This window comes from Cupressus sempervirens, chromosome 7 (assembly GCF_028749045.1).
Source record: "Cupressus sempervirens isolate cs-2001-9-10 chromosome 7, ASM2874904v1, whole genome shotgun sequence".
In the NCBI taxonomy this organism is placed as follows: Eukaryota; Viridiplantae; Streptophyta; class Pinopsida; order Cupressales; family Cupressaceae; genus Cupressus; species Cupressus sempervirens.
The window spans coordinates 754,461,853-754,606,031 of record NC_143124.1 but is presented as its reverse complement, the minus strand read 5'-3'; the positions used below and the strand labels follow the sequence as shown (position 1 = coordinate 754,606,031).

Here is a 144,179-nt window from a genome sequence, read left to right as displayed (position 1 = left end):
GCAACAATGAAGAGTAAGACCAAGGTGAACATTGAAGATTGGTTTGAAATGAAGATTGCAAAGAGCTGGAGTACAAGTCACATCCTGAAGTGGCTATGCAAAAAAGATGGATGCATTATCATTTATTCCACCTAGGGTTTTATTAATAAATGGCATCTTTCCATTTTGTCATTGTAAAATTGGTGAAGTTTGGGAGAAATAATTATGAGAGGTATATGATAAATTGTGCATTGATGAGGAATTGAAAGAAGAACACAAATATTGGAAACAAAAGGTCTCACATGTGCCTTTCATTTTCTAAAAGTGTTTAAGGCATAACGGATTCATATTGTGTTGAGCAGAGCCCACAACATGAAAATGTGGCTAGATGATTTAGTTAAAATTACAAAGGATGTATTTGACATGGTCATAGGTTACCCTATTACTGAGAAAGTGAAATATATTCAAATAGATTCAAAGAATGAGATTGAAAATAACACTAAAGCTTAGTGGGAAGGATGTGGTTTAAATATTTCCCTAATAGAAGACTTGGAAACAAAATTTGAAGTATATATTGTTGCATATAAAATCTTCCAATCGAGCATTCCTAATAGTACACTATGTATAGAAGTTGATTTGGGTTATAAAATTGTGAAGAAAGGTCATAAGTATGACTTAGACAAATTACATCTGAGGCAACTTGTTGATAACATGAAGACAACTAGAGTTTTAAGGTCAAACACATGAAAATTTGGATCATTATTAGTATGCATTTTCCTTTACATGCAAAACTACTTCCCCTCAATTCGTCAAGTGAATTGGAAAATATACACACCTATTGCTTACCAGATCAATACATTGTTCAAAGGTTAGGTAGCAATCTTGAAAGTGTTATCATTACATAATTTGGTAATTTTGAGGAGAGAATGTGTCAAGGATATAGAATTGCACCCTAGTTAGTTGAGAATTAATACCATGATGATATATGTTTTCTTGTTGACACTCACACCATACTTGTGCATGTAGTGAATCCAAGGGTTGCATGGCTTGAACCTATGGAGTATGAGATAAATATTGATTAGGCTACCAAGGAAATAGAATCATTACTTTAAAAGCATGTGAAAAAGACAACCAAACCATTTGGCACCTATGAGAAAGCTAAAGAAAAGATCAAAATGGATATTGTCACACCTAAAGTGCAGAAGAAAGTAAAAAAGATGATTAATACATTCGAGAGTGCACTCAGTACAAGAGAAGATAATCAAATTTTGTTATTATTGAAGGAAAGGGTAAAGATGCTACTCAAAAAGAAGATAAAGGTAAACAAATTGTACTTGTAGAACAAAAGATGAAGAAAGGAAATAAACACAAGGGGGAGAAAACACCGACAATAGAAACACCAAACAAAAGGATGGCAATGTTAGTGATGAGAATACACAAATAGAAGGAGACTCAAAAAAACTCAAAGTAGATGACTCAGCTATAGGAGAGAGAGAGAGAACCAGCCCATAGACCTATGAGCGAGGGAAATATTGGTCAAGGACAACCAACCATTGAAAAGGAGAAAAATAAATGTGGATTTTTTTCACAATTAGCATTTATGCCATAATTCTTATATCATTTTATATTGATTGATCCATCTACTACAGGCCAACAAGAAGATAAGAAAGAGAAGGAAAAGACATATGAAGAGAAGAAAGATAATGTAATTGATACTACACAGAAAAATTAGAGGGTATGCACTTATGCTACTTATACAAACTATGATAGTTTCTAACATTGATCAAAAGGACAAGGAAGATCCAACCAAGAAAGAAGATGAACATGAATAGAAAAATATGGAGATTTAAGATCATGTTCCACATATATCATCACTAAGTTCTAGTGCTATTGATTCAAAAGGAGGGAAGTTGAAAAGGAAGAAGAAAGAGACTACACCAACTATCAAGTCCAATCCAGTTACACTTGATGAAGTAATAATCATACATGAATGGAATCCAAATACCTTGGATGTTGATGCTATGGATGTATATGCTGCAATATGTGCAAGGAAAGACAAGAAAGAACAAATAAGGAAGGAGCATAAGAAGAAGCAAGTTTTACATGACGTGAAAGACATATTATTAGAAGTTGTGCTAGATATTACTTTGAACGAGAAAACTCCTATCTTAGACCAATTAGTAGAAATTATTGAGAAGCTCAACACACTTAAGATTGATACTTAATTTAAGATTATAGAGAGACCTAAAAAGAAATTTGAGAATAAGGTTCTGGAGAAGATTGCTAGTGAAATTGTCATACAAGAAGTGGGTTTATCCACTATTGTTACCAAATTGGAGACTATTGTGAATTTCTTTCTAATATTATTTCATAAATTGTGTGATATACTATTTCTTATCAATGAAGTTAAGGATAAACTATAGAAAGTAAGTGAAGACATGAAAAATAGTGTAGATGAACTTAAAGATGATTTGAGTACATCATCATTGTGCTATTCTTGAGTGAGATTTTTAACAAGATCTCAACATGAATTGTTACAAGAAGAAAGAAAACTTAGAACTAAGATCAATGAAATTGAAGTGCTATTGTTACCTCATATTGAGCTCATGCAAAATCATGTAAAGATTTCTCAAGATCTCATAGCTATCCCAAGACTATCTATAGTAGACCACATGAAAGATCTAGCAAACAAGCTGATGATAGAGAAGTAGACAATTGAGTTGATCAAGATCAATTGGGATGACACAATGGAAATCATACTGAAGAATCATCAAGTATTTCCATTGTTGAAGTTTTATTTTTGACATTAGTATCAAAAAAGGGGGAAATTATATGTTTTGTCTATATTTTTATATGTGCATAATAAGGAGTTATAATCTAGTAAGGAGATATAAGGAGGAGACAAGGGATGAAACAAAAAAATAGAAAACAAAAGTGTTGAATCACTCAATTGTTGAGTAGATAGACCATGCCAAGTGATTCAGGAGCCGAGTAAATAGTGGACACCGAGTAATGTAGGTGTCAAGTCACAGTATACAAAAGAGTGCATGCCGAGCATGAGAGACTTCATATGCCGAGTGACATAGTTTTGACATTTTTTTGTAATGGCACAAACAACTATGTAAACCATTTTTGAGCTGACTTAAGATTATATTTTGATACTTTGGAGATAAGGACAAATCTATATTTGGATTCCCTATGCAATTACATGTAACCAATCATAAAAAGGGAAGGTTTTAGTGGAAAAATGGATGAATCTTAGCCGTAGATTCATACCTAACCCTAAGCCACCTAAGTCTTCTTAAGGAGGACAAAGCATAAACTATTTATGATGATGAAGGGATAGAGAAGTGAATGGTATAAAGAGTTGAAGGAGTGAACAAGATATTTTGTAGAGCATTCAAGGTGACTTAGAAGTGAGAGTGAATTGCAAAATTAGTTAGAGAAGAATAGAGGATAGAGAAAAGGATACAACATTGAGACATATTATCATGAAGGATCAATTAGACATTGTTTAGAGGTGATCTATTATTAGGCAAGCAAGTGCCAACCATTGGATCTATGCTGAGACATTTGAATAGGTGAATTTAGTTAAATCTCTTAACAAAGTAGTCCTAACATGCTATATTAAATCCTTTAATAGGGTGTTTACTTAGTTGTAAGTTGAAGTCCTCTAATAAGGCACACTTCTAATAGGTGAATTGTAACTCGACATGGTCTGATATTTACATGTTATGCTCAACATGTATTACTAGTTCAATATGAACAAAGTAAATCGCTTAAGTGTGTTGACACTCACTTGTCAAAACCAATCTAAGATAAAAAACTCCCCCTTTGACATGAGTATCAAAAACACTTGAATATACAATATTATCCTTAATCTCTCGAGCATAACATATCCATGACTCAAATTATATACAAAACTTCAAAATTCCAAAATTTTGCACTAACTTGTATACCTCAAAATTTTATAACTCCCCCTGAGTTAATGTGTCTAATTCATATCCAAAATCTGTTCTCCCTTTGACTTCAATGCACTGCATTTGATACTCTTTCATCTAATATGCTCTCTCTAAGCTGATATCTATCCTTGTTTGCTTAGTTTCTCTCAAAAAATGTATATCACCTCAATGATATAACTCTGGTACTATGCTCCCCCTTTCTTATTTATTTCTCTTTTGTTCATACATCTCCTCTATTCTTTATCTCCCTTATATTCTCTATCATCTCCATATTCTCTGGCTCCCCCTTTTGTCTTTATCTCCCCCTTTTTGACACTTATGTCAAATGGGTTATACACTTATTGTGTGTTTGTCCAAAAAGGATTTATGGACATCCATTATTATCCTTAGAGCTACGTCCCAGTTATCACATGCAACATCCAATGGTTTAATTTGGATTGCAAGCTCAACAACAAGGTGCACTAGACCATCTAAAGTAGAAAGATTGGGGTATTTCTTCAATAAATTTTGACATAGCCTAGCTCCTTGTGCAATATCTCCATGTGTGGAGTGAGAGATGCCTATATGCATGTCAATTTGGCCCTTATGCTAGCCTCATCTATTGTCAATATAGCTAATTGACTTTGTGTCTACAACAGTGTCCTAAAGTGCTTCTCACTCTAGGTTGGATTTGTAGGTAGGCTGGTACTCGATGTAGTAATTCTACATTCCAAACTTGGAATGTGACTTCTGGTCTCTTGAGTGAAGAGTGTAGGATCACATAGTTTTGTGTACAATGAGAATATATTCTAAAGTACCTTCTTCACATCCCCAACCTTTGTTGCCAATGCAACTTTTTGTAGTGCTATCTTACTAGATATTTTCTCATTTACCTTGCCTTGGAACTTCTTTTCAGACCATTCTAAGAGTTTTGCACTTGTTTCAAGGTCTTCATTAGTGAATTTTTCCACTATATCAATCAATTGTTCTATGAGTGGCTTGGTCTCTTCAGGAGTTGGCAGGCTAAATGCATCTAAAAATTTATGTCCTTTATATCTTGAAGTGCTTGCTTCTACCTATGTTCTCTCCTAAGCATTTCTTGATGCTTTTTCCTTTCTAAGGCTTGTTGCAAAATGCCTATTTTCTCCAATGTCTTAGTATCATTGTCATACTTTGGAATAACAATGTCTTCATCAAGGCTTATGTCTCCATAATGGATTACCTTTTCTACTTTTTATGAGCTTGGGCTTGGCACTGAAATCTGCAGTGGGGTAGCATTTGTGCTCGGCCTCTGAGGAGTTTGTGTAGAAGGAGTGATAGATGCTAGTAAGGCTACCAATGTTTGGATGGCCACTTGTTCCTTCACCTTTGGTGTGAGCTTACTCTCTTCAAGCTTGCCATGGTCTATCACTATGACTTGGCTAGCACCTTGTTCTTGTGTTGTAGGTACAGATGAATCTATGTGTCCTATTTCCTGCTATTGACCTATAACAGTGTCTTTCTCTTCTGCCTTCTTCTTAGTTGTATCAATTTTAATACTTGTATCAACCTTGGTGGATGTGTCTACTATTGTTTGAACCAAAGGTTGTACATAAGTATTTGAAGGGATGATTGAAGGTGGTTCTTGTGGATTCATCTTTTCCCTTGTGACTTCAATCACTATCTTCTGTAGTTCTTCTACACTAACCAAAATAGGTCTACCACATAGTTTGGCTTGAAGTGTAGATTGATCTAGTATTTTCTTCAAATCTTTTGTAGTAAGTGGATTGATGTTTTGAGCTGATGCATTAGGAACATCCTTTACAATTATATTTTTATTAGTTTTGGTTGTGTCATGAGAAGGACTGACACTCGACACTTGTGTGTCCTACACACTCTGTTCATCTTGCTGCTGCTTAGCTATTACCTTATCATCCTTTTGGTTCTCTATCTCTTTCCCAACTATATTATCTTTATCATCATCTTCCTTATCATCATGTTTACCCTCTGAAGGATCACCTTCTCCTTGTTTCACAATGGTCAACCCATAGATAAGTTTCCATATTTGAGTTAATTTCTTGACCACATCTTCAATGTTATTTTGGAGAATGTTGAAGGCTCTATATTTAGGTGTAAACCTAATTGCATATTTCTTAACAACCTTAGCAAATTTTCCCTTTATCAACTCTGGCATTACTTGGGCTAATGTTGTTTCCCTAATTTGTCTTTCCACATTCAGAAAATGATGCCATTTTTGCTCAACAATATCATATAGGCCTTTTGGAATTGAGTTGGCAAATTCTAGTGGAGTATTCTTAAACTTTGACATCATGGCATACAATGCCTCTTCCACTTGGATTTTCTCTTTTTTCCCCAATTCATCAAAATCAATATGTCTAAAACCAAATAAATCAACATTACTCTTGACATTTTCACATAAATTCTCAAGATTAGAGAGAGGATTGTGACTTACAACCTTGAATTGACTGCTATCATCTAATTCTATCTTCTCTTCATCAAAATCTGGTTGAGCCACATATTTTCTTATTTTTCTTTTCTACTGTTGTCCACCTTGATCTATTTGCTTTGACTTTTCCTTGTCCTTTTGAGTATTTTCACGTGTGCTAGCTCTGGTGGTAGGTGTAGTGGGCTTGGCTTGGCTAGGTTTGACATTTTTCTTTGCCTTTGTCACAAGTTGTGCCTTAGCCTTCCTTTTCTTTGACTCGACAATAGTAAGTGCTTCCTTGACTTCTTCTCCCTCAACACCTGTAGTCTCCTCTTCTTCCTTATCTTCTCCCATGCCTTGAGTTAGAGCTAGAGGTTCTTGTACTTGTGTTTGTTCTTCCCCTTCATCCTCTTCTTCTTCTTCCTCTTCCTCCTTGGTAGCATCTCCAAATTTGGCTTTCAATTTATTTACCAACTTGTCCTTTTTCTTGATTTTGGAGGCAGTCTTTAATTCCATGGCAATCTTTGGTTTCACCGTCTCATACTTTCTAAAAAATTTTGGCAGTCTTATCTACTTCCTCTACCAGTAGAGTTGTGATGGTTGCTAAAGCTTCATCAACATTTATCTCATACCCTAAGGGTCTCAACCATCTTACCCTTGGTGTGGTAGCTTGTACAAATGTGAAGTCGAAATCAACAAGAAAACATATATCATTATAATGTTTCTCCACTAAGGAAACTGGTATCCTCATCCTTTCCTTCACTGACTTCTTGAAATCTTCAAAGTAACATGTCATTATAGATTCAAAGTTTTCTCCTAGCTATTCATTGTACTCATTAATTTGCACTGCAATTGATCTATTTGTCTTCCATCCTACTGTACCAAATGAGGGAAATGTGTTATATACATCAAAGAATATACAAACCACCATGGAACCAAATTTGCATTGTGTACTCTTCATTTTCTTGATTTCTCCAAGGTTTTGCATCAATTGTTGCAATTGTAGCTTTGCTAGATCATATGTATGATCTTTCTTTACAATTTTGTAACCAACATTTATAGCTATGTAGGGTACACTATTCAATCTACTAGATTGATAGAATTTGTGTAAGGTTACGCTTACAAAAATGTTTAACAATGGATCAACAATTGTATCTATTGTCATGCCTCTCTTATTTCATTTTTCTCTAGTGTTCTTTTCAATGACTTCCTTTGAATCACTCCTAAGTGTCTTTGGCCAACCTAGGGTTGGGTAGCCAACAACTCTATGGATTATTCTCTTGGATATTTTGATAGATCCTCCCTCTATCCATAAAGAACCATCAGGAATTTGTCTCAGTAAATTTGAATATACTCTGTTTTAGGAAAATTAGGGCTCATATTAAACCCTTTCTCTCTATGATTTTGTATTCCTCTTTCAAAAAACCATTTTCACACAATTTATTGTATGCATCCCTTATTTCCATGTCTCCAATGCTACCAATTTTGTAGTTATACCATCTCCTCACATCTTGCACCATTATTACATTTGGCAGGATCATGGATAATGTGCCAGAAGGGTCTTGTTTATAGGTTATGTCAGGAATGGCTTTAAACACAGGTTGTTTAACTTCATTAATAACAAGTTGAACATTTAAAACCTCCTTCCCTTTGAAATTTTTTGAACTAGATGCCATCTTGTCAAACTAGGGTTTATGAAAATTAAAACTGTGTAGCTTGGCTTTTGATAAATACCTTGTGAAATCTGATGAACCAATGTGAAATCACTGCGAGAATCTTTGCAAACACTTTGAATGAGTTTCTAAATTTCCTTCTACTCTCCTTTCTCTTTCTTAAATTTGAAATGATGAAGAATGAGCAAAAATTAATCATATACCCTTCAAAAACCTTGCATTTAATGCTAAGTGCTTACATAGATGTAAGCTTGACATCAACCAATTTCGGGTTCACTCGACATCCATTGATATTTTCATTACTTAGTAGCTACTACAAACTCAACATCCACTAGCCAGACTACTAGCTTAGCATCTTCTTACATCCCACTCAACATACATAAGAAATGTTTCATACTTGGCAATAATATGAAAAACTTAAAGATTTGTCTTGAATTTTTAATAACATCTTGAATCTTCATTCATGCTAATTTAGTCTTTTAAGTGCTATATCCTTTTGAAACTAATGTATGATATAACCTTTAAATATCCAACCTACATACCTCCTTATTGCCTAGTTTGATGAGGTGTGATCACCTGACCCATTGGGTGAAGTGATCCCTTCTCCATTTGATGTGTTGCAATTATCTTTGTTTTTCCATGTCTTGTTCATCTCATCTCTGATGTGTTCAACATCTGCCTTGCCTTTACCCTTATCAAATTCACAACTTGGTGCCTTTGATCTAGTTGGATAGTATTTATTGATGTGATCAATCTTCAAATAGCTAAAACATGTAGTTTGACTTAACCATCTTTTGTAATTGCCATTGAATTGTGTCCTAATACAATTCTCAGGAACATGTCCATATTCTTGACAATAATGATAGCTATATATTGTATTATAATCCCAATTGTAGGAGTTTCCATTGCTTCTTACCTTTTTTGGCTTATTTGAAGACCACATGGATTTGGATCTACATTCAAAAACTCTATGTCCATATTCTAACAATTGTAGCAATATCCTTCAAATCTTTGTGTGTCCATGGTCATGGTTCTATGTTCATGTGCCTAATGACCTTGCTTGTTGCACTTATGAAAATGATTCATGTTCTTAGGCTTTAGATTTTGATTTGTAGTTTTGCTCCTGCACATATTAGCAATATGTCCTTTCTTACCACAATTATGACAAGTAGGTTTGGAGTTCTTACCTTTGGTGTTTCTTTCTTCTACAACCTTGGACGATTCTCCTTATTTAGTGCTTGTGTATCCTAGTTATGATGTATCATTGTTGGATCTAGGGGATCTCAGTAATTGCTCAAGGTATTTGATGGTTTCATTTGGTTTGTTGAAACTTTTAGCAAATTCCTTTTCTCTCTTTAGGTCACTCTGCAATTGTTCATTCTACAAATTCAATGTAGTTATCTCAATGTCCTTGAAATTCAATTCATAGTTGGAATTTATCATTTGACTTAGAGTATCTAATTGCATGTTGGAAATCTTGGTTAACTCTATTGAATTCTCTTCCAATTCATTGGCCAAAATTCTTTTGTCTTCCATAGCCTTCTTCTTTTGTTCAGTCACCACACATAGTAGTATAGCTTGTGATTATTGCTCTAGCTTGAGATTTCTGATTTCCTCAGCTTGGATTCTGTTCTTTTCCATTAGATTTGCAACTACTACATCAAATTCATTGGAGTCACCATCTGCAAATAGCCTGGTAGTGTCTATCTCTTTGTATAGTGTGTCATTCTCCACAATAGCAAGATCTTTCCTTCTCTTCAAGGATTTCTTTAGTTCCTCTCTTTCTTTATTTAGTTGATGTAGTATGAGATGTATTTCAATCTCTTGATTTTCAATAGTTTTTCCAAACTTGTAGACTTCCATTTCAAGATCTTTCCTCAGAACTGTAAAGCTACTATTTCAGAGAACTAGGCTCTGATACCAATTGTTAGAATTACAAGGGGAAAGAGTAAACTTTTGAAGGGGTGGGTGGTTGGGATGAATCAGTAGTTTAAACTTGGACCCATAGAACTTTCACCATTCATTCATTACATGCATTAATAAGTAAGCCACAATAACATGTAAAGCATATGCATCTAAATCACATAGCGATGTAAGCATTCACACACATAACACCAGATATGATTACCCAGAAACCCTCCAAGTGAGAAGGTAAAAATGGGGTGGGAATGACACCCAAAAATCTTCACTATTGCAGTAATAAAGTGTATCTAATGAAGGTTACAATGTTTTGACCATGAAACATGATCTACCCTATGAAAGGTCTACCCTGTTAAACACTTACAAAGACTATTAGGTCTCACCTTGTTAGAGGATTTCAACACCCTATTAGAAGTATGCCTTGTTAGAGGACTTCAACTTACAATTATGTAAGCACCTTGTTAAAGGATTTCATATAGCTTGTTAGGACTACTTTGTTAAGAGATTTAACTAAAATCACCTATTAAAATGTCTTAGCATAGATCCTGTGGTTGGCACTTGCTTTCTTGATAATAGATCACCTTTAAACAATGTCTAATTGATCCTTCATGATCATATGTCTCAATGTTGTATCCTTTTCTCGATGCTCTGTTCTTCTCTAATTGATTCTGCAATTCACTCTCACTTCTAAGTCACCTTGAATGCTCTGCAAACTATCTTGTTTGCTCCTTTAACTCTTCATACCATTCAATCCTCTATCCATTCATCATCATAAAGAGTTTAGGGCTTTTTCCTCCTTATGAAAACTTATGTGGCTTAGGATTAGGTATGACTCTATGACTGAGATTCATCCATTTTTCTACTTAAATCTTCCCTTTTTTTGATTGGTTGCATGTAATTGCATAGGGAATCCAAATATAGATTTGTCCTTATCTCTAAAATATCAAAATATAATCTTAATTGGGCTCAAAAATGGTTTACATAGTTGTTTGTGCCATTACAAAAAAAATTTCAAAACTATGTCACTTAGCATATGAAGTCTTTGATGCTCAACATGCACTATTTTGTATACTATGACTTGACGTCTGCATTGCTCGGCATCCACTATTTACTCGGCTCCTGAATCACTCAACATGGTCTATCTGCTCAACACTTGAGTGACTTGGCACATGAGTGACTCAACACTCATTGTAACTTGACATGGTCTAATATTTACATGTTGTGCTTGACATGTATTACTAGTTTGACATGAACTAAGTAAATTACTTAAGTATGTTGACACTCACTTGTCAAAACCAATATGAGAGCAGCACCATGTTTCATGAGTAGTGATTCAACATGAATCCATCTCTCATGAGAATAAATGTAACACTTATCACTCATTGAATTTAGGTGATGCTCACAGGGGTGAAGCACTGAGATTTCCTGGGAGGTCATCCATCCTAGTACTACTCCAGCCATAGTGTACTTAACTACAAAGTTTCCTCCATGGTTAAACCCAAAGCTTGCAAATGATTCTTATGTCTTGTCATCATAATTGATATTAGTAATAAGAGAAGAAGGTTGATAAATGATATTTATTGAACAGGAAGGAAACATGTTTTTGTAAATTTTCAAATTTTGATTAGGAGGTGTTACATATTTATTCATACTATTAACCTTGACATTAACATATACAACATTAGAATCAATAAGATCTTGAATATCATTTGTCAAGCCATAGCATGTTTGAGTATCATGACCAGGTTGATGACAGGATTGATAAAAAATATTTTGATTAAATGAGTTAGGTATTTTCTAGTATCAATAGGACATATATAAGGAACTTTAAGAATGTTAGCATTAATTAAATTTGTCATCACCATCGAAAGATGTTCAAATAAAGTAGTGTATTTGTGATTAAGATGATATATAGAGGAGAAAGTAGTCATACCTTTAGATGTAGCAACCACTTTGTATTACCCCTATGATAGTTTACTTTTTAGTATTGATGTTAGAATATTTTGAATCACTTTTTATGTGTGTCAGTTAATTTCATGAGTTAAGCGTAAGTTATGATTTTATTTATGTTTATAGATTACTTACCCTATACTTGCATGTGTATGGTGTACATGTCCATTTTACATTTTTGCTTGATGTGTTTGATGTGGTTGAGGGAGGGAGTTGAGTCACTTGCAAGACAAGATCTAGATGATGTCCAACTTCCTTCTGTTACGTGTTATATAAATATGTATTTGTATATGTTTGTATTTTATGTAGGTTTGTAGGCACTGAACATCAACTTTCTTGAGTTTCCAAGATGAGTGTGCCCTTTTGCAATATCTCAATTGTAAGGGGGGAGATAATATACAAATTCAATCCTATCTTAAACCATCATTGTCTTGAAATATGGACAAGTATGTAAGTTGGTTTTTATGGATTTGATTGTGTATGTTTTTTTATCATCAACATTTTGGATCGCACTCTATGATCCTTCATCCAGATGAGAGTTCAAAGAGAGAAAAAGATATGGATAAGTATTTGACTAATTACCTACCTAAATTTGTCAAAGTGATGTAAATTTGTGAATCTAATCTTGAGAATGATAGTTTTTTTTGAATTTTTTCTATGTGGTTTAGTCATGCATGTTTTGTTGTATGTTTATTTGGTGAAATGTTAAGATTAATTATGACTTGGAATAATTAAATCTTATAATCATTGAAAATTAAATGTTAGAACACTTAAGTGTGATGAATTGATTAAATAGATATATTTAATCAAAATATTTAGTTAAAAGTCTAATTGAGGAATTAAATTATTTAATTTATTATTAAATCAAAAATCTAAATTAAGTTGCACAAATAATGAGTTTATTTTAAGAATCAAGTTGCATATTATATTTGGTTAAAATTATTAATAATAATTTAATTAAAGTTCTTCCATAGTATTATGCTAAAAATATTATTTCTAAATTAAGTTATAAATATGCTTTTTGAATGTACAATTATTAAATAAGAATTAATAATTAATTCCAACTTAAGTAATTGAGATAAGGAAATATTAGTTAAGTTTCATATAATAAACTAATTAAAATTAAATAATGCAACTTATAAATGACTTTATTATAAAATCAAAATTTAATCTTTTGAAAAAAAGTTGAGTCAGGTGAATTAAAGAATTAATTATTACATTCTTATTTTTTAATTTTATTTTGCATATTAAGCCTCTTACTTTAAAAAATCTATTGAATCTTCTATATGTGAGAATTTTTAGGTGATTATTTGAGATTATGTTTATTAGGTTGAAGAATTATTTTCGGTAGAAAGTTAAAAATTCATTTTCAAAACCTGAGATTTGGAGTTACATTTTGGGCCTTTGTGTTATTTCAATTTAGCTATGATTATAGGCAGGGTTAGAAAACCTCATGTTGATATTTCATTTTAAAAGATTATCTACTTTGCATTTGAATTGGTTGACTTCTATTAGATCATGTTATTGGCTGATTTGTCTTTCTATGATTACATAAAAATATTAGAAAACCAAACTTTACCAGAAAACCTTAATGTGAAAAGAAAAATTTATCTCTAAGGTTTATTTGTTTAAGAAAAAAATGACAATGGTATGATTTAGGAAATTTAATATTTCTCTTTTTTTTTTTTTTTTTTTTTTACTAATTAGAAAATCAATATATTTTATTAGTGCACTTTATCAAACAATGAGAAATCAATGAAACTCAGCATTAGTAAACACTTGAATGGTTGTGAAATATTTGTACGCTATATTTTACAATCAAATTAAACCTTTAGAAAATAAGTGATTTTATACTCATTAAGAAATTTTATGTTAAGTGTATGTGTGTTCATTATCTTTGTGATTATTGGTTACTATGGGATTTACATTGGCTATAGGGGTTGTACACAGAGGGTTGTGAAGTGTTCAATTTTTATGTGATGATGGTTATATAAAATACTTTATATTGATATTTTAGTCCTGATTATTCTTTCCCAACTAATGTTCTAAGTTTATTTACTTTAGACTCTTTGAGAGTGTTATGTGATAATTTGATGACCAATCTTGGATTTGTTAAATCGTGGTTTGATGGACCCATATGTACTTGTTAGAATTATGATTTGAGGACCAATTCAAATTTTCTATATCATGGTTTGAGGACCTATGTGTACTTATGAGAACTATGGTTTCATTGCTAGTGTCTATTCTAGTTACATTCTTTATAGAACCATAATTATTTATTAATTTGATTTGATTTATGAGACTCTTTATCATTTATGAGCTTAGATTAGGTTATCTAAGTGTATGGATGAGAGTATCTTGCAATAAGCATCAAGGCCAACAAGTGGTTGTCGCGATCACTTATTGTAACTTAATAAAGTGATAACTTGATAAAATTTATTAGGATACATATAAATTAATAATACATGTTCCTCTCCCATGCCTAAGTACTTTATTGAGGTCTTGACTAGGACTAGAGTGGGAGAAGATTCTTGATTGAGGTCTTGCATGGCTAGTAGCCTTGTTTGTACGAGAGGTTTACTAATGCCACATATGGTCACTTGAGTGCCAGGGTCTAGAGAGGCTACCATGATGAGACACAAGGGTATTATGTATGCAATGAAACTTCTCTATATACATCTTAGGTCTTCTACATGTGTTATTGCCTCTGGATTAGTGTGTACTACATATACAGTTGTGTATTGACCTTGAGATTAGATAGATTTTCAGGATTCTATCCTTGACCTTTGTGATTGGTTTTATGGTTTGATATCCATATAGGGTGTTGTCTCCCCAAATTGGAGGGAGATAACCTTTTCTAGGCTCCATGAGAGTGTGACCTTTATCATTGAGATGTGTTCTGAATTCCAATTTTGATGTTGGATAATCCTTATAGTTGTTACATTAGCATGATTCATCCTTGGGGACTCGTTCTATCTTCTCATCTTATTTATGTATATTTTTTTGTGTATTGGTTATGATGCATTTACAAGATGTTGGTTGTATACTTTATCATTTGATTTGTATCTCATACTCTGTGACATGTGTAGTGGATGCAAAATTTTATGTATTTGGATTTGGGGTTTTTGCATGTTATGATGTTCTTGGTCATTCATCTACATTATGTGAGTTTAGTTTTATATTTGTACTTAGCAAATTTTAATATATATGTAATTATTGAACCCTTTAGATTTATAATCTTTATTTGTGGTACATTGTGTGCATGTGTTATCTTATTATTTATTGCTTTTGTATTGTTGTTAGATTACTATTTGTAAACTCTTAAGAAAAAAATCATTCTACAATCTTAGTTGCATATTTTAGGTTAATCTCACTTGGGTTCCCTAGTGGGGCGTTACACAATTGATCATCAATTTTATTTTTTGATTTGTTAATTTTTATGTATTTTTAGGCTTATAAAACCTATATTGATGAACAACAGCATCACTCTTATCAACAGTAACATGAGCCATTAGAGTAGTGCTCTCAAGCTGGCTCACTCATAACTGATAATGGTGAAGCACTACTTAGAGATGCGATAAATAAGTATACTCAGTAAGATAATATTTTCTCTAATGTTTTTTTATTTAAATAAAAAATAAAAATACATTGAATATCATGATCAAACATAGATTAAGATATTTGAGCATGCAAGTGTTTAAAATCTACCAACAAATTTATGAGATTTTTCTCTAACATTTTGCTCGCAATGCATCAAATTAGTCAAAGAAATTTGAGGAAAAATATTATTTTGAAATTATTGAATGAAACCATTAGAAAGTGTCAATAGTATAAGGGGGTAAATATAAATACCATTATAAAGCTTTGTTCCTAAGAGTGTACATGAACAACTTATCCATGAGCCTAGAGTTGTGAGAAAAATCACTACATTTAGTTTGGAAAGTCCTAACATGAATCATAATATCACACATACTATTATAAGTCTCAAGAAAAGGTATCTCAACATGTTGCATGATACAAATAAGGAGGATTTCAAAGGAAAGGGGATTACAAATATCAAGTGTGGGTATGTTGTACTTAGATTTAGTGAATTGAGCCACTTTTTGCAAAGTGGTGACGGTTTAAACCAAGCTACTAATGATAGATTATGTTGGTCAGAATTTTTGCATGATAAATTTTCCCATTTTAGGTATAAAAAAATCAGATTTGAGTCCATTGTTAGAGGCTAGAATTTCTAGTTTTTTGGGCCTTACAATTTGTTACCCTTTGAAAACTTTGTCAAACCTTAGGTCTTGTTTAGTTTTGAAATTATCTTGGTGTGAAATCTTTTAAAATGCAAATATTCTTGCCCACTTAATTCTTGTCGCACTAAGTTACCTTTTTCAAAATCTTTTCTCACCGTTTGATCTTGGTCAGATCCACGGTCTTCACTTTGTCATTATAACAAATGCAAGGTTTTTTACCATAGTGACATAGCGAACAAGAAAAATACAAGAGGGACCCACCATTATAGTAATGAGAATGCAGTAAAATTCCTGCTATTAGATCAAGATCAGATCAAGGGTTATCGCTTCCTCACTATGGCAATATGCTCACTCTTTATGCATAGTGAGGTAGCGATTCAGCCACATGTGTCCTCAAGGAAAAGTGGGTCTAGTCCAAAGCACCAATAATGAAGGAAAGGTACAAGTGGAAGCATTTCATTGGTTTAATTGCCAACCTGTTGAGAAGAAATATGAGTCAACCCTATTTTTATCCTTGGATCATAGGATTTTTCAAAGATCAATGACACAAATTTAAAAAGGAAGGTGATGCCACTCTATTTTTCCATTCTATGCATTTCTGAGGAATAAAAGCTTCGTGTGTGAGAAAAATAGAGTATAATACAGGAGATTTCATCAGTTCCAATCTCAGGTGAACAAATATTTCAAGTTTTTTGAGCACAAGAGCCAACTGGGAATATTGTGATAAGCCTAGCAAAAATGTGATAAGCCTAGCAAAAATGTGAAGCAGTTTCCCATTTGTTCGTGAGCTATTGTAGAAGTTTAGAGAAGAACAATCTTACAAGCAAGCAAGTACTTATACATTGTAACCTCTGTAGTATTGTAGTTTCTTAGAATTAATGTCAGGATGCCTCAGAAGAAAGTGTTTTTTGGGCAAGTGAATTATATGGATAGAAATGTTCATGACGATTTGTTAGAGTTACTCCTAGAGTCCACCACTGAGTTTGGTTGGAATTGCAAAAGGGGAAGTGGATAAAACTTTTGGCCATTATTCTTTGTTGATGCATATGTTTTTATTTAAGGAAGCGACATATTTTGGTAAAGAAATGGAATTGAAGAGAGAGGAGGATGGGGAAGCAATACTAGTTTAGTTGTGGAGTGCAGATATGACTTGGGATGCAGAGAAGGCTAGCTTTATCAGGTTTGATAGGTATTTTGCTTCAAAATTGAGATGCCTCATATTGAGTGACAATCCCAGAATGCCCAAGGCACTAATGAATTTCATCATGCTTATGGAAAATCCTAGTGGTTTGAAAGCTTCAAACAATTGGGGAGATATCATCCCATACTTTGTTTCTACTATTTTTAGAATTTATGGTTTAAAAGGAAGCCCTCATGTGCTGCCCTACCAAGTACCTTTAAAGGTAGGAATGGCTGAAGTTTTTTGGTAGTTAGGAGCATTGGAAGAGATGTATTTGTTGAAAGGGAAATTGGGGTCAATTTTCCCTACTTGTACTGTGGCCCATCAGTTTGTAATTACTAAAGGGGGTTGGCTCTTTTTACATAAAATTTTGGATCAGTACAAAATGGCTATTTCCCATCCCCATTTTTGTGATATTGAGGGGTTTTATAATCAAAACTTGAGACTTAGAATTAAATTGGGAAAGGCCAAACATGATTCATATTATCTAGAGGACATCATAAGGAATGAGTTCTCATTGTAGGAATAGGAAACCAAAAAGGAAAAGTGGAGAGTTTATTCCAAGGTTTTAGAATTCATTCATTATTTTGATTAGAAATATAGTCCTCTAGATAATGATAATACAGAGGTTGATAAAATAAATAATTTGATGAATACTTTCCTTGAAATAATGGAAGTCATGAATGAGAAGAAATAATTCTTTCTTGATTCATACCCAGATAAGGCCAGAGAGGCCATGAGGAGGTTGGATTTCACTCCTAATGTAGGAGCTAGTCAAATGATTATTCAAAAGAGACCAGGGTATAGCATCATTCAGAATAAAAAGGCCACTGTGGATAAAGGCATGCAAATAATGGGATCCACTAGTGCAGTCCTAGAGGAGAGACCTGATGAACCTTCTCCCAAGAGGCAGAAGATAATAAAGGAACAGAGCCTTCAAGTTGAGGAGTATTCACCCACTTAGTCCCCTTTGCGGATTGGAGAAGAACATCTCACTGGAGAGAAGATTGAGAAAATAGGGTTACAAAGAGGTGTATTTATCACCCAAGTAGAATTAGATGAGGGAAACCCTCAAGAGCCTCCCGTGCCAAGTTTGGATTTGACAGTTGCAGATTATAGAGGCAGGGAATTGGACCCTGTATTAGAATAGACTAGTCATCAATTTTTGTCTGATGACAGTTTTGTTAAATCTAGGGCTTTTCTCCAATTTGCATGGCAAATATGGGCAGATTTGAAGAGAGGTTTAATAAATTGAGAATAGAGCATCTAGAAATGGATGAAACTTCCTTGCAAAATCAGGTAAGAGAGGAGATGATGAAGGAGTTTCAGAGTATAAGCCCTAAGTAGGGAGGACAAATGGTCAGACCATCAAATTTTTTGTTGTTACCCAATTCGGACATTGCTGATGCTCTAGTGTTTAATTCTGTGTCAAATAAACTTGATTTACAAGATTAGAGTAAGAAAGACTTCTAGGGCACTTCTTTTAGTGAAGACTAGGCTGCTTTAGTCATATGGTCATTGAGGAGAGGATCAAGAGCCACCTCATCACAACTAGATGATTTTGGTTTGATGGGAAGTATAGTTGTAAGAAGAGTGGCTGATACCTCTCATGGGCAAGATGCACACTAGAATGTAGATTCATCTCAATTTGTTTTGGCCACTGCTAAAAAGGAAGAAAGGGCCATGTTTGAATTGCAAAGTAAGTATGAAACAATTTTGGAAGCTTACAATAAAGAGGTTTAGAAGAGGATTGAGTTAGAGAATAAGATAATGGAAAGGTCTACCAGGCCAAGAATAACATATCCTCACCCTCCAATGGAACCCTTTAAATCTACTCCACTTATAGAATTACTAGATACACCACAAAGGCCACAGTACTACACTACTGAGGATTTTGAAGAAGAAAAGAGCAAGTTGTGGTCACTACATGTAGAGCTAAATGTACAATATGAAGATAAGCTTAGAAAGGCTGTAATGTACCTAGTAGATAAAATTGAATGGCCCTTATTTTATGATTAGTTGGCAAAGGTAATAAGTATATGGGAAGAATTGAAAACCCATGATGAGACTCTAAAGCCTATTGTTAATAAGTGGAGAAAAAGGAAGAAAGAAATTACCTTTTGATGTTACTCTGTTATAAAGTCTTCCCATGATCATATAGAAAAACCATATGATATTGCTAATGATTTGTCAAATTTTGATAATAGAAGGGTTGCATTACAACTAAAAATTGTTTCTTATCTAAGCAAATACAAGAATCAAAAATTTGATTTGTTTCCTCATGCCTTGGATAGAAAGAATAAATTGAAGAATAAGGATGAATGGGCTAAGGAATTGGATGACCTATTCCATCTGAGGATGAATAAGGTTATAAATGAAAAAGGGCATGCTTGGTGGGCCACCACAACAGAGGAATGGTGAAAGTCCAGTTATTTTTTGATTCTTTGAAAAAGGAACTTGTTAGTATTGATAATGAGGTTGAGTATATACTTAAGAAGAAAAATGATATTCTACAATTCAACCAGCCAGATGATGTACAATTTGACACATGGATGGTAGATATTGCTTCTAGTCAACAGTTAGAAGAGGTCAGTACAAATGATGATGAGGTACAGGAGGACGAGGTGCAGATTATTGACACAATAACACTAGATCCAAAAGATGAGGAAGATGAAGGTCGCCAATTAGTTCTAGCTACAAACTCAGAGACCTAGGATGTGGACATGATAGAAGATCAATTAAGGGTAAAAGTGGTTTTTTCAATTTAAGATGAAAATAGTGAAAACCCATGAGTAGAAGTTGATTTGCAAATATTACCACAGGATTCATCATTGGCTAACTTGATAGCTGCATATTCAGAAGAGTCAGAATAGTGGTGGCAAATCAAAAGAGCTAGTAACTTGCTATGATGTAATAGAAATGGGACCTACTAAAGACTATATTGATGTGTTAGCTTTTTGTTACACTAAGTTTTGTCTTTTGGACACCTATCAATCACAATTGCCCTTTTCTTGTTGTAACTCATGCTTATATAAATGAGTTTTCAAGGCATTGTGGGGGGTCCAAAAGTTGTATAATTTTTGTTTTTGTTCAAAAAGCTACAGTTGGTCCAGTTGCATGTAGATGTGTTGAGTTTACTTTCAAACTTGTACTCTTTGAGAATACATGTAAATGATAGCATCAACAAGATATTCAAAGCTTCTAATTGAATTTCTATTGGTGATTGTATTAGTCATTTAAAAGGATAATACAAAGGGGTATTTGCATTAGATTTGTGTCATCAATTTCTATCTCCATTTTATGAGTTTGTTTAATTTGATGTCATTTGAATAAGGTTCAATTGATTGAATGCAGTCTGGATGGGTTGTATGTTGATACTATTGTTGCTTTTAATTCAAAGAATTATATGAATGCTCTAGTAGACCAGCTAGGTTTATGATTTTATAAACTAGATAGATCATAAGAATGGAAATAGGTGACTACAATTGATGAATTCATTTACAAGTTAATTGAATTAGATCTCCCACCAATAGAGTCTTTTGCCCAATGGATAAAACACTAGTCTCATAAATCAAGAGTGAGTTGAGGTAAATTCTAATTTTGCATATCAAATTAATCAAAAATTCAAAATCATTCTTGTTCCATTTTGTTCAAGGTTATAATGCTGGTCACCACTCATTTACATTTAGTTCTGAGTCTTAGGTATCTACTATTTCCAAAAATACTTGTAAAACTTTCGAAGAATTATGACCAGATTTGCTTATGAGGGATGCATATAAACTTGAAAGTATTAAAGAAATTGGTAAACTGTGTATATGCCCAAGGATAGAAGATGAGAATCAAAATGAAACTAAGATAATTTTCATATAACAATTTGCATTAAAATCATCCCTAGGTATATCCACCTTGGTTTTACATAGCCTAAAGAGTAGGAAGCCATCCTTGGTTTTGTTGAAGTTGGGTCCAAATGGTTTACTCATGTAATTGTTAATAGGAATTGGCTGATCCTTAGGTTATATGAGTGTTATCATTTTGGTATTGAGCATATCCTAATTCTTCAATACATTCCATCAAAGGCTTACATAATTGGTAATAAGATGAGATATACCATAAAAAATGGAAATATTATTATCATTGTGATTAATAATCTTTTTAATAACCTCAAAAACAACACTATCAGGATTTTGGTTCTCTTGCACAAGCAAATTATCCAACTTATTCAAATCATGAGAGAACTTATCAACTTGAGAAGGAGGAACTCTTGAGGCTTCACCTTCATCATGGGAAGAGTGAGAAGAGTTATTGTACACAGTAGGATTAAGATCTTGAGGAAAGTTATTGGTACCATCATAGGTTCTAGGAAGAAAAGAATAATCATGATCAAAAGATCCCATGAGTCTATGACTTCGCCTAATAGGAATGCTATAGACTTAAAGTCATAAGGATCATAAAAAGGGAGATCAAAAAAGGAAACTCTAATGAGGCATAACCACACAAATATCAATGTAACAAGGAGCATAACAAGAGAGAAGCAACTACACAATATAGCTAAATATAACTCTATAGTATGAAAAGTGTTATAATGCACAATACAAGAAGGAAAAAGATTTGATTCCAAGATGAAAGAAAGAGGTGTAAGATTTCAGGTTCACCAAAATATGGTAAAAACATACAAATAGAGATCAAGGGATCTAACTCCAAAGTCAAAAAGAAGAGATGTATCGGGTTCACCAAAATGTTTAGTGAACATATGGAAGAAATGAATAAGATATACAAATATAAGACTTCCACTTTCCACTAACATTAAGTACAAGAGAAATAGGGGATTCCATACATAACTCTCAATATAAATTGAGTTATATTAGTAAAACCCAAATGGATAAAGAGATGCCAATACTAAACCCAAACTATATCATTTGAAGTATGCAAGAAAGTCACCTTTCATGCAACAAAAATGTATTAAATATATGCAATTCAAATGTGAAATTAAATTAATTGATTAAATGAGAAGTGCAAGATATGTCTAGGTGCTAAATATATGCAATCCACCAAATTAAGATATGACAATAGGTACAAACTATTAATTGAAGTGAGTGAAAAAGTTAGTACCTCAAAATATGCAAGATAATATACCTTTTTTCTCAAAAAATCATGGATTTGAACCTATGACTAAAATTCCAACTACAAATTCGTGACCACAATAGAAAAATTAGTAATGTTGTTTTTATCTAACCTGTAGGAATAGGTAAACTTGGTCATAAACTATTGTGATAATTTATGGGAAGATGGAATTATTTCTGGGATAGAATAGCAAAGTCAACCCAACTTCTTTGGAAAGCTTTTAGTGACTAGTTTTTGGATATGCAACCACAATTAGAATATCTTACTCCTCCATACACTAAAACTTGGTTTTTTATTTTGGTTTGATGAGGGATTTCCTTGGTCAAGACCTAGATTGAAGAATCAACTTTTAATTTGAGAATATGCTTGTGCATTGTCAATGTTGAATTTGCAATGAAGGATTTAGGAAATATCCACAAATTCAATTAATCTACCAAAACCACGTCATGGAGCCATAGATATAAAGATGAATCAATTAAGAAGATGATGAATACCTCAATGTATATCTCCTCCCTTGATGGTCCAAAAAATCCTAAATCTTGAAGAGGAAATGCTCACAAAGAATCCTTGAATACTTGATAAAAATATGCTTGCTTGAATGCATGAGGGATTGAAACTATTCTTTGTAATTTATTGGATGTCTCTTGATGTCCAATGATGTCCCTTGAATTCTAGATGTGAACATGAGGTTTCTAGGATTCCTTTTATTAAGTTTTTGGGAATGAAAATAAAGTAAGATGACTAGGTCACCTAATTTCCAAATTTCCTAAGAGTAAATTAGCCCTAAGACCTAAAGTCCCTAGGGAATAGGTCAACTTGGGTTGACCTATTTTGGAATAGGTCAACTTGGGTCAACCTATTCTAGAATATGTTGAGCTTTCTAGGGCTGGATCCTTTGAGGTCTTAGAAATTGTACCGATGAAAATGCAAGAGGCTGGACAAAAAAGAAGAAATAGATGTTTGAGCACAAATCCATCCATGATCCATAAGGTCACTAAATGGAGAGAGATAAAAAGATCTTAAATGATGGGAGCTTCCATTTTAAGATGGTGAACTAGGTAATATCATTATTATAATAATTTAAATACTACACATAATATTCAAGACCAAAATGTAACTTATATTTTTGTCAAGATTACAACAAAACATGATAAAACACATAATGCTAGTAACAAAGAAGAACAAGTACATGAGAATAATAGAGAAAAGATAGAGAGAGGCATAGAAGAGAAAATAAAAGGAGAGAGTTACACATAATAGTGATACATGTGCATAGCATTTATATCATCCTTAAATATGACACCATCTATATCTATAATTTTATACACGCTAAAGCCCTAGACTTCTATGACAATGTAAGGGCCAAGCCAATTAGGATTGGATTTACCTTTTTTACTAGATACAAAATTCACATTGTGTCTATCTTAATAAAGAACGGTATCTCCAACTAAAAAGGAATTTTTAATCACCTTATCATTGTACTTTATTTGAAGAAATTTATGACATGCTTTAATATGTCTAAGAGTATCAATATGGTATTCATCTAACATTTCAAGCTATTAAAACTATTCCTCCCAAAAAGTGTCACTATCAATTATACCATTAAAGGAAACTTGCAAAGAGGGAATTCCCAACTCTAAAGATATAATAGCATTAGCGCCATAAACTAAATTGTAAGGAAACGTTCCAATTGTATGCCAATACTTGTTCAATAAGCACACAAAGCATAAGTTAACTATGTAAGCCAATCCTTAGAATGCTTATTAATTATAGTCTTTCAAATTAATTTCTCAATAAATTTATTAGAAGCTTTTTCTTGACCATTAAATTGAATATAATTATAAGGAGTAGAGAATAATTGATGAATTAAAAAAAAGGTCCAAAAATTTTGTCACTTATTCATTTTTAAAAAGTGTTCAATTATTAGAAATGATCATAGAAGGAATAAAAAATGAAGCAATAATACTTTTTAAAAAATAAAGACACATATAACATCAATTATAGTAGAATATGTTGAGATAATGTGTGTTGCACACATTGCATAATATTGTTATATTGTATTATTTTATTTTATTATGTAATATTGCACCTAGGAGGACCTAATAGACATGCAATATGTAAAGATTATAATAGGATATACTTGATGAGTTGTATTGTAACATTGTGGTAATATTTGATGTAATTATCTAATATTGGAGAAAATAATTAAATGCCCAATATTAAATGTGGAGTCAATGGGTTAGGTAGCACATGGTTTATGTAATACCACTTGGTGGTTTTGTGGGACTTGCTACTATATAAGAAGCTACAGCGGTAGTTGTAGCTACAAGACGAAAATGCAAAAAAGACAAGAGTTGAGCAAGACAAAGCTTGATAGGTTAGCCAAAGGAGAATTTTTTAAGGTTGGAAGCATGGCATGGGATGTGTAGATTCACACTTATTCACATGGATTGCTTGGTTGTCGCTATGACTTTGAAGGCTTCCATGGTTGTATTGCAATGATGTTTTTGTTGAATAATACATGGTGATAGATGCTTTTGGAGGCTAGGTTTTTCCCTCAATGAGGGTTTCACAGGGTATATCTTGTGTCACATTTTTGTGGGTATGTTGTCTATTCTCTTGCATGCAGATTTTAATTCTATATTTATTTCAGATCTATTATGGGTTATGTGGAAATAATTATATTCTTTGTTGCAAGTTTTCTTACAAGTGGTATCAAACCTCTGGTTGTGTTGTTACATAACCCTAGATTGAATCCATAGGAATGCATGAGAGGATAAAAAAGAGAACAAGATAGATGGATTTTGTAGGTTGTTTATTACAGATCTAAGGGTTTTGGATTTGGTGTTATGATGGGATGTTGGTAGATTTTTAGCATGTGAAATTGTTAGTCAAAGGATTATTTTGGATGTCTCATTTAAATGAAGGTTTTAGTGGGGAGCTTGCAAAAATGACCTCTTAGGTAAAAACATACCTCACCATTGGACCTAGGTTAAGTTTTTTCATAAATTTTGATATATAATATGCCCTAGTTTGGCCATGTTGGGGTTTTCCGTAAATTTTGATATATAATATGCCATAGTTTTTCCATATTAAAAAAAATCGTAGTGAAAATAATAAAAAGACTATCTTGGTAAAATGACCATAACTTTCTTTGAGGATATTGGATTTTAGACTTCTTATAGTTGTTGAAAAACTAATTCAGAGCACTACAACTTGATGCATTTTTAATTCTATGATATTGATATTTTGTCAAGTTTTAAGAGCCCAAAATTTATATGTTATTTATTTTGAGTACAGATTAGGGCATAACTTGGGCATACAAAGTAGAATTTTGGACTTCAAGTAGTCAATGGAAAGCTCTTGGAGAGCTCTACACATTGGTTTAAATTTGGTGTAGGTTTGACATGATTTATTTGGTGATATATTGATTTAAATGGTTTATGATATATATTGACTATGGTAACATTGTGAATTTATGACATTGTATATTTTAGAGATTTGGATTTGATGTCATTGTATACTAAATTAATATTTTATATTGGTCTTATGATGATATGGTTATCAATATTTATTTTGGATATATATGATAACTTGTTGGGTTTACAAGTTGTACAGTGTTGCAAATAGTCTAAACTTACAGATTGCATTTATGGCCTTGATATGAGTTGTTTTTGCCCATTGATCTTTCATTATTGATGCATATTTAGATTGGTGGCTTGGATTTGGGTTTTCTATACCCTTAGTCACAAGATTTGTTGATTTTTATTCATGTAGAAGTGGATGAGATGTTGTTACTAGGTATAATAACGGTGGATGATTATGGTTGACTATTTTATGTTGACAGATTGGACACTTTGAGAGTTAAATGCTCAGTTCATGGATGTGATCATGGTGTCATAGATTTTGGCCTGACATGATTGGATATAGAGGTACATCCTTGATTTTCATTGGTTTGGATACCTAATTTGGTTATGGTGGTATATCTCCTAGTTTGAGCATCATGGTTATTTGGTTTCTTTTGAGGATTTCATGATGTGCACTTTGAGTTCTTTAATGGTTTGATGCATTGGTTGACTCTCATGGTTAGAGGAAGGTTTTTCATCATGATTTCATGGATATCCTGGATACATAGTTTAGTAGGACCTTGTGATACTAATGAGGTGGCATTATGGGGATTAGTTCCTGGTTTGGTGTATATCTTCTTGGTTTAGAGATCTTGGTTGCACTTGGTACTAACACTTTGGTTGTGTGAGTGTAGACTTCAGGGATCTTCATGTAAGATATGGATTTTATGATGCCATGGGTGACTTGATACCATGGTTGAGTGGGATTTTTTGGCATGGACATATTTATTGAGTGTTTGTAGATGTTAAAAGTTTTTATTACATCTTGTTGCTACAGAAGCATCTTTGACATTTGCATGGTGCACTTGTTATCTTCATGATGTGTGAAGATGGTTGGATCTTGAGGACTCATGGGGTTATTGGTTATCTTCATGGTGTATGGAGATAGTTTTCTTCATGGTGTGGAGATGGTTTTCTCCATGGTGTGTGGAGATGGTTACGTCTTGAGGACTCATGGGGTTCTTGGTAAAGGTGTGGTTTAAGCTTTCATTTGACATGTTATCCTTTGTGTTAGGATGGTTTCATTATTATGTCATAACATACTCTTGATACACGATTAGAGTTTTGACATGTTATGATGTGTTCATATGGAGCATGGTATCTCTTTGGTTGAGATGGTTTAGATCATGTTGTCATGTTTATGTTCCTAAGGCCGTGGTTGGAGCTTTGACATTGATCTTGGTTTAGTTTCTTGGTATTGAGTACGTTGATCATTTTTTGGATATTGAATGATATTCATATGTTGCATTTTAAGTTGGCATGGATTGATTGGTTACATGTACTCATGGATACTTAGAGACAGTGGTGATGTTGATTTCTCTTGGATTAGACAAGTATTTGTTGGGACAATTGATGGTTTTAGCAACAAGTTTGAGGGGCATTCACTTGATATGGACTTGAGAGGAGATGTTCTTAGATGATTCTTGGTTGGAGACTTGGATATCTTGATGAGCATTCTTATTCCCCACTCTTGGTCTACTTGATGGTTTCCTACTCGAGAGGAATAGCCCATTGTTTCTCTCAAGTGCATTGTGTTTATGCTTCTCTTTCATGATATGGATCTTGAGCTATTCTACTTGATTTAGTTCTAGAGGGTTCATTTGAGAGATGATTTAGCATTGGTTATCTCCTTGTGCATATGATGTTATTATGGTTGAGTTTGGGAGATGGTTTTATATTGGGAATATTCCTTCCACTGTGAATGGTTATTCCTTGGTTTAGGAATGGTTTATGAGTTGTATCTTCATGTGAGAGGCTTATATCCATGATTAGTTAGATGGTATGGTTTGGGTTTTATGGATGATATCATAGTTGCATAATTTACATCTAGAGGTGTGTGTAGAAGGACACGATGTAGGCTATTATTTTCATGATTTCTATTTGGTCTTGGTTACCTTCCTAGATGTTCAATTTTCACTTACATTGGATTTGAGATTGGTTGGAGATTGTGATCACTGGTTTGTGTTCATGTATGTCATGTGAGAGATGACATGATTATTTCTTTATCTATTTCCTTTGTTGGTTATGGAGAACTTGACAGACTGTTGGAGACTTGCTATGAGAGTTATTCTTGCAGGTTATTGGTTTATGTGTTGTGGATGTTCTTGATACTACATGGATTTACTTCTTTGAGATGTTGTGATTGGATTGGTTATAGATTTAACACTATGTTTTGCAGTGGGAGCTTCTTGGTATATATGTGGTAGGTATTTCTCTTGAAGATTTTGATTGCAAGTTACATATTGGATATGTTGATGATGTGAGATTCATTTGGTATACCTTTGGAGGTATGGATAGTTGGATGGGTTAGCACTTGTTGTGGGTGTTATTTCAGCTATGGGTTTTGACAGCTACAGATACATGTGATAACTTTTGGGTCAGTTGTTTGTGCTTGGCATTTTAGTTGGTATAGGATTTTATGATCTTTTTATGTGATAGGTTGGGTGGCTTTCTCTTTGGATGGCTTCTACATTTGTCCACTAGCAGTTGCATAATAAGAGATGACATCATTCATGTTTGAGATTCTGGATACTTTGGATTTTTTGTGGTTACCAAGATGGAGCACATGATGTACTTTGATTCATAATGGTGGATGTGCTAGGAAGGATTATTTTCTTGTCCATTTATGTGGTTATATATTGACCCTATGCAATGTATACAACAAGTGGAAGATTTTTGAGATAATGGGTGTTGCACACATTGCATAATATTGTTATATTGTATTATATTATTTTATTACATAGTTTTGAACCTAGCAATACCTAGATGAACATGCAATATGTAAATATTCCCATGGCACATACTTGATGAGTTATATTATAACATTGTGGTAATATTTAATGTAATTATTTAATATTGGGAAAAATAATTAAATGCTCAATATTAAATGTGAGGTCAATGGGTTAGGTAGTGCATATGATTTATGTAATACCACTTGGTGGTTTTGTGGGACTTGCTATTATATAAGAAGCCACAAGGGTAGTTTTAGTGACAAGACGAAAACATGAAAAGACAAGAGTTGAGTAAGAAAAGGCTTAACAAGTTAGCAAAGGGAGCACTTGTGAAGGTTGGAAGCATGGTATGAGATGTGTGGATTCATGCTTATTCACATGGATTGCTTGGTTGTCACTATAAATTTGAAGGCTTCCATGGCTGTATTGCAATGGTGTTTTTGCTGAAAAATACATGGTGATGGATGCTTTTGGAGGCTGGGTTTTTCCCTTGATGAGGGTTTTCTAGGGTATATCTTGTGTCACATTTTTGTGGTGTGTTGTCTACTCTCTTGCACGTGCATTTTAATTGCATATTTATTTCAGATCTATTATAGGTTATGTGGAAATAGTTATATTATTTGTTGCAATTTTCCTTACAGAATAAAGAGGAATACATTTAACCCACTTAGTAAAATAATTTGTAGCTTCTTGAATATATGTATGCCCTTGAGAAGAAAGAGGTGATATTTTTGTGACAAGATCTAAAACCCATATACTACAAGGTCATGAAGATACTTGAGAATGAAGTGCTTGTGTGCTTGAGAATTTATCAAATTATTGTGATACTGACATTAAGGATACTCTTTGACTAAAGAGAAAGAACGTTTCTCTACATTATGCCTATAGCATCCTATACAAAGAAGCTAATTAACCAATGACATTCTACCAAAATGATCACCACAAGATCCAACACGAGCTTCTTGCAAAGTGATAGGAATATCATTTTTACTTAGGCATAAAAGTAAAATTCTATTGTAAAAATGCATATAAAGTGTTGGAAAATTGTTCAGTGCTCCCCTCAGGATTCGAGACAAGGGCTTAACCACCTTCTATGTACTTTAAGTTGAGTGGTTGTATCGGGCATTGATAGATCAGTCTTTTGGTGCAATGACAACCCCACTCTAACAACTAGTATTAGAGCTTGGTCATAGGTTTGAATCCTCAGACCCTTGGGTAATGGTGAGGGTGAGATTGTTGTAAATTTTTTTAGTGCTCCCCTTGGAATTTGTGACAAGGGATTAACTGTCTCTTGTATACTATAAGTTGAGTGGTAGTATCAAGCATTGATAGATCAGTCTTTTGGTGCAACAACAACCTCGTTCTAACAATAAAGAACATCAACTATATAATGATTATCGAGAGGCTATATTTCAAATCCTATCTTGAGCATTCCTTCTTGTTGATTCAGGGAAGGTGTTATCAAGTTTAAGTAGTGAAAGGTTTGAGAATATCATTCATCTATATGAAAATTCAAACAAAAAGATTCTAGAGAAGAATTTTTAGATATAGAAGGAAGATCAAGGTTGTATATGGTCAATTGATAATTATCCGTGTCATCTTCAAAAGATACAAGGAATGCCACATTGCCCATATCATTTGCATGTTGATTATCTTTTTGAGGAAGTGATGAAATAGAATAAGAAGAAAATTTGGAAGGAAATCCCAAGGCTAAATCACAATATTATGTTAACTTATCATTTTTAGCTTGATGGGTTCTCATAACTTGTTGCACAATTAATTGTGAGCCACCAAAGACCTTGATGTTCTTGACATTGTGGGATAAATACACCTTTAATCCAATAATGAGGGATTTATATTCTATTATGTTGTTAGTGCAAAAGAATTTGAGTATATCTTAGATAAAGAAATAAGTTTGTTTGAAGGAGATATCAAGACCACACCATCTCTAGGACCATTTTGACATCTCAACCCATAAAAATATGATTCCCATGTAGAATTAGTGTTGATTGGTAAATAAACTCATTAGGGAATGTGATAGGATAAGGAGTTGAAGAAGATGAAGCATCTTTGACCAAATTAGCTATCAAAGCTTACCCTTTGATATCCCTCTAATAAACAAAATTTAAATCAAACTCATGTAATAACATAACCTATTTAGTGAGATGTCTTGAAAGAGGTCTATCTTAGAGAAGAGATGTTTTAGAGAACCAATAAAATTATCTTTTGCATTAAGGAGATAATATCCAAGTTTTTTTCAAGAAAAAAATAAAGAGATACATTTCCTTTCAATTATAGTATAGAGGGTTTCACAATCTGCCAAAGTTAGACTAAAATAATATACCAGCTATTCTTTACCATTATCATCATGTTGAGTTAAAACCACACTTAATGTATTTGGAGAAGTTGAAGTCTATAGAAAGAAAGGTCAGTTAGGTTGAGTTGTTTGTAAAAATGGAGGATTATCAAGACATTCTTTGAATTTCTCAAATGAGTGTTTATATTCATTCTTGCACAAATTTTAAATAAGAAGATTATTCACATGTAGAAAGAATGATACAATTAATATGTGGTATAGAGAGAAGGGTTAGCATAGAAAAAATAATATATAGATTAAAAAGTGGGACTTGAAGAAGTTGGATCGAGTTAAGTGGCAGTATCTTGAGGACATGAACTTGTAGGAGTAGTATTCTTTTCAACCAAAGGAGAATATTGTATGATCCTCAAAAGGCCATAAATTTTGAGTTAGATACACATAGTCATGTGTAGGACTTAGAGTTATAAGCTATACTTGGAGCCATGAGCTATAGTTAGATCCATGACCAACTAACTCAAGAATGTTCCTCTTTTTCACAATATAAAACTTCCATTCTTCATTCCACATCACAACAACAACAAATTGGAATGACTACAAGTGCAAAGCAATTTTCTAAGGTTTAACTAATGAGTCTATATCATGTATTTGTGTCTAGATCATGGATATGTTTAGAGCATAAGTCTATCCTAAATGGGTTTTGGACCTACTCCAAGTCATTTTCAATCGAGGTTGTGATGAATCATGTTGCATCCATCTAGGATGGTGCCTAATGGGTGGAAATTAACCATGATTCTCCATTTACGTATTTGTTTGGGTATAATTTTTACGTGGAGAATCATCTCAAAGATTTCTAAACTGTTGTAATAGACTCTATTCAATTAGATCAAATTTTGACACAATTCTAGCACCAAATTCCTTCATATAAGGCCTCAAAATGGACATTAAATATTTTTAAATTTTTTTCTATATTTTAGTTTTAAAGTATCTTTTAATTCCTCTCTATAATTAGAAAAGACAACTGAGATAATGTTACTCAATTTGTATTTCAATAATTAGCAAGTTTTGTTCTCATCCAAATAGATTTGGAAATTACCCAAATGTCAAATTTGGGTCTTGTAAAAATCTACTAATTTGAGATTTTGGTTAATATAAGCCTATTGTAATTGTAGCAATATGATTTTTTGATAATAATGAATTATTAACTATTTTTTTGGAGTTTGTGACCCCTTTTCTTTTATTTAATGATGAATGTTTGGTTGAATTTTGTTTCATTATAAAGTAGATTTAGGGCACTATATAAATCTTGTTATTGGTTGTAATCTTCAATTTTTTAGCATAACTATGTTCAATTCCACATCAAATATTATTCTTTCTTGATTTCAATAAAATGTAGCCACTTAAAACCCTATTTTGGCCCCCATCCTTGTGCAATTACATGTATGATCCACATAATAGTGTACAATGTATTTTTTTAATTGTAAATTGACTCTAGGAGGTTCTCAACACCATCCTACAAGGATACACATTTCATATATTTTCAAAATTTCTACCACATTTTAGTCAACACAAACCACATATCTTTATACAAGTAGCACTCATAATCATTTAGATTTAAGTTAGTTGGATATTAGACTATGAATCATACACATTAGATAAAGATTGTAAATTAGAACTCATGTTTGTAGCTTTAAAATATATTGCCATATATTTAAAAATTATCACATTTATGTCATAATTCAATTTTTATTCTTATATTGTATCTATATGTAATATTTTATTATATTTAGCATCTATTTTCTTATTATTTCACCTTATACCCTTTCTTATACGTGTTTTATATATTCACTCTTAATCTAAAGATTATCATTGTTTCTCAAAGTTCACAATTTCTATAATAATTAAGAACCTTAAAATAATAAGAACTACTTAACATTGTTCATATCTATTATTATAGATAAATATTTAATTATTATATAAACTAAAATATTTCTATTCTAACAAAAATGATATTCATGTTAACTAGATTTAGACAAATATTTTGAAATATGACAATAATAGTAATTTATTATTAATAACATTTATTATAATTTTTAATACATACAAAATAAAATTATACATGCTTGCATGCATGCATGCATGCATACATACATACATACAAACATACATACATACATACCATTGTCACATTTCTTGTTTATAATAAAAACAATTAATTTCTTGAAATTATTTACTATAAAAATTATTTATTCACATTGCTAATTACGCCGAGAGGCGTTCTATACAATGGCAGCACAAATGCCCAGCACGGGAATATGCCAAGATTCCTGTCAACAAAAAAGAATTGGGAGCAGTTACAAACTTCCAAATTAAATATTAAAAAAGAATTCCCGAAATAATAGCTGGCCGAAATAATAGGAAGCCAAATGGAGGCCGAAATAATAGGCTCGAAAAAGTAGGGCCCGAAAAAGTAGGACCCGAAAAAATAGGGCCCAAAAAAATAGGGGCGAAATAATTTCAATATGATTTTTTTTTTGTTAAATATAATTTTGCATGCACATTCATGCTTTTTTTTTGCGGGGAGTGGGGGAATTTGAAACAAATTCGAGGAATGTGAAGAGACGTCTGTTGGGGGATATGAGGAGCCTCTCAGAAGTTATAAAACCAAGGCTCCTCATTTCATTTTCATTTTATGTTTTTGCAGGAAGAAAGAGGTGGAGGTTATTGTAGGATTAGATTGGAGTTTTTGAATAGGAGTAAATTGAAGTTTTGGAGTAACATTTTTGCAGGTGAGATTTCTATTTTTTATTTACATTTTCATTTAGATTTAGATGTAGAAGTAAATTGAAATTCAAAATTAGTTATAATATTCTACTTTGATTTATATTTCAATTTTAATTAATTTCATTTAGATTTAGAATTCTGTTCATATGACCAAAATTGAGGCCACTGGAGGACCTGTGCAGAGTTTTTCGTGGAGATAAGCATGTGGGTACTGAATCAAGGCACATTAGGCCTCTTGGAGATGTAATTGCGGTGACTGCCATGGCTTTTTGAATCGAATAGGGCAATCTAAACAATCTCAGATCTGAAATTCTTTTTTTCCTTTTCAGCCAAAGACAGAACAAAGATTGCTTGCAAGAAATTTTGCAGAGTTTAAGATTTGATTGCTTGTGGCCGACTATTCTTGGTAACTGATATTTCTATTGTATATTCCCGTGCCCAACACGGAAAGTTTTAATCTATACAATTTATTTTGTGCATTTAGTGCACAAACTAAAGAATGCATATGCAATCAATTTTTTTATCAATCTTTATGATAGCTTTTTTTTTTAAATAGAAAATAGAAATTATTCTTTTATGTATGTAGAAAAAAATTAGAAAGATTTTATGTATGTAGAAAATTAAAAGAATTCTATATACATCTAGATTTATTGAAAAGAATTCTATTTACATCTAGATATTTTGATTGAAATAACCATAATGTAAAAACAAAATATAAAATAGAAATGTTAATATATGTATGTAGAAAAAATTAGAAAGATTGCATGCATCTAAAAAAATTCTATTTACATCTAGATTTTTTTAGAATGGGAAAAAATGGATAATAGAAATATCAGTTGCATGTTTGTAGAAATAAATTAGAAAAACATGTATCTAGAAATTAAAAAGATTCTATATGTGTCTAATTTTTAGATTTTACTTTATTCTAAACTAATTATTGATGGATATATATTTTAAAAATATTTATGTAGTTTAAAGTTTAGATTTTAATTAATTTGTATGCAAATAGGAAAAAGAATAAATATTTTATATATATGTAGATTAATTTCTATTTTTAATGTAGAAACAAAATATAAAATAGAAATGTTAATATATGTATGTAGAAAAAATTAGAAGGATTGCATGCATCTAAAAAAATTCTATTTACATCTAGATTTTTTTAGAATGGAAAAAAATTGGATAATAGAAATATCAGTTGCATGTTTGTAGAAATAAATTAGAAAAACATGTATCTAGAAATTAAAAAGATTCTATATGTGTCTAATTTTTAGATTTTACTTTATTCTAAACTAATTATTGATGGATATATATTTTAAAAATATTTATGTAGTTTAAAGTTTAGATTTTAATTAATTTGTATGCAAATAGGAAAAAGAATAAATATTTTATATATATGTAGATTAATTTCTATTTTTTAAATTTACAAGTAAATGAGTACTTTATTCATTTAAAGTAAACAAGTTTTTAAGTAATATATTTTTATTTTAGAAATATATTAATCATAATGTTCATTTATTATTACTTATTTAATATACTTACTCTCAAATCTAAGACAATAGAAATGATATTTTATTAACTTTGAAATAGGGAAGTGTTAAGCAAGTTCGTTTACAAAAATACCAAAAATATATTTGGTCTTTGATCAAATTGGAGTTAATATTAGAAATATAAATATGATCATTAACAATTAAGCTAAATTCAGTTCAAAACAATAATGTTATTTAAATTTAAATAATTTTTTTTGAAAAGAATTCTATTTACATCTACATATTGAAATAACCATAATGTAAAAACAAAATATAAAATAGAAATGTTAATATATGTATGTAGAAAAAATTAGAAAGATTGCATGCATCTAAAAAAATTCTATTTACATCTAGATTTTTTTAGAATGGAAAAAAATGGATAATAGAAATATCAGTTGCATGTTTGTAGAAATAAATTAGAAAAACATGTATATAGAAATTAAAAAGATTCTATATGTGTCTAATTTTTAGATTTTACTTTATTCTAAACTATTTATTGATGGATATATATTTTAAAAATAATATAAATATGATCATTAACAATTAAGCTAAATTCAATTCAAAACAATAATATTATTTAAATTTAAATAAAATAAGCCATGTTTACTTTGAAACATGAAACAACTAATTAACTAATACAATAATTAAAATAAATGAATCTATTATGACATAGAAAAATATTTTCGAAGTATAATTTCTTTGTTTTTGAATCAATATGAGTTTTCTTTTGTACTTGAAAAGATAAACCATCCTAATTGTCATCCTTAGTTAACCCTAACAACAACCCCTACCTTAGCCCTAGCCCCAACAATGATGTACAATATAACTATAATCCAACATTACACTATAATTATAGCACTAAAACATATCCCTATTGATATAACGAAAATCTCAGTCCAAACCATAATCTAAACCAAAAACCTACACACTAATATTGGTTATAGTCCTAACCCTAAAATCCAACCCTTAACCATAATGTAAAAAAAAAACTCCAAAATATTGATCAAAATCCTAAACCTACCTATATGGATAACCATGATATTAAACTCTAAATCCAGTCCCAAGGTCCTAACCATGGTGTAAACCTATAACCGAACTCTTAAAAAATTTACTAATCCCTGATCCTAATCACATTCCCAACTTTAAACTTGAACCATAAACCATAGTTGTAACCATAATCATAAACTTAAACAAAACCCTAACCCTAAAGGTACAATCATAAAATTAATCATAGCTTAGACCCTAATCCTAGCACAAACCACAATCATGACCAAATATAAATCTTCACCTTACCCCTAATCATAATTTCAATGTTAACCCTAACATTAGTTTCAATCCTACCATGATATGAACCCTAATATAGATTTCACCTTGATCCTCACCCTAATCTTAAGTCTAATTAAACCCTGACTAAAACCTAATCTAAATGATATATCTAACTATAATCCTAACTGTAATTATCATACAACCCAATGCTAACCCTCATGTATATTTAATCCCTAATCTTAACTCTAAATATTCTATAAACTCTAGAATTGACCTTGATTCTAACCATAACCCTAAAATCTAAATTGTAACCATAGCACGAAAGGTGGGGACCCCCGCTACATGGCACAATTCTGGGTCTTGGAGCCTTGCAAAATCACTACAGAGTGAGGAAATGTCATAAAGGTGACATGTAGTAGCATGATGCAATTTTGGGCTTTAGAGCATTGCAGAAACAATGCAGCTTAAGGAGGCGCTAGAATGGAGACTCATGGAAAGAAGAGGAAAGACATTCATGTTGCTGGCAAAAAACTATGAAAAGAGATAACATGATGTCTTAACCTCCCACAAAAAATGCAAGGTTGATCCCAAGGGGGAATTTGGTTTCCCCAAAAATGAATGATGGTCATCGATGAAGGTCTTCCTCTCGAAATAGACGTCATAGATGCATCGTGAATCCTCACCAATGAAGGATTAAGTCGCAACCGTCGATGTAGATTCCCCCCTCAAAAAGGATGACTGAGATGCAACGAGGAAACTCCTCCCAATGAAGGATTAAGTCACATTCGTCGATCAAGATTGGCTTTATTTCCAATGGATGACTAAGATGTAGTGAAGAGATTCCTCCCAACAAACGAAGCAGATAGCACAAAAGGTGTGAACCCCCTCCATGTGGCACAATTTTGGGTCTTAAAGACTCATGAAAGCATTGTGGAGTGAGGAAATGTTGGAAAGGCAATGCGTGGTAGCATGATGGAATTTTGGGCTTCAGAGAATTGAAGAAACAATGTAGCATGACGATGCATCAGAATGGAGATGCATGGCAGCATCTTGTGCAATTCTAGGCTTTAGAGTGTTTCGAAGACACTAGCATATAAAGAAACGTTAGAATGGGAATGCATGGCAACATCTTGCACTTTTGGGAAGATGGGAAGATAGCTCGCGAAGAAATAAGAGTTATCGAATCTCGCAGCATGAATCAACCCGACCAAGAAAAAATGATCTAGCGTGGTCAATGAAGAAACCGAGCCAACACAAAATGTTAGCCGCCAACTTTAGCGATGTTAACCCTCTGCAAAGAACCTATCCCATTTAAGGTCTCTCAGATCAGACATCAGTGATGGGTTGAATAGGGGGAAAAAATAGCACACAATGCCCTCCTAAATAAAATTCTAAATGTAACACTAATAACCACAGTCCTATTTCTTTCCCTAACCTTATCCATGAGCGTGGGAATATACATATTATTATATAGGGCACCTTATATAATAATAAATATAATCTAAAATCCCAACCCTTACTCCCCTCCTAACTATAACTGTGACCATAAGAAAACTTCTAAATATAACCCTTCCTCTAACTCTAACCCTAACCCTAACCCTAACTATAATTGTAACCCTATCCCTACCACTAACTGTAACCCTGAATCTAACTCTACCATAATTGGACTTTAACCCTAACTATAACTATAACCCTAAACCTAACTCTAACCTTAACTGTAACCATAACCGTAACCCAAAACCTAACCCTAATCGTAGCTAGGATTCTAATACTCTGTCTACCCCTAACTCAAACTATAGCCCTAACTATACCTCAAACTCTAATCGTAACTCATATTCTAACCCTAAACCTAACCCTAACCTTGACCCTAACCCTAACCCTAAGCCTAAGCCTAACCCTTTGTCTACCCCTATCTCTAACCCTAACCCTAACCCTAACCCTACCCCTAACTCTAACCCTAAATCTAACTCTTTCTGTAAATCTAACTCTACCATAATTAGACTCTAACCCTAACCCTAACTTTAATCCTGACTGAAACCCTAACCCTAACCCTAACTCTAACCTTAACCCTGACTCAATCCCCTTACCGTAACCTTAACATTGATATAACTCTCTCTATATATAACCCTAACTCTAAATATAAACCTAACCCTAACCCTAACCCTAACCCTAAATCTAACTCTAACCCTAACTGTAAGCGTAACCCTACCCCTACCCATAACTCTAACTGTAAATCTAACTCTACCATAATTGGATTTTAATTTTAACCCTAACTCTAACTCTAACCCTAACCTTGACTCAAAACTCTAACCCTAACCCTAACTCTAACATTAACCCAACTGTAAAATTAACTCTATTGGTAACTCAAACCCTAAAACTAATCCTAATTCTAACCCTAACTCTAACTCTAGCTCTAGCTCTAACCCTAACTCTAACCATAACTCAAACTCAAACCCTAAACCTAACCCTAATCCTAACCCAAATTATAATGCTCTGTCTACCCCTAACTCAAACTATAACCTAACCCTAACTCAAACTCTAACCCTAACTCATACTCTAACCCTAAACCTGACCCTAGCCCTAACCCTAACCTAGACCCTAACCCTATCTATAACCCTAATCCTAACCCTAACTCTAATCCTAATCTTAACCCTAATTCTAATCCTATCTATAACCCTAATCCTAACCCTAACTCTAACCATAAATCTAACTCTACCATAATTAGAATCTAACCCTAACCCTAACCTTAACCCTAGCTCAAACCCTTACCCTAACTTTGTCCCTAACCATATATCTCCGTATGACTATAACATTTTACATTACAATATCCCAAAAATAAAATATATATTTTTATCTAAATTAAACTCCTTATATTAAATTTAAAATAATATTTGACTCAAACCTTAACCGTAACCCTAACCTTAACCATGAGCATTACTCTAACCCTAACCTTAACCATAAACATAACTCTACACCTAACTCTAACCCTAATTCTAACTCTACCATAATTGGATTCTAATCCTATCCCTAACCCTAACTATAAGCATAACTCTAACCCTAGCCTTAACCATGAGCATAACTCTAACATTAGCCTTACTATAACCCTAACACTAACCCTAATCATAACCATAACCATAACTCTAACCCTAACCTTAACCATGACCATAACATTAACCCTAACCTTAACCATAAACATAACTCTAATCTAAACCATAACCATAACTCTAACAATAACCATAACCATAACTCTATCCCTTACCTTAACCATAGCTCAAACCCTAACCCTAACTCCAACCCTAACTCTAATGCTAACCCTAACCCTAATTCTATCCCTAAGGTTAACATTAACTATAATGGTAACTTTGTCCCTAACCATATATCTATGTATGACTATAACATTTTACATTACAATATCCCAAAAATAAAAAATATATTTTTAATCTATATTAAACTCCTTATATTAAATTTTTAAAAATATTTTGAAGCATAATTTTATACTAACTTCATACAACTCTAATTAAAAATTAATTAACAATTTTATAGTAACCTTATCAAAATAAAAAATAAAAAGTAAATATTTTTCCTATTGCGCCGCGACTGCCACTAGCTATATATACCTCTATATATATTACGCCGAGAGTAATCGTTCTCGAGGCGCCTATTTTTATTTTCATTAATCCCAACTTCGATTAAAATAACTTTGGGATTAAATAAAAATAGGCGCCTCGAGAACGATTACTCTCGGCGTAATATATATAGAGGTATATATAGCTAGTTTTTTAGAAATTATAAATTTGGAAAGTAAACATTTATCATTACCGGATAGTTGCTTCAACACACATTGTGGAATTTTTAATAGTGGAATCTATAAGAGAGGCAAGGTTTAAAAAATAGTTATGTTTCTCAAACTTCATTACAAATGCCTTAATAATTGTGTACTACAACCACTTCAAATTCTGTAAAAACTTATGCACAAATAGATACTAATGAAGTTGGACTACTCCAATTAAAATTTATAATTCTAATCACTGAAAGTTCAAATAAATATATATTGATAATACATTTATTTAATCAACTTTAAAATATTATTTTGAAGATTAATTTGACAATTAAATAAGCAAGATACTTAAAATAACGGAAACATAAGCCATACTCCTCTCCAAATACTTATTTTTCATTTTAAATTTAATAACGTAGTAACTTATCTTCCTCATAAAAGAAAACTCAGTAGGAAGCATTTGTTTTCCATTTATGTATCTCTCTACCCCACATTAAGAAACATGCTATACCGAAAACAGATGAGACGGCGAAGAATAAATATTATAACAAGAGAAACAGTACAAGATAATCTCGATACAATTAAATAATAATAAATTTGCCAAGCTCATCAGTTCAATGATTGGCCTCAACAATGCAGATAGTACTTCATGCCAATAATTATAATAACAATGGGGAAGCAATGTATACATTTTTTGGGCTTCAAGGAAGGGAAAAGAATAAGAAGACGACTCTAAATATTCACCCCAATTATCCTCTATTAATATCAATAACTCTGCAAGCAAATATGTGTTCCACTTTGTCTCCAATCTAGCATTAAAGTCTGCCACAAATCCACTTTTGAGACTTTCACAATATTGTAAATACTTTGCCAGTTGTTGTCCATTTGTCATCACTCACTCACTCACTGCAATTTTTGTGTAGTTGTCTATAGACAATACTATTTGACTAACTTTTTATCTTAGGTATTTTGGATTTGAATAGAGAACATTCTGTATGAAATCACTGGCCTGTTTCACAAGAATGAGAGCTTTGTCCTCTCCAATGAAGAACTCAAACAGCTTTCCTCCTGTTCTTGTTTTTGCTGTGTTAATGACGATTATGTCCACTGCTTTTGCAGCACTTTTGTACTCTGCCCACATTGCCAGAATTGCTATGGCTGAGAATAGAAGAGGTCGCTTCCATATTGATTTGGAGGATACCATCTTCATCTTCATATTGGTGGGTTTTTCATGGCCTCCTGTGAAAGCTTGGATTGAATCCATTTTTTTTGCTTGGTTGAGTTGTTGAAGAACAAATTGGAAGAGGGCCTTAAAATCATCTGACAGAGACCCAAATGTGAGTTACAAGCACATGCGATAGTGGTTCCAACCATGTGGATCGATCTAGTGATGCCATGTACATTTAACTATCTGATATCTAATCTCTCGCAATGAATGGTCCACATAACATTTAAAATCACAATATAATCAAACAAAGATTACACGGTATGAAATCTAGCTTAGTTTTGTTGTGTATTAAATCAATCAAGTTGTAAGTTTTTGTGTTGCACGTACAATTATATTGTATTTTTTAAAAAAAAATTGGGAAGGGTTAGTAATGGTGGTTCATATCTTATATTATATTGTGGGGAGATGCTATTCTATTATATTTATGTTTGTAAACATATGTAATTCGATTTTATATCTTATAAGGGAATTTCATTCTATTTAATGTTTTTAATATAGATATTATTGAACTTAAAATAAATAAATTAGGTTATGTTCTTTTGTTCAATTGTTCTTATTTATATCCTCTTGACTTAAATATATTACACCATTTAACCATTTGCAAGAGAACTTCTAATGTGCTCCTCTAGTTTGAATTCATTTAAATAGCTATCTCATCTATTTGAAAACCACATATCACCCTTGTCTTCTCTACTTCAAATGTCTTACCGCCTAATCTTTTTGGGTAACTCGCCTACATTCATCTAATGTGCTCTACCACCAACAACTATGAGACAAACACCTAAACACATCAATTATTAATAAAATTTTCTTTAAGTAAAATTAAACTTTGGCCTTTAACATGAGAACTAAGCAATCTTACTAGTTGATCAAAACCTTTTAAATGTAAAATGTTTTATCTTGTATGCAATCTCTTAATTTTTACTACCATATTTTCAATCAATAATAACCTAAAAAGGAATTTAAAGCAATTGTTGAAATAAATAAAACAAGACATGGTATATATGTTCGTGCCCAATAAACTTAAAGCCTAGAAATGTATAAAAAGACTGATCCAAAAAAGGCTTGTAAAAAATGTATATGCATATGCTTATGAATATGCCCAATAAATTAAAATCCTAGAAACGTATAAACAAGCTAGTCCAAAAAAGGCTTACAAAAAATGGATATGAATATGCATATGTATGTATGTATGTATATCTTTATTTATGTGTGTGTAAATAAAATTGGGGTCCTTGAAATTATGATTTGAAGTTTAGTGAATTTCTTGAAGGACTTTTCTATAAGAAAGGAAAATCTATTATAAAAATAAACTTAATGTATTAAAAAAAATCCACAGGCTTACTCTAGATCTCCAAAGTCAAAGGAAAAACTATCTGCATCAATCATATTTAGAACCTTCAATTGTTTAAATAATTGTGAAAGAGAAGAGTTCCATATATTCTATCATATTTTGGATTGAATCAACACTTCATATTTCTCAAATAAAAATATTGAGGGACTAGAAAATGAAACTAAACAACTAGAAAATTAAAAAGCTATTTCAAGTAGAAGAAGAATTTTCTCTCTTTTTAGAATCAAAAGAATTCATAATTTTAGAAAGAAAAAATGGAAAGGTACAAATTCTAGCTATGGAAAAAAGGAACCCTATGAAAACATATTAGTATAAATGAAACAAGAAAAAATATTTTACACAAAAATCAAATCAAGCAAGATAGTCTTCTTTCTTTTTAATGTACACACACACACATGTAAATATATGTATATACATATATATACATCTTTACATATATACATATAGATGCACACACACACACACACACACACACACACACACACACACACACACACACAAAATCCAAACTCTATTTAAAACATTTTTTAATAATTTCATGAAGGGATGGCTAACATTTAACTAGCGAAAACAAAAAGAAAATACAAATTAATATTAACTATATAGATGATTGAAAAGAATTTTTTAGACAAAGAAAGAAGTGGGTTTCAAAATAAATATCTAGCTTCAAGAGCCAGTCTCTAAAATTGACGAAAATCAAGGTGTTCTTATAAACAACATTTAAGAATTTATTTTTATAAGGACTTGCTTAGGAAAAAAAAACATGATGTAATAATTTAAGTTCTTTCCTCTTCTAACAAATGTACAAAATATCAAAACACATAATTGAGATTCCTAACTCCACCCAATAGGTTAATTTTTTAATCAATTCCTCTATCCTAGTTAGGGATATGTCTTTTGAAGACTTCCCTAAAATTTCAAAGGAAAAATGTTAAACCTTAAAGGCCAAATACCTTTTAATGATATGAATGCCTCAAGTCTTGATTCTCTCCTTATTAGTCCAAGCAAATAATGTTCTCATTAGCATTCCACACAATTAATTTATACTAAGAAATGAATGTCATATACCAACTTTTGTAATGTTTGATTTAAAAAAATAATATTCATACACCAATTTTGATTTTTGGATTGGTTAGAGGGTAATTTACTAGCATTTAATTATATTTTTTAGAATAGAAAATTAAAAAATTAAAAGGTCTTTTCTCCTATGCGTCCATAATTTTGTGTTTTGTCAGTGCATTTGTCAAAGTAGCAAAAATAGTATAGTCCTTGCATTAAATATGTGGTCTATTATTTATCTTTTCAAACTTCGAACTTGCTCACAACATTTGTTTGGTAAAGGTGAAGTTTTCCCAGTTTGCACTATCTTAAGTGGTATTAAGTTGGAATTCAAGTGTCTATTTAAAATTTAATTTAAAATAATATTATTTTTGTGTATATTATTAAATTATTTTGATTTATTAATTTGGAAAATTTCAATCATTGTTCGTGATAAAATGTTAATTATTTATATTAATAATACAATTTTAAAATAAATTAAAATATATAATTAAATTTTTTATAAAATAATTTTATTCATTTCTAAAATTTTATATTACTTAATATTTTATTTTAAATTAGACAAGAGTCTTCAACACTGCAATGAACTGTGAGCCTCTTATCGAAGAGGTCTTGAGTTTGAACCTATTCACGGTTAATAAATAATAATAAAATTAATTATTCACAACACAGAATAATTAATCTTAACTTTGACCTCTTACTAATAAAAAAAAAATAAAAAAAAAATATAAAAGCTTTTTACTATTTTGAATTCTATTATTTTGAATTATTGTAGTATTGCAAAATATAAATTTTAAATTGAATTTTCACTTATTATTATATTTAGTGCATAAGATAAAATTAAAGCTTTGAAACACATTGAATTATACAAATGCTAATTTTTTTCATGTTTAGAATTTTTTTTTACAACTAAACCTCTTCTTTGGGCATTTTTTGTGTTAGTTTAGTGAAATATATTAGGCACACATTTTAAGTTTCTAAATTTTGAGGGTAAAGTATTTTTACTATATCATATAATATTATAAATATTTTAAGATTTTTTTAGTGTGTAGCACAATCTATACATAATTTATTAAAAAAATAAAATTACTAAATTGTACAAGGTAGGGACTTATGCTATCTCCTAGAGCTCTTGTTTTCTCTTGAAACTATTTTCTTACCTTTTGTCTTACCTTTTGTCTTCCCTCTAACAACAACCTCCAATGTGATATGTTTCCATGAATGCCCGACTCTTCTTTGGTAGACAAACATTTAGCACAATGTTATCCTTTATGCATGCAAAATAATAGTCTACCCCTTAATAAAGGAAGTTCCACCCGTAAGACCTAAAGGTTTGTTTCATCTACTCTACATCCATGAAAGTTGCGAGGGAATTCCAACCAATATTGGTGTTAAATCTATATATGGTCCTTCACTAAAATGAATTTACCAAATTAACTTAATAGCATGTAAAATGATTACGGAGATAGATTTAAAACCTTCATGAGCTAGAAGTATACAATCTATTAAGACTACTTGCCTTTTTAATGGAATAGCTATTGAAAGATGAATATACCAAAAGTTAAGATATAACAATGTATATCATAATAGATCTAGAAGATTTTTTCATAATTATCAATAAGACTATTTTATATATGATGTTGAGATTTGTTAAGGGTCAAATTTATTATTAAATATTATTTATTTATCATTTGTGTGTCATATTTTAATGGAATTTATTATCATTGTATTGCTTCAATTTGAATTGTCTACAACTATGATTAGAAGATACCAATATTCCAACCAATAAAGATTTTACCTAAATTTTATTATTGTTCTTTCCATGAGCTCTTGCAAAAAAGCTTTCCTACAAGTTCCCTCTCAAATATCTAATCAATTGAACATTTGGATTTGTAAAATATAAAATTAATTCAAATAATTTGTTTTAATGTATTCTTCTTGAATTATTACATTCTTTATAGTAATATTATTAAAAATAATATCTTTATGTGAAATTTGTAATTTAGAGTTATAGAAATTATGTATCATAATTTTTATATATAATTATTTATTTATTTATGTAATTTGATTATAGATCTTAGAGTATTCTACCTACATATTTATTTTGAACCTTTACCTTGAAGATGCAATTTTCTCTTTGGATCATCTTAGAAGGGACCTTGGACCATATAAGCTAAACCCTTTTAAATTTTCTTATATAATATTCAAAATAAATTTAAGGCAAAACACTACCTAAGGAGGTAGCTCCTTATATTGAAGTAGAATAAAAACTATTAGGTCAATAATCAAAGTTGGTGGTACAAAAGGAGTATACCACTAATTTGTTCAAAAATCTTTTCCAACTAAGTTGCCAAAAAAGTTCTTCTTTCTTTCCTAGAAAATTGTCCAACTCTTCTATATTCTATTTTACAATTCCTTTTAGAATGGTATCCAATTTTTTTTTTCATTTTTACTTTCTTTCTATCAACTTCCAATTTGAAAATGGAAGCTAGTTCTCTTGTAAGGACAAGCCTTCTAACGCAAATGCCACATCAAGAGAAATAATATGGACTAAGAAGTCGATCAACAAGTCTAAGGTCTCATATTCAAGTGGACAAGATATAAATGGGTCCCCTATGATTTAGGAAGAAAATAAGTATAATAATGACCAAAATCATTGAAAATATAAGGATGTCTCCAAGAAAATTGGAATGTCAACCAATTGTCGAATGTCCTAACATAATCACAATAAGAGATGTTACATTGACTCAATATAAAATTTAAGGAATAACATAAAATCATTTTGACCAAATTTTGGATCAATTAATAGTGTGCACACACTCTTGAAGCCTAAATTTCAATAGAGAGGGTAGAGAATAAGAGAGATTAGAAGATGGGGAGAGAGTACAAGGTTGGAGAGAGAGAGAGAGAGAGAGAGAGAGAGAGAGAGAGAGAGAGAGAGAGTAGGGGATCAGAGAAGGTGGGATAGGGAGAGAGGGACAGAGAGAGAGAAAGTGAGAGTAGGGGATGGGAGGGAGGGGGGAGAGAGAGAGAGAGAGAGAGAGAGAGAGAGAGAGAGAGAGAGAGAGAGAGAGAGAGAGAGAGAGAGAGAGAGAGAGAAGGGAATGGTTATGTGTGTGTGTGAGAGAGTAGGGGATGGGAGAGAAGAGAGAGAGGGAATGAAAGAGAGTCGGGAGAGAGGGAGAGAGAGAGGGATGGGAGTGTGTGTAAGAGAGAGAGAGAGAGTGAGAGAGAGTAGGGGGTGGGAGAGAGAGATAGCGAGAGAGTAGGGGATGTGAGAGAGAGAGTAGGCGATGGGAGAGGGAGTGGGAGAGGGAGAGTGAGATAGAGAGAGAGGGAGAGAGAGAGTGGGGGGGATGGGAGTGTGCGTGTGTGAGAGAGAGAGTAGGGGGTGGGAGAGAGAGAGTGAGAGACAGTAGGGGGTGGGAGTGTGTAGAGGGGAGAGAGAGTAGGGGATGTGAGAGCGAGAGAGAATGTGAGAGAGAGTAGGCAGTGGGAGAGGGGGAGAGAGTAGGGGATGCGAGAGTGAGAGAGAATGTGAGAGAGAGTAGGCAGTGGGAGAGGGGGAGAGAGAGAGTAGGGGATGGGAGAGAGGGAGTGTGTGTGTGTGTGAGAGAGTAGGGGATGGGAGAGAGAGAGTGTGTGCATGTGTGAGAGAGAGAGTAGGCAGTGGGAGAGGGAGTGGGAGAGGGAGAGCGAGATATAGAGAGAGAGAGAGGGAGAGAGAGTGGGGGGATGGGAGTGTGTGTGTGTGTGAGAGAGAGTAGGGGGTGGGAGAGAGAGAGAGTGAGAGAGAGTAGGGGATGGGAGAATGAGAGAGAGAGTAGGGGATGGGAGATAGAGAGTGAGAGAGAGAGTAGAGAGGGAGAGAGAGAGAGTAGGTTGTGGGAGAGGGAGTGGGAGAGTTATATATATATAGAGAGAGATAGGGGGATGGGAGTGTGTGTGTGTGTGAGAGAGAGAGAGTAGGGGATGTGAGAGGAGAGAGAGTGAGAGAGTATCCTAAGAGAGAGTAGGGGATGGGAGAGAGTGTGTGAGAGAGTAGGCAATGGGAGAGGGAGTGGGAGAGGGAGTGAGGGGGATAGAAAGAGAGAGGGGATGGGAGTGTGTGTAAGAGAGAGTAGGGATGGGAGAGGATAGAGAGAGTAACTAGGATGGGAGAGAGAGAGTAGGGGGTGGGAAAATGAGAGAGAGAGTAGGGGATGGGAGAGAGAGAGTGAGAGAGAGTAGGTAGTGGAAGAGGGAGTAGGAGAGTGAGAGTGAGAGAGAGAGAGGATGGGAGTGTGTGAGAGAGAGAGTAGGGGATGGGAGAGGAGAGAGAGGCGGGGGGATGGGAGTGTGTGTAAAAGAGAGAGAGTAGGGGATGGGAGAGGAGAGAGAGAGTAGCCTGAGAGAGAGAGAGAGTAGGGGATGGGAGGGAGAGAGTGTGTAAGAGAGAGAGAGAGTAGGTATTGGGAGAGGGAATGGGAGAGGGAGAGTGAGAGTGAGAGGGAGAGGGAGAGAGAGTAGGGGGATGGGAGTGTGTGTGTGAGAGAGAGAGAGAGAGAGTAGGGGATGGGAGAGAGAGATTAGAGAGGGAGAGATAGAGAGGGAGAGAGATAGAGAGAGAGAGTAGGGGTGGGAGAGAGATAGAGATAGTAGGGGATGGGAGAGAGAGAGAGAGTAGGGGATGGGAGAGAGAGAGAGTAGGGGATGTGAGAGAGAGAGAGTAGGCAATGGGAGAGGGAAAGTGAGAGAGAGAGGGGATGGAAGAAAGAAAGAGAGAGAGAGAGAGAGAGTAGGGGGTGGAAGAGAGAGAGTAGGGGATGGGAGAGAGAGTAGGGGGTGGGAGAATGAGAGAGAGTAGGGGATGTGAGAGAGAGAGAGAGAGTAGATATTGGGAGAGGGAGCGGGAGAGGGAGAGTGAGAGAGAGAGAGGGGGATGGGAGAGAGAGAGTGAGAGAGAGTAGGGGGTGGGAGAGAGAGAGTAGGCAGTGGGAGAGGGAGAGCGAGAGAGAGAGTAGGGGATGGGAGAGGAGAGAGAGAGTAGGGGATGGGAGATGGTGGTATAGGGAGAGATTATTTTTCACATATTGCGTACACACTATAGTGCACATGTTCTTTATAGTGCATATGCTCTATAGTGTGTATGCATTATATGAAAACACCAAAAAATAGTCATAATGAGAGTTTGGGTCCCTAATGATCCATATTCTATTTTTTGTCTATTGTGTGTTCTATTCTTTTGATAGAAAACATGGGTTTCATGCTATTGAAAGTTAGCAAATACTATATTCAATTATTGGATACACTATTTGAAGGCTTTTTGAATATTCTTTCATTCTATTCAAAGCTAGCAAACACCAAATTCAATCATTGGATACACTATTTGAAGGCTTTTTGAATATTCTTTCTATAGAAATGGTTAGTGTAGTCCTTTTTAAATATTCTTTGTTATTATATAAAGACAAATTAGATTATAATTTGACAAGTTGTTTAATATATAGTGAATTCATTGAAATTTGTATGTTTGAATGAATTGTTATTTGGAAATGGTTAGAAATTTGACAAGTTGTTTAATATATATTGTGTATTTATTAAAATAATTGTAATTTTTATTTACATTATTTGTAATTTACAAATTGTAAGTTATTCAGATGTTTGAATTTTGACATATAAAAATTATCATCATGCCAAGGAAGAAACAAAAAACTCAAACAATGGAAGAGAGGTAGATAGATTTGGCAATTAAAAGAGATAAAATGAAACTACTATATGAACAAAAAAATTTGCAAAGCAATAATGAAGAATTGCCTTTTGAAAAGAAACAAGAACCACTGACACAAAGAAACAAAGAGGAAGAATTGGAAAGACAAAGAGAACAAATGAGAGTATTATGCTCAAGAAGACAATTGAATTGTGAAGCTATACCATCTTCCAATGTTGGAGTCGTATCATCATCTCATGTTGAAGAGAGGCTAATTTGTACATCCAATGATGTACACACTCCATCATGTCATGTTGAAAGCACAATATCAACATATCAAGTAGGTGATATTCCATCTTTTGCATCTGATTGCCAAGGCACATCATCTTTGATTCAAGGTATGCAAAAAACTCAACCTTATGTTGATGTTTAAAATGTTGAGGGAATGAAAGAGATTATAACACCTTCTAGAATTCATTTTAGAAGACCAAAATACTTGATTGATATTTTTTGAAATGATGAGGAATTTTAAATTTAGGCCTATCATGAAGATTCTTGGGCTAAGAATGATGAACGATTCAAATGAAAAAAGAATCGTAAAGAATCTAATAAGTGCTTATGACAAGTGGGTTCCAAATAATGCACAAAAGATAGTAATATCACAAGATGAGTACTTACATTGACAATAGTAAGTACCCAAATAAAGAAAGATTGACTTATGAGAAAGACAAGATAAATATTGAAAATTAGTAGAGGTACTCTAAGGAGAGTCATGCTAAGGCATGAGATATTGGAAGATCCAACAAAAAATGAGTTATGAACATTTAGCAGTAGACTACCGTGAAAGGATAAAGAAATTAGTGAAGCTTTGAAATCATTGATTGAAGATTTTTGGCAAAATAACATGTGTTTCTCCTAATCAAAGAGATGTTGTAGGGAGGATTGGTAGCCAAAATTGCAACTGACATGCGAAACATTTTTTGGACTCAACTCAGAAAAAATTTTTTGCAAAATTTTTTGGTATGTATCTTCAAATTTGAATAAGTTAAAGATTTTTTGAGATGGGTGAACCTTTTTGTGTGAAGATAAATTACACACACACAACTTTTTGTTGTAGGATACATATTGAATTTTCTAACCATTTTGATGTTTTTAGGCCTATATGTGTATTTTTGCATTCTAAGTTTATTTTGCAGGATTGTGACATGAATGAGCCACCTAGATCTTCAAGGGAATTCATATCCAACATTTTATGTAAAATAGGGGATGACCAAAATTTTTACAAGACATCATGCTTGGATGCTACATGCTTATTTTGTGGTTCTTTGCAACTTTTATCAACTTGTGAACATATGGACATTACACATACAATTGGAAATGAAATAGTAGATTACAGAAAATATAAGACAGTGACATATGCTCTAAAAGATGGGAAACAAGATAAAATATGTGATTTAGTCATTGAAAAGATTCTAGTGTATGAGTTCATGAAGATTTTTCATGAAAAGATTATTTATGAGTATGCAAGGCATACACATAGAGTTCGATGGCTAGATTTTCAATTCAAGTTGTGCAAGGATACATTTCCACTGAAATTTTGGTTGTAGACTTCATAGAGAGGTACACACTACAACCACAAAATGAGGTGCAAGAAAAGTACTATACTTCTCAATAGATTTCCATATTTTTTCACATAACATTCCGCATTCACCTACAAGTACATAAGATGAAAAGAAGATTTTTAGGGAGCACCATTTTTACATTAGTGATGATCAATCACATTCTACATAGTTTGCACATGGTTGTTTTCAACTATTTTATGGAGATTTGACTAAGAGGGGCATACCATATCATCAGCACATTATTTGGTTAGAAAATTGCGCATCTCAATTTAAGAATACACGAATATTCTATTGGTTGAGTAGGATGCACAGGTTGTCTAGAATTCAATATATGTGGAATTTCATAAAGGCTAGTCATGGAAAGGGAGAGCACAATGGTGCAAGCTCATGCATCAAAAGAGACTTAGCTCACAAAGAACTAAAGTAAAAAGATGGAGCAATATAGACAAATGCAAAATCCATCCTCCAATAGTGTATCGCTACAATAGGTCCAGGTAAGGAAGATAAGTCTATGGTTTGTAGATTTTTTGGGTTGATAGATAGTACTAACATTGCACCATATGAGGATTGTTGCACACTAACAGGATCAAGTGAGTTTCACTCTTTTAGGAGCTTTGATGTAGGTTCATGGAGTATCCACACACAAAAAATGTCATGCTATTGTCCATCATGTGCAGAGGAAAATTGGGATGAGTGTGAGTTGACTGAATGGGTGGACAAATGGGATATACGAGTTTTGGAGCCAATTGACACCTATTGTCCCCCATAAGCACTAGAAATGGTAGAGATGGATTCGTCCATTGACTTTGACCGCTTGTCTACTCTAGTGCAACCTAGTTATATATATATATATATATATATATATATATATATGTATATGTATATGTATATATATGTATATGTATATCTTTGTAATTTCAATATGTAACTTTATAACTTTACCTAAGTATTTTCTAAATTAATGATTGCATTTTGTACATTTATCACTGTAGGCCATGTTTTTGCTGTTATTACACTTGAAGACAATGAAGAAGGGACAGATTATTATTTGTGTCATTGTGTCCAAGCCAAACAAAAATTGGATCACTTAGTTATAGATGGTGAAGGTCTAGAGTACCATATCGGTGTGATGGTTGTAACCGACACATGGCTTAGATGATATTCTATGAAGAACCCTAACTTGTGGTTATTCGAGGATTAACAAACAAAGAGGAATATTTTTCATTATTTGAACCTTGTTGTTGAATCAAATGTCCACTTGGTAAAATATGGTAGAAAACCACATAATAAGACTCTTTAGAAAGTTTGCAAGTCAGACCACAAGGCAATACTTGAGACATTAAAATGTAGAGCAGATCCAATTGGTTCATTAGATTAAATAAGGAGAGAGGGAGAGAGAGAGAGAGTGTGTGGTGTAGAGGCACCTTGAATCATAGGGTCCTCACCTTTTCATTTTTTTTGTGTTATGCTCCAAGTGAGCCTTGTAAGTAGAATAAGGGTCATCAGACCTAGGTGTGGTAGTTAGGGTATTGGATGTCATTTAATGTCCTTAGAAGAGTCACTATTTTGGCCTAAAAATCAAGATTACCTTGCCATAGGAAAATGAGTAACCTAAGGGATGAGTCATTAGCTTAGGGAAGGGTCCCTAGCATGGAATTTCTAAGGGATAGCCTAAATAACAAGCTACAAGTGTTAAGAAGAGCAAGCAAGAAAAATTGCAAAAGTTGCTATATTGCAAATTTGCAAGAAATTATGGATTTTCCTTTTAAAAATTGAAGGAGACCAATGAAAACCATAAGGATGAAGGGGAAAGACCTAGGAGGAGATATAAAGACTTTCCAAAAAATGAGAGAAGTTAATATCATTGTGTATAGTCAGCATGCTATAGCATGGTATTTGAAGCAAAAATTATTGAGTTTTTGAGTTTGAAGGTATTTTTGACATTTTTTTTGTAGACTGTACTAGTTTCCATGGTAGATTGGGTTGTTTAGAACAATTTTTTTTTAGGAAGTTTGGTTTGATTGTCTTTATTTTCATAGTTTTAAAAATCTTTCTCTTTTCACCAGTTTGTTGTCCTATTTTCAACAGCTTGTATTAATATTGGTGTAACTCACTATCCCACCATTGGATTTTTACAACCTCTTGGGGATAGTGAGTATACACAATGTAATATATTGTGGCAAAAGTAGGGCCCTTCAAAAAGTTGGCAAGAAATTTTAAGCTCTTTCCCTAGGCGAGCTAGAACATGTCTGACAAGTGCATCCAATAAAGAAAAGGAAGATCATTGAAGGATATATATATGCATATATGAACATTAACCAATAAAAAATATAAAGGAATACGAATATTGAGTATTATATACAACAAATATTTTTCCAAACCAAACAAAATAAGTCATTCATAATAGTCAGACAATTAAGAACCAAATATATATGAACTAGATTATTCTTACATATGTATACAATATTATATCAAAATTAGCAAAATGATATTGCACATAATAGCCATTACGATAGAATGAAAGCTTGGTAATTTTAATAGTTATATTCTTTAGTCCTAAAAATGGACATTATAGATATTGTTCTCTAATCCTTTACAATGGAAAATATTTACAAAAAATGGCATGTACTTGTATGAGGACATTATATATTACAGAAATCCCACATCGAAGTAGCTAGCTAGCTGCTCAAAAAATAGTAACTAAATGCAAGTGGGATCATAAAGATACCTTAATAAACTAGTATCCCCTTTACTCAAGTAACATCTTGGTCATTGATGTAGCAGTAGGCAATAGAAGTCTTCAAACAACAAGGAATGGTAGAAGTTCTCAAATTCCCTCAACACCCAAGGTGAAGGGTTCTAGTGCCAAATTCTTATCACAGGTATGGAGATGGGCTTATAGGAAGGTTATCACAACCCCATAAGACAAGAAAACCTAATCACTAGGTCTACCAAAGTTCTAAGCACCAAAAACTCAAAATGCACTAATGGATTCCCTTAACCAAAGAGGGAGTTGGTGGTTTCAGTAGGAGGTTCAAGGGGTATTCACTTGATATGGTCTTGAGAGGAGATTTTTCTTCAATGATTCTTGGTTAGAGACTTGGATATCTTGATGAGATTTCCCATTCCCCACTCTTGGTCTACTCGACAGTTTTCCACTTAAGAGGTATAGCCCATTGTTTCTCTCAAGTGTATTGTGTTTATGCTTGTCTTTCATGATATAGATCTTGAGCTATTGTACTTGATTTAGTTCTAGAGGGTTAATTTAAGAGATGGTTTAGAATTGGTTATCTCCTTGTGCATATCTTGATATGATGGTTGAGTTTGGGAGATAGTTTTATAGTAGGAATATTCCTTGTATTATGAATGGTTATTCCTTGGTTTATGAGTTTGATCTTCTTGTGAGAGGCTTACATCCATGATTAGTTATATGGTATGGTTTGGGAGTTGTTGTGACTTCTTGGTTGGGGTTTTATGGAGGAGATCATAGTTGAACAATTTACATCTAGAGGTGTGTGTAGAAGGACATGATGTAGGTTATTATTTGCATGGTTTTCCTTTGATCTTGGTTACCTTCTTGGGCATTCAATTTTCACTTACATTGGATTTGAGATTGGTTGGAGATTGTGATTACTAGTTTTTGTTCATGTATGTCATGTGAGAGATGACATGGTTATTTCTTTATCTATTTCCTTTATTGGTTATGGAGAATTTGGGAGAGTGTTGGAGACTTGTTATGAGAGTTGTTCTTTTAGGTTATTGGTTTATGTGTTGTGGATGTCCTTGATACTACATGGATTCACTTATTTGAGATGCTATGAGTGGATTGGTTATAGATTTGATATTATCTTTTATAGTGGGAGATTCTTGGTATATATATGACATGTTTTACTCTTGAGGCTTGTGATTGTAGGTTACATATAGGATATGTTGATGATGTGAGATTCACTTGGTATACCTTTGGAGGTAATGATAACTGGATGGGTTGGCACTTGTTGTGGGTTCTAGTTCAGCTATGGGTTTTGACAACTATGGATACATGTGATTACCCTTGGACCAGGTGTTTGTGCTTGGCATTTTATCTGGTACAAGATTTTATGATCTTTTTGTGTGATAGGTTGGGTGGCTTTCTATTTGGATGACTTCTATGTATGTCTAGTAGAAGTGGCTTAATAGGAGGTGACATCATGTTAATGTTTGAGATGATGGATACTTTGATTTTTTTGTGGTTACCAAGATGGAACACATGGTGTACTTTTTTTTATGATGGTGCATGTGCTAGGAGGGATAATTTCTTTGTTCATTTATGTGACTACAAATTGACCCTATGCAATGTATACAACAAGTGGGATATTGTTGAGATAATGGGTGTTGCACACATTGCATAATATTGTTATATTGTATTATATTAATTTATTATGTAATATTGCACCTAGAAACACCTAGATGAATGTTGAATATGTAAAGATTCCCATGGGATATACTTGATAAGTTGTATTGTAACATTGTGGTAATATTTGATGTAATTATTTAATATTAAGGAAAAGAATTGAATACCCAATATTAAATGTGGGTCAATGGGTTAGGTAGAACATAGTTTTAACACATGGTTTATGTAATACCACTTGGTGGTTTTGTGGGACTTGCTACTATATGAGAAGCCACAAGGGTAGTTGTAGTGACAAGACAAAAAGGTGAAAATACAAGAGTTGAGCAAGACAAAGCTTGATAGGTTAGCCAAGGGAGCATTTGTGAAGGTTGGAAGCATGGTATGGGATGTATGGATTCATGCTTATTCACATTGATTGCTTGGTTGTCACTATGACCTTGAAGGCTTCCATGGTTGTATTGCAATGATGTTTTTGTTGAATAATACATGGTGATGGATGCTTTTGGAGGCTATGTTTTTCCCTCAATGAGGGTTTTACAGGGTATATCTTGTGGCATATTTTTGTGGGTAACTTTTCTATTCTCTTACATATTTATTTCAAATCTATTATCAGTATGAGGAAATAGTTATATTCTTTGTTGCAAGTTTCCTTACAGAATAAAGAGGAATACATTTAACCCACTTAGTAAAATAATTTGTAGCTTCTTGAATATATACATATGCCCTTGAGAAGAAAGAGGTGATATTTTTTTGACAAGATCTAAAATCCATATACTAAATGGCCATGAAGATACTTGAGAATGAAGTTCATGTGTGCTTCAGAATTTATCAAATTATTGTGATGCTGACATTGAGGATACTCTTTGACTAAAGAGAAAGAATCTTGTTCTACATTGTACCTATAATATCCTATGCAAAGAAGCTAATTAATCAATGAAATTCCACCAAAACAATCACCACGAGATCCAACATGAGCTTCTTGCAAAGTGATAGGAATATCATTTTTACTTTGGCATAAAAGTAAAATTCCATTTTAAGAATGCATATAAAGTGTTGGCCAAAAATTTTGTTCAGTGCTCCCCTTAGGAGTTGTGACAAGGGCTTAACCACCTCTTGTGTACTATAAGTTGAGTGGTTGTATCAAGCATTGATAGATCGGTCTTTTGGTGCAATTACAACCCTAGACTCTAACAAGTGGTATCAGATCTTGGTCATAGGTTTTCAAATCATCTAATCCTTGGGTGACGCTTAGGGGGATATTGTTGGAAATTTATTCATCACTCCCTTTAGGATCTATGATAAGGGCTTAAACACCTCCTATGTACTATAAGTTGAGTGGTTGTATCAGGCCTTCATGGATTAGTCTTTTGGGGAAATGATAACCCCACTCTAATAACAAAGAACATCAACTATAATGACTATCGTGAGGCTAGATTTTAAATCCTATTTTGAGAATTCCTTGTTGTTGACTCAGGGAAGGTATTATCAAGTTTAAGTAGTTAAATTTTTGAGAACATCATTCATCCATATGAAAATTCAAACAAAAAGATTCTAGAGAAGAATTTTCAGATATAGAAGGAAGATCAAGGTTTTAGATGGTGAATTGATAACTATTTGTGTCATCTTCAAAAGATATGATGAATGCTACATTGGTCATATCATTTGCATGTTGATTATCTTTTTGAGTATGTGATGAAATAAAATAAGAAGAAAATTTGGCAAAAATTCCTAATGCTAAATCACATTATTATGTTATCTTATCATTGTTAGCTTGATGGATTCTTGTAACTTGTTGCTGAATTAATTGTGAGCCACCAAAGACCTTGATGTTCTTGATATTATGGGATAAATACACCTTTAATCCAAAAATAACGGCTTTATATTCGACTATGTTTTTAGTGTAAAAGAATTTGAGTATATCTTAGATAAAGGAATAGGTTTTTTTGAAAGAGATATCAAGACCACACCATCTCTAGAACCATTTTGACATCTCAATACATCAAAATATGATTCCCATGTAGTATTAGTATCAATTGGTAACACAGACTCATTAGGGAATATGATAGGATAAGGAGTTAAAGAAGATGAATGATCTTTGACCAAATTGGTTATCAAAGCTTTCCCTTTGATATCCCTCTAATAAGCAAAATTTAAATCAAACTCATGTAATAGCATAACCTATTTAGTGAGACGTCTCAAAAGATCTATTTTAGAGAAGAGATGTTTTGGAGAATCAATCTTAACATTGAAAGTATCTTTTTCATTAAGGTGATAGTATCCAAGTTTTTTTCAAGCAAAAACTAAAGAGATACATTTCCTTTCAATTATAGTATAGAGGGTTTCACAATCTACCAAAGTTTAACTAATATAATATACTAGCTATTCTTTTCAATTATCACCATGTTGAGTTAAAATCATATTTAATATATTTGGAGAAGTTGAAGTCTAGATAAAGAAAGGTTAGTTAGATTGGATTATTGTAAAATTGGAGGATTAACAAGACATTCTTTGAATATCTCAAATGAGTTTTTATATTCATTGTTGCACAAATTTTAAATAAGAAGATTATTCACATGTAGAAAGAATAATACAATTAACATATGGTATAGAGAGAAGGGTTAGCATAGGAAAAACAATACATAGATTAAAAAGTGGGACTTGAAGAAGTTGGATTGAGTTAAGTGGCAATATCTTGAGGACATGAACTTGTAGGAGTAGTATTCTTTTCAACCAAAGGAGAATGTTGTATGCTCCTCAAAAGGCCATAAATTTTGAGTTAGATGCACATAGTCATGTGTAGGACTTAGAGTTATAATCTCTACTTGGAACCATGAGCTATAGTTAGATCCATGACCAACTAACTCAAGAAATTTCCCCTTTTTCACAATATAAAACCTCCATTCTCCATTACACATTACAACGATGACACATTGGAATGACTACAAGTGAAAAACCATTTTCTAAAGTTTAACTAATGAGTCTATATCATGGATTTGTGTCTAGCTAATGGATATTTTTAGAGCATGACTAAAGTCTATCCTAAATAGGTTTTGGGCCTACTCCAAGTCATTTTAAAATTGAGGTTGTGATAAATCATGTTGCATCCATCTAGGATGGTGCCTAACAGGTGGGAATTAACCATGATTCTCCATTTAGGTATTTGTTTGGGCATATTGCAATAGAATCTATTCAATTAGGTCAAATTTGGATACAAATCTAGGGCCAAATTCCTTCATATAAGGCCTCAAAATGGGCATTATATATATATATATAAATTTTTTTTCTATATTTTAGTTTTAAAGTATTTTTTAATTCCTTCATATAATTAGAAAAGAGAATTGAGATAATGTTACTCAAGGTGTATTTCAATAATTAGCAAGTTTTGTACTCATCTAAATAGGTTTGAAAATTACCCAAATGTCAAATTTGGGTCTTGTAAAGATCTACTTATTTGAGATTTTGGTTAATATAGGCCTATTTTTATTGTAGCAATATGATTATTTGATAATAATGAATTATTAACTAATGCATCATCTTTCGGGAGTCATAACTCTTGACTAGGATATGGGTTTTGGCTGAAATTTTAAAGGTAGTTGCATGAGGAGGAGTTATTTGGATTGCCAATTGAGTTGAGCTCTATTAGTGGTCATTTCAACATTTTTTTGGGAGCCTAAAATATCACCTTGACCTCTGAAATTGGAATTTTGTATTTTTTTTCCAATTTTTGAGAAAGTTGTTTTTGTAATAAATCCAAAATCATATTCTTGATTTCATAGATTAGTTGGCAATTCATCTTGCCTTAGTTGGGGGCTTTTCTTGGGAAAAATTAGGATTTGTAGGATGGGTTTTGAAAATTACTAGAAATGGAAAAATTCATTTTTCTCAAAAATCTGCCAAATATGGTAATTTTTGAAATTGTAATAAGTAGTTGTTTTCTTTCATTGTAGCAGCAGAGTGGGAGTTGGAAATGTTTAATGAAAAATTTGACATTCTAAAATTTATGTGTTGTGTAGTTTTTTGAGTTATTATTGTGAAGGGTTTGGGCTACATCATTAACTATTTATTTGTAGTTTCCTTTGTGACCCTTTTTCTTTTTTTTAATGATGAATGTTTGGTTGAATTTTGTTTCATCATAAAGTAGATTTAGGACACTATATAAATCTTGTTGTTGGTGCATCTTCAATTTTTTAGGATAACTATGTCCAATTCCACATCAAATATTATTCATTCTTGATTTCAATAAAATGTAGCCACATAAAACCCTATTTTGGCCCCCATCCTTGTGCATTTACATGTATTATCCACATGATAGTGTAAAATGTATTTTTTCAATTGTATTGATTCTAGGAAGTTCTCAACACCATCCTACAAGGATACACATTTTATATATTTTCAAAATTTCTACCACATTTTAGTCAACACAAGCTACTTGTATGGGTAACTTGGAACTACATACAAGTAGCACTCATAATCATTTATATTTAACTTAGTTGGATATTAGACTATGAATCATACAAATTAGATAAAGATTGTAAATTGGAACTCATGCTTGTAGCTTTAAAATATATTGCCATATATTTAAAAATTATCATGTTTATGTCATAATTCAATTTTTATTCATTCTTATACGGTATGTATATGTAATATTTTATTATATTTAGCATCTATTTCTTATTATTTCACCTTATACCCTTTCTTATACATGTTTTATATATTCACTCTAAATCTAAAGATTATTGTCGTTTCTCAAAATTCACAATTTCTATAATAATTAAGAACCTTAAAATAATAAGAACTACTTAACATTGTTTATATGTACTATTATAGATAAATGTTTAATTTTTATATAAACTCAAATATTTCTATTCTAACAAAAATGATATTCATGTTAACTACATTTAGACAATTTTTTAAACTATGACAATAATAGTAATTGATTATTAATTTTATTTATTATTATTTTTAATACATACAAAATAAAATTATATATGTACATATACATACATACATACATACATACATACATATATATATATATACATATATGTATGTATATATATACATATACATATGTATATATATACATATACATATATATACATACATATGTGTATGTATATATACATATACATACATACATATATATATGCATGTATATATATATATATGTATATATACACACATATATATGTGCATGTATATATATTTGTATACATATGTGTATATATATATGTGCATATATATATGTGCATATATATATATGTGTGTATATATATATATATATATATATATATATATATATATATATATATCTATGTATATATATGTGTGTGTGTGTGTAAAAACAAAAACTTGTGTCACCATTCTGTAAACAAAAAGGCTAACAAAAGTATAACTGTTCACCTTAAATGACATAAAACTAGTATTATTATTTAGAATTTGTAAATGAAGTAAACTAATTAAATGTGTTGAAATGGATTAAGTTTAGGTTTATAATTTTTAATAATTATTTGGAATAAGAATTGATATATTTTGGTATTTTTTATAAATAATTTTGTAGTTGCTAAATAATGTTGAAAATTAGGGGTTTAGTTCTCACCACAAAACTATATGAAAATAAACTTATTTCCATTTGAACTCAAACTATGTTATTGATGACATATATAGCTAGAACAATCAAAATTAAAAATTGTCTTTAAACCTATATTTTGTCTTTTATAATGATTCAAATTTCAACTCACTTGAAACCAATAGTTTTCATTTCCCACCACATTTTTAAAAACAAATCTATTCTAATCAAAAGAAAAATTATAAATTTAGAAGATGTCTCTCTCCTCTAAAACATCATATAATTTTTAATTTTTTTGCATATGATTTAATATATTTTTCTTTCTCAAAATTGACATCTTCTCAAGTGTTAAAATACATGCTTATAAAATTTTTAATTACAATATAGTATATCTAATTAAAACACTATAAAATCAATATGAGAATATTCTTGACTTTAAGCTCTATGAAATATTGTTTATATGTTACTAAAAAACTATCATAAAAAATAGTAAGAGTTTTTGAAATGTCAATTTTCTAAAATAATTTTTTTTCTTTAGTAATTGGATACACACTAGTATAAAACATGCATTTAATAGACATTTCCAAGTGGAAAAGTGTGAGTCCATATATAACTTAGCTAAAATGAATTTATCTAGATCATATGTTTGAAATATTTTTATTTTTGGATAGAAATACTCAAATTCATTCGTTCTGATAAGTCAACCTAAAAGGTGACACAACTTTGTATTTTCACCCATATGTAATATATATGTACATATGTATATCTATATTATACATATGTATATATAGATATCTATATGTATATATGTACATATGTATGTATATATATGTATATGTATATATATGTGTATGTGTGTATATATACGTACATATATGTATATGTATATACATACATATATACATATACATATATGTATAAGTATATGTGTATACATACATATATACATATACATATAAGTATATGTATATGTGTGCATATATGTATTTTTACGTATATACATATACATATACATATACATACACATACACTTACATACATGCATACATACATACATACATATACTAAAAATAATTAATTTCTTGAAGAGCTATTTACTTAAAATTTATTTATTGATATTACTAATCATCAAGTGTGTGTGTGTGTGTGTCCTTTTACTATATTATTTATTTATTTATTTTACTAATTATCAAGTTTTATTTTTTGGAAACTATACATTTGGAAAGTAAAAATTGATCATAACTCAATAGTTACTTCAATGCACATTGTGGAATTTCTAATAGTGGAATCTATAAGAAAGGCAAGGTTTAAAAGATAGTTATGTTTCTCAAACTTTATTACAAATGCCTTAATAATTGTGTACTACAACCACCTAAAAATATGTCAGAAGCTTATGTACAAATAGATACTAATAAAGTTGGACTACTCCAAAAATAAGATATTTTAAAATGCTTCTTAGAGAAGTCTAAAAATGAGTGACAATGTTGAAAAAAGTAGGCAGAAATCCACAAACAAGTGACAAAAGGAAATCAATGGAGCAATCACCAGTGGGTTGAAAAAATAATCAAGAAACCCTACAATAGTCTATCCTCTGAAGCATACACAGTGACAAACCTTACTCCTAATCTTTGCTACTCCGATAGGAAGAGGATTTAGTCATGGAGTACTATAAGAATTGCTTTGCCTTCGAAACCTAAACCTTCCAACATATATTTGATGGAAACCTCAAATCATTTTGAGGTCCTCAACAAGCATAATGAACACGAGTGCCCCAAAACAAATCAAGCAAGTCAAAATCTTACAAAGGCTTCTCTAGCCTATTTGTTGGTTTCTCCAACTAGAAAAGGAGACAAACCTACTCATATCATGAATGGGGATGGTAGTAAGCAATTGAAGGTCTATTTCTAGAAACCCTAGCCTCATGCCCTTCGGAGGTTAGACCAAAAACTAAAGGAAAATTTTTATTATGTTGATAATTCTTGTCTCAGGTCTTCATTCCCTCACGCCATTATTTTTTCTATGACCAACTTGGATGACCAACTTAGGGTTTTGTATCTTACCAAATATTTAAACAACAATAAGTATAATTTACCTTCGCAACAAACATGGCTTCATCTCAGTAACACTATGAACCACTCTTGCAAGATCCAACCTAGGAGGCAAGATCCCTCTACTATGTCATTCCCTAGTGGCTCACCCAGCTCCTATGTCCCCCCCACCATAGATCCCTCGCTGCCAAGCCTTTAGGTGTCAATCACATAGTTTCCAAATCTTCACCTGTTGCACATTCTTCCAATCCTAAACTTAAGACTATTACCATCAATATCCAAGAAAGTGAAGAGTGGTGGAAAGAATGCCAAAAAGTGCGTATTTTTGCATATTGGAACGGTCCAAAATGTGAACTGCTCAACCTCAGCAACTAGTTAGAAGATTATTGCAAGAATTAGGTAAGTATTTCTCATCACTTTGATAGCTTAATATATTTGCATTGTAGTGATGAATTTGTTAAAAAGGATTTTCTTTATGTCCCTGATTGTTTTTGTAAAGGTTACATTGTGAGATTTTTTGATTGGTCTCTAGATTGTAATGAAGGGACGTTAGACTTTTTTATCCCAAACTAGTTTAGCATCCAATCCCTTCCTCTGGAACTCCACCTAGACATTATTAAGGAAATAGGGTCGTCTCTAAGTGAATTGATAGGATTGGATTCCTCCTTTCAATTCTATAACAATATCAAGCTACTAATCAAATGTAAAGCTAATAATCTGGAATCTGACCATGTTAAAATTAAAACTAATAGAGCAATATATAGATTAAAAATACACAAATATGAAGGAAAAATAGTAGAAAACATCAAATTAAATAATGATAATAAAATTATATTCAAAATATTGAAACTGATTATGGACCTCAAAAGTACATTCCCTATGATGAAATTTAGAAACCAAAAAGAGCAACTAAAGGATTCTATGCAAAAGGACTCAATTTAGTCTCAATAGGACACCTCAAAAAATATAGATCATATCAAAGTATAGGGGATAGCAAGTAATAAAAAACCTATAAGGGTAACTCCATTGTCAAAACCTAGACACAACCTACCCCTAGTTCTTAGAGAAATGCAAAAGAAAGTATTAGAGGAAAAGCAAGTAGATAAAATAACTAGTAGTCAACATATAGAAAAAGGAAATTGTACAGTACCAAGACCTAGCAAAGGAAAAGAAGGTGAACTAGATATTGGGGAAAACAAAGGTGCAAATCATCATTTAAATTTGCAAAATATTGGTGAGAACCATAGTGCCAAAGATTTCAGCATAGATGGTGGAAATTGTCAAAAAGATATGATTATTTCGAAGCCACATGGATCGACAATTATCAATAGGGAAGTTAGGGACATCTCAAAGGAAGCCAAGAAGAATAAGAAAAGCAATGCTTCAATAAAAGAGGTGGAATCACTAGAAAAATTGGAGATATAGCCTATTAAGAAGTTGCTAGGTTTGGAAGTTTGTAGCATAGAAGAAACAAAAAATATCCTTCTATTTGGTGGGGCAAAACTAGAAAAAGGGGTGACTATGAAATTAGATGAGGATATGGAATCTCCACAGGAGTATATATTAAAAAATGGGGAAGAATCAATAACTGCTAACAAAGAACCAATCAAATGGTGTTCCAAATTTTGGCAAACACCACCAGCCAAATCATATTCAATTTCTCACTTTGGTAGTAGTTATAAGGAGAAGAGTAGTGATCAATCTAAAATAAAAAGATGGATAACACAAGATTTTCAAGATTTCTTACACAGAGACTCAATCAAGGAGGAAGCGCTAGAAAATTTGAATCTAGATAAGGTTGAAGAAGACAATCTAGAATCCTTAATTGAGGAATTAATTGAAGTCTTCAACTTTGAGAACACTGATAGGAGCATTGAAGCACAAAAGAGTTTGATTCAGAAAGTTTTAAAATTAGGAGGAGATAATTATACCCATGAAGATCTAAAAAGAGACTTATTAAAAATTGAAGGTGAACATAAAAATGAGGAAACTCTGCAACCAATTGATGCACTTCCAGAGATTATGCAAGATAATGATTATGGGAAAATTGAGCTTAGGACGTATTCATCTACAGAGGTCAGAGCCACAAAATGACCACCTAAACATTGCAAGGTAGTTAATACAGGAGATGGAAAGTGAAGAATTGGATGGTAAAGAAGGTAATGAATCCAAAAATTGCTTTAATTGCACAAAAGAATACAAAATAGTTGGGTATCTAGATGAATCAAGAAGGACTTAAATCCCTTAAGTATGGTAATGTGAAACAAGGGACTCAAAAAGGCTAATGGTCATGCTAGAGAATAATAAAAGATTAGTCAAATATTTAACTTAGGGAAGGGGAAGATCCTTCCCAAGGAACTATGAAGATCACTTCTTGGAATGCCAGGGGCTTAAACACCCCTAGCAAGAAAAGAATACTAAAACAAAATTTAAAACTATTTGATTCTAAAATCATTCTAATTTAGGAACTAAGTTAAATAAGGAAGAATGAAATAAGTTAGAAAAGATAATAGGGAGCTAGAATACTATATTACATGAATCTAGAGGGGCTTTTGGAGGTTTAGGTTTCTTATGGAACCCTAGGAAAGTCACATTAATTTTTTTTAATTCGAATAACAATTGGTTAGGCAATAGAGTCAAAAGTACCAAAACTAAGCTTCAATTTATTCTAGTGAACATATATGGTACAACCTATAATATAGACAAGAAATGCTTATGGGAAGAAATCACCTTATTCATTAATAATCATTAGAATGATCTAATCCTTCTAGGAGGAGACTTTAATACCATATTAAACATCGATGAGAAAGAAGTAGGTATTCAACGAGCCTCTCAAGCTTGTAAAGACTTCAAACATTGGTGCAATACCAATAATCTAATTGATATCCCACTTAATAATGGAAATTATACATGGAACAATAGAAGGAAGGACTTTACATATATTGATGAGAAGCTAGATAGGTTTCTCCTCAAAGGTGAATTGAGTGGAATTAATGCTAACTTCCAATCCTCAATCCCACCAATAGTTAGATCTGATCACTTTCTAGTTAGATTAGTTATTTTAGAACCTTCTAAACCAGCTAGAAACCCATTCAAGTGCAAAAAATATAGTTTTTGGACTCAAATTTTCTAGGACACATTAAAGATTGGTGGAATTTAGGTAGCTTCAAAGGATCTAAAATGTATATCTTTGTCTCAAAAATGAAAATGCTTAAAGAAAATATTCTTAAATGGAATAAAGATTATTTCAATAACATTTTTAAAGAAAAACTAGAAATTGAGGAAAGACTAAAAGAACTAAATACATAAGTAATCAAGAAAGGTATGAACAATGATAGCTATATGTTGGAAAAAGAATTACTTTCCAAACAAGAAAACATATTTGCTAAGGAGGAAGTTTTTTGGAGACAAAATTCAAGAGAAAAATGGCTAGATGAAGGAGATCAGAACACTAAGTTCTTCCATAACTCCACTCTCCTTAATAGTGCTAAAAGAAAAATAGTTAAAATTAAAGATCATATGGGTACTAGTATTGAGGATATAGGAAAAATATCAGAAATCTTAGTTAATCACTTTAAGAACAATTATGACTACTCCAACAAAACAACCCAATCAAAAATGTTGAAAGGCATTCCTAAAGTTTTATCATCTGAGGACAATAAAATTTTAAAAAAACTCATCACCTTGGAAGAAGTCAAATCGGTAGCATTTGATATGAACCTAGACAAATTTCTAGGTCCTTATGGTTTCCTGTCTTTTTTCTATCAGAAATGTTGAGATATCTTGGGTGAAGACCTCTAGAAAGCTAGTGAAGCTTCTAGAAATGGCAACTTGCTACTATCTAAAATCGACCACACCTTTCTTACTCTGATTCCCAAGAAAGAGGACTAAAAAATCTAGGGGATTTCAAACCAATTGCCTTATGTAATACTATATATAAAATATTAGCTAAAATTTCAGCGAATAGACTTAAACAAATTTTTTCAAAAATTATTTCTGAAGAACAAACTGGGTTTGTTGCAGGTAGGTCAATCCTATATGGTATTCTTCTTATACAAGAAACAATCCATTCAGCACACAAGAATAAAAGGGCAAGCATGTTCATGAAGTTAGATATCCAAAAGGCATATGACATGGTGGATTGGAGGTTCCAATGTAAAACCCTTTTTTTTTTCTCACCAATGGATCAACCTTTTTTATCAATGTATCTCAACCACTAACTTCTTCGTTCTTGTAAATAGCACCCCAAAGGGCTTCTTTGAAACCTTAAGAGGGATTAGATAGGGAGGCCCCTCTCTCCATTCCTATTTATCATTATGACAGAAGCTTTCGAGAGAGAAATCACCAATGCTCACAATAAAGGGGATATCAAGGAAATTACTGTAATAGATAATATCCCTAATATCTGGAAGATGGATGCTAAGGAGAAGCAACTAGAAAAGAGTGGAGACTTCTTTGATGTGGAGCAGATTAAAGGTATCTGGTGTGATGTGCTTTGCTACATTCGTGAGTACTTTATCCTGGATGGTAGGAACAAAAGAGTTCAAAAATTTCATTTTGTTTTCCTCGACCACTTTAGATACAAGGATATAATTTCTTTCCCTTTCTATTTACATTTTTTTTTGCTTCAAAGTTTATTTTCCCATAGGAAGAAGGAGTCTCGACCTATTTTACATGAAGGTCTGATACTTCTTATTGAGGGATTTTGTAAAAATAAGTCCATTGCTTTGACTCCTTCTGAAAATCAGAAAGGTTCTCAGTACAAGAAGTGTAAGAAGGATGAGAATGTTAAAGAGAAAGAAAAGGTAAAACCTAAATCCTCTAGTTCTCAGAAACATATTGTTGAAACTGAGTCTAAGTTGGAGAGTTCTAAGGGTTCTGAGAAGGATATCCCAAAGGAAGAGGAAGGGACAAATGTTGGGGAATTCAGCTCAAATTTGGAGGGATATCCAAAAAAAAAAGGAAAATTTGATAAAGAAAAAGAGGAGGATACATCAGAAGGTAACTTAGAATAGAGCATCTCTGACAATGAAGGTAATTAGACTGTGTCCGGGGGGGGGGGGGGGTGTGTGCTAAAGACAAAGATAACTTAACTGATGACCCAGTTACTATGAAGGATGTGGATCATATGGTTCTGGCTTCTACTCCTGCTACGAAGACTGGAGAACAACAAAAGGATGATCTAGTCCAGCAAGAAGCCCCTATTGAGAACAGAGAGGAGGTCCAGATGGATAGGGAGGAACAAATGGATAAGGTTGGTTCCCCTCTACATGAGAGTACTGATGACATTTGTGGCTCACTGCAGAGGGACAACAAGCTTTCCTTCTTACATTCTACAAAGCTCAAAGCGGACTCTATTCTTCAAGTTGATTCTCGGATCTATAATGAAATTATGGGACTGAAGAAGAAAGTGGAAATAATGCAACACAACCAAGATGCTGATCGGGCCATAATTAATTAGTTGGAGGTGCAAATGGGAGATATCCCTAAAAAACTTAAAGATTATGAGTTAAATCTTAGAATGCTCATCAAGGAAAGTGGTACAAAAATGAAGCAGATAACATCAAGCATTTGTGTCGCTGCAGCTAGCCTTGGAAAAAGAGTAAAAGAAGATACTATTTCTTCGAAGGGCCTGAATAAGAGGACAAGGCAGAGTTCAAGAAAGAAAGCCTTGCAAGCTACTGCAACTTCGGCTGCCAACTCCATTCAGAACACTGTTATAATTGGGAAGGAGGCTGTCAAGATGATTATGAATCTGCAATAGAAGCTTTGGGTCTTCTGTGTTGTTTCTATTTATGTATAGGTCCTTTTTCTGGTCTATGTTTTTGGTTCTAGTTTCTAGTTCTAGTTCTATTTTTTGGTAAAACTTTATTTTAGGTTCTAGGTCCTTGTAAAACCTAGATATTTTTATTGAACTTTGCTAGTGGTTTTAGGTCCCTATAAAACTTGATTTTCATTTTGCTTTTTAGTAGGTTTCAGGACTGTTCCTGGTGGTCTTAATTACCTATCTTTCTTGTTTTTGTTAAAAGGGTTTCGGGGCCCCTTCAAAACCTACTTTTACCATAATCTAAAACAATTTGTGGATGATACTATTCTGCCAAGTGAAAGCGCTCCAAAGGAGGCCTTAAACATCAGGTCTATCATTCAATTATATATGGTAGCCTCGGGTCAAAAAGTAAATGTAGAAAAATCTAAAATCTTCTTCATTAACTAAAATCCAAAATTAGAAAAGGAGATCTATTATATCATGGGCTACAAGAAGGGTGCATTTCCTTGCAAGTATTTGGGAATTGATCTAGAAAAAAGAAGCGAATGTAGCAAGGTATGGTAAAAAATTTTGCACAAATTAGAGACTAAGATAGGTGGGTGGAAGGATAAATGGCTCACAAAAGCTGGCAAGATTACCAATATTAAATATGTCATGTCTGCCATCCCTAGTTATCCTTTATCTTGTCTCCCACTACCTAAGAATATCAATAAGAAGTTGGAAACAATTCTTAGAAGCTTCCTCTAGAATGACAATGAGGACTCCAATAATCTAGCACTCATAAGGTGGGACAACATTTTTAAACCTAAGAAATCTAGAGGGCTAGGCATTAAAAACTTACTTTGGAAAAATGAAGCATTTGGGGCCAAACCAATATGGCATCTCTTCATGGAAAGCAATAGAAAATGGACTAAAATTATATATTGCAAATATAATGTGATGGACCCCTTGTCTATTTTTAGGATGAAAATTCTTGCTAAAGGATTAGAGAGATGGAATTTTATCACTAGATGCAGACCCCTCATTAGTAAATATCTCACCTTGGATATTGGTAAAGGAGGTGAAGCTTTATTCTAGGAGGACTCATCGGATAGACTTCCTCCTATAGATAGCTTGGAGAATCCTATAGACCTAAAAGAGAAGTTAATCTCCTTATGGGGTTGCAAGGTCAATAATATAAAACTAAGATCTCAAAAAATGGTACTACTTGCTGGGTGTGGAAATCTTTGGATAATATCTAGATTTTGAACCCTCGACAAAAGAGAAATATGGAAAGATCATAAAAAATAGAACAATCAAACAAGTGGAGAGGAACGATAAAATAGTTTGGGCAACATTTAAAGATGGAAAGTATAGTGTGAAAAATAAATGTAAAGCTCTTATTAACTCCCAAAACTAGGATGAAGTGGATCTCCCACTCAACTTGTGTTGGGACCCGTCCTGTCTGCCAAAGGTTGGGTTCTTTTTATGGTTGGCATACCAAAATAGGATCCTCATGGCTGATAGATTCCACAAACTAGGATATGAAGGCCCATCTAGATGTGTGTTATGTAGACAAAATAGTGAAGATACAAATCACATCTTATTTAGTTGCCCTTGCACCCAACATTGTTAGGATTGGCTTAGACATATGTTGGGCTAGCATGCCCCTTTGCCAAACTCTCTAGTGGATCTTCTTAAAGGTTAGCCTACTAATATCTACAGAGCTGTTTATAATAAAATTTGGAATATTTAGCCATCTATCCTCATATGGGAGGTATAGAAAGAAAGAAATAGAAGATTGTTTAGGGACCAAGTGATGCAACCAGAAGAGATTGTTAAAAAGATAGAAGCAAGAATAGTCGAGACATTAAAATCTCACCTCAAAAAGTCCCAAAAAGAAGAAGGATCATTCTCATGCTTGGATGACTTCATTAAGAAAAATTGGTCTAATCTCATTAACCCCCTACTCATTTATAAAAAGAAGCACAAGGAGGCTAGGGAAAATTGTAAATGGATCCCCCTCCTAATGGATGGTCCAAGTTAAATTTTGAGGGTGCCTCCAAAGGCAACCTAGGCTTAGCAGGCATTGGCTGCATTATTACTAATGAATTAGGTAACTAGATAGCTAAATGGGCCAAATCTATTAATCCTACTACTAATACCTTAGCTAAGTTGGAAGCTCTATATGAAGGGCTTCAACACTGCCAAGAACTAGATCTATCCAATATTATCATTGAAGGAGACTCCCAGATTTTATTAAATGATATAAGAAGGAGAACTATGCCTAACTAGGTTTTGAACTCAAAATTAGAAGAGGTTCTTAATATTATAGATTTTTTTGAAGACACTCAGATTCATCATATCTTTCAGGAAGTGAACAAGAAGGCTGACCTATTGGAAAATGAGGGGGCTAATGGTAAAATTTACTTGGTTATTAGAAATATGTCATATCATCTTAAATTTCTCTCAAGGGTTCTAAAGTTGTTTTCTTTTTCCCCCTTATTTTTCTATGTTTTGTTTTCCCTACACTTCTTTTTTTAAATTTTTTCTTCCCTTTAAACATATGGTAGACTAGTATTTTGGGGCTTGGAGTTTTAATTGTTTGGTCATATCTTTAGTTTTGTCTAGTTATTATTGCTATGTTGCCCTCTATTTTTCCTTAATTACCCATCAGGCTTAGTTGTAGGCCCCTTTTATGTGCACCCTTGTATGGATTTCAGCACTATCTTTTCGTGATTACTTTGTTATTTATCTTCTCCAATTTTCATCATCAATTGGCCTTTGGCCTCCCTTGTGATTTTTTCCTTTTGGCATCATCTATGCATGATGTCACTACCTCTAGGTGCATCTAGATACTTCTGTATTTGCTCCTATTTTAGCCCTGCTGTCATTTTCCTTCCCTGGCATTACAAGATTTTTCCTTTTGAAATGGATTCAAATACTTTTCTCTTTCATACCATGGATGAGAGGACAATGACATTTAGGGGTAATGTTAAGCTGGAAAGATGGAGTAGAGTTTTGAAGCTTGTCAATGATATGACCAAGGTAACAGTTAGTGGGGCCATTGGTGAAAGTTATTTCAACTACTATTATACATGGCAGACCAATAGCGACATTATTGGGTCATTTATTGACTATTTGGCCAAAGCCAAGGTGGAGCCGTGGGCCATGATCAAGCTTTGTTGTAATATTTTTGACCCAGTATGGCAATAGGCATTGGAAGAAGCCATCAACAACATTGATGATAAATGCAAGATCCCCCTCTTGAAAAAGTACATGTCACACTCACTGGGCAGTCCAGAATTGGAGGTAACTTAACAGTGCCCTGCTCTAGTTATCCACAAGAACTTGGCCTTCTACAAGGAGTGGGAATGAATGAAGGCTAGTATACAGTTCCTCCTCTGGTGGAGAGGAATTATTGAAGATGACAACAAAGAGTGGCTGAGGAACTACCTTAATATTTTTAATGCCTACATCCATTTGGGGGTGGCTTTGGATAAAATTGAGGCTTTGAATTTCTGCACTCCAAAAATGGAGAAGACTAGCAGGGAGAAGATGCACTTTGAATTTCTGCCTTTCTTCCAGCTAGACAAGCCTAATGATATCTCAGAGGTCATCATGGTTTATTGGAAATAGTCAGGCTCTCATGTGATGTGTTGTGTCTCTGCCTACCAAGTTGGGTATGGGTTTCCCCTATTTGTTCTCTGTTCTCTCTACAACTGTATGTTAGTTCTCTATCTCCTTTTTGGTCTCATCATAGGGTTGATGGACTTAGTTTTAATGGGTTTATGTTTGTTCTCTCTTTCTCTCCTTCCTTTTTATATCTAGCTTATATATCGCTTGGAATGATTTTCTTTTGGCTTCATCCTTCTTCATGCTTCCTTTTTGTATCAGTTTTCTCTTAGGGTTTTGCTTTCTCTTATATCCTTTCAGCATGTAAATATCTTACTCTATATATATGGATGGTTTACAAATTTATGGTTACGTTCTCTATATTTATTGTTCTCTATCAACCTTTTTTGATGGTGAGTTTCTGCTCCTTTCTTTTTCTTTAAAGATCTAAGAAGTTTTTTTTCTTTTAATATAATGGTGGTAATGAGTTTAGCTTCAAGTAGTTACTAAATGAATCAAAATCTCTGAGGTTTCATTATTCATTGTTAATTTAATTTTAGCAAAATCTTAGTATTATAGATGGAGAAGTAGTCCTTTTCAATTCTTTTCCTATCCTAAACAAAGGCTGTAGCACAACTACTTTTTAAGCTAGAAAGAGCTTTGTTTGAGGTTGCAATTAGGATCACAATTATACTAATTCATCAATTATTTTACTAAGCTCTTCCCAAATAAGGACTAGTTTCTAAATTATTTTCATAAAGGAGTTAGGAATCTTTCCTAACAAGATCTATATTTATAGGGCTTCAGACAAGGCATCATGTTTGGTAACCTCTACATGATAATGTCCTACTTTAAATTCTTTTTTGTTTCTAAAAGATAAATTAAAACTTAGTCTTAGAAGGTTTTTAGTTATATTCGAACTTATTAATGCTAGGACTAAAGTTTTTTCAAAATTTTGACAAGTTTTAATCAAGCATGGAATGATTTCCCTTTTTAATTTGGTTGCAAAGCTTTGCAACAACCAACCAGGGAGGTTGATTATATAGTTTCCATAGTAAGAATACTAACTATATCCTCTTAGCAATCTATTGTTTAAGCAAATTAGTAAGGCATGTGTGATACGGATAATTTAGGAAAAATAACGATGCTCACAAAAAGCTATTGCTTTGGCTAGAGAGGTTCTCTTGGATTAGGAACTCATCAGAAGTTGACTAATTAGAATAGATCAAATGTAGAATAGGTCTGATGTCCACTATTTTGTAATAAATTTTGAATCTTAAACTGGGGTATGCCCATTTTATTTTGTAAAAATAAAGGACTTAGGTCACAGGCAAGACTGGATGTTTTCTTCTCCATTCTTTCCTACCAGTGCCTATTTGAACAGAGACACTCTGTTGTATTTAATTTCATTTAATTAATATAATAAAGACTTCGGCCATTTATTGATTTAAAATAAAAAATAAAAAATTAGACTACTCCAATTAAAATTTATAATTCTAATAACGGAAAGTACAAATATATATATAATACATTTATTTAATCAACTTTTAATTATTCTTTTTATTCTTAAAAAAATAATTTGACAAATTAAATAAACAAGATACTTAAAATAATGGATACATAAGCCATACTCTTCTCCAATTTCTTATTTTTCATTTTAAATTTAATATATTTTACTCTTAAATACAACGTAGTAACTTATCTTTCTCATAAAAGAAAACTCGGTAGGAAACATTTGTTTTCCATTTATGTATCTCTCTACCCAACAATAAGAAACATATTATGCCAGAGACAGATAAGATAGCGAAGAATACATATTATAACAGGAGAAACAGTACAAGATAGTCTCTACACCATTAAAGAATAATACATTTGCCAAGCTCATCAGTTCAATGATTGGCCTCAACAATGCAGATAGTACTTCATGCCAATAATTATAACAATGGGGAAGCATTGTTTACATTTTATGGGCTTCAAGGAAGGGAAAAGAATAAGAAGGCGACTCTAAATATTCACTCCAATTATCCTCCATTAATATCAATAACTCTGCAAGCAAATATGTGTTCCACTTTGTCTCCAATCTAGCATTAAAGTCTGCCACAAATCCACTTTTGAGACTTTCACAATATTGTAAATATTTTGCCAATTGTTGTCTATTTGAATAATCAGCAATATTATCATTGTTAGATGACTGAGATGGGTATAAACCTGCACTTAACCTGAAATACTCGGCCATTCCTTCCATTAAAGAAATTGAAGCTTCTCCACGTCCATCCCATAACCAAACACGTCCCATTTCTCTGTAAATCAAACCCATGATTTCTCTTTCCAAATCTCCAACATAATCTGCAATATATTCATCACTGATATGAATAACATTCTTCTCACTCACTGCAATTTTTGTGTAGTTGTCTATAGACAATACTATTTGGCTAATTTTTTTCCTTGGGTATTTTGGATTTGAATAGAGAACATTCTGTATGAAATCACTGGCCTGTTTTACAAGAATGAGAGCTTTATCCTCTCCAATGAAGAACTCAAACAGCTTTCCTCCTGTTCTTGTTTTTGCTGTGTTAATGACGATTATGTCCACTGCTTTTGCAGCACTTTTGTACTCTGCCCACATTGCTAGAATTGCTATGGCTGAGAATAGAAGAGTTCGCTTCCATATTGATTTGGAGGATACCATCATCTTCATGTTGGTGGGTTTTTCATGGCCTCCTGTGAAAGCTTGGATTGAATCCATTTATTTTTTGGCTTTCAAGGTTGAGTTGTTGAAAAACAAAATGGAAGAAGCCCTTAAAAACATCTGACAGAGACCCAAATGTGAGTCACAAGCACATGCGATAGTGGGTCCAACCATGTGGATCGATCCACTGATGCCATGTACATTCAACTCTCTGATATCTAATCCCTCGCAATGAATGGTCCACATAACATTTAAAATTTGAATATAATCAAACGAAGATTACATACTGTGAAATTTAGCTTAGTTTTGTGCTGTATTATATCAATCAAGTTGAAGTTTTTGTATATGACGTGTTTTGTCTAATTGTCAACAATTATATATATATAAGGGTTAGCAATGGTAGTCCACATTTTATATTATATTATGGGGATATGTAACTCTATTATATTCATGTTTGTGAACATGTGTAATTCGGTTCTATATCTTATATGAGAATTCCATTCTATTTAATATTTTTTAGGGGGATGTTATTGAACTCAAAAAAAATAAAATAGTTTGCATTCTTTTGTTCAATTGCCCCTACTTATCTCCTCTTGACTTGAATAACTTATACCATTTAACCACTTATGTGATCCTCTAGTTTGAATTCCTTTAAATAGTTATCTCATCTACTTTGAATGTCTTAATCTACTTTTGTAGAGAAAACACTAGCATATTTATTTAACTTGAATAAATATCATTTGTGTCTTCTCTGTAGTGCCTGCCCCTAAGTCGCATTTCTGTCATCCTTGCCAAACTCTTTTAGGCCAATTTTATGTTTGATGATTAGTATTATTATGTTAGAGATTATGAGATGTTGGTTTACACTCAGTTTATTATATGATGAGATTACTTGGTACTCTATATTTCATGCATGTATGATGATTATTCAATGTTTTCAGTTATCGATAACGATTAGTTAGATGGTTTATTATCATATGTGCTTTCTTATGGATATTTACCCCATACTACATGTGTATGGTGTGCGTGTTTGTTTTCTTTACGTATGGTGTTTCTGATGTGGTTAAGGAAGAGAGTCGTAGTCACCTGCTAGTCGGGATCTACACGATGCACCACTTCTTGTCATTGTCTGTGTAGCTTAGAATATTGTGTTTGTACATGCGTGAATTTTATGCAGGTTGCAGGTACCGGGTATCGACTTCTCTGAATTGCCAGGATGAGCGTACCCTATCGCATTATCTCAATGGTAAGAGAGAGGAGATAAACTCTTAAGTCCAAATCCTATACCCTTTAGCCAATTGTCCTAATTGATAATTAGGACAAGTATCTAAGTTAAGTACCCTCCGAATGCATCAAATGATGTAATTTCGTGATTATAACCCTTTTTGTTTGATTTAGTATGTGTTTTTCTATGATGGGTTTTCGTATGTTTCTTTATGAGTCCTTGGTGTATTTTCTATTAATTAAGTCTAATTAAAAAGATTAATTAATGATTTAATTTAATAGAAGATTATTATGATATTTTAATATTTGATTATATTTAATTAATTGAGAAATTAATTAAATAAAAGAATTAAATTTGGAGATAAAAGTTCAAAGATAAATTTAGAACATGATAATATGTATTTAATTTAATAATAATATATTTGGAGTTCATTTTTAAATAAATGCTAAATATTATTGTTATTTAAATTAATTAAATATGTTATCAATTAAGTTCTAAAATAAATTTAAAAGTTGAAAGATATTAAATTATTAAGAATTCTAGATTGCATGATCTAAGCATGAGTTTAAATATGAGAATTAAATTAAAAGATTAAATAATAAAAATTAATAACGTTATTTTAATTTCATAAAGTGCACATGAGATTAAAGTAATAAATTAATTTAAAATAGAAGTCAAGTGGAATATTAAATAAAGTTATTTAATAAATCAACTTAATGTGCATGAAAGATGAATGCAAAATAAAAGAAAAGATAATAAGGGTTAATCGAGAGTTAACTTAGTTGCGCAAAGAGTCTTCTAGGGTGAACGCACAATTAGTGCCCCGATTTGAGGAGAAAACTTCTTATCACAACTTTGGGGGGTTCATTTTTGTGACACACGAATTTGGATGAAATTTTTTGGGAAGACAACTTTTGGAAGCGAATTTCAGAAGGCTGGTACCAAGAAAGTTTTCCAGAGGAAGGTTATTGAGAGGAGCAAATTCTCTTACAGTTCCTGGAGATTGCATAATAGCATCAGGATCAGGTAGGGTCTTGTGTTTTTGATTATCGATTAAATACGCAATTATCCTTTCCTATCTTCTTCGTGTCTGGGGTTTGTAAATCTGAATTCTCTATGATGAATGTTTAAACATTACAATATTGGAATTTATCAGATGTTTGTCAATAAACTTCTATATACATAAGATTTAAATGGGAAGGGTTGAATCTAAGATTGAAATTCTAAATTAGAAGTTTGGATGGTTGACTATATTTTCTATACCAATATAAAGAAGGAGGCAATTTCTTTTAATATATTTATATATATATTAAAGAGGAATTAATTTAGCATATTTATAAATTTATATATTTATATTCAAACAAATTTAAATTTCAATAAAAAAAAATTTGATTATAAAAAAAAAAATTCGTATTTAAAAAAAAAAAAAATAATATGATTAGTGGGGGGGAGGGAATTACCCCGTACCCACCCCCACTGTCAGCAGAGCCAGTAGTACCTGCGACCGCAGGCCCTGCGACCGCAGGACTGGGGCAGGCCGCAGGCTTGTATTAGCCAACGACTGATATTTTATACGTGCCATTTTTTTTTATATAAACATTTTAAATGATTTAAAAAAAAAAAAACTTGTATTATTTACAAAAAAACTTTTATTATTATTTAAAATTTTAATTAATGAATTTTTAATATATTTTAATTAATAAAATTTTAATCTTTATTAATATTTAATAAATAAATATTAATACATTTAACATAGTTTTTTGTAAATATTAGTTTATTAATAATTTTGGTTAAATATTAATAAATTAACAATTAATGATTAGATTAAAATAAGTAATTAGAACAAGTAATTATTGATTAATTTAATTAAAGTTAATTAATAATGAATATTATTTGATTAAATTGTAGATTTGGATTATTGATTTAATGGAAGTTATTATAGAAATGGGTTAATCGTAAGGGGTAGTTGTGAGAACTTAGTTACTTGAAATCGACGTTAAACTGGAACATAAACCTTACCTTAACTCAATAATATACTTTCAAATCCAATCTGTGAGACTTTGATGTTTTCTATGTGTTCTCTGTGTTTTGGGGTTGTTCTAGTATTGACCAGTTTAGGTTGTTACCAGAGGCCCGGGTTTGTGAATGTGATGTTATGATGATTTGTTCTTGATCTTTTCAAACCAACCATGGTAATGTGATAGTATGCTCTATGATGGATGCATTTACTATTTGTTATTGCTTTCTAGTTTCCTTGTGTGAAGCTGAGGTGTATGTATTTGAGATACCTAACTTAACCATTTTTGAGTCTCGATCAGTTATATGTGATAACCATTTTTGAGTCTCGATCAGTTATACTTGTATTACCTTCTGGTTGCTTTGAGAGGACTGAAGTGTTCGTTTAGATCTTGATGATGTCATGTTGTGACATGTTTTGACTTGACCATTTTGGAGTCTTCGATTAGTATTGCAATTTACTATTGGGATACTTTCTGGTTGCTCCTTGGAGAACCATTGGATTTTGTGATTTATCATTGATGCCTTCAGTTGCTGATAGAGAACTGTTGTGATCATATGATTATTATTTAATGCTTATCTGTTGCTCATGAAGAACTGATGTAATTTTTGTGGCTTATCTTTTATGATGTTTTTTCAGTTGCTTGTATAGGATTGAGGTGATTTTATTATGATTCTTTGATTTATGATTTCATGAACTTAGGGTAGGTTATCTATGTGTAGAGTCGGAAAGTGGCTTGCAATGGGGGTCAGGGCCCTAAGAGGCTGCCTGGAGAAACCCATTGTAAGTCATTTTAATAAGTGAAAACATTTACACTAAATGAGAGAAAATGAACCTAACAAGATAATTGTATGTTCTCTCCCATGCCTTGAGTGCTAGTATAGACTAGGATGGGGTAGAGAGAACGCTTGGTTACGACCTTGCATTCCGTAGTATGCCTCGTCATTATGAGAGGATACTAGTGGCCGCAGGGATCACTAGGGACCCGAGATTCCTAAGGGATTGCTCGGGTAACTTCTACGTGACTTTTGCGATGACACTTTCCCGCTTGCATAGTAGGGTTCCTACGTGTCTTTGTGGTACCTCTAGGTTTAGATGTCTATCTTTTTAGGAACCCTTGAGTTAGCATACTTATAAGATTTCCTGGACTTAGAGAGTATTTATGATTATAGGTTTTGTTATCCTATTTGGAACTTGAGACTATCTCCTTAGCGCGGTGGGAGTGGACCATTTAGGTTCCACGCGGTCGGGTGGTAGTGCTTTTACTCTTACCATTGAGATCCGTCCATAGTCGCCGTGGCTGGAGCTTTCTTGGTTGGCATTTACCTTTACTATGTTTTTGGATTATTATGATGGATGGTTAGATTTTATGATAGATGTTTTGTCATTATGGATGTATGGATGTATCATGTATGGTGAATAGTTTCATATATTTTTACTGTACTTTGTATCATGGATTCGTGGAGGTTGATGCATTTCTATTTTTACATATGTATATTCTTTTAAGCCTTTCATACCCTGTGACTTGTACAGTGGATGATTGAGCATTCTGAATTAATTTGCCAAGGAGCATTTGGAACAAATGTATATTATGGACATTGGAGTTTCTGATTATTCTTTCATATGTATGTGATAGTTGTTAGACTTAGAATTAATTAAATTTAAATGTGACTCAACGTCTTGGGATCCTTAAGAAATGTAACTTGCGATGTATGTTTGTCGATGATTACATGTTATTGCTTCCGCTACTATGTGTTTGATGTTTATGTTATACATTTTTACTTTAAAAAAAAAAAATGTTTAGCAAACTTAGTGAAACTTTAGGTTAATTCTTTTGGATCCCTTGGCAGGGCGTTACATCTGGTATCAGAGCCCAGTTTCTACATTGGGAGCTTTGGGTATATTGGAATGCCACTAGTGTTAACTAGTTGAACAAAAATGAAAACTTTAAACTATCATGTGTATTTCTTTCAAACTGAAACTTGAAACTAGTTGAACTGAAACATTATGTAAACTATTAGTTACCTATTTTTCATACTTCAACACTTAGACTTCAAAACTGAAATTGTAGGTAAACTGAAAATTGAAACTATCTTGTTTGCAAAACATGTGTCTTTTATCTATGTGTTTCAGTAGTATGTTTTATGGTTATTTTAGCATCTTGTGTCTTGGATATTATTGTAGGATGGTATTTGGGACGAGATCTTCCATTAGAGGCCATAACCTTGGCCGTGGCAGAGGCCGTGGACGAGGCAGAGGTATTAGTGTTCATGAGTCTATCCACAAGAGCCCCATTCAGGAAGAGAATAGGGAAGAGCATGTCAGTGAGCATCAGGAAGAGAACCATAGAGAGGAGCATGTTGACTCGGAGAAGGTTGACATGAGGCAAATGATGTGAACCATCATTGATCACCTACCTCCTGTTCATGATCAGGATAGAGCGCATCGGGCAGGACATGAGCATAGACCTAGGTCTAGGAGCCGTCTGAGGGATCGACATAGATCCATTGTATCTTCACAGATGAAGGACCTTCAGAGGTCCAAGGTCAAGCCCTTTAATGGGCAGGGTTCTGGATATGTAGCTCAGCAGTGGCTTATTGCCCTTGAAAGGATTTTTGCTATGCAGGACTTTGATAGTAATGTCAAAGCGAGGCTTGCTATCACCAACCTAGAGTTCTTTGGGGCCACTTGGTGGACAATCGAGGAAAAGAAGCTGGGCTTAACCATGAACAGTGTCACATGGGAGTTATTCTTAGAGAGCTTCCGTGAGCGATTCCTACCAAAGGAATGGAAGCAGCATAGAGCAAATGAGTTCCATAACCTGAGACAGTACACTATGACTGTTATAGAGTATGAGCGCAAGTTCTTTGAGCTCATGCCCTTTTCAGGATTCAGTGACAACCCAACACAGTTGGCACGACATTTCATTAGAGGTTTGAACAACCATTTAATTGGGGGTGTTAAGGTGTTTGAACCTAAAACCCTCAAGGATGCAGTACATCGAGCGGTCCTTGTAGAGCAAAGTGTGAACTTAGGACATGGGGGTTTTGTAGGAGCACCTTCAGCATCAGGATTGAAGGGTGGTTAGGGAACAGCTGGCAATAGGAAACCTCCTTCTGGGGGTAATCAGCAGAAGGAAGGTACTTATCCTCCAGCACAGAGTGGTGGTGGTAGTCTAGTGCACATAGAGTTCAGAGGAGCTTCAATGGAGAGTGTTTCTCATGTGGACAACGCGGACACAAGTCATCTCGTTGCCCTCAAGGGAAACCACAGTTCTCAAGCCTAGGACTCACAGCTTTAGAACCTATAGTTGGTGCAATGGGTAGAGCCCAGAGAGTGTACTCAGTGGAGTCTTATCCTCCTACAGAGGGAAAGGGTCCAATGGGACCCACACAGTGAGTCCTTAGCTTTTCTTTTGTTGTAGGCTTCCAGGAGTAAGCCTGAGTCTAGGGGGGGTGGATGTGGTGCCTACCCCTAAGTCGCATTTTTGTCATCCTTGCCAAACTCCTTTAGGCCAATTTTATGTTTGATGATTAGTATTATTATGTTAGAGATTATCAGATGTTGGTTTACACTCAGTTTATTATATGATGAGATTACTTGGTACTCTATATTTCATGCATGTATGATGATTATTCAATGTTTTCAGTTATCGATGACGATTAGTTAGATGGTTTATTATCATATGTGCTTTCTTATGGATACTTACCCCATACTACATGTAAATGGTGTGCGTGTTTGTTTTCTTTACGCATGGTGTTTCTGATGTGGTTAAGGAAGGGAGTCGTAGTCACCTGCTAGTCGGGATCTACATGATGCACCACTTCCTGCCATTGTCTATTTAGCTTAGAATATTGTGTTTGTATATGCGTGAATTTTATACAGGTTGCAGGTATCGGGTATCGACTTCCCTGAATTGTCAGGATGAGCGTACCCTATCGCATTATCTCAATGGTAAGAGGGAGGAGATAAACTCTTAAGTCCAAATCCTAAACCCTTTAGCCAATTGTCCTAATTGATAATTAGGACAAGTATCTGAGTTAAGTACCCTCTGAATGCATCAAATGATGTAATTTCATGATTATAACCCTTTTTGTTTGATTTAGTATGTGTTTTTCTATGATGGGTTTTCATATGTTTCTTTATGAGTCCTTGGTGTATTTTCTATTAATTAAGTCTAATTAAAAAGATTAATTAATGATTTAATTTAATAGAAGATTATTATGATATTTTAATATTTGATTATATTTAATTAATTGAGAAATTAATTAAATAAAACAATTAAATTTGGAGATAAAAGCTCAAAGATAAATTTAGAACATGATAATACGTATTTAATTTAATAATAATATATTTGGAGTTCATTTTTAAATAAATGCTAAATATTATTGTTATTTAAATTAATTAAATATGTTATCAATTAAGTTCTAAAATAAATTTAAAAGTTGAAAGATATTAAATTATTAAGAATTCTAGATCGCATGATCTAAGCATGAGTTTAAATATGAGAATTAAATTAAAAGATTAAATAATAGAAATTAATAACGTTATTTTAATTTCATAAAGTGCACATGAGATTAAAGTAATAAATTAATTTAAAATAAAAGTCAAGTAGAATATTAAATAAAGTTATTTAATAAATCAACTTAATGTGCATGAAAGATGAATGCAAAATAAAAGAAAAGATAATAAGGGTTAATCGAGAGTTAACTCAGTTATGCAAAGAGTCTTCTAGGGTGAACACACAATTAGTGCCCCGATTTGAGGAGAAAACTTCTTATCACAACTTTGGGGGGGTTCATTTTTGTGACACACATATTTGGACGGGAATTTTTGGGGAGACAACTTTTGGAAGCAAATTTTAGAAGGCTGGTACCAAGAAAGTTTTCCAGAGGAAGGTTATTGAGAGGAGCGAATTCTCTTAAAGTTCCTCGAGATTGCATAATAGCATCAGGATCAGGTAGGGTCTTGTGTTTTTGATTATCGATTAAATACGCAATTATCCTTTCCTGTCTTCTTCGTGTCTGGGGTTTGTAAATCTGAATTCTCTATGATGAATGTTTAAACATTACAATATTGAAATTTATCAGATGTTTGTCAATAAACTTCTGTATACATAAGATTTAAATGGGAAGGGTTGAATCTAAGACTGAAATTCTAAATTAGAAGTTTGGATGGTTGACTATATTTTCTATACCAATATAAAGAAGGAGGCAATTTCTTTTAATATATTTATATATATTTATTAAAGAGGAATTAATTTAGCATATTTATAAATTTATATATTTATATTCAAACAAATTTAAATTTCAATAAAAAAAATTTGATTATAAAAAAAAAAATTTGTATTTAAAAAAAAAAAAAATAATATGATTAGTGGGGGGGAGGGAATTACCCCGTACCCACCCCCACTGTCGGCAGAGCCGACAGTACCTGCGTCGTAGGTACTGCGACGACAGGTACAGTGTACTTGCTGCCGTAGGCCCTGTGATCGTAGGACTATGGCAGGCCGCCAACTTGTATTAGCCAATGGCTGATATTTCATATGTGCCTTTTTTTTTATATAAACATTTTAGTTTGTTTTTAAAAAAAAACTTGTATTATTTACAAAAAAACTTTTATTATTATTTAAAATTTTAATTAATGAATTCTTAATATATTTTAATTAATAAAATTTTAATCTTTATTAATATTTAATAAATAAATATTAATGCATTTAACATAGTTTTTTGTAAATATTAGTTTATTAATAATTTTGGTTAAATATTAATAAATTAACAATTAATGATTAGATTAAAATAAGTAATTAGAACAAGTTATTATTGATTAATTTAATTAAAATTAATTTAAGTAAAGTTAATTAATAATGAATATTATTTGATTAAATTGTAGATTTGGATTATTGATTTAATGGAAGTTATTATAGAAATGGGTTAATCGTAAGGGGTAGTTGTGAGAACTAAGTTACTTGAAATCGACGTTAAACTGGAACATAAACTTTACCTTAACTCAATAATATACTTTCAAATCCAATCTGTGAGACTTTGATGTTTTCTATGTGTTCTTTGTGTTTTGGGGTTGTTCTAGTATTGACCAGTTTAGGTTGTTACCAGAAGCCCGGGTTTGTGAATGTGATGTTATGATGATTTGTTCTTGATCTTTTCAAACCAACCAAGGTAATGTGATAGTATGCTCTATGATGGATGTATTTACTGTTTGTTATTGCTTTCCAGTTTCCTTATGTGAAGCTAAGGTTTATGTATTTGAGATACCTAACTTAACCATTTTTGAGTCTCGATCAGTTATATGTGATAACCATTTTTGAGTCTCGATCAGTTATACTTGTATTACCTTCTGGTTGCTTTGAGAGGATTGAAGTGTTCGTTTAGATCTTGATGATGTCATGTTGTGACATGTTTTGACTTTGACCATTTTGGAGTCTTCGATCAGTATTGTAATTTACTATTGGGATACTTTCTGGTTGCTCCTTGGAGAACCATTGGATTTTGTGATTTATCATTGATGCTTTCAGTTGCTGATAGAGAACTGTTGTGATCATATGATTATTATTTGATGCTTATCTGTTGCTCATGAAGAACTGATGTAATTTTTGTGGCTTATCTTTTATGATGTTTTTTCAGTTGCTTGTATAGGACTGAGGTGATTTTATTATGATTCTTTGATTTATGATTTCATGAACTTAGGGTAGGTTATCTATGTGTAGAGTCGGGAAGTGGCTTGCAATGGGGGTCGGGGCCCTAAGAGGTTGCCTGGAGAAACCCATTGTAAGTCATTTTAATAAGTGAAAACATTTACACTAAATGAGAGAAAATGAACCTAACAAGATAATTGTATGTTCTCTCCCATGCCTTGAGTGCTAGTACAGACTAGGATGGGGTAGAGAGAGATGCTTGGTTACGACCTTGCATTCCATAGTATGCCTCGTCATTATGAGAGGATACTAGTGGCCGCAGGGATCACTAGGGACACGAGATTCCTAAGGGATTGCTCGAGTAACTTCTACGTGACTTTTGTGATGACACTTTCCCGCTTGCATAGTAGGTTTCCTACGTGTCTTTGTGGTACCTCTGGGTTTAGATGTCGATCTTTTTAGGAACCCTTGAGTTAGCATACTTATAGGATTTCCTGGACTTAGAGAGTATTTATGATTATAGGTTTTGTTATCCTATTTGGGACTTGAGACTATCTCCTCAGCACAGTGGGAGTGGACCATTTAGGTTCCACGCGGTCGGGTGGTAGTGCTTTTACTCTTAGCATTGAGATCCATCCATAGTCGCCGTGGCTGGAGCTTTCTTGGTTGGCATTTACCTTCACTATGTTCTTGGATTATTATGATAGATGGTTAGATTTTATGATAGATGTTTTGTCATTATGGATGTATGGATGTATCATGTATAGTGAATAGTTTCATATATTTTTACTATACTTTGTACATTGGATTCATGGAGGTTGATGCATTTCTATTTTTACATATGTATATTCTTTTAAGCCTTTCATACCCTGTGACTTGTACAGTGGATGATTGAGCATTCCGAATTAATTTGCCAAGGAGCATTCATAACAAATGTATATTATGGACATTGGAGTTTCTGATTATTCTTTCATATGTATGTGATAGTTGTTAGACTTAGAACTAATTAAATTTAAACGTGACTCAACGTCTTGGGATCCTTAAGAAATGTAACTTGCGATGTATGTTTGTCGATGATTACATGTTATTGCTTCCACTACTATGTTTTTGATGTTTATGTTATAGATTCTTACTTTAAAAAAAAAAAAATGTTTAGCAAACTTAGTGAAACGTTAGGTTAATTCTTTTGGATCCCTTGGCGGGACGTTACATTCTCTACTTCGAATTCCTTACCTTCTAATATTTTTGAGTAATTTCTCCTTCCTCCACATACATTCACCTAATGTGCTCTACCATCAAAAACTTTAAGACAAGCACCTAAACACGTGAATTATTAAATTTTTTTTTTTAAAAGGTAAAATTTAACCTTGGTCTTTAACATGAGAGCTAAGCAGTCTTGCTACTTGATCAAAACCCTTTAAATGTACAATGTTTTATGTTGCATTCAACCTCTTAATTGTTACTACCAACCTTTCAATTAAGAATAACATAAAAAATTGAATTCAAAGCAATTGCTAAAATAAAATAAAATAAGACATGACCTTTATGTGTATTTGAGAAAGGTTTGGGGAGGGGAGGGGGAGAGAGACATCATGCCCAATAAACTTAAAGCCTAGAAATATATAAAAAGGCTGAACCAAAAAAGGGTTGCAAAATATGTATATGCATATGCTTATGAATATGCCCAATACATTAAAAGACTAGAAACATATAAATAGACTAGTTCAAAAAAGGCTTACAAAAAATGGATATACATATGCATATGCATGCGCAAATAAAATTCGGGTCCTTGCAATTATAATATGAAATTCAATGAATTTCTTGAAAATATACTATAAAAATAAACATAATGTATTAAAAAAATGCTATGGCTTACTCTAGAGCTCCAAAGTCAAAGACAAAACTATTTGCATCAATGATATTTAGAACCTTCAATTGTTGAAACAATTATGGAAGAGTTCTATCTATTCTATCATATTTTGGATTGAATCAACACTTCATATTTCTTAAATAAAAATACTAAGGGACTAGAAAATGAAACTAGATAGCTAGAAAAAGAAACTAAACAACTAGAAAATAAAAAAAACTATTTCAAGTAGAAGAAGAATTTTCTCTCTTTTTAGGACCAAAATAATTCATAATTTTACAAAGGAAACAAAGAGTTTGAGAAATGGAAAGGTACAAAGTATGGCTACAAAAAAAAGGAACCATGTAAAAACATATTAGAATAAATAGAACTAGAAAAATTATTCCACACAAAAATCAAATCAAGCAAGATATCCTTCTTTCTTTTTAATGCGCCCCCCCCCCCCCCCCCCCCCCCCCACACACACACAAATATACGTATATACATATATAATTCTATACACATATACACATAGATACACACACACAATCCAAAATCTATGATGCATTTTTAATAATTTTTTGAAGGGATGGTTAGCATTTAACTAATGAAAACAAAAGGTAAATACAAATTAATATTAACTATATGGATGATTGAAAATGATTTTTCAGACATAATGAAAGAAGTGGATTTCAAAATAAATATCTAGCTTCAAGAGGAGGTCTCTAAAATTGAGGAAAATTGAGGCGTTCTTATAAATAACATTCAAGAATAATGTTTTTATAGAGAGTTGCTTGGAAAAAATAAATGATATAATCATTTAAGTTCTTACCTTTCCCAACAAATTTACAAATATCAAAACACATAACTGAGATTCCCAACTCTAACAAATAGGTTAATTTTGTTATCAATTCCTCTATCCTAGTTAGGGATGTATCTTTTAAAGACTTCCCTAAGATTTTAAAGAAAAAATGGTAAACCCTTAAGGGACCAATATCTTTCAATGATATGAATGCCTTGTCTTGATTCTCTCCTTATTAGTCCATTCCTTATATAAGGTAGGGAACTAATGTTCCCATTAGCCCCCCACACAATTAATTTATGTTGAGAAACAAATGTTATATACCAACTTTTGTAATATTTACTTTTAAAAATCAATATTCATACACTAATTCTGATATTTGGATTGGTCAGAGGATAATTTCCTGGTGTTGAATTATATTTTTCAAAATGAAAAGTCAAAAAATTAAAGTCTTTTCTCATATGCATCCATAATTTTGTCTTTTGTCCATGCATTTGTCAAAGTAGCAAAAAATGTACAATCCTTGCAACAAATATGTGGTTTGTTATTGTACTTGCTGTAGGCTAGTACTATTGTATTCAGTTTGCACTATTACTCAATTAGTTTAAGAACTATGCACCAATCATTGTGAATTATTTTTTGATTGATCAAATATTCATAAAGTTTAATAACAATTTATTAATATACTTTATTATTGAAATTATTTCTCTCAATCATGATTGGTTCATTTGATTTTGTCTTATAAGACCCCTTTTTGCGGAGGTCTCCAATATATTGCTTTATTTTTGGCTATACTTTCACTTAATTTTTTTTTGTTTGTTATATTTTTACCTAATTTATTATTCTCATTAAATTATTTATAAGTTTTTGATAATTAATTTTATCTACCTTTTTATTAGTTGATACTTACTTTCTTTCATTTCAAAATCATATATAACATTACTATTTCAAATTTATTTTTTATTAACTTTTTCTTAATTTGTTTGTTGATTAAATAACATGGTATATATTATATTTTGTTTAATATTTTACTATAAATAGTGCATAGTTAAAATATTAAGATATATTCATTAACAAAATAGTCCTCGAAATCAACTAACATTAACTTGAATTATTTTATTTTAGAATATATTTTATAATACTATACTACATAATTAAAAAGAATGATTTATTTATTCTAAATCTTTCATCTACTATATTGATTAATTATAATACTAATATTGAGTAACTATTTCTACTATAATACATTTTGGCTAGTACATGCCACTATGTGGCACTTGTTTATCTTTTCAAACTTTAAACTTGCTCACAACTATAATCTGATAAAGGTGTAGGTTTTATAGTAGTTTGCACCATCTTAAGTGGTATTAAGTTGGAATTGTGTCTAATTAAAATTTAATTTTAAATAATATTATTTTAATGTCTATATTATTATTTTAATTTATTAATTTGAAAGATTCCAATCATTGTTTGTAATAAAATGTTAATTATTTACATTAAAAATATTATATATATATAAAATAAATTTTTTATAAATAAATTTTATTCATTTTTGAAATTTGATATTACTTAATATTTTATTTTAAATTATCAAAGTTTTTTACTATTTTGAATTCTATTATTATGAATTATTATAGTATTAAAAAAATTAATTTAATTTTAATTTTACTTATTATTATATTTAATGCATAAGATAAAATGAAAGCTTTATAACACATTTTGAATTATACAAATGATAATTTTTTTCATGTTTAGAATTAGTTTTCTCAAATAAACCCCTTTTTTGGCATTTTTGTGTTAGTTTAGTGAAATATATTACACATACATTTTAAGTTTCTAAATTTTAAGAGTAAATAAATTTTACTATGTCATATAATATTATAAACATTTTAAGAATTTTTTGAACATGTAGCACAATCTCATGGTTTATTCAAAAAAAAAAAAATCATTACTAAATTGTAAGGCAGATCCAAGCTCTCCTAGAGCTCTAGTTTTCTCTTGGAACTATTTTTCTTACCTTTCATCTTCCCTCTAAGAACAACCTCCAATTTGATACGTTTCCATGAATGCCTGAATCTTCTTTAGTAGACAAAAATTTAGCATAATGTTATATGAATGCAAAATAATAGTCAACTACTTAATAGAGGAAGTTACACTCATACTTGACCTAAACTTTTGTTTCATCTACTTTACATCCATGAGAGTTGTGAGGGAAATCAAACTAATATTGGTATTAAATCTATATATGGTCCTTCACTAAAATGAATTTACCAAACTATCTTAATAGCATATAAAATGATTATGGAGATAGATTTAAAACCTTCATGAGCTAGAAGTATGCAATCTATTAAGGCTACTTGCCTTTTTTCTTTCCAAGAATCAAGCATTTGTATGAATGGATGGAATAGATATTGAAAGATGAATAATCCAAAATCTAAGATATAACAATGTATATCATAATAGATCTAGAATTATTTTTCCATAATTATCAATAGGACTATTCTATATATGATGCAGGGATTTATTAAGGGTCAAATTTATTATTAGATATTATTTATTTGTCAATTATGAGAGTCGTATTTTTTATGGAGTCTATTAGTTATTGTAGTCCTACAATTTGAATCTTCTACAAGTATAATTAGAAAATACCAATATTCCAAACAATAAAATTTTACCCAATTTTGATTATTGTTCTCTCCATGAGCTCTTTGGAAAAAGCTTATCTAAAAGTTCCCTCTCAAATATCTAATATAATAACCCCAATAGGTTATAACTTCATGAAACACCAAATCCTTCCCAAATTCAATTGTTTGACATTTTGTCAAACACTTTGCAAGCAAGAGATATATTGCATATGTAAATTTTGATTGCTTTCTAAATGCCAAACTTTAATAAATATGCTTCCAATGAACACACCAAACAACTAACAATGAGGATGCAATTGTTTTTTAATAACACTGATTATAGATAGGAAAATGTGCATCTACATCAATAAAACATTAGGGCAACAAATTTTGATATAAAAATCTGATATAAATTATATTACAATAGATTTTACAAACCCTACCAATGCCCTAAATATCTACTCTCAAACAATGCAAAATGTAGTAGATAAAAACCTAGAAATTGCTCCATAAACATGAATTTTCCTATAACAAATCACCATAGCAAATTCAAACTTATTGGACTTACTTGACAAAGCTGATCCTAGGCCACAAATTTGGCACAATGAAAAGACTGATTTGTCTTCTCCAATAGTCGCAACCCTTCAAAAGATATTTCACCATCTTATTTATGAAAATCAACAAGTGTGTTTGTTCCGTACGATCAATATAATAACTGTAGAAACCCTTGGATCCACAAGCTATCTGGAAGAGTAGATGACAACACATTTGATGCTCAACAATGAGGCTCCCCTCCCTATTTATTCTTTTCCTTCACCCTTCTAGAAGGAAATAAAATATTATTTAATTGCACTTTCTAGAAGCTTCCCCCTTTTCAAGGCAATAATTAGTTGTACTTCTAGAAAAATGCATTCTCTAGAAGCTTCCCCTTTTCCAATTCAATGATTAGTTGTGCTCTATAAAATCAAATTAATAAAATTTAAAGTCACCTTTTAATTATAGTTTATTTAATGATTTTATAAGAAATTAATTTAATGAAACTCTCTTTATTTCTCTACTTAGCCTTTAGAGAACGTAAAGGCTAAGAACTCCACTGATATGCTAAAAACATGGGGACATTATAGTTCACCCCTCTTGAAATTGCTTGTCCCCAAGCAATCTCAACTCTAGATGCTGCAAAATTTCTTCATTCTCCCAAGTGGCATCCTCTACTACCAGGTCCTTGCACTTCACCAAGTACTCCCTGATAGTATGTCTCTTTAAATTCCTCTCCCTTAACTCAATGATAGCCTCTAGTACTAAAACCAATCTCCCCTCATCATCCAAGGGTGGAAGCAATGTAGAAGGAACAATCTGGTGTCCTAATGCCATTTTGAGATGTGACACATGAAAAATATTATGGACTCTGCTCTCTATTGATAAATCCAACTTGTAAGACACCTCTCCAACTCTCTTGATTCCCCTTAAAGGCCCATAACAACATGGCTTAAGTTTTTCAGCACCACTCTTCTTGAGAGTGGACTGATGGTAAGGCTATAGCATCAAATATACCATATCACCTACCTCAAAAGTCTACTCAGTCCTCTTCTGATTAGGATACTACTTTTGTTGATTATGTGCCTTGGTGATATTATCCATAAGAGCCTTCACAAATGTCCTAACTCTCCTAGTCTCCAACACTGGGCACTCTACTACCTGATAGCAATAAATCCATGAAACTAGGTGCCTCATATCCATATAATGTCATGAATGGTGACACCTAGATAGACATGTGATAAGTGGAATTATAACAATATTCACATAGATATATCCACTTAACTTAAGCTTTTTTTCCCCCTTTATGTAATTCCTAAGGTACCCCTCCACCCACTTGTTCCCTATCTTTGTCTGACCATCTATCTGGGGGTGGTAGCTACTACTCAGAGTGAGTTTTGTCTTGCACAATCTGAACAAATCCTACCAGAAGTGACTCATAAACCTACTATCCTTGTTGCTAACAATGCTCCAAGGTAAACCATGCAACTTAAATACCTCTCTAAACAATAAATTTGCCACCTGTGTAGTAGTTTATGTAGTGTTGATTAGGAAGAAGTGGGAAAACTTTGTAAGCCGATCAACAACATATATACAATCTCTACCATGGGCTCTCAGCAATCCTGTGATGAAGTTCATGGATAAACACTCCCACTTTCTGTCACAAATTGGAAGTGGCTTAAGTAAGCCTATTGGGTAGGAGTACTCCTATTAATTCTTTTTACAAGTAGGATACTCTCTAACATATTGCAACGCCTCATCTTTGAGCCCTTTCCAAAAAAATGCTCACGAATCTACTGGTAGGTTTTGTAAAAACCTAGATGTCCTACCATAGGTGATTCATGATAAAATCTCAACACCGTCCTCTTCACCTTTGACCCTAGCACCAAATAAATGTGCCCTTTGTAAATGATGAACTCATTCAAAAGGGTGAAATCACTATTCTAAATCAATCCATTTATGGATCCCGATGCCTATGTATCCTTTACATACTTTGCAAGGATCAACTGTCTCCAATCCTCTGATATATCTACTATCAAGCTCAAGTGGGGGCTTTGTGACAAGACATTTGCTACTACATTCTATGTCTTCTTGAAATAGGTAATATCAAAATCATATGCCTATAATTTACTTACCCATTTTTGTTGCTTATCATTAAGATCTCATTGCCTTAAGAAATGTTTCAAGCTATTGTGGTCGATTATTATGTTGAATTTGCTACCCACTAAATACTGCCTAAATTTGGCCAAAGCATGCATTATGGCCAACATTTCCTTATCATAAATGTTGAAGCTCCTCTCAGGCCCCCTAAACTTCCTATTCTCATAAGAAATCAGTTGCTTGTCTTGCATAAGCACCACTCCAACACCTTCACTAGATGCATCACAATGTAACTCAAAAGGTTTGCTAAAATTTGGTAATGCTAGTAGTGGACAAGAAGTCATCAACTCCTTGAATTTATCAAAATACTCTTGTGCCTCAAGAGTCCATATAAAAGCCCTCTTTCTCATCAAGTCCATCAAGTGTCCTATATGCCTGGAATACCCACTAACAAACCTCCTATAGAACCCATAAAACCCCAAAAGTCCTCTCAACTGTGTTAGGTTCACTAAAATAGGTCACTCAATAATGTCATGAATCAATTCAAGATCCATGTGTACTTCCTGAGCACTTATAATGTGACACAGATATAATAACTCTAATAATCCAAAATCACATTTGGACTCATTTGCATACAAGGACTCCCTACTCAAAATGTTGAACATAGTGGCTAAGTGTCATACATGTTCATCCCATGTTCTATTATATATTAGGATGTCATCAAAGAAGACACAAAAATTTCCTCAACTGATGCTGAAAAATCATGTTCATTGTGGACTAAAAAGTAGCTGGAGCATTAGTTAGCCCAAATGGCATAACTACAAACTCAAAATGGCCACAATGACATCTAAATTTTGTCTTCTTTATATCCTATTCTCTAACTCAGATTTGATGATGGCCTGATCTCAAATCAATTTTGGAGAAGAAACATGCTCCATGTAGCTCATCTGATAACTCATCAATCCATGTGATGGGGTATCTATTTTTTATAGTCTTCTTGTTTAGGACCTTGTAATCTATGCACATCCTAAGAGTTCCATCCTTCTTCTTCACCAAAACCATAGAAGAAGTGAAAGGTGACTTACTTGGTATAATCTACCCCATAGCAAGTAGTTTCTTGATGCTTTTCTTAATCTCATCCTTCAATCTCTTTGGATGCCTGTATGGTGTGATCATGATGGTTTAGCACCCTCCTTTAACTCAATAACATGCTCGATACCTCTATCTTGAGGTCTACCTAGTGGCATTTCACTAAAAACCTTGTAGTGCTTGATTCTTAGTTCCTATATATTTGGGTGATATTCTAATTTTTGCTACCCCTGTGATGGCATTAAAGTGCAATGGGCTACCCACTCAACCTGGTCATGTCTCAACAAGCTCTCCATGCATCTACAAGACATCATCCTAAACCCACTGTCATGAATGGCCTTAAGTATATGGGTCTTCCCCTCTAACTAAAATTTCATCTCCATATCTCTCAAATTGAGAGTGAACTCCCCTATGTCATGTAACCAAGTCATACCCAAGACCAAATATTTATCACCCATGTTAACAACATATAAATCTTCTTTGAAATTAAAATTGTTAATCTTTAGGGGTAGACATGTAATCTTCCTATCACATTTGAAGATTTCGCCATCAACTACCATCACTTTTAGACCCTCAAATTGCTCTATCTATATCCCACATCTCTCAATCAATCTGGAATCAATAAAATTGTTAGTGGCACCTGTATCAAGCAAAGTAATAAATCATTGATCATCCAATACCCCTCTCATCCGGAATGATCCCTCTTGTTGTATTCTATTGAGATGGGCCTCCTTAATTCTACCTTCAATCTTCTCATCACCTATATCATCTGTGCCTTCGTTTTCTTCAATTAATTCCTCATTTTCATATTGCTGGTCTGAAATTTTAGAATCAGAAACCTCATAATATGCCCACATAACCCTATTTTATTTCCCCTTTGGCCTCAAGGGATAGTCATGGTTCATGTTATAGGGTCCTTTGTAGTAAAAACATTTTTTTATGTTCCTTAAATCATTCAATGTCTCCCTATCCAAAGGAGCAAATGATCTATCTTTATTTTCAGCCTTTGTTTCATTCCTATTAGGTTTCTTGAAGAATGGTTTGTCTTTGCTAGATGACACTCCCTTTGACTAAAATTTATTTACTAGGGCTAATTGTTCCATACTTCTAGCCTTCTTAATTGCTTCTTGTAAATTGATTGGATCAAAGGCTTTTACCCAACTCTTTAAGGGTTTGGTAATCCCTCCGTGAACAAAATAACCAATCTCCTATCTAATATATCTAGCACCATAACAGAAAGCCTCTAAAAATCACTAATGAAATACTTTAATCCGCATGTCTGTCTCAACTGTGCCAACTCCCTCAAGTAGACTTCTGGATCCTTCTTATCAAACCTTTTTATCAACCTGTCCATGAAGTCCTAATATGAAGTCACTTGGTTATGTTGAAGGGTAACCAACCCACGGTACCACCAATCATATGCAGCTCTCTCTAAATGTAGCATGGCATATTTTATTGCCTCCACTTTTGTCAAAGGTCTCAATGCTAAGAAGGTATCAAGCTTGTGAATGCAAGCTTGTACTTTCATTCTGCTACTCCCATCAAATGTAATCAAGGAAAGCTTGCATGTAGCCCACTTTAATTCATTATCCTTGCCACGAGGTCTCCTATTCTGTCTAATTGCATGGTAGTGTTCTCTTCTTTGGTTCAAAAACCTCTCAAAAGTCATTCTCTCTAATATGTGTGATGATAGTAATTCCCATTCATCATTAACATCTATAAGGATATCTACAAATGTCACATCCTTAGCTTCCTCAGTTGGCTCCTGTAATAGTTCCTCTCTAACAAAGGTAGGACATGTGGGCCTATCTACTATTTTGGAAAGAGTTGCATGAGCTCTAGGTGATCCCACTACACTCCTGTTACCCCCTTGTCCTTGATTTCGTCTATCTTGTGGGGTTCATGTGCTCAACCATGGTGGTGAGAGTGCTTGCAAAGCCTGAGCCATCTACACTTGTCCTATAACCATTACTCTGAAAAATTCCTTTGTTTCCTGATTCTCATTCCTATTGTCTCTTGGTGGACTACATTCTTGCCTGTCACCCATGGTGTCTGACTACTTGTCAAAATCTTGTTCCCTATCAAACAAAGCTTGCCTGCAAGTGAAAAATCTATGAGAGTCAACCCTAGGTGGTTGTATGTGATTGCTAAACCCTCAGATAATAACCCCAATAGGTTATAACTTTGTGAAATACCAAATCCTTCCAAAATTCAATTGCTTGACATTTTGTCAAACACTTTGCAAGCAAAAGATATATTGGATATCTAAATTTTGGTTGCTTTCTAAATGCCAAACTTTAATAAATATGCTTCCAATGAACACACCAAACAAATAACAATGAAGATGAATAACACTGATTACAGATAGGAACATATGCATCTACATCAATAAAACATTAGGGAAACAAATTTTGATATAAAAATCTGATATAAATCATATTACAATAGATTTTACATACCCTACCAATGCCCTAAATATCTACCCTCAAACAATGCAAAATGTAGTAGATAAAAACCTAGAAATTGCTCCAAAAACATGAATTTTCCTATAGCAAATCACTATGGAAAATTCCGACTTATTCCTTCACAAAGCTAACCATAGGCCACAAATTTGGCATAATGAAAAGACTAATTTTTCTTCTCCTATAGTCACAACCCTTTGAAAGATATTTCATCACCTTAGTTATGTAAATCAATGGGAATGTTCATTCCCAATGATCAATATAATAGTTTTAGAAACCCTTGCCTCCACAAACTATCTGAAAGAGTAGATGGCAACACATTCGATGCTAAAAAATGAGGCTCCCCTCCCTATTTATTATTTTCATTCACCCTTCTAAAAGGAAATAAAATATTATTTAATTGCACTTTCTAGAAGCTTCCCCCTTCCCAAGACAATAATTAGTTGTACTTCTAGAAAATGCACTCTCTAGAAGCTTTCCCTTTTCCAATACAATAATTAGTTGTGCTTCTAGAAAATTAAATTAATTAAATATAAAGTTACCTTTTAATTTTAATTAATTTAATGACTTTATAAGAAATTAATTTAATCAATTTCTCCTTATTTCTCCACTTGGCCTTCAGAGAACATAAAGGCTAAGAACTCCACTAATGTACTAGAAAGATGGGGACATTACATCTAATCTTGATCGAACATTTGAATTTTTAAAATATAAAACTAATGTAGATAATTTATTTTAATGTATTCTTCTTGGATTTTTTTTTTTAATAGTAATATTATTAAAAATAATATCTTCATAGTAATAATTTATATATTATAATTATTTGTTTATTTATGAAATTTGATTATAGATCTTAGAGTATTCAACCTATAATTTATTTTGAACCTTTACCATGAAGATGCAATTTTCTCTTTGGATTATCTTAAAAAGGACCTTCCATATAAGCTAAACCCATTGAAATTTTCTTATATAATTTTCAAAAAAATTTAAAGGTAAAACACTACCTAAGGAGGTAGCTCCTTATATTAAAGTACAATAAAAGCTATTAGGTAAATATTCAAAGTTGGTGGTACAAAATGATCATACCACTAATTTTTTCAAAAATCCGTTCCAACTAAGTTGCCAAAAAAGTTCTTCATTCTCACCTAGAAAAGTATCCAACTCTTCTACATTCTATTTTACAATTCCTTTTCAAATGGTATCCTTTTTTTTCATTTTTACTTTCTTTCCCTCAACTTCAAATTAAAAAATGGCAGCTAGACTTCTTGTAAGGACAGGCCTTCTAACACAAATACCATATCAAGAAAAATAATATGGACTAAGAGGTTGGTCAACAAGTCAAAGGTCTCATATGAAAGTTAACAAGATATAAATAGATTCCTTATGATATAAGAAGAAAAGAAGTATAATTATGAGAAAAATCATTAATAATATAAGGAATGCCAATCACCCATTGAATGTCCTAACATAATCACAATAGGAGATGTTAGATCGACCCAATATAAAAGTTTCAACTTACTTGTCTAAGTAATAACTTAAAATTTTATTGAGAAAATTTTGGATCAATTCAATGTAAGACAAATATTAGATCAAATATGAATTTCCATATTAATGAGAAAAGTAAACAAAAAAAATACCAATACCACAAGGACAAATATATAGGAGTATAAGCACTATAAAGAAAGTCCTTCCTGAAAGAAGCTACAAGATCACTTGTTCAAAAAAATCATCAAGGGCAAGAATATTGTGGGAGTGCATTTCCACCCTACTACAAATCATTTATTCTTTCCTAAAATCCTTCCTTGACATGAAGGATGCCCAATCTAGCTAGGAGTAGTCTAATCAAATAAAACTTGTGGTAGTAAGGGAATTTTGTGTTACAAATATCACTCATTAATGCTACTGATGAAGGACACTCCCCTTAATACCACAGACACATAATATAAAAAAAGAAATAACAACAATTTGTGAGAAAAAAATGAGCTTCTTCTTATTGCCACATATGCAGAATTACATAATTTTGAAACACAATATTCAAACCCGCATGGACACTTTCCTTACAATAATTTGCAACACAGAGTTGTGAATTATCACCTAGAGCTAAACTAGACAAAGTACATTCATTCCTTATATAGGCATTTTTAAACTGCCCAAGAAGTTTTTATACATAAAACCCTAACCCTTGAGACTGAGTAACCCTAAAATAACATATAGAGTTGGCCTAATACACCTTTGACACTTATTTTGAAAATTTTGGTTGGCCGAATTTTGGAAGACCATAACTTTCAAACCATTGCTTTGATTGGTATTATAACCACATTTTGGAATCCTCAACTTTTGATCTACAAGGCCTAACTTGTGCAAGCTCCAATCAACCCCATTTCAGAGCCCATCCAGGGTGTCTAAGGCCTCCAACACTAAGCCTAAAGTTGTTATACCAAAATTTGTGATGATCCAAACTTGTTGCAACCTTTCTGAGTTTTTTTTACTATAAAATTTTGTATTAATCTCCAAATGATCTCTTGCATTGAGAATTATATATTTTGCATTAAGAAAGGTTGTGTCCTTTAGATTATAAAAGACATTTTATTTTTTATTTTTATATTATTTTATTATATGAGAATATTAATATAATTTTATATAATTTAATATTTATTAATTTATAATATATTTGATATGATTTACATTATATATCTTTATAATATAATTTTAATTTTGTTTGATTTTATTATTATTTAATATTTAAAGATTGATAAATTACATTGATGTATATCAAGTTTATTATTAATGTTTAATATCATTTGTATTGTATACACTAATCGGGGCTCATGACAAGTCTACCCGTCTCAAATATGCTTGTCCTCAAGCAATTTATAGCTCAAATTCATTCTCTTTCCTACATTTGTGTTAAATATTTGCAAAGTACACTTGTTAGTTTATGAGTGCATATGCAAGAATATAAGAATAAAGATAAAAAGTAGACACATTAATGCATGAAGACACAATGCAAACATGGGGTAGACACATGAATGCATCAAGACATGAAGAAAACACATTAATGCATGAAGACACAATGTAGACACAGAGTATACATGTTGAGATTTTGATACATTCCTTTCACATTTTGAAATAATCAAAGGTTAAAGTTTTTTTTTTAACCAACTTTGAAGGTGAATGTCATGCTTCTTTCCCTTGTCTAGCAAAAATGTTCTTGAAGATGTGTATTTTAACAATTTTCTTGTAGCTAGTACTACAATAATTTTTCTCCAATTGTAGACTTTCTATCATGCATTTAATTTTTTAGTGGATGGTAGTATTACTACTACTCGAGTTTGGAAACAATATACTTGGGACTCCCTTAGGTTTACATCCATATTGGGATTCTCTTGCCCCAATGTGATCAAATTACTCGTCCCCTTGTGCAAACTCCCTACCAATTAATTATGTGATGGATGGTAGAATTATTTGTTGCTCGAGTTTGGAAATAATCTACTTGGGACTCCCTCAGATTCACATCCATATTGGGACTCTCTTTCCCCAATGTGATTGAATTATTCCTTCTCCTATGCAAACTCCTTGCCCATTACTTAATTAAAAGGTATTCTTCTTTTTTAGTTTTGCTCCTCTTTATTTTTGTTATCCTTTCCATTTTTATTATGCTTCTTATTATATTATCATATTTCTTTTGATTTTCTTTTATCTTTCTTTTGAGATACCTTTCTAAACTCGAGCAGTGTCACCAATCTCAAAATATATTCATAGGCCATTCACATGGTGTTCGCATGTTACTGTATTGGCAAGTCTTTTGCATATGTGGCATACCACTTGAGTGGATTATGGTTGTCATGCCTTATTTTTATTAAGTTCATCCTCACTATGCAAAACTCATTTTTACCAATCAAACTATATGTATGGGCCACATCCACGTTGCTTGGTTAGCTAGAACTCTTAAGTCTTTATTGTCATGTTGTATGTGGCCCTCTCATCATCTAGATCTATGGCTTGTGCACTTATCCTCCTTTTTCTATTTCCTTTGTAGGTTATTAATCTTATCTGTTGATCAAATACGAGACCATTGTTTGCAAATCATATATTCTCTTCCATGTCATCCATATTCTATATACTCCCTGCATCTTGTAAGTCCATGTTTCCTTTTGAGGGATTGTTATTGGTGTTAGCTATGCTCTAGACAAAATGCACCGAAGTCAAATTAATTTCCTCTTCAGATCTCTAAAAATATAATGATTTTTTCTAAGTTTTTTGTTGTTTTCGATTATAGAACATACCAATCATGAAGAACAAATGTTGAAAATTTCAAAAAAAATCCATTGTGTTTTGATGTTTTTCAATTTTGGTCAAAGGTGCATTTTGTCTGGAGGATATCCGCTTCCCTTGTTATTTGCTTTGCTAATGTGGTGTTATCCATATAGAAATCTTCAATAGGTTGAGCCAACAAAGCCCTCAGTTTCTTTAGTGTTTATTTCTACTTTTCTAATCTGATATACCTTGCATATAAACTATGATGTGATTTATTTTAATCTCCAATGTGACTTTATATATACATACATATATACATACATACATACATACATACACACACACACACACACATACATACATATTCATATACATATATAGATACATATACATATATATATATATACATATACATATATATATATATATATATATATATATATATATATATATATATATATACATACATATACATATATACACACATATATATATACATATATATATATACATACATATATATATATATATATGTATATATATATATGTATATGTATATATATATATGTATATCTATATATATATATAGATATATATATATACATATAGATATACATATATATATACATATACATATACATATATACATATATATATATACATATACATATATATATATATATATATATATATATATATATATATATATATATATATATATATATATATATATATATATATATATATATATCTATATACATACTACGTATGTACGTATGTATGTACCACTTACCAATTGTCCATTCTGATTATTGGGTTTATAGATAATATGAATATTTTAGGTTGATAGATTTGGACTTGGTTATAATCTCATATAGAGATTTTCTAATACCCCTTTATTGTAGTCTTTGCATTTTTGCACAAGAATTGATGATCCAATTCGTATCATTCTAATAAAAAACAATATTAGAACAAATGTCCGTTAATTGTAGTCCTATAAAGGGGTAATTGAACATTACCAAGTTGAGACTCCCACTTTCTTTTAGCCATTTATACAACTTGGAGAGCCTCATTTGGAGCCCTTAGAGAATCCCTCTTCGTCACCCCACTTTCAATCTACAATCCTCTTGCACATGCCTACGACCTAAAAGAATAAACATAAAATTTCTCTCAAAAACTCTAGCTCAATTACAATCATATAGCTATTATACATGAGCAAGATCTAGTGAAAATAAGTTATGGACAAATACTATTAGTATTACATGTTTATTTAAGTTTTTCTAATCATCTTTCCAAAGAAATAAGGATGACTTTAATAACAAATGATAAAACATTTGTAGCTAATAATTCTTTAAAAATTTCTAATGTATTTACAACTCCAATATTTTTAAACATACAAATAATACTAACCAATACTTCTATCTAATTTTTAAATTCTATGTACTAGATGAACTCTTTCTATTATTTAAGAAATAACTTAATATTGTTGGTCACAAACTTAATAAATAAGAATTACTTATTTTCTATTTATATAAACTTAGATTCTTTTGGCAGTGGGAATACGAATATGGGAATATGAATAGGTATTCTAGAATTGTTATTCCAAAAATTTATGTTTTCTAAAATCAATACGACTGAATAGGAATACGTATTCCAATTCCACCTATTTTGATAGAATAGAAAATGCTCATTTTTGAACCAAAATTGAAATTGAGATTTAGTGCACAGAAATGAAAAATTCAAAATTTTAATAATTTACACATGCCTATTCCACTCATATTCCTCTCATATTCCTGCTGACAAATGAACCCTAATAAAAGAGAAAGAATGTGATACCGAACATAAAGGAGGCAGCGAAAGGTATATTCTTTTAAGATGAGTAAAACCATTGTATATACCTGGCCAATACTTCTGCAACAAATCGACTCTTAAGACTTACACACTATTTGTAAATACATGGTCATTTGTTGTCCATTTGAGATGGGTATAAACCCGCACTTAATCTCAACTACTCATTCGGAGCTTCTCTGTAAACTAATCCCATAATTTTTCCTTTCAAATCTGCAAGATATTTACAATATATTCATCACTGATACGAATAACATTCTCATCAGTTACAGTTAGATTTTTGTACAATTATCTATAGACAATATTATTTGTCTAACCATTTTTCTTGTGTATTTTGGATTTGAATACTACAGATTCTGCATGAAATCACTGGCTTTCCTCTTGCAGAGTTTTTGCAGCACTTTTGTAGTCTGCCCACATTGCAATGGCTGAGAATAGAATATCATGTTCATCTTCATGTTGGTGGGTTTTCCATGGCCTCCTGTGAAAGCTGGGATTGAATCCATAAATACACGTTTTGTCTTTTGGGTTGATTTCTTGAAGCTCTCTCTAGGAGGAGTACAATTAAATTGGAAGTTGCCTGACACCACTTTAAAACATCTGAAATCTAACGTGTGCTTAGATAGAGACATTTGATTCGGCAATATTTTAATCTGATATAAAAGCTTTGATTTTTGTTTGTTTTTTTGATTTAATTGCAGTAGTTGATATAATAATTTTGGTGTTTAAATATTCAATAGAATATATATTTTTGATTGTTTAGTAAGGGTTAGTAAAGGGTACCATTTAAAGATACCATTTTTATTTAATGCTCTTGCTCATGACAGATCTGTTTTCATCTTGTTTTATGAGGATTCATGTGTCTTATCGTATGTTCTTGGTTGAGTCTTTTTTTTCCTTTTTCCTTATTACAAGTTTTGCATTAGTCTTTAAGATGTTAATTCATTCTATTTATTTTTTCACAAATCATTATAGTTCACAAATCATTATAGTTCATTTTTATAATTTATTGTAGAATGTGGATTATTCATATTCATATTTATTTCAGTTTTTAACAAACTTTTTTTTTAAAGAAGTCATTTAGTAAGATTGAACATAACCGAAAAATCTATTCTTCAGATTTATCTTTCTATTAGCTATTAAGTTTTAAATGAAAAAAGATAATTCATTTTAATATATTATAATTTGTCAAAATTTGATATTATAAAATATAAAAAATATAAAAAATTATATTATTATAATACTAAAAATTAGATTATTAATAGGCAAGAGCTACGACACAATGATAAATTGAGAGCCTCTTAATTGGGAGGTCTTGGTTCAAAGCTACTTGAGATTAATTAATAATTGAAATAATTTATCACAATATATAATAATAATTAACCTTGGCTTTGGCCTCTTACCGATCAAAAGATTATTAATATAATTTTATATTTATAAGTTAATTGATAATTTATAACAACATTTTTAGTACCACTTGGCCAACCCCCCTTTTTGGCTGCTAGAGAGAGAGAGAGAGAGAGAGAGAGAGAGAGAGAATTACAAATATAGAGGCTTTGATACTAACCAAATAACTTTGGTTTTGTTTGTCTGCCTAGCATTATTTTTAGTTAATGCCACCACAATTCTTTCTAACCTCTCCCCTCTATCCAGGGGCTTGCTATTACCCATCTCCACCATGTATTTTGCAAATCATTTAAAGAACATTTTCTCATTCTTAGCATATGCACTTACAACTTTCTAGTCAAATAATTTGGAGATTCCTTTTGATTTGCATAGAGCTCTTTATCAATAATCAATAGCCCCTTGAAGTTCTCCAAATTTTGGAAGTAGTGGCTATAGAATTTAGTAGGGCTACCAAAATCTAAGGTTGAAAAGATGTTTTCTCCTCTAGATCTTAGGCATTATGATTTCAAGTTTGTTGAATAAATTTGCTCCATAATTAGAATTGGTTTTCCACAAAGTTTTTTTTTCTTCTGAAGTGTGTGAATGTAGAATGACTAATGGTATGCCCACCTAGCCAAGAATTTATTAGACATGTAAAACCTCTCTTGAATCATCTTAAATTCAATGGAAATATATAAAAGTTAAAATTAGACGAGGATTGTCTAGGAAACTTATAAAAGATAGTAAAATCTAATGAATAACGTTTTATGTTGACACTATCATGTTATGATAATTAAGTTGTGGTGGTTCTATTCTTATCATTTAAATTCAAATTTAATTCAAATGCTATCATTATATTTGAATAGAAATGATACCTCCCATTTATAACTTCATTAATTCATGAGTCAAAAGTATAAAGAAAGAATAATATTCAATGAGATAATTTTATAGTTAATAATTCAATACCTAAAAGTGCAACCAAATCAAACTAGTTGAGACCTTGGACTTTAAATTTGGTAATAATAGTCTAGAGAATTGAGTTTGGTGCAGGAATCTTTTGATGGCTCTGCTCAAACTTGCACTTCTTGAATCTATTAAAATGGGAGAAATAGCTCCATGATTGGACAACAATCTAAATACAACAAGGGGCAATAACCCAATGAGTGAACAACACTTCATTTAGGACAACAATCCACAAATATGAGCTAACTAAAAGTATCAAATATGCCTATATAATTCCTTTGACGTACAACATTTGACTCAACCGATACCTCTTCTCAATCAACTCTAATATTAGTCTTTAATCCAAATGTCATCTTCACACCACATCATCCCTCTCTCATCTGCACACACATCTGAACTCACAAATGAATTCGAACTCCTTCATATAACTTCAAACACTTATTAGGTCAACTAAATACCAAAATTAATAAAACAAATTTACACCAACCAATGAAATTCTATTAATTTCTAAAACACATATAGAACATATTATAATATCAATTAATAAGCCATTATCTAATAGATAATCATAATAATCTAAACAATAAGTTCCCTCAACCAACAATGAAATCCCCTTTTATACCCAACAAGAAAACTAACTTCTAAATCACCTATCCTCAAAACAATCTGTAAAAAGACATTAAAGTGCATCTTCATGAAGTATGTTGAATCATGGATCAAAATTCTTCTCCACCAAAAATCCCTAGACAAAATACTAAACTATTGTCTGAGATAGTTTTCTTTAAGTATCATTGGTAACTAGTCTTTAGAAAATCTTCTATAATTTCTTTGAATCAACTTAGAAATGTCTGTAATGGAAAATATAGCATGTAATATCTTCATAGAAACTTTCTCTATATTGGTCATCAACATGATTACTATCTAATAAATAAATTTGTTGACATCAATGACAGAACATTAAAGCCAAAAATTAACCAACAAAAATTCCAAATAGGAATCTCAATAATCTCAATTCCACCATATACTTATTCCTCTATACTTTTGCTTAATTTTTTAGATTTTTAACTTGTATGAATGATCTATTTAATTGAAAAGGGTCATATTATGAAGTATTTGTATATGTATATTCATTAATTTCATTCTATACATAAAACTAAATTGTTGCTATTCTAACTAGATCCTATTATGGAGTGGAGGAAATAAAAGAAAACTAATTAATAAGACAAACTTCCAAACTTATTGAATGATATTGACTAACTAATAGGAACGTTTATTATAAATATCAATATTTACAATACAAAATAGAACATGTGCTACAAATATAAATTACATCTTTAATAATTCAGACATTATCACCATTCTTATTTACAATAATAAGAAGTTAATCCTAAAATTTTCATTTTATTTAAGAATAATTTATTTATCATAATTATCTAATTCTTCTAAACATAAAAATTTGTTATATAAAATACATAGGGTACTTCATGGTTATTCCCTTTTATATTTGACTCCAATATTTCATCTTACTTCTCAATATGGTTCATAAAATTTACTACGGTAGTATTGTTGCTTTTTATGCAAAAAAATTTATCAATTAATACGGGATTCTAAACCTAGCCCTTAGGTGAGGCTAGAAATGAGGGACCTCATTCCAACACAAAATTTTCATAAATAAAAAGGTCTTTCCATCCCCTGAACAAGATAGGGTGTAGAGAAATCAAAGGGAGTGTAATAAACTATGAATATACCATAGTAGCTACAAATTATAAAAAAATTCCATGTTTAAAGTGGGAATAGTAATAAGTATTAAATATTTACCCATTCCTTTTCTATTTTTTTGCACCAAAATCCATTATCCTTTGGTGACCCTTCACCAAAAATCATTTATGGTTTCTCTGAAATCTTTCATTTTCTCCTTGAAGATAAATTTTTTGAGCTCGTTGATTTCTCTTCAACCACCTCATTCGAAAATGATTCATTGGCGGGAAGGGGATCTACTTCCCAAAGAAGACCCAATGTCTAAGCTTAAATCTTGATCATGCACCATCTCACTTGGATGAGCATTAGCATCTTCCATAGTGGTGACTTTCCCCAGCATGAGAGAGTCATATGAGTTCTCAAGAGTGGCTTGAGTACTATTACTTGGGTGCTCCTTTTAAAATCAATCTCCACATGCTTTTTTTGGGTCAGCACCCAAGATGCTATCATTCTAGCAATAATCTTCTTTCTTCATTGAATGATAGTGTAGAGAAGCCTCTTTTCACCAAGATTTATAGTTTTCACTATTGCACTTTGAACATTAAGCTATCAAATGACCTATAAAAAATCACCTATAACAAAAAAAGGGGTAGACTCTCATAGTATAACAAATATTTCAATCTTCAATAAGATTCTTGCTAATAGATCTTTAGTTATATCCAACTCTACCAAGATACAAGGGTAAGTCATATAATAATAATTTAAAGAACCTTAATCCACCCCCAAAATATTCCTTGTTGAGATTCCCCATGGCTTTGAAAAATGACTCAAACTATAGTTGTAAAGGGAGACTCAAAAACCTTATCTTGATTGGATTAGTGTTGAATGATCTATTCATGGGATTAAAGGAGGGAGGTTTTAATATCAACAAATTTTGTTCATAGCTAATGATGGTCACAAAGTATTGTGTTTTTGTCTTGTATATTGTTGAAGACTACCACAAATGATCTCCTTGTACAAGGATAATTTGAATATTACCCTCTAAATTGAGACATTGGGTATTTTTTAAGGCATACAAGAATTCTCTAATAAACTCTAGTTCAATTACAATAATGTAGATATTGTATCTAAGCATAAAATTTAATGAAGTGTTTTTGTTTTCATGTACTATGAATATTAAATGTTCATTTACAATTTTTCTAATCATCTAAAATATAATATAGTTGGTTATAAAGCTATTTAATTATTTTTACTTGTTAAAATGATAAACATGTAATTAAAGAATTTACAAATAAATAGCAACAACTTTAATAAAAAATAACAAAAGATATGTACCTAACAATTTTTTAAATCTTTCAACCCGTATATAAATAGACAACAACTCCAATATTTTTAAGCTGATAAGTAAATTTTCAAATATATCAACCAATACTTCTATTACAAAACTATAACTGATTTTTAAATTCTATTATTGTATGAACTCTTTCATTTATTTAAGAGATAATTTAATATTATTGATCACAAACTTAATAAATAAGAATTACTTATTTTATATTATGTAAACCTAGATACGAACCCAAAGGAGGCAGCGAAAAGTATACCTTTTTAACTGGATAAACACCCTTGTATATACGTGGCCAATAATTATACAATATTGTAAATACTTCTGCAACAAGTCCATTCTTCAGACTTAACACAATATCATAAATACGTGGCCATTTGTTGTCCATTTGAGATGGGTATAAATCTACACTTAATCTCAATTACTTAGTAGAAGCTTCTCCAAGTGCACTTCCTATTTCTCTATAAACCAAACCCATGATTTCTCCAACATTGTTCGCAATATTTTCATCACTCATGCATCACATTCTCATCAGTCACTGAGATTTTTGCCTAACTATTTTTCTTAGGTATTTTGGGTTTGAATAAGAAAACACTCTTCATGAAATCACTGGCCTATATTTTTACAAGAATGAGATGTATGTTGATGAACTCTTTTATTTATATATTCACTAGCACTTGTATCAAATGATACAATGTTTTAGCCAATATTAGTTACATGTAAATAGATTACAAACCCTTCATTTTGAAAACTTATATATATCGAATTGGCTATAAATCATATCTATATGCTGAAGTTTTCAAGATAGTCCTAACTTTTAATTGTCAACATAAATTAATTACACCGCACAGTATGGTCGGCACCAACCAAGATGTTTCTAGAGGCGGCCATCCTTCCAACTGCCAACTACTCTCATTAAAAACATTACCAAACTCTTCTCTAGAATGCTCTGATACCATGAACAAAAACAGAGAGATTAACACAGTAGAAAAACTCAGGAAATAAGCCACAACATATCAATCCAAACTTGAGCACTGGACATCTTTTGGGCTTAAGAGCAGTGACATAATTGTCTCATGGTTGTCATTCAGGGGGGATTCTTATGAATTCCAACCATTGTATTTAAGAGATAATAGATTGTAAATGGGTACCTAACAAGGCTTTAGGCCGGGACCCATCATATGTAGATTATGGGGGGATATTTACATAGTAGATATTTAGTATAGCTATTGTAATTAATTTAGGGGGGATGTCAACATAAATTAATTACACCGCACAATATGGTCGGCACTGACCAAGATGTTTCTAGAGGCGGCCATCCTTCCAACTGCCAACTACTCTCATTAAAAACATTACCAAACTCTTCTCTAGAATGCTCTGTACATTCAGCTATAAATAGACTGGCTGGGCCTGGAGTTTTTTAGTGCTCAAGTTTGGATTGATATGTTGTGGCTCATTTCCTGAGTTTTTCTGCTGTGTTAATCTCTCTGTTTTTGTTCATTAATTACACAAGTGGTAGTGCAGCGACTAACCGTGAAATAAGATCAATAAAGTAAACATAATATTAACATATAGATTTGGAATTAACACCAATACAAAATAATGAACATAAACCAATGAAAGAAACTTTGATTCCTGCAGCATTAATTCTTATTACAGCTTGCATGAGGTCTGATATAGTTTTTAGATCCACAAATGTAGAAGGCATTCTCGGATAAGGGTTTCTTATGCTAATGGAAACAATGAGACATTGACTAGACGTAGCTGTAAAGAGAAGAACACAATACTTCATGCTTCTCCAAATGATTCAAAAACATTTTAAAGATATGCATATTATGAAATTTGCAGTAGTTCAGCACCGGCTTTATAGATTTCTCAAAAGCTATTGTGATTATCCGGGGGGTCTTTGTTCTGAGGCATATCCATCCAATCAAAAATTACAGTTATCCTCACTACACTCAGAAATGGACGGTAAGCTTGAATCTCAGCTCTAGCATATTTTAGATTTCAGTTTCATGAGTTCTCACAGGAAGTTTGGGACCCCAATATTATTTGCTCCTGCATAAATATGCAATGAAATTCAAGCTTTTACTAAATGAATTTTGTCCCAAATGTTGAGAAGACGTATATAAAAGATTAATAAGATTAATGATATTGAACTTTTTCAAGTCAAAATAAATAATATAGAGAGAAAAATTTTGTAATTAGTCCAAGAGAGGCGTTTTGTGGTGCAGGAGCACCTCAAGTACATGAACATGAAAAAGTTAAGATTTCTTATTTGAGATATTTAAATCCATTTGATTCATTTATATTATATTTGGGTCAAGTTGTAAAGGCTATAAAGCCATTTTGTCAAAAATGTAAAAGTTGCATAAAAAAATTGTAAAATGCAACATTGAGAAAGTTGCTAACATTGCAAAAAAAAAAATGTAAAATGGTAGATGGTTGGTGTAGGAGTTGATTATGAAGTTAAAAACTACCAAATACCTTATAAATATCATTGTATGGTCAAACCAAATCATATATTTTGAAGGAGGAAATATTTTGATACATTTCTAGTGCATTCTATTATTGTTATTTTGATTGGTTTTTCAGTTTTAGTGTTGGTTCTAAGTTTTATACGGCCATGTACAGCCTGAAAATCATGTAATATGGTAATGGATAGGTAGAAGGATGAATCCTCTTTCTTATTCTTTTGGTTTAGTTCATTTTTATAAAGAAATGAATAAGTTATGCACTTTTTTGTGAAAGTTGGTATTTGCAGATTTGAGAATTTTAGGGAACAGTCATATTGCAGCATTTGGTACAGACATATTTTGATGAATCAATACCTATAAGAATATTCATTGGAAAGATACATGAATTAGCTTTCATTTTCTTTTGTTTTGCATTGTTTTTATATAGATTTGTGAAAGTTATGGGCATTTGAGTGAAAACTGGTTTTTAACAATTTGGAGTTGTAGGCAATGATTTATGCTTGGAAAATGATTTGTGAATGATAAAAATAAATACCTTACATATTTGGAAACTAGATTCATTAATAGATAATGTGAAATTGGTTTGGTGTCATTTAGATTTGTTTTGAGGAAGATATGAGATGCACTAGGAAGGGTTTGGTGTTTTAAATCTAGTTTATGACAAAAAAATGATAGTTTGAAACAGATATTGGTTGAGGAATCAAATGAAATCATAAGAATTTGTAATTTTGAGAAATGGTAGTTCTTGATGTTAGATAAAAACGTCATTCTTTCAAAAAAATTTAATATTTTGATTTTATGGGTCAAATAAATCAATCTTTGAAGACTGTCTTGAAGACAACAATGTTGTGGTTTTCCTCATAAGTTGCCTTTGTTCAAATATATTATTGAATGGATGTTGAAAGGATCATAAAGGTTCCTATTTATTTTTGAGTTTGTAAGATACTTTGCATCAGATTGGTATCAAAGCTTGAAGATCTTGAGCATATGGGTAGAGCGTCAAGGGAGGCAATCCATACCATGACCTTAGAGATTTGGTATTTGTTATGTTGATGAGTTTTGGTTGCAAGGTTCTTATCCATCAAAGATGTAGTAAGAAAGTGTGTGTGTGGAAGACCTAACAAGGGGTCTTAATATTGTCTCCATCAAGATGAAACTAGGTAGAAGGTGTAAAGAGAGAAACCACTAAGAAAGGGTGATAGTGCATCTTCCAATGTCTTGGATGGGTAAGATGGCAATAGTTTGGTAGTTGCAATGGTAATGGTGGATTTATGAAACCTTTGTATGACAACCATTAATGCTCCACTGATAGGAGTATTTGAAAAGATGATTTTGAGGGCAGTCATGTGTCATTAAGAGAAAAGATGATGGTTTTAAAGGCATGAAGAGGCATGAAGAAAAAGTGAAGATTTTTGGTTTGATTTTTTTAACAAGTTATTGGTTCCATGTTTCCAAGAGACTTGGAAACTTTTCAAGGTTGGGAGTATGGTGTAGGAGCACCTAAAGTAAAGAATATGAAAAAGTTAAGATTTCTTATTTGAGATATTTAAATCCATTTGATTCATTTATATTGTATTTGGTTCAAGTTATAAAGGCTATAAAGCCATTTTGTCAAAAATGTAAAAGTTGCATAAAAAAGTTGTAAAATGCAACATTGAGAAAGTTGCTAACATTGCAAAAAAAAGATGTAAAAGGGTAGATGGTTGGTGTAGGAGTTGGTTATGAAGTTAAAAAATACCAAATACCTTATAAATACCATTTTATGGTCGAACCAAATCATAGATTTTGAAGGAGGAAATTTTTTGATACATTTTTGGTGCATTCTATTATTGTTATTTTGATTAGTTTTTCAGTTTTAGTGTTGGTTCCAGGTCTTGTACAGCCATGTACAATCTAGAAAACATATAATATGAAAATTAATAGGTAGAAGGATGAATCCTCTTTATTATTCTTTTGGTTTGGTTTATTTTTATAAAGAAATGAATAAGTTATGCACATTTTTGTGAAAGTTGGTATTTGCAGATTTGAGGATTTTAGGGAACAATCATGTTGCAGCATTTGGTATAGAAATATTTTGATGAACCAAGATCTATAAGAATATTCATTGGAAAGATAAATAAATTAGATTTCATTTTCTTTTGGTTTGGGTTGTTTTTATATAGATTTGTGAAAGTTATGGGCATTTGAGTGGAAATCGATTTTTAACAATCTACATTGGAGTTGTAGGCAATGATTTATGTTTGGAAAATGATTTGTGAATGATAAAAATAAATAGCTTACATATTTGGTAGTTAGAGTCATTAATAGATAATGTGAATTTTTTTTGGTGTCATTTAGATTTTTTTTGAGGAAGATATGAGATGCCCTAGGAAGAGTTTGGTGTTTTAAATTTGGTTTATGACAAAAAAATGATAGTCTGAAACAGTTATTGGTTGAGGAACCTAATGAAATAATAAGACCTTGTAATTTTTGGAAATGGTAGTTCTTGATGTTGGACAAAAACTTCATTCTTTCCAAAAAAATTAATATTGTGATTTTATGGGTCAAATAAATGAATCTGTAAAGACTATCTTGAAAAAGCAATGTTGTGGTTTTCCTCATAAGTTGCCTTTGTTCAAAGATATTATTGAATGAATGTTGAAAGGATCATAAAGATTCCTATTTATTGTTGGGTTTGTAAGATGCTTTGCATCATGGGGTGAGTTTTTAGTGTCTGTTACTACTTCTCAAAGCCCTTCTTCTTCTTCTTTCTTTTAAAGACAAAAACAATGTGATCAATACCTCTCCCTTATAGTAGCAATTGTCACTGAACTGATGAGATTCATATATTTATCTAATAATATGTTGTTTTATGTTGCATTATTTACCTTGCTTAAGGAATATGTCTTTTGATGCTTTATTTGCCATCAATATCACATTTTTCTTTTATTTTGTAGTAGAGGTATATACAAGTGCAAAAAAAAAAAAAACTTATGTATAAAGTCTGTGACCAAACATGTTAAATTCTCTCCTATGAAAGAATTCATGCACTATATTGATCCGATATTCTATTATCCAGGTGAAGCCCATTCTGTTGATTTCCATCATGCTTTATAGTTCAATGGAGGAGCCTCGACAGGTGACACACCTGCACCTCTGCCTCCTGACGATACTTGTCTGCCGTGAAGCTACTATAATATTTCAGGACATCCAAATTTGTAATTGGTATAGCCTGCGCATAAAAAATGATTGGGTCTCTGGATGGAGATGTATAAAAGCTTTTGCCCATACACAAATCTCAGGGATTAACCCTTGATAAAGCAACATTTGACATTGGCAGTACTGAAAGACAAGGATTAACATTTACAACTTTATCCAAAGTAAAGACCTTAGATGTATTATGTCTACAACCAACATTCTCATTTGAGAGATTTGTAAAAATGCGAAGGAACCCATATACAATCCTACAAAAAAATGAGGAAATACGACTATAGGCACTATCACATGATGCAGGAGCATCCTGGGTTTCTTTGTAATCCTGTACATTAGTTCATTCTACCTAGTTCCCAATTGGGCCAACTTTGCTCACATTTAATTTTGGTATAGTTAATTATATTTGATGAGGGCTGACCTGTGGTTTCTCTATGTTCTAGAATTATCCGTAAGCCATTTTGGCAAGTATAAGTAGGGTGTTTAGGTTTAGGGTTAGGGAAAATTTTTGGGGAGAGTTCAAAAGAAAAGAGATATGTGGATTTAAAAAGCTGATTTGGAGATCTGGAAGTTGTACAATTGTAATTGGCCATAACCTAGAAGGCCTTATAGCTGGGCATGTATGCTGAATATTTGATGAATCAATAAATATATCCTTGTTCTCTCTTTCCTTGGTGTTGTTCCTCATGTTTTCTTCCGTTGTGTTAACTCTTGCAGGGTGGCTTGGATAGCTGGCTGTGCCTTTGGCCCTAGTTATTCATCCTTTTCTTACATCATCACAACATGATGTATGAAGTTAATGTATTGGTATGACTAGAGTCTACAATCTGACCACTGTAGAAGGAAAACACACTACACCATGTACTCTCTATTATGGTATGCACACAATAGTGCTCTTCGAGTGGCTACAAATTGCTGCAGTAGTAGCTACAAAAATAATATTTTTTGTATAGTTTATCGGGGGTACTTATATGTTTTAGGGTATATTTTATCATTTTAGGACATATTTTAATAGTTTTCTATCACTTAGTAAATAATTGATGTTTAGGGCACATTTTAATGTTTTAGGACAGAATTTGATGTTTTGTTAGAGGATTAAAAAAAACATTTACAGGTCTAGTGGTTGCAAAAAATAGTTTTAACTATTTATCATTGTTTATATATTCTCTGCAAAGTTGATCGTTGGGAGAGGATTTTTTATTGGAAGAAGGCTGAGATATTGTGAAGATTATTTGTACTTTGCCCTGAATAGATGAAATAAATAATATTGTAGTGCTTTCTTGCTACTTGGTTTTTATTTTGTTCACACTGCAAATTGATAAGGGATGCATATCATATCTATTGGTTTCTGAATAAAATAGTAGTAGCATTGTTTTTTTTGTGTGTAGAAGTTATTGTTGCAGGAAGCCAGACTCACACAAGAATCTCTAGAAGTTAATTTGGGTAGTAATGCCTCTTTCTTGTATAAACACCATGTGAAGTGGCCTGAGTGTGGTGACAAGTGGGTAGGAGGAATGTATAGTATGTTCTCTGTGGTCATTTGCAGGAATGGACTACACTTTGAAGAAATATGTGTTTGGTAAGGCAACATCCCTATCTGCTTGCCATGAATGAACACATGTAACCTATAAGGTGTTGTTCATATTTGATGTTTTTTCCTATAATCTTCTCCATTTTCTTCTTTCCATCCAATTTTGAAGCTAGTATAGACTTTATAATTGTTATCTCCTCATAACCCCGATTCTCCTCCGTTAATATCAATAACTCTGTAAGAAAATATGTGTTCCACTGTGCCTCCAATCTTGCATTAAATACTGCTATAAATCCACTTCTGATACTTTCACAATGTTTTAAATACTTTTCGATTTCTTGTCCATTAGAATAATCAGCAATATTACCATTGTTAGATGTTTGAGATGGGTATAAACCTACACTTACCCTCAAATATTCGGCCATGCATTCCATTAAAGAAATTGGAGCTTCTCCAAGTCCATCCCATAACCAGACACGTCCCATTTCTCTCTAAATCAAACCCATGATTTCTCCTTCCAAATTTCCAACATAATCTGCAATATATTCATCACTGATGTGAATAACATTCTCATCACTCACTACAATTTTTGTGTAGTTGTCTATAGACAATACTATTTGATTAACTTTTTTTTCTTGGGTATTTTGGATTTGAATAGAGAACATTTTGTATGAAATCACTGGCCTATTTTACAAGAATGAGATTTTTGTCCTCTCTAATGAAGGACTCAAACAACTTTCCTCCTGCCCTTGTTTTTGCTATGTTAATGATGACTGCTTTTGCAACATTTTTGTAGTCTTCCCACATTACTAGAATTGCTATGGTTGAGAATAGAAGAGTTCGCTTTCATATTGATTTGGAGGAGACCATCTTCATCTTCATATTGGTGTGTTTTTCATGGCCTCCTGTGAAAGCTTGGATTCAATCCATAGATACAGTTTTTGGCTTTTGGGTTGATTTCTTGAAGCTCTCTTTTGCACGTTCTTGGATGAAAATAAATTAGGTGTCTGACACTGCTTTAAAACATCTGACATCTACCATGTGGTTGGATAGAGCCATTTGATTGGAGAGTCTAAAATCTAATCTCATAATGAATGATCCATATCAACTTTACAATTGGTAAATAATAAAATGTAAAGTTATGAGGTTTCGGGTAAAGAATTTAATAACGATTTGTTAATGCTTGTTATTCTTATTTTCAAGTTTTGAATTCCTAGATTCTTTTCAATTGAAAACTTCTTCATATGTACATGTCTATTTTAAATCCATAGGATAGCGTAGTTGGTTTGAACTGTGGATTTCTTCATATGTTCAACTTTGAGGTCTTGAATTTATCAAATAGGTCTGATAGGGGAGCTTCTTGATTCATCTGTAGAAACTAGTATCACTTCATCTTGTCACAAAAATGAATGTTAGACTAGATGGTATGAATAATTTGAATTAAAATAGAAAAAGATGTCTATTCTAATAAATGATTGAATTATAGACAAGAGCTTAGTACGTAAGGGTAAATTGTGAATTTCTTATGGGAGAGGTCTTGGGTTTGACTCTATTGAACATTAACACATAATAATAATTAATCTTAACAGTAATAATAAATGAATAATAAATAATCTAAATTTATTACCTACCAAAAAAGTAAAAATAAAAATAAAAGATTGAAATATACCATGTGATCTACCAAGTAAAATTGATAGCATTTATGGAAGCTTAAATTTACTATTATAAAATTAAACGAGTATATAGTGGGCATTTCGTGTCCATCGAACAGATAGATTAAGTTCATTTTAATTTTTTATTTGTCTATCCAACTATTAAAACATCTAATCTCTTAAAGGTAGTCACTCAGTATTCCAATCAATCTTTTATTTTTATTTTACCTTGATCATGTGAGAGATATTAAAAATAAATTCATAACTTTAATATTTTCACTTGGCACTAACTATTGCCGAGTGCCAATTTTAATCAGTACCTTAATAAATCGAGTGACAGGAGTGTGCCGAGTGAACTCAGCACTAATGGATGCCGAGTGAGCTCGGTACCAACTCAGCACCAATGGCTACTTAGTGAGCTTGGTGACCACTGTAGGCTGGAGCTCGGTAGAAGTAGATGCCGAGTGAACTCGACAATAATTGTAAAGTTAAAACTCAAATAAAGACCAAACTGAGTGACAGACTTTCAATGTGAATGTTACCACCATTAAAACCAGAGAGCCCAAGGCTTACAATATTCAACAATAAACTTCACAAATGCAATGAATAAGAAGGAGCAATGGATTCATGCATGCCTTCTTGCTTGCTATTTAACTTTGATTGAAACTATTACAAAATTTGGGAGCATTCGACTACAACCAAAAAATCCTAAAATAACCCTAAAACTTCAAACTTCAAACAACTTAAAATTTTGAACTTGCAACTCTAATGGTTGCATACAATAATGCCTAGAGCAATCACTACTTCAACAAGATGAACTCAACAAACAATACACTTACAGAATGACCAGAGAAGAAACATGTGCATCTGCAGGCATGAAATGAACTTCTGTCTCTGCACTCTAATAACTGGATCTTCTGATCACTTCTCTTCTCTTTGCAACTTCTAATCTCTTCAACTTCAACTAATTCTTACTTGTTGAATGGAACAAAACATTCCTTTTTATCTTTGGCAAAATATTTTCCCCCTCTTTTTAGAATTTCAAAAAACTCACCTACCGCATTCATGTTTTCTGTTTGTTCTGCAATCCGTCAGGGGTGGTAGGTGGGTGTTTTGCTCCAGGGGCAAACACCAACTACAATTAATATTCCAACACTCCCCCTTTGTCCCGAGCCAAACAAACAAAGATTACTGCTGATCCACATCAACTACACCAAGACACTCTCTTAGGTGTACAAAACTTCCAATGCCTAATGGCCTGGTAAAAATGTTTGCTAGCTACTGCTCAAACTTACAAAATTCCATCTTGATATCACCATTCTCCACCAACTCTCTAATAAAGTGATATCTGATTTCAATATGCTTACTTCTACCATGGAACACTAGATTCTTGGACAATGCAATTGAAGAGATGTCACAATAAATTGTGGTTCCATCCTCTTGCCTTTCATTCAAATCTTTCAAGATCCTTCTTAACCAAATAACTTGACATGCTATTGTATTTGTTGCTATATATTCAGCCTCTACTGTAGATTGAGCAACAATAGGTTGCTTCTTGGATGCCCATGAAATTGCACCCGATCCCATATGAAACATATATCCGAAAGTGCTCTTCCTATCATCTATACTTCCAGCCCAATCACTATCTGTATAACCTACCAAATTGAATTCATTTTTTGTAGTATACAAAATTCCAAATCCCTTAGTACCTTTCACATACCTTAGGATCCTCTTTCCCGCTTGCCAATGGGAATCCTTTGGTGTTTCCATAAATTTGGAAATCAAACTTATTGTATGCATCAAGTTCGGTCGAGTTGCAGTCAAATACATTAAACTTCCAACCATACTCTTGTATAGTGTTGGATCCACTCTCTTACTAGAGTCTTCCTTGCTCAACTTTAGACCTATTACTATTGGTGTTGGGGCTGCCTTACTGTTCTGCATTTTGAATCTCTCCAAAATTTGCCTTGCATATTGTTCTTGAGAGATGAAGATGCCATCATGCATCTATTTTACTTCTATGCCTAGAAAGTACTTCAAGAGACCAAGGTCTGTTATCTCAATTTTTTTTTTTATGACCTCTTTGAACTCACCAATTAGAGTCTTGTCATTACCAGTAAAAATTAAATCATCTACATACAAGACAACAATTAACACATTTCTATTTGATGCCTTGATGTAGGGAGTAGGCTCACCATTGCTTTTGCTAAAGCTATTACTCATCAAATATGAGTCTATCCTACTGTACCATGCCCTTGGAGCTTGCTTGAGCCCATAAATCTAGATCTCTTCAATCTATACACCTTGTGTTCTTCACCTATAATTTCATAACGAGGTGGTTGCTCTGCATAGACTTCTTCTTTCAATACACCATTCAAGAAAGCAGACTTCACATCCATTTGAAATACCTTCCATTTGTGTTGAGCTGAAATTGCTATGACAACATGCACAGTTTTCATTCTTGCAACCGGGGCATATCTCTCATCATAATATCTGCCATACTACTGTTTGTACCCCTTGACTACCAACCTTGCCTTATGCCTATCAATCTTTCTTTCAGCATTGCATTTGGTCTTGTAGAATCATTTCACTCCAATCACTTGTCTTATGGGAGGCAATTTAGGTAGCTCCCATGTCTCATTCCTTTCTATAGCATCTATTTCCTCATCCATGACCTTACACCATTTCTTCTCCTTAACAACTTCTTCAAAATATATTGGATCACTATGAGAAAATAATGCAAAATTAACACTCTCATCATAATCTTCATACTTTTCATCTTGCTATATCTCCCTAAGACGCTTGGTCTTTCTTGGTAACAGGGAGGAGAGTGTGGGATCAGAATCTTCACTACTGCTACTTTGCCGACTAGCTCGGTCTTCATTGTTACTTGGCACTAACACTTGGTCATGAATAGAGGAGCTCGACAATGACTGAGATTGCTTTCCTTTTCTTTTATCTACTCCTTCTTGTTGTTGTTCATCAACATCGTCTTCACTCATAATTGGCATTTTACTTGAGGTGGTTGGTGACTCATCAGTTGGTCCATACCATGACTGATTTTCAAAAAATTCCACATCTCTTGAGTCATCTTATTGTTCAATGGTTCATACAACCTGTATGCCTTTGATTCTGAGCTGTACCCTGTGAAGATGCACTTCACACCTTTGCCATCCAATTTTTGCATTTTTTCTTTAGGAACATGTGCATATGCAACACATCCAAACACCCTTAGGTGTTCAACTGTCCATCTTCCTCGTGACCATGCTTCCATTGGAATTCTATCACTAACTACCTTTGTAGGACACCTATTAATTAGGTAAGCTTCTGTTGCCACAACCTCTCCCCAAAATTTAGTTGGGAGACCTTTCTCTTTTATCATGCTCCTTGCCATTTCAACAATGGTCCTGTTCTTTCTTTCAGCCACTCCATTCTGCTATGGTGTATAGCTAGATGTGAGCTCTTTCTTTATGCCATGTTTCCTATAGAAATTTACAAAAGAATTGGAGGTGTGTTCCCCTCCTCTATTTGATCTTAAGACCTTGATATAGTGTCCATATTCTCTTTCAATGTGGGCTTTGAGCTCAAGAAACTTATCAAATGCTTCAGATTTAGACTTCAAAAAATAAACCCATGTCCTACGACTGAAATCATCAATAAATATCATGAAATAAGTACTCCCCCCAATGGAAGTAACTTGCATAGGACCAACTAGGTCAGTATGCACTAACTCTAATCAATATATATCCCTCCTAGAATTTTTAGAATTAAAGGAAAGCCTATATTGTTTACCCAAAATACAAGCTTCACACTTGTCACATGAATTTCCTATTCGTGGCATACCTTTTACCATTCTTTTATTTGACAACAAATTTAAACCAGCATAGCCAAGATGACCATACCTGAGGTGCCATAGCCATGAGGGATCTTCAATCACACTCCTTAGAGCTGATTGTATGGGAGGTGTAGTATCAACTTGAGATGAGAAACATGTCTCTATCCTCAAGGGAAACATTTTGTTCTTTGTCATTTGAACTAATGCAAGTAAGTTCTTGCTCCCATCCTTTTCATGAATGACACACTTGTCATTCTCCATCAGCACCTTGTATCCATTTTGAATCAGCTGATCAATGCTCATCAGATTGTGCTTCATACCAGCTGCAAAATACATATTTTGTATTTCCTTCTTCTCACCTTGCTTGGTGCGGACCATAATAGATCATTTGCCCACAACTGGTAGGGTTCCATTGTTACCCATTTTAATCTCAGGTTTGAAACTCTTATCAATGAATGAAAACAATGTTTCATTATCACTCACGTGGTTGCTACATCCACTGTCGAAGTACCAAACCTCAGGGCTTCCTTCTTCACCAACATTACACATGATGAAGGCAGTGGCATTGTTTCCACTTCCCATGTTCACATCAGCCACATTTTCTTGTCCTGACTGATCATTTTTCTTTTCCAACATTCATTTACATAATGCCCATATTTATGACAGTAGTAGCATTCTACATTACTCCTATTTGAGTTGTAGTTTTTCTTACCTCCTCTTGAAGTATTTTGTGAGCTACTTGCTCCATTTTCTCTTCCTAAACTTTCTGCTGCAACATTTTTTTGTCCTCTATTACCTTGACCTCTACCTCTAGAGTTTTTGCCTGAGTGATTTCTTCCTCTCCCCCTTCCTCTTGGATTTGACTAAGCTTTGAATGCTTGCTCTTGGGAAGAAGAAGATGTAGATCTGTTGATCCTATGCTCATGGGTTTGAAGAATACCCATCAACTCATCCATTGTCAAAACAATGAGGTCTTTTGACTCTTCTATGGTCATGACCAAATTGTCATATTTATGAGGTAAACTCCTCAATATCTTTTCTACTATCCCCTACTCTTGATAGTCTTCTCCATTTGACTTCACTTGGTTAATTACATTGGAGGTCCTTGAACTAAAATCTGCAATTGATTCATTTTCCTTCATTTGAAGGTTCTCAAACTCCCTCCGTATATTCCGTAGCTTTATTGTATGGACGTTATCAGTTCCCTTGAAGTTTGTCTCAAGGATATCCCATGGTTCCTTTGCATAATTTGTTGCTGCAATCTTGGGAAATACTATCTCTGTCATTGCTACTTCAATCAAACTTAATGCCTTAGCATCCTTTCTCCTTGACTCTTTCAACTAAGTCTTCTATGCATTTGTGAGAGCAACATACTGAGTTGGGTTTGTCACATCATGGAACTCATAATCACAAACTCTCATAAATCATTTGCAACTATTATGGTCTTCATCTTCTTTTCCCATGTATCATAATTTTGTCCATTGAAGGGTGGTGGCTGTTGCCATATCTTTCCTGCATCTCCTACCATGTCAAATATCCCAAAAAAATTCCCTAACTCACTATGGATGTGGGGCCTTAAGGCTCTGATACAATGTGAGAGATATTAAAAATAAATTTACAACTTTAATATTTTCACTCGGCACTAACTATTGCCGAGTACCAGTTTTACACAGTACCTTAATAAACCAAGTGATACTCGGCACTAATGGATGCCGAGTGAGCTCGGTACCAACTTAGCACCAATAGCTGTTGAGTGAGCTTGGTCAACACTACAGGGTGGAGCTCGGTAGAGGTAGATGTTGAGTGAACTCGATATTAACTGTAAAGTTAAAATTCAAATAAAGAACAAACCGAGTGATAGACTTTCAACATGAATGTTACCACCATTAAAACAAGAGAGCCCAAGGCTTAAAATATTCAACAATAAACTCAAAAATGCAATGAATAAGAAGGAGCAATGGATTCATGCATGCCTACTTGCCTACTATTTAACTTTGATTGAAACTATTACAAAATCTAGGAGCATTCGGCTACAACCAGAAAACCCTAAAATGACCCTAAAACTTCAAACTGGTAAACAACTAAATTTTTTGAACTTCTAGCTCTAATGGCTGCATACAGTAACGCCTGGAGCAATCACTATGTCAACAGGACAAACTCAGCAAACAATAAACTTACAGAATGACCAGAGAAGAAACACGTGCATTTGCAAGCACGAAATGAACTTCCTTTTGTCTCTACACTCTGATAACTAGATTTTATAATCACTTCTCTCCTCTCTGCAACTTATAATCTCTTCAACTTTAATTGCTTCTTACTTGTCGAATGGAACAGAATGTTCCTTTTTTTCTTTGGCAAAATATTTTCCCCCTCTTTTTATAATTTTAAAAAACTCACCTACCGCATTCATGTTCTCTGTCTATTCTGCAATCCGTTAGGGGTGGTAGGTGGGCGTTTGGCTCCAAGGGAAAACATCAACTACAATTAATATTCCAACCGATCACCCCCTCTTTGTGTTAGATAGGTGCCACTCATTAGAACTAGTCATCATTTTATTTTGACTACAAAACTTTTAGTATGGATTTTAAGGCCAAAATCCTTCACATATGACATGGTATGATAGTAACATTTCAGTAGGAATTAATCATGTTATATTATCCTAAATAATGTTTTTGATGGGTACTACTAAAAGGATTCCCATTTATGTAAAAATATTAATAGGTCTTACCAAATTTGATCAATTTCAATGGACAATCATTTCGATTTTGAATGCACTATCATTGGTTGAATGACAATCTTATTTATTTCATGAATCAAAGAGTAAAGCATACCAGTGTCTCTTTGAGATTAGCATAGCCTAGCCTTTCTAAGCTCAAACTAAAACATTTCCTGCACATGATTTTGAATAGTTGTTTATATAAAAAAGTTTTGGAAGATATATGAGGACCTAGGTATTTATAAGTATATTGAAAATGTTATCTGTGCATGAAAATTACAAGCAAAGCAGTACACAATGATTTATAAGTACTAGACTTTTTGAGTTCATCTAGGATTATGTTAAAAATTCTACTTAACAATCAAATAAAATGTAGTAATAAATAATATCACCGAATATTAGAGGTTGGACACTGCATTACATTCAAGAATGTGGAAGTCAATACTATTTATTTATTGTTATTTTTTTGGGGAACATCAATAATGCTAATGAGACATATTTAAAGCAATGTTAATTAAACTTTTAGCATCATTTTTTGAAATTTCTTTTTAGTTTATATTTCAAATATCAAAATTAAGTGTATTAACCTTAAATCTATATTGAGATATAACTAATGCTTAGTTGTATGAAAAGAAATTTCAATAATGTTGCTTAAGTATCCAAGTTTTTCATTTAATATTAAGAATGGATTAGCATGGAACAATGAAACAACTTTAGTTAATTTATTAAATTAACATTAACCATGTTTTGGGTATGTCATTATGATACATGATTGGGTAATTCTAGGGTTATATCTCTTGTATAAAATAATATGGTTGTGGTTACTTACTAGAAAGTCTTCAGTTAATGATAAAAAGTAGGTTGTAAGGGGACCTGAAACATGAAATATTACATTTAAGCCCTTGAATGAAATAGTGTTGGAAAAACCAGCAACATCACAACTAGAACTAAAAAACAAATAGACACAACTAGCAAAACCAAGGACAAAGCTAAAAACCAACATAATGAAGAGCACATAGAGTCAAACCAACTCCTTCTCAAAATTCACGATCTACTCTTTAAAATTCATCATCCAGTGGAATCACCAATTTACAAGTCTAGCACCAGCATCTCACCAGCATCTTGACCCACTTTCCCAACAAGCCTATAGAGTTAATCCATGCAGGCAAATATGATATATTGGCAACTATTAAGAATGCCCCTAATGGAAGTTTCCATTTTGACTATTCTCCCCGTTAATTCCTCAATCTTCTTATCCATCCCTTCTAGACAATCCACATCCACCTTATTGTGGCATCTTAGAAGAAAATTAATATATAGTTGGGTACTTCTATAGTCAATGAGTGCTTTGTGGATTTACAATTGTATTTCTAATTTGAATCATATTACCAATCTATATGCAAAGATTGTTCTTTGTTTGCCCATTTGAAATTGTTTGAACAAACACTTAATTGTTAACACAATTGTGAACAATGTATCCAAAGAACATAGGCATTCATGATGCATTATGGGTTTCAACAAGTATATTTCATTTGACTAATGGCATGATTGTATTTCTTTTTTCATTTTGGATAATTCTATTTGCCTTAGAATTGGAAGGTTTTTTTTTCTTACTACATGAGCATTATTTACTATAATATAAATGTTTCATGAAAGATTTCCCTTAAGACGTAAATTCACACAATATTCTTTCCTTCAATGTGCTTGAGTGACACAGAAGTCAAGAATTCATGTCTAGGATGGTCATCATATTCTACACAAAAAGTATTCAATTTATATTTGACCTAATGGTCTATTGTAAATATATGTATACTCATGTTAGCCTAGTCGATGGTTTTTGTACTATTTGTTATGTCAAATTTAGTTTGTAGTCCTTGTGTGGCATATCTCTTACTTATGTACTAATGTACTAGACAAGTTGGTCAAAATCTCATATTAGCTTGTTAGCTATTGTATTCCACCAATTGATCAAAATTGTTATTGATTGTGATGTAACATCTCTTATTAGAGGGAAGAATAAATTATTGATTTAATTTATTTGCATAGTTATTTTGATTTGCCACATTGCTTTATGATTTTGTGTCTATTTCAGAGTTTAAATCCTATATAAGCAGTGCAACATAAAAAACATTTTTTATTAGATAAATATATGAAACCCATCAGTTCAGTGACAATTGATACAATAATGGAGAGGCATTGTTCATAGTTTTGTGCTCTTTAAAGAAGGAGGAGGGCTCTGAGAAGCAATAATAGACACAGCTAAGGACTCACCCCAATTAATATTATTACCTCTGCAAGCAAATCTATGTTCCATTTTATCTCCAATCTAGCATTAACTTCTATTGCGAACCCACTTTGTACGTATGTGGTCATTTCTTGTCCACTAGAATTGTTGACCATGATGCCCTTTTTCAAAATATGGCAAAATGTGTGAATAAAAAGGTGGAAAATATAAAGGCCATTGTCATTGGCATATACATTACATTTTGTGAAAATGTCATATTAAAAGGCAGTTTTTTAAATGGCAATGTTTTTGGCAGCACTATCATAACATGGCAGAAAAGATGCTAATGTGGCTCTTGCACTATACATGGTCATTTAAAGAAGGTCTGCATGGTTTAAGAGGTCTTTTCAAATCTCCATTTTGTGTGGCGGACTTCAAATTGATTTTTAAAACTCTTAAGGTTGTGGTTAGTAAAACAAAGAGAATGTTGTTTTCATTCATTTCTTCTGCAAGTTCGATGATTTTATCCCTGATCATTTTATGTGTTTGGAAATCTGTTAAGGAGGCATAATCTATTCTAATCATTCGGTGTGTATGGAAATCTGTTAGAGGAGGCAATATTTTTTATCATCTATGTGAAAAGGTTTGCAGAAAATTTGCTTGTGTTTAAATATGCAAAAATAGGTCTTCATGTTTGATATTTACATACACTCATTCGTCTTCTTTCCTGTGCATGTTCGAGAGAAGAAGAATGGGTTCAGTTGAAAAGGAGAAACAGGTATCTTCAAGCAAGAAATTTTTGAAATGATGAAGGTAATAAATCAAGTGTCTTTAGGTATGTTGGAGTATACTCATTTCTTAAAAAGGAATACAAAGGTAGATATCTCTGATTCATTTATTTTTGTCTTTGAGAAATTAAATCACAGTTGGTCTTAAGTCATTTCAGAGATTATTAAAGAATGTTTTTTTAAACAAAGGAACTGGGTTAAAAAGGAATTTGTTCAGGCCTGTCAAGCATCACTGTCAAAGCATTTTTTCAGTTAGGGTTTCACAAGAAAGAAAGTCTAATTGTATTCTTTGTGAAAAAGCAATTCTTGAAGGAGATAGTTTGCTGAATCAAAATGAAGGTTGTTATTTACTTACCATTGTCTGGTTCAGCTATGATTCTAATGGCAAAAATGTTAGGGCATTTTTTTTGTTAAGCCTTAAATGATTTAAGGGCTTTGAAAACTTCTTCAAAGCTGTCTCTAAAGTGAAGAATTATTTCAAATTGCTCTATTATTTCATAACATGATTCGAAAGTTTTTGAGAATACTCTTGGAGGCTAAATTTTTATTAAATTCAAAATTTTATATGTACAGTTTTGAAAGGGAAGACATGGTTGACAGTTTTATAAAGGGAAGACAAATTCGAGTTGTAACTAATTATAAGTTGGTTTTTCAAACAAATTTTAAGAGGGTTTTCAACAACCCTAACTGGTTCAGTTGGTTCCATGTAACTGAACAATTTCAAAATTTTTCTCTATAAATATAGAGATCTTTTGTAATAAATGGCGTGAGTTGAAAAAGAAGAAAAAAACTTATATTTCAAAACAGGTTGTAAATACTGAAAGTCCTATTATAAACTTGTATGCATGTATAAATGTCATACATACACATTTATATGTGTGTATAAGGTTGTAAGTATAGCACTAATAAAAGGGTTAAAATACCCTGAGCAGTAGAAGCTGCTGATTGTAAAAGAGTTGGAACTCAATAAAGAATATAGGTTCATGGAGTGTTTTTCTCCCTAGGACGAAAATGGTGTCTCTTCTTTCTGTGAGTTGATATTATTTTGAATGTTTACATTTTAGTACAATTTGATTTCTCCACTACTATAAATTGTGAATTAAACTTATTGAAATCAGATTGTGAGATTATTTTAATTGTGTTCTGATTCACTCCCCCCCCCCTCTCAGAACCTTGATACTTCCAACAAGTGGTATCAGAGCATAGGATTCCTTTTAGAATTGTTCCAAGGATATTAATTGGTAGTCATGGCTCAATCTGAAGGAGCTTCTCTTAATAGGGCTCCACTGTTTGATGGAAATGATTATGTTTTCTGGAAAGTCATGATGGAAGCTTTCATACATTCCTTAGATGTAAGAATGTGGGATGTTGTAATAACAAAATATACTGTCCTAGCAATAGTTCCCACTGATGCTAATGAAAAACTAAAATTTGAATTGGATAAGAAGGCAAAATATGCCCTTCTTTGTGGTCTCTCTAGAGACGTATTTTTCAAAGTCATTTATTGCAAATCAGCAAATGATATATGGGTTAAACTTGAAACTATATATCAAGGAGATGATAAAGTAAAAGAATCTAAATTGATTACTCTTAAAACACAGTTCGACAATCTGAAAATAAATGAAGATGAAACTATTGCTACTTATTTTTTAAGAGTAGATGAAGTCATAAATGCCAGAAAGGGTCTAGGAGAAGAGATAGAAGAACATGATGTAGTCTCAAAGGTCATTAGGTCAGTGTTACCTAAATTTGAAACAAAAATATCCACTTTAGAAGAAAAGAAAAGTTTTTCAAAAAATGACCTTGCATCAACTTCAAGGTACATTAACTACATATGAAATGAGGATTAGCCATCAAGCTAGTTCCTCATCAAAAGAATTAGCTTTTAAAGCTAAAAAACATGATGAGAGTGACTCAGATCTAACAAATGCTTTAGAAGCATTGCTAGTTAGAAGAACGAGAAATAAATATAATGGTAAACCTAAATGCTTCAGCTGTGGTCAATTAGGACACTTTGCTGCAAAATGCCCAAATGTCGAACTTGATGATTGTGATGAGAAAACTAAGAAGTTTTTTAAAAAGAAGCCTTGGAATCAGAATTAAAGATTCAAGGATTATAATAAGAAAAGTCTTCTTTCTAAAGAAGATTCAAATGAAGATTCCAACAATGCTAATGAAGAAGGGGAAAGACTATTCATGGCTGAAATAGTCCATACCCCTAAACATGAACCCAGTGGATCTGAATCATCATCTGATTCAAATGTAGAAGTAGATATGGAAGAAGAACTTTTGAAATCATTGTAGGAACTTAGTAGACTAAACAAGTTGATTTCTAATCAAGAAATTAAAAGTCAAAAAATTCAAGAAGAGTTAAAGGAAGGAAATTTGATTACAGAAAATCAAAAACTCTTGCTTGAGGAAAAAGATAAAAAATTAAAAGTCTTACAGAGTTCATCAGAAGAATCCACCTGCCAGAAAGCAAAGCTATTATTCAGTGGTTATTGTTTTAATTGTAATATTTTTGGGCACAAGGCTATCTTTTGTGAAAATAGCATAAATCAAAGAAAAAGAAAATTGGTTAGGTGCTTTAAATGCTTTCATTATGGTCATTATGCAAATCAATGTAAACTGAATATGAGACCAAAACAAGTTTGGAAGCAAGTAAGAACAATAGAAAAGTCTTTAATTGTTGAAACAACTTTATTTGCTCAAAAATCGGCAATGTGGGTTTTGGATAGCAGCTGTTCACACCATATGACTGGGTGTAAAAAAAAATTAAAAAGCCCAAAAAATTTTGATGGAGGTTTTGTTTGATTTGGTGATAACTCAGGAGCTCACATTACTAGAAAAGGCTCAATAATTTTGATTTTGGTGATAACTCAGGAGCTCACATTACTAGAAAAGGCTCAATAATTTTGAATAAAGCTACACCAATTCATGATGTGTACTTTTTTGAAGGTTTAAAACATAACTTGCTAAGTGTAAGTCAGATCTGTGATAGTGGATATTCTATTTCTTTTGATGCAAAAGGCTGTTATATAAAAAATGGAAAGAATAGAGTCATAGCCAGTGGATTGAGAACAAATGGTAATCTCTACAACCTAATAGATTCAACTGTCCAATAAACTTCATTAGTCAATACTTGTCTAATGAGTCAAGTAGAAGAAAATTGGCTATGGCACAAAAGACTGGGACATTTAAACTTTGATAATCTTGTCAGAATCAGCAAGAATAAAAAGGTTAGAGGTCTACCACAGATTACCAAACCAGAAAATATTTGTGAAGAGTATGTTAAAGGAAAACAAACAAAAATCTCTTTTAAAGAAAAAAAATACTTGTCAAATAGACCACTTAAATTAGTGCATACTGATTTGTGTGGTCCAACTAAAACAACCTCACTAAATGGTGAAAAATATTTCATGCTATTTATAGATGATTATTCAAGAATGGTTTGGGTAAGTTTTCTGAAACACAAATTAGAAGCTTTTGAACACTTCAAAATTTTTAGGAAAATGGTAGAAAGAGAAACTGATTTAAAGCTGAAATGTTTGAGATCAAATAGGGGAGGAGAATTCACCTCTCAAGAATTCGTTGAGTATTGTGAGAAGCATGGAATAAAAAGACAATACTCTACTGCTAGGACACCACAACAAAATGGTGTTGTTGAAAGAAAAAATAGAACAGTAAAAGAAATGGCTAGAACCATGTTAAATGAAGCTAAACTGCTTGATAAATTTCTAGAAAGAAGCTATTCATATAGCTGTTTACATTCTCAATAGAGCTCAAATCAGAGTTAGAACTACCTACACTCCATATGAATTATGGAATGGAAAAAATAGCTAATGTCAAGAATTTTAAGATTTTTGGCTGCAAGTGTTTTATCAAAAAGAACGATGATTTTTTAGAAAACTTTAACTCAAGGTCTTATGAAGGGATCTTTCTTGGGTATGCCACGCACAACAAAGCTCATAAATGCTATAATAAAAGGCTAAACAAAGTTGTAGAATCTATAAATGTCATATTTGATGAAAATTCTATGTGCTGTAATAGTCAAGAAGATCATGAAGATTCATCTTTTCAGAGATCAAAAATCGTACATGATGAACATACCGAAAATGATAAACATGAACTTACTGATGAAAATGAACTGGCTGATGAAACTAAATTAGAAAATTGCTCAAGTTCTAAAATAACTAGTAATGGTTCAAAAATAAAAACCTCATCCAGAATAATAGCTAAGAGACATCCTAAGTCTTAAGTTATTGGAGATGTAGATAAAGGAATCCTAACCAGAAGAAAAGCCAAAATAGGAGAACATGCAAATATTGCTGAACATCTCTGCTTAATAACTGACTTTGAACCAAAGAATGTTGCTGAAGCCTTATCAGATTCTTGTTGGCAAAATGCTATGCAAGAAGAGATAAATCAAATAGAGAAAAATAAGACTTGGGAACTTGTTCCTAGACCTAGTGACAAAAATGTCATAGGTGGAAAGTGAATATTTCATAATTGAATGAAGAAGGTAAAGTGGTCAGAAATATAGCTAGATTTGTTTGTAAAGGCTATGCTCAACAAGAAGGAATTGATTTCAGTGAAACCTTTGCACCAGTTGCAAGGATGGAATCAATCAAAATCTTTCTTGCATATGCCAACCATAAAAAATTCATTGTTTACCAGATGGATGCTAAAACCACCTTCTTAAATGGGTATCTTGAAGAGGAAGTTTATATGGAACAACCAGAAGGTTTTGAATCTTCTGGCAAACCTGATTATGTTTATCGATTGAAAAAGGCTTTGTATGGCTTAAAATAGGTTCCTAGGGCTTGGTACTCCAGGTTGGATAAGCATTTAATTTCAAATGGTTTTTCTCGTGGGAAGGCAGACAACACTTTATATATCAAGGTGATTAATGATGACATTTTCGCTATAGAAATCTATGTAGATGACATCATTTTTGGGTCTACTAATGATGATTTAGCAAAAGATTTTTCTAAAATCATGGAATCTGAACTTGAGATGGTAATGTGTGCTCACTTTTTTCCTTGGTCTGCAAGTCTCATAGCTAGAACATGGATTATTTCTTTCTCAAAAAAAATATGCCAAAGAAATGTTGAAGAAATTCAATATGTTAGAATGCAAACCTGTTAGCACTCCTATGGAAATTGGTTGTAAATTAATGAAGAATGATGATTCACCTTCAGTTAATCAGACTCTTTACAGATCTATGATTGGAAGTTTTCTATATCTAACTACATCTAGCCCTAATATTATGCAAGCTATATGTATGGTGTCAAGATTTCAATCTGATCCAAAGTAATCACATCTTAACGCAGTGCATAGAATACTGAAATACATTCAAGGCACTCTTGATTATGGTTTATGGTATCCTCACAGCAATGATTTTACTCTTGTTGGTTATACTGATGCAGATTGGGGTGGATCTAATGATAAAAAGAGCACCGGTGGTGCAGCTTTCTTTCTTGGTGAGTGTCTAGTTGCTTGGCATAGTAAGAAACATGATTGTGTAACTCTATCCACTTGTGAATCTGAATATGTTGCAGCTACAACATGTTGTACTTAATTAATTTGGATGGATTATTAGTTATTTGATTTGGGCATTCAGGTTTCAAAACCTATTTCAATAATGTGTGATAACATGAGTGCTATTCAATTAAGCAAAAACCCTATTATGCACTCATGCACCAAACACGTAGCCATCAAACTTCATTTCTTGAGAGATAAAGTTCAAAATAATGAATTCAAATTGGTTTATGTGCCTACTCAAGGACAAGTGGCTGATATTTTTACAAAGGCACTACTAAGAGAACTGTTTGAACAGTTGAGAACACGATTGGGAGTTTTCTCTCAATCAATCCTGGTATAAAAACTCTTCATCATAATCATTCTATGTTGGGCTTCTACTCCTTTCACAGAAAGAATTTATGAAAAGTAGATGGTCAAATTTTTAATGCAAAAATTTTGGGGGAGTAATCAACATTTCACATTGGTTTCAATTGGTTCATAGATTGGTTTAAGTTGGTTCACAGGTTTCTTTTCACAGACTGGTTTATCACTTCATAGATTGGTTGTTGGTGATTTCAGTTGGTTCACAGGTTTCTTTTCACAGATTGGTTTATCACTTTTTGATTGATTCAGGTCAATTGGTTCAGTTTTTGTCTGATGTTTTCGGATCAGCATTGTGTGGTATATCAACATTTTGTTTCTATTCATTATCTTGTATATATGAGTTGAAATTTTTTAAGTCACCTATTATATATGAGATAATATCTTGTATGTATAAGTTGATTTTTCTTCTCACCTTATTTATATGAGATAGTGAAAATTTTTGCATCAAAAATGGGGGAGATTGTTGACCATGATGTCCTTTTTCGAAATATGGCAAAATGTGTGAATAAAAAGATGGCAAATATAAAGGCCATTGTCATTGGTGTATACATTACATTTTGTGAAATGTCATATTAAAAGGCAATTTTTTAAATGGCAATGTTTTTGGCAGCACTATCGTAACATGACAGAAAAGATGCTAACATTGCTCTTGCACTGTACATGGTCATTTAAAGAAGGTCGGCATGGTTTAAGAGGTCTTGCCAAATGTCCATTTTGTGTGGCGGAATTCAAATTGATTTTTAAAACTCTTAAGGTTGTGGGTAGTAAAACAAAGAGAACGTTGTTTTCATTCATTTCTTCTACAAAGTTTGATGATTTTATCCCTGATCATTTTATGTGTTTGGAAATCTATTGAGGAGGCATAATCTATTCTGATCATTCGGTGTGTATGGAAATATGTTAGAGGAGGCAATATTTTTTATCATCTATGTGAAAAGGCTTGCATAAAATCTGCTTGTGTTTAAATATGCAAAAATAGGTCTTCATGTTTGATATTTACATACACTAATTTGTCTTCTTTCCTGTGCATGTTTGAGAGAAGAAGAATGGGTTCAGTTGAAAAGGAGAAACAATGTATCTTCAAGCAAGAAATTTTTGAAATGATGAAGGTAATAAATCAAGTGTCTTCAGGTATGTTGGAGTATACTCATTTCTTAAAAAGGAATACAAAGGTAGATATCTCTGATTCATTTATTTTTGTCTTTGAGAAATTAAATCACAGTTGGTCTTAACTCATTCCAGAGATTATCAAAGAATGTTTTTTTAAAAAAAGGAACTGGGTTAAAAAGGAATTTGTTTAGCCTTGTCAAGCATCACTGTCAAAGCACTTTTTCAGTTAGGGTTTCACAAGAAAGAAAGTCTCATTGTATTCTTTGTGAAAAAGCAATTATTGAAGGAGACAGTTTGCTGAATCAAAATGAAGGTTGTTATTTACTTACCATTGTCTGGTTCAGCTATGATTCTAATGGCAAAAATGTTAGGGCATTTTTTTTTCTTAAACCTTAAATGATTTAAGGACTTCTTCAAAGCTGTCTCTAAAGTGAAGAATTATTTCAAATTGCTCTATTATTTTAGAACAGGATTCGAAAGTTTTTGAGAATACTCTTGGAGGCTAAATTTTTATTAAATTCAGAATTTTATATGTACAATTTTGAAAGGGAAGACATGGCTGGCAGTTTTATAAAGGGAAGACAAATTTGAGTTGTAACTAATTATAAGTTGGTTTTTCAAACAACGTTTAAGAGGGTTTTCAACAACCCTAACTGGTTCAGTTGGTTCCATGTAACTGAACAATTTTGAAATTCTTCTCTATAAATGTAGAGATCTTTTGCAAATAAATGGCATGAGTTGAAAAAGAAGAAAAAAAACTTATATTTCAAAATAGGTTGTAAAGACTGAAAGTCCTATTATAAACTTGTATGCATGTATAAATGTCATACATACACATTTATATGTGTGTATAAGGTTGTAAGTATAGCACTGATAAAAGGGTTAAAATACCCTGAGTAGTAGAAGCTACTAATTGTAAAAGAGTTGGAACTCAATAAAGAATATAGGTCCATGGAGTGGTTTTTTTCCCTATGACGAAATCGTGAGGATTTTTGAGGGTTTTCCACTTGGCACAAAATTGGTGTCTCTTCCTTCTGTGAGTTGATATTATTCTGAATGTTTACATTTTAGTATAGTTTGATTTCTCCACTGCTGTAAATTGTGAATTAAACTTATTGAAATCAGATTGTGAGATAATTTTAATTGTGTTCTGATTAACCCCCACCTCTCAGAACCCTAATACTTCCAACAAGAATAATCAACAAATTTACAGAATAAACAGTAAATTAATTATTGTTAGACTGATCTGAAATAGATATATTCGACCATGCATTCCATTTCTATGTAAATTACACACGATTTCTCCTTCCACATCTCCAACATAATTTACAATATATTCATCACCACTGATATGAATAACATTCTCTTCGCTCACTACAATTGTTGTGTAGTGTAGTTATTTATAGATAATAATACTTAGCTAACTTTATTTTCTTGGGTATTTTAAATTAGAGCTTGCTTCCATATTGATGTTGAGGATATCATTTTCATCTTCATGTTGGTGGATTTTCCATGGCTCTTGTGAAAGCTTGGATTGAATCCATAAATGCACATTTTGTCTTTTGGGCTGATCAATTGAATCTATAAATACAAATAGAGTGGAAGTTGTCTGATGCTGCTTTAAAACATCTGACATCTACCATGTGGTTGGATAGAGACGTTGGATTGGATAGTATAAAATCTGATCCCACAGTGAATGATCCATATCAAATTTGAAAATGAAACAACTACAAATAGATTAAAGCTTTGAGGTTGTTTGTTTTTCTGTTTAAACTATAGTAGTTGATATAATAATTTTGGTGTTTAACATATTTTATTAAATATTCAATAGAATATATATTTTACAATTTGTTAGTAAGGGTTAGTAAAGGGTATTGTACTTTATTTTATTTGTAGATATTATTATTATTTAATGTTTATAATAGATTTCTTTGTCTCACTTTATGAGGACTTGTGCTTGCGTAGATATCATCTTATCTAAGGGTTTTGTTTGAGTCTATGTTTTTCTTTTGTTTACAATTTTTACATTAATCTTTAAGATGTTAATTCATTTTATTTATTGTTACACAAATTACTATATTTCACTTTTATAATTTATTGTAAAATGTGTATTATTTATCAAAATAATAAGTATTTACTTCAGTCTTTGACAAATTATTTCTTTAAAGAAGTGTTTTAATAGAATTGAACAATAACACATAAATCCATTATTGTCAAAATTTGATATTAAAATAATATTAAATATATTAAATATTATATTATTATAATACTAAAAATTAGATTATTAATATAATTTTATATTATAAAATAATTATAAGGGTCAGTGCAAGAAGTTGGGTCTCACTTTTGGCCAAAAACTGGTAGTGTTTTTACTGTTTTTAAAATTTTTTGTCAATTGATGTCAAAATTTGAGGTATTTGGAGATTGAATATAAAAGAACTCTAGAAATAAAAAATTTAGTGTTCGGAATCTAGTTTTTGAATATGTAATTTATTTGTATACTCATATGATAGATTTTTGTTTTGGTATAGATCTTTAAAAACCACTTTTTCAAAATGCCTGTTTCAGGACCATACCACGCTCATGTACGGACACCATAATTTGACACAAATAAATAAATTTTCGCAAATCCTTTTAAAGGGAGTTACCTAATACACCTAAGATTAATGAAAATATTTTTTCTTAATTTTTTGTTGGATAAATTATTATTATTAATTATTAATTGGCTATAAAGGTAAATTTTAAAACCTCTCGTGTACGAACCACATAATTTGATCAAAATTTCACTTTTTTCAAATTTTTTTTTTAACATCAAAATAATTGTATGTAGTTTGATGACATAAATTAATTTAAGAAAGATTATAAAATAAAAAAGTTATTAAAGTTTTAGTGAATGTTACTTTTCAACATTTAGTAGATAGTTTTGATTAATAAATAATGAAAAAATAGAAAATAAACTAATAACACTATAAAATTTACATTTTTGAAATTAGAACAGTAAGACCTATAATGGGTTTTTGTCTCCTCAAAAAATTCAATGGGAATGACTATAAAAAAATTACGACAATGCCAGAAATTGTAGATTAAATGCCTTAGAAAAAAAAGGGATCATAAAGGCATGGCTTGGTGGGACCAAGCCTATGCCATGCCTTTCCCCAAGGCAAAACCCCATGCAAAAGTTAGGAGCCATACCAAATTTCTACTCATGTCTCAAGAATCGGGCACCCGATTTGTAATTCAAAAATCAAGTGCTTGATTGCTTGGAACCATTGTATCCGATTGTTTTTAAATCAGGTACCTGATTCTTTTTAAAATTGGATACCCGATTTATAAATGGGTATCGAATTTTTAAAGAATTGGGTGCTTGATTTTTAAGCAATCGGGTACTCGTTTCTAATGTACCCGTTGGGCCCCAAAAGCTATCCCACTGATCGAATTTCAATGATTGAAATGATTGAATAACAGTTTCGATCTGCAACAATGAATTTTTTCATACTTATTCTATTTTCTTGTCCTCTTATACAATTTGCAAGCTACTGATTCAAATTCAAAATTGGTGCAAACATGGGATCAAAACAATGAAGAAAGAAGAAAGCAAAAGTTCTGATAGATGAGGAGATTGCAGCAAATAAAGAGAATGAAGCACAACATCAACGAGAGAGAAGATAGAGAATTAGAGACTTGAACAATGTTTCAAAGGAGAAAGACATTGAGGATACCACAATGGATGAAGAGGTCACAGAAGAGAACCCAATACAAGAAAATTCAGGTGCACATTCTAATCATGCATTCAATACAGGTGTGTCTCCAAACCCTCAAATTTTCTCTCGTGATGAAATTGGTATTTTTTAGAAGTGGGTTATGATTTAAACAATTTAGATTTTCTTCATGAGAAGCAATTGTCAAATGATCGTGCACAAAACACTCCAATTGAAATGCCTGCTCCGAAAGAAATACCAAGAAAATTTGAAAATGATATTCAAATCCCAAATAACAGTGAAAATAGTAAAGTGTCTAAAAATAAAATTTGCATGAATGTAGACATAGAAACACCAACTATTGAACAAACATTTTAGGATAATAGTAAAGTGTTTGAACATAATTTTCATATTCCTAATGATGTATTAGATAATCTTGAGGGATTGGTTTCATGGAGACAAATTAGGACACATGCTAATAGATTGTATAGGCATTTTTTTTTATAATAATAAATTTGGGTTTCAATGTTAGCTAATGTTACAACTAATTAAAATGTCTAAAATGCGAAAAGTAATGAGAAGGTTGGGAATGTATGCAAAACCCAAGAATAAAAATGAGTCTTTAAAACAAGTTGTATCCACTGTTGCTAGTGCCTTTGATGTTATCGGAAAGAGAAGTCAGTCTAAAGATAAGAATGCAGCACGACGAGCAATAACAATAGATTTAGTTAACAAATCAACATCTGATAAAAGATTGATTAGCAACATAAGTGGATATCTTAATGTGAATTGTAAGACTTTAGAAAGAGCTGTAAAGAGAAGGGTTGACTTTGAATGTGATCCAGCAAATATTTTATGGACTTCTAGTGGTAGACTCCCGAGATGTGATATGAAACTTACTAGTGAAGTCAAAAGTTTGATTGAAATTTTTTGGCATGATAATACAAGAGTATCACCTAATTCAAGAGATGTTCTTAAATTGAGAATTGGGTAAAAAATATGTGATCCACATCCTAAACACCTTTTGGACATGACTCAAACTGAATTGTTTAAAAATTTTGTAGATGGTAAGGTATTAAATATTACCATTAGTCAAAGATCTTTTGAAAAGTGTAAACCATGGTATGTAAGGATTAACAAGGAGAGAATCACATGTTATTGTAAAACTCATATTCAATTTCGTTACCATTATGATGTATTTCGATCTATACTGGTACCATGCATAGTAAAGAAATGTTGCAAGAATGTGGTATAAAAATACCACCTCAAACTATAAAAGATTTCATATCAGGTTTGTTTTGTAAGCCACCTAATGATCAATACTTTCTTTTCAATGCATGTCTTTCTAGTACATGTGATATGTGCGACAATCTTTCTTTGTTAGATGAATGTTTGCATGAAAATGCTTTGACTACTTTTGGACAACAATCAGTTGAGGTAAAAAAATTCAAAACTATTGAATATCCATTGAAGGATGGGAAGATTGGAAGGTGTGATCTAGTTACAGATAAAGTTAGTTGTCATGCATTTATGGATGAGTTTAAGAGTGTTATCATACCAAAATATGTTAAACACTCTCAATATTCTAGATGGCTTGATGGAAAATTTCGCATATGTAAGAATACATTTCCAATTGGTACTATAATTTCAATTGTTGACTTTGTAGAGAACTACACGCTTGCACCACAAGAAGAGGTACAACCACAATATTACAATTCAGTGCAAGTAACAATTTATGTTCATATAGTTTATAGTCATGCACCTGATAGTACAGAGGAGGATCAAAAAATATTGAGAGAGTAGCATTTTTATTTAAGTGATAATAAACTCCATTCATCTGAGTTTGTCCAATATTGTTTCAAGGTCTTTTATGATAATTTAAAAGAGAGACAAATTCAAATGACACAACATTGGATATAGTCAGATAATTGTACAGGACAATTCAAGAATGCTAGAATGTTCTATTGGTTGAGTAGGACACATAGGAAAACTAACATCCAACATGTGTGGAGTTTTTTTGAGGCTGGACATGGTAAAGGAGAACATGATGGTGCTGGTGCATGCGTGACGAGAGCCCTTAGTAGAGAGCAATTAAAATTTGAGGAAAAAGCTAAATTCAAAAATGCACATGAGAATGTTGAATGGTGTAACTGATATTTATACACGAGATCAAGTCAGAACTCTACAATCAAACGTTTCTTCTACCTAGTTGAAGAAAATAATATCCCTTCAAGATATGATTGTGATACAATTAGTGGGTTAGCTAAATGGCATTCATTTAGGAGTTCAGATTCTAACACTTGGACTATATGGACTAGGGAGCTTGCTTGCTTTTGTCAATTTTGTTTTCCAGGTGAATGGGAAGAATGTGAGAATATAGAATGGGTTGAAGATTGGCAACAAAGATCATTAGCACCTACTAACATGCATTTTGAAGATGATATAGTAAATGAAGGCCAGAATGTTACTTTTGCATCAAAAGACTATGATCGTATTTCAGACCTCATAGAACCTGGTATGCACAATTTAATTAGATTTTTTTGTGATCTCATGCTTCAATTTATATAATTTTCATATGTACACTCATGTGATTAAAGTGTTTCTATAATTTATCTTATCTTGTAGGACATGTTTATGTTGTTATTGCACCTAGTAATAATGATGAACAGACTGAGTATTGGCCAGCTAGATGTGTGGAACCTAAGAAAAAATTGACATGTCATCAAGTAGATGATGATGGTTTTGAGTATCCAATCGAGTTTGTCGTTGTAGCTGGCACCTAGTTACGTAGATACCTAACAAGAAGAAATGGTTTGCCAGCATTTGAAGACTACCAAACTGAAAATAAGATTTTACACTATTCTCATTTGGTTGTGGCAACAAATATCAAATTAGAAAGACATAAAGGGAGACCTTCCAATAAGGTATTATGGACAATTTCAGTGGATGAGCACGAGACAATCATAGATGCATCGCAAAAGAGAGAGGATGTAGATGGTACAGTGGGATGACTACATTTAAATCAAACACATGTAAGTTTTTTCATTATTGTGTTATATATATATATATATATATATATATATATATATATATATATATATATATATATATATATATATATATATATATATATATATATATATATATATATATATATATATATATATATATATATATATATATATATATATATATATATATATGTACTTATATAATTTAATTACATGTATGTTTGTGTTGTCAATACAAATTTAGAGAACTTATATACCTCTTAGTCAGGTCTCAATTACAATTTATGCAAATTCAAATGTTAAAGTGGATCAAACATCAACATCTTGTGCAATTTCACATTGTAAGTACATACAAATTACACATATATTTACATAGTTCAGATACCTTGAATATTAATTTACATGTTTATTAACATGCGTGTTTTTGTTTTACATTTTTATTTATAGGACCTCATTCGAAGAGATGTGTTGAACGAATTTTATGTTTCAAATGAGTTCACTAAACTATAAATATATCATTGACATTGTCTTACATAAATTATGAAAATATATAACTATACAAACTAGTTCAAAAATGAGAGTTTACTTCTATTTGGAAGTTAAAGGTATGCACTTGATAAATTATAAATTGATTGTCAATTTAAGTAATGACCTACTATTTTGTTCCATTACTTTTACATTCAAGCATGTTTAAATTAATGTTTTTTTGAAGTTTCAAATTACTATTGATTGTAATATTAAAAAAAAGTCACTTGCACATGATAATTTAAAGATCATTACTCATTGTATTGATTATATGTTAGATCATTATTCATTGTATTCATTGTATTGATTATATCTTACATTACCAAAAAACACATTAAGATCACTTATGATACATTTTTAGGTACGTTATCCATACATGTGTGTCTTAAGGGGACATGGGAGTCCTAATAGGTCATTATATCTGTTATAAGTTATGATAGGTATACATATGTTTACTACCACATAATAGGTCTTATTAGGTGATAATGAGTCTTACATTACCAAACAACACATTAAGATCACTTATGATACATTGTTAGGTACGTTATCCATACATGTGTGTCTTAAGGGGACACATGAGTCCTAATAGGTAATGTTATGTCTGTTATAGGTTATGATAGGTATTCATATGTTTACTACCACATAATAGGTCTTATTAGGTGACAATGAGTCTTACATTACCAAACAACACATTATTTGATCACTTATGATACATTGTTAGGTACGTTATCAATACATTTTTTAATCTAGTAGGTCAATTTTATTTGTGTGAATCTCAATGCATAAATTTGATGTGATATTTATCCAATAATGCTCTATAGATAGTTAAAATTATAGTTCATCTTGCATATATACTTACAAAATGTGTCATATGTTCATGAACAAAATATGTCAGAATAAAGAAAATGGTTTGAATATAATTAAAACATGGTGAAACATAATAATATATACTACATACACAAGCATGATAAGAAGTCGTAAAAAAATAATACATGGTCTAACATACATCATAACATGATCCATGAAGTGAAAAAATACATGGTCTAACATACATTTTTAACTATCCTAACACAAAGTGTATACATCATAAATAATATACATAATAAAAAAACAATCTATAGGTGCCAAAAAGACCTAATCTATCTTATCGAATGTCCTCTTTACTCTACGTGAAGAGGACTCAGATGGATCATCATGTGCAATATGAGTCGTCTCGTCATGTCGGACACCCTGTGAGGTAGATGTATCACCTTGTGTAACATGAGGCACATCTCATCATGTACATGCTTAATTGAAATGGGTCTCAAAGCTTGCAAATAAATTAAATATTCACTACATAATAAAATAAATTATACCACATGAGATGGGTGTCCCTCAATAATGAGAGGAGGCACACTGTCAAAACTACCAAATGCAGCAATGGTGAGGTCCTATAATTTACAATACATACATTTTTAAAATTTGATTTTAGAGCATAATGAACTTTAAATTATGTACATAAATCACAATGCTGACCTCAAATGACGATGTAGATACCTCCATCTGGCTATGTCCTGTGCTCTTAGCAACACTCGTGGTGATGTAGTCCTAAAATATATGGATACGTAAACATTTAGTCAAAATTAAATATACATGAATAATTAAAAAGTACATAATTTGTACACTACATTTTTTATACACTATAAATTTAACATGTATATATAATATATATATCATACCTGAGTGGTATCCAATGTCATAGATGTGTCTACAGGTATGCTAGCACGATAATCATAAGATGGAGTCAAAAATAGACTATACCGAGGCTTGTATGGATGAGTATGATATGGCTCCTGTTCGTAAAATCAAAACACATAAAATATATATACATGTGAGTCAAAATTGTTCAGATTATAAGTTAATAATAATGTACATACATAAAAATAATACAAATTATTTGTCTTTAGTCAAAAGTTCATACCGCATGTATTTGAGGCTGTGCCTCAGTGGTAACTGGAGTAGGACTTGTACTAACATCAATCTGTGTAGATGCAGACAATCCCTACAAAATTAGATAAAAAGAACATATGAGCACATGTTATTAAATTTGAATTTGAATGTACATTTTTATAGTGTAATTCAAAGTGCATACCATATAAGGGACGCCAATGTCTGTAGGTCTCGAAAAAAGACTATACTACCTCCTAGGAGGAACAATATCATCCATCCTCTGTTATTTCAAAAGTACAAATTAATATAGTTAATACAATTACACATGTATGTAAAAAGTAAATAATTGTGTGTACTTTATATTTATATATTGAAATTAAAATTTTACCTACTGCTCTTGACTCTCTCTAGGCTCTCCCTGCTGCATGAGGTCAACAAATGATGACACATCTATCTCATCACTACCATCACCATGGGCAGTGTATACATCATCATCAAAATCTACACCCTCATCATAATGGTCATCGTGTGCTGCACCAAAATCGCTCTGGGAGCTTGTGCATATGCCTCCACAGCTAGTACAAACATGTCCAAGTGGAGGAGCATGTACCGCTTGTGTCCACTGCTGTACTAAATTGCCCAAAAGGGCACTCAAATGGGTAAAAGCAGATGAAACTGCTTGATGATGGTGAGGATCAGGCACAATAGGTGCATGAAGAGGTGCAAGGGGCTCAACTCGCTTGCGGTTTCTCGTTCTATCACTTAGCTTTGCCCCAGGCCTATCCTGAGGCATCCCTCTACCAACCCCTTGAAATGCTTTCATATCAAAATAATTGGGTTTCAAATCCAACTCAAACTCAACCCATAAATTCCTAAGGAAGTACATGGGCACCTCATGGTTAGCATGTGGTGGATGGTCAAATATCATCCACCACCACTCCCAAAAATGTGCCGCTATACGTGGATGTGTACACCACCTAATAGAAATGCAAGGCTTCTTATCACTAATTGCTTCACCCATCTTAGGGTTTACAAAATAATGTTGAAAATTCCCTTTACCTATATGCAAGTTATAAACCTCTCTATATGATAATTCGTTAGAGTAGAAGGCACACATGCTTTCCCTCCACGATCTAAATGAATCAATGTCTGAATCAAAATGATGGATGGAGTCAACCACACCTTACATGCTATCTCCAAGATGTAGTAGGTGAGGGGGGGTGCCTCTCATGTCGGATAGCCTCTATATCACACATGAGGTCATTGAGGTTACACCT

The 144,179-nt window shown here is 32.3% G+C and overlaps 1 protein-coding gene across 1 annotated transcript; it reads right to left on the bottom strand.

The window, feature by feature from the left end:
* Positions 1-74,733: 74,733 nt before the first annotated feature.
* On the bottom strand, positions 74,734-75,522 carry LOC149549472 (uncharacterized). Its single transcript, XM_089794325.1, has one exon. It carries the CDS (start codon positions 75,520-75,522, stop codon positions 74,734-74,736), a length of 789 nt encoding a protein of 262 aa, XP_089650451.1.
* Between the last annotated feature and the right edge of the window lie 68,657 nt (positions 75,523-144,179).

Bases quoted from the DNA above. Each gene is read 5' to 3' on its own strand.
- LOC149549472 (XM_089794325.1), bottom strand. From the start codon at position 75,522: ATGGATTCAATCCAAGCTTTCACAGGAGGCCATGAAAAACCCACCAAC.